This window comes from Hibiscus syriacus, unplaced genomic scaffold (genome assembly GCF_006381635.1).
Source record: "Hibiscus syriacus cultivar Baekdansim isolate YM2019G1 unplaced genomic scaffold, ASM638163v2 tig00112738_pilon, whole genome shotgun sequence".
Lineage (NCBI taxonomy): Eukaryota > Viridiplantae > Streptophyta > Magnoliopsida > Malvales > Malvaceae > Hibiscus > Hibiscus syriacus.
In genome coordinates this window covers 4,718,954-4,863,132 of record NW_024063392.1, presented here as the reverse complement: position 1 = coordinate 4,863,132, position 144,179 = coordinate 4,718,954, and the positions used below count along the sequence as shown (strand labels likewise).

The 144,179-nt window shown below is 36.3% G+C and overlaps 6 protein-coding genes and 1 pseudogene across 12 annotated transcripts; 5 read left to right on the top strand and 2 right to left on the bottom strand.

The window, feature by feature from the left end:
- The first annotated feature begins 33,654 nt into the window (after positions 1-33,654).
- Positions 33,655-71,189, top strand: LOC120183056 (annotated as a pseudogene).
- Positions 71,190-93,126: 21,937 nt separating this feature from the next.
- On the top strand, positions 93,127-95,545 carry LOC120183021 (CLIP-associated protein-like). Its single transcript, XM_039187819.1, has 3 exons — positions 93,127-93,195; positions 93,277-93,619; positions 93,757-95,545. The coding sequence occupies exons 1-3, from the start codon at positions 93,127-93,129 to the stop codon at positions 95,496-95,498; spliced, it is 2,154 nt and encodes a 717-aa protein (XP_039043750.1). The 3' UTR covers positions 95,499-95,545.
- Positions 95,546-95,802: 257 nt separating this feature from the next.
- LOC120183022 (CLIP-associated protein-like) lies at positions 95,803-101,273 on the top strand. Its single transcript, XM_039187820.1, has 7 exons — positions 95,803-95,816; positions 95,999-96,103; positions 99,268-99,342; positions 99,424-99,492; positions 99,611-99,679; positions 100,246-100,347; positions 100,965-101,273. The coding sequence occupies exons 2-7, from the start codon at positions 96,089-96,091 to the stop codon at positions 101,121-101,123; spliced, it is 489 nt and encodes a 162-aa protein (XP_039043751.1). The 5' UTR covers positions 95,803-95,816; positions 95,999-96,088; the 3' UTR covers positions 101,124-101,273.
- A 678-nt stretch (positions 101,274-101,951) lies between these two features.
- On the top strand, positions 101,952-102,535 carry LOC120183055 (two-component response regulator 24-like). Its single transcript, XM_039187849.1, has 3 exons — positions 101,952-101,968; positions 102,077-102,338; positions 102,422-102,535. Exons 1-3 carry the CDS (start codon positions 101,952-101,954, stop codon positions 102,533-102,535), a joined length of 393 nt encoding a protein of 130 aa, XP_039043780.1.
- Positions 102,536-109,970: 7,435 nt separating this feature from the next.
- Positions 109,971-114,689, top strand: LOC120183023. 4 transcript variants are annotated; one of them, XM_039187822.1, is made up of 4 exons: positions 109,971-109,981; positions 113,016-113,050; positions 113,565-113,878; positions 114,549-114,688. In XM_039187822.1, the coding sequence occupies exons 3-4, from the start codon at positions 113,620-113,622 to the stop codon at positions 114,581-114,583; spliced, it is 294 nt and encodes a 97-aa protein (XP_039043753.1). In that variant the 5' UTR covers positions 109,971-109,981; positions 113,016-113,050; positions 113,565-113,619; the 3' UTR covers positions 114,584-114,688. The 4 variants fall into 4 exon arrangements, with proteins under 4 accessions (XP_039043753.1, XP_039043755.1, XP_039043754.1 ...); XM_039187824.1 differs by lacking the exon at positions 109,971-109,981 and having other exon boundaries at positions 112,959-113,053; positions 113,550-113,878; XM_039187823.1 differs by lacking the exon at positions 109,971-109,981 and having other exon boundaries at positions 112,961-113,158; positions 114,549-114,689.
- A 1,285-nt stretch (positions 114,690-115,974) lies between these two features.
- LOC120183043 (zinc finger HIT domain-containing protein 3-like) lies at positions 115,975-123,854 on the bottom strand. 4 transcript variants are annotated; one of them, XM_039187836.1, is made up of 8 exons: positions 123,692-123,854; positions 123,579-123,610; positions 123,320-123,361; positions 122,702-122,821; positions 122,237-122,323; positions 116,568-116,662; positions 116,431-116,481; positions 115,975-116,340 (listed from the first exon to the last, which is right to left on the bottom strand). In XM_039187836.1, exons 1-8 carry the CDS (start codon positions 123,769-123,771, stop codon positions 116,194-116,196), a joined length of 654 nt encoding a protein of 217 aa, XP_039043767.1. In that variant the 5' UTR covers positions 123,772-123,854; the 3' UTR covers positions 115,975-116,193. The 4 variants fall into 4 exon arrangements, with proteins under 4 accessions (XP_039043767.1, XP_039043768.1, XP_039043770.1 ...); XM_039187837.1 differs by having other exon boundaries at positions 115,975-116,337; XM_039187839.1 differs by having other exon boundaries at positions 115,975-116,272.
- A 13,928-nt stretch (positions 123,855-137,782) lies between these two features.
- On the bottom strand, positions 137,783-138,438 carry LOC120183032 (protein LATE FLOWERING-like). The gene has a single exon (XM_039187830.1). The coding sequence runs from the start codon at positions 138,340-138,342 to the stop codon at positions 137,839-137,841; it is 504 nt and encodes a 167-aa protein (XP_039043761.1). The 5' UTR covers positions 138,343-138,438; the 3' UTR covers positions 137,783-137,838.
- Positions 138,439-144,179: the final 5,741 nt, after the last annotated feature.

Genomic DNA, 144,179 nt, shown 5'->3' with positions numbered 1-144,179 from the left:
ACAGGTCTCAAATATAACCTTTTTACGGAGTTATCACACCCCTAAACTTAAGCTATTATTTGTCCTCAAGCAATGGATAGTATTAAGCAAAATAAAAATACCATGGCAAGTTCAGAAGAAGAATAGTTATATGGGATAAAATTTCAGCCCTCAACATTTGGCTTCAATATGCTAGACTAGTTTGAGAAATCAAGTACTGTCCCCTAGGGCAAGATTCTTTATGTGGTTGGGTGCGTGTTTGTATCCAGTCCATGCTTAACAAACCTAAAAATTTTCTAAGTAAGTTTTCTTGTTTTGCCACGAAATTTACAATTTTACTCCCACATTGTTTTCTTTTCTTTCATTAATTCTGGTATGAGAGGAGTCAACCCATCACACCTACCATCCCACACTCTAGGTGAAATGGAGCATACCTCCCACCCCCGAGCTAGTCAGGTAGAGTCATCCCATAACTACTTTCATTCACTCATATGCCATAGCTGCCATTTATTTATATGCAGTTTCCAGGCAATGTCATGGCATAACTAAGTGTTTCTCTACAGATATGCCGAAGCATTTATTCACAACTTCATTTTTAACATATGTGGGGTTTTCATAATTCAAAGTTTTATGCCACAACATACAAGAATTCTCTTATAAAAAAATTCTAAGTTCCTCAAGCATGGAAAACATACAATCGTGTATTCAAATATTTCAAAGAAGTAAGTCCTAGAGTTGGTTCTATCATCCTAAACCAGTCATGTACATTCAATCCTAACCATAAGAAATTATTCATCATCGGGCATCCGTAATTTACTCCAGAAAACTAATTCTACATTTACTAATGTCATGGCATATTCATTATACTAATACTATCATGGAATGATTTGGGAACCCTACCTCCCCCAAACTTGAGAGAAGTATTATCTTCAATGCTAAATAAAAACTAAGGAAAATCTAAACTACATGATATAAAATGCAATGCAATGCAAGGTACCTCAACCTCATGATTGTGGTGGTGCGATGGTCGTGCGACGTGTGTTCTTTCGTAGTTGTGTGAGGCTATAGTGTTTAGGGTCTGATACTGGTGTAGTAGGGGGACTACTTGGTTCTTCTGGGGTTGTGGAAAGTTGGGGCTCCTTACGCTTAGACACATTCTTCAGTTGGCGTTTACTCCTTCTCAAAGAAACTTGATGTGGCATCTCAGCTTGTCCCTCCTCCATTAGCTCAACAGGCTGTGGCATTTCAGGGTGTTCCTCCGCCAGTGGCTCAACAACCTACGGGGGTTCTGGTATATGTTCAAGTTGGAGTTCTTATTCTCGATGTTCAGTTGGCGACACAGTGTGGAATGGATTAGGATCAGCTATTTCTTTCTCATCGGCTGGCTGGTGAACCTCTTCACTGGTGGGATGGTGAGCATCTTCAGATACTTCATCATTTTCAGATGTTTGCAAGAGCGTGGTAGGGAAAACTGGGATGTTGAAATTTGTGTGGGGGATAATCTCCATGAAAGAGTTGGTAAGGAACTCGTCTCGGCTCTTGGCATACGCGAAGTAGGTCATCATTTTTTCTGTCAGCTGCTCGACTTGTGCTTGAGTGCACTTAGTGACCTCTTCTAGGGAATCTGGTTTTGCCCTGACATTTGGAGTTGCAGCAGCACGAGAAGTGTTATCCTCTTTCTCCTTTCCCTTTGCTTCCTTCAATCCAAGTAACATAGGAATCTTGGTTGTTGTAAGACCAGCCATGCCAGGCAATTTCTCGTCAAATTGCTCATCGGGCACCTTCTTTTTACGGACGAGAGCCGTAATGAGATTTGGAAATACTAAGGCACTGACATGTCGCTTAAGACATGTATGCACTTGTTCCACAATGATCTTGCCTATGTCGATGGAACGCCTTACTATAATGGAATGCAACAGAAGCATCATTTGTAAGGAAACAGTGGTGTTGTGGGAAGTAGGGAGAAACTTGTGCTTCATAAAGTGATTCCACAATTTGGATCTCGGTTGTAGCCTCTCTCGGTCCACCGTTCTTCGGCTCACTTGCTGGCCATTCCACTGTGTGTTGGGAAGATAAAGGTCATCCAGAATGCCATGGTAAGTTTCATTATTTGTATCTTTCGTGAAAATGGTGTGGTTGTCGGCAACATCCTGCAATTTAAAATAGTGATTAATAGCGGATGGAGTAAAGTGAATGAAAACACCACGAACCACCACGACATGTTGATTCGGCTCAGTGATGTTGGCATAGAATTCCTTCACCAGTGATGCGTTTACGTTCTTCGGATGCTTGGCAAATTTTTTCTACTTGTACTGGTGTACAATGTCGAGCACATCACTGCCAAGGTCGGCATCTTCCTCATCGGAGAAGACAAAGCCCAACTCGAAGAACACCCGGTGGTTTTTAAGGTTTTGGAACCTTTTTTACGCGGTTTAATCCACAAAATGGGGTAGAAATGTTACAGCCGAACTAGAGGGACGTGATTTCACCATGGTTAATGAACAAGAAAAAGAAAAATTGAAAAAGCTTGAAGCTTTTTGGCTATAGAGGTTTAGCGCTAAGGAGGGGAGAAGAAGAAATAAAGCAAAGTGAAAAATGAAGAAGATAAGAATAAAGTAAAAAAAATGGGGGTATTTAATGAGCTAGTGGGGTATGGAATGGAAAAAGGACAAAAGTAAAAATAAATAAACCCTAAAGAAAAAGTAAAACGGTAAAAAAGTTAAAAAGTTTTCCCTCATCTTTTTATCTTGTTGCCACCCAATTTCCTTAGCTTCCACAGTAAAATATCACGTGTCGACTATGTGGACTTGATCTTGCAACAAAAATAAAAAATAATCGCTTAAAAGAAGATAGAATAAAATAACATCAAAGTAAAATTATTTATACACAGGAGTAAATCTAAAATGTCACGGCATCTTCAAGATGCTTGGCCAGTTTCAACATCGTGCAAGAGGAGTGTAGATTTGTCACGCATGGGCGGAACTTCTTGATAAGCCTTCAGACGTTAGCCATTGACTTTGAAAACAGACCCATCTTCTATGTTCTTGATATCCACAACGCCATGAGGGTAAACATGGTGTACCTCGAATAATCCTGACCATCGTGACTTTAATTTCCCAAGGAAGAGCTTAAGCCTCGAGTTAAACAAGAGCACTTGCTGGCCAATATGAAAATGTTGTGGAAAAAGCATTCGATCATGCCACTTCTTTATAAAGCTTGGAATTTTCATATGCTTGTGCTCGAAACTCTTATATTTCATTCAGATCGAGTAACCTTAGATCCCCAGCTAATTGTACATCGAAGTTCAGCTTCTTGATCACCCAATATGCCTTACATTCTAACTCCACAGGTAGGTGATAGGCTTTTCCATATACCATCTTGAAAGGTGATATTCCAGATATATTTTGAATGCCGCCCGATACGCCCAGAGTGCTTCGTCTAGTTTCAGGGACCAGTCCTTCCTTCTAGGGTTCACCATATTTTTAAGGATTTGCTTGATTTCTTGATTCGACACTTCAGCTTGCCCATTGGTTTGTGGGTGATATGTCATGGTAATCTTATGTCGCACTCCATATTTTTGTAATGCCTTGGCAATTAGCTTGTTATCAAAGTGAGTGCCCTCGTCACTAATTATGGATCTTGGAACTCCAAATCGAGTAAAGATGTTATTGTGAAGGAATTTGAGCACTGTCTTAGAGTCATTCCTCGGTGTGGTAACTGCTTCAACCCACTTAGATACGTAGTCCATCGCAAACAAAATATACAAATCTCCAAAAGAATATGGGAATGGTCCCATGAAATCAATGCCCCAAACGTCAAAGAGCTCTATCTCCAAAATATTTTGCAATGGCATTTCGTGTCGTCCGTAAATGTTTCCAGTGTGCTGGCATCTATCGCATGCTTTGCAAAACTTGTGAGCATCCTTAAACAATGATGGCTAGTAGAAGCCTGATTGGAGGACCTTTGCAGAAGTCCTCGCACCTCCAAAATGCCCTCCACAGGGTGCTGTATGGCAATGGTGTAGAATCTCTAGTTGCTCCTCTTCAGGGACACATTGTCGAATCATTTGATCGACGCATTGTTTAAACAAATATGGCTCTTCTCAAAAATAGAACTTGGCATTATGATAGAACTTCTTCTTACCATGGTTGTTCAATTCATAAGGAAAAATACCACTAACAAGAAAATTAACAATGTCAGCATACCACGGGATTGTCGTGGCATATAAAATTTTCTCATCAGGGAATTTTTCTTTAATATAAAAAATGGCATGTCATTCTGAAATGTTCTCTAGCCTAGATAAATGATCTGCAACCTGGTTCTCAGTACCTTTCATATCTATTACCTCTAAGTCAAATTCCTACAGTAGTAATATCCACCTAATAATTCTAGGCTTGGCATCTTTCTTGTTCACTAAGTATTTTATAGCTGAGTGATCAGTGTAAACTATGACTTTGGTGCCTATAAAGTATGGCCTAAACTTGTCAAATGCAAATACCACGACAAGTAATTCTTTCTCAGTGGTAGTATAATTCTTTCTCAGTGGTAGTATAATTTAATTGTGCCTCATTCAAGGTACGGCTAGCATAATATACAACATGGAAAATTTCACCTCTACGTTGCCCAAGCACAGCTCCCACGGCAAAATCACTTGCATCACACATTAACTCGAATAGTGACGTCTAATCTGGGGGAACCACGATAGGTGGAGAGATAAGTCATCACTTCAGCTCATTGAATGCGTCATAGCAATTCTGATCGAACACGAACGGTTGATTCTGTTGAAGCATGGTACATAAGGGCTTGGATATCATGGAGAATTCCTTGATGAATCGTCTATAAAACCCAACATGTCCAAGGAAACTCTGAATGCCCTTGACAAAAATTGGTGGGAGTAGTTTCTCGATCACCTCGATCTTGGCTTTGTCCACTTCAATGCCTTTTGCAAAAATTTTATAGCCTAGAACAATGTCTTCGGTCACCATGAAGTGACATTTTTCCCAATTCAGTACAAGGTCGTCCTCCTCACATCGCTTGAGTACCTTTTCCAATTTGTCGAGGCATTTTTGAAAGTCATCTCCAGAAACAGAGAAATCATCCATAAAACTTTCTAGAAAGTCCTTAACCATGTCTAAAAATATGGCTTGCATCTAGCGTTGAAAAGTTGTTGGGGCATTACAGAGTCCAAAAGACATTCTTCGAAAAGTATAAGTGTTATAGGGACACGTGAACATTGTATTCTCTTGGTCCTCTAGTGCGATGGCAATTTAATTATACTCTGAGTACCCATCCAAGAAATAATAATATGCATTGCCAGCAAGTCGGTCCAGCATTTGATCGATGAACGACAAAGGGAAGTGATCCTTCTTGGTGGTCTTGTTGAGTTTGCGGTAATCCATGCAGATACGCCACCCGGTGACAGTGTGTATAGGTAATAACTCGTTGTCTTCACTTGTCACCAAGGTCGTGCCTCCCTTCTTTGGCACACATTGGACGAGACTCACTCAAGAACTATCAGAAATGGGGTAAATCACTCTAGCGTCAAGCCACTTGAGAATTTCTTTCATCACAACTTGTTTCATGATTAGGTTTAATCTTCGTTGCGGTTCTATAGATTTGCCATGGCATTCTTCCAGCATGATTTTGTGTAATCAAATAGTTGGACTTATTCCTTTCAGATCTGTCATCGTCCATCCTAATGCTCTCTTATGCTGTGATAAAACACTTAGCAAACTACATTCTTAGTTATGAGTAAGGGCAGAGAAAATAAGCACAGGTAAAGTCTCATTACTACCCAAATAAGCATATTTAAGATGTTGTGGCAAATTCTTTAGCTCTAGGGTAGGAGCATGATGTAATGAGGGCTTAGGAGGAACAAACTCATCGAAATTAAAAGGTTCAAAATGCGTACCTGGGCTAGCTATGATGAAGCTAGTTGTTGTTCCTCGAAAGAAAAATCATTAGGCTCTTCGGCCTTTAAGTCTTCAAATAGCATCTCATCAGTTTCCATCTGATTGCAAATGTCATGGTAAAAATTGATCTACTTCTTTTGCGATTATTGAATCCACTTTGAAAATGCTCTAGCATTCTTCAGAATCATCCATGTATTTGAGAGAACAGAAAATATTCACAGTGACACACTGGTCGGCCACTCTCATGGTCAGCTAACCCTTCTCACAGTCGATAAGAATGTGACAGGTAGCTAGGAAGAGTCTCCCAAAATTATAGGTGTTGTGGCATCGACCTCACAGTCCAGAATCAGAAAGTCAACTGGAAATACGAATTTGTCAACAGGCACAATGACATCTTCGATTCACCCTTCGGGACGAACATGTGAACGATTGGCTAGATGAAAGAGGTGGGTCTCGTATTTCCTATTCCAAGCTTCACGAAAATTAACTTAGGCATCAAGTTCACGCTTGAGCCAAGGTCATATAGTGCCTTCCCAACATATTTGTCTCCTATTGAACATGTAATGATAAAATTGCCCGGATCATGTCTCTTTGGTGGCAGCTTGCTTAAGGAAGAGCAATATTCTTTTACCGTGGCAATTGTCTCATACTACTCAGCATTTCTTTTCTTGGTAACAATCTCCTTGAGGAATTTAGCATATGTAGGCATTTGTTCCATCGCCTCCAGAAAAGGAACTTTGATATGAAGTTGACTCGGAATGTCAACAAACTTCTTGAATTAAATATCTTCGTTATGCTTCTTCAGTCTCTGCGGGAAAGGAGGTGGGGGTCTGACTTCTTATACTATCGTGGTGGGAATAATATTTGCCTTCCCTGAGTCATTTTACTTGAAGAACCTTCATCCTTATCCTCTTCCCCTGGTGTTTCTTCCAGCAATTCTTGCTCAGCTTGTACAGTTACAGGGTTGAATCAATCTTCAATCTTCCCCCCAAACTTGTCTTTAACATTGATTTGTATACCACTCCATAGTGTTAGCACACTTCATTGTTCTTTTCCATGAGGTTTTGTGACTTCAGTGTCACTCGACAGATGTTCTGGTCGACGTTCTTGTAATACCATAGTAATTTGACCAATGTGACCCTCTAATGCCCTCAGCGATGAACTGTGGCTCTGAAGCAGGGCTCATTGGTTTTTAATGGAGGTCGCATGGTCTTGCAACATGGTCTTCGTTGTTTCTATGAACTCTTACATTGTGGCTTCGAAAGAACTGGTGTTAGATGAAGATGGCCCTCCCTTGTGAGAATTATGCCATGTCATATTCGTTTGAAAACCTTGGGAGTCATTGAAATTATGTTGTCGAACTGGTTGATTAGCATTGTTGGTTCCTTGATTTCCCTATGAAAAGTTTGGATGTTGACGCCATCCAGGATTATATGTGTTAGAATAGTGGTTGTTGTTGCCTCGATTGTAGTTGCCCACATAGTTGATGGATTCTTGATTGGTCCGGCACTCACTCTCATGGTTATTGTCGTGACATAATAAACACGCTGAATTGGCTGCCTTTACTTCTCTCACATCACTTGGTCTTTGCAAATTCTTCAACATATTGGTGATAACAACAAGTTGGGCAGACATCAAATCCTTAGAATCTAGCTCGAATGCTCCATGTGATTTTCGCCCAAGTCCAAGCCTTGTAGATGGAAATTTATAATCGTTGTTGGCAATCCTATCCGGAATGTCAAATGCATCTGCAGGTGATTTGTCAAGTAATGTCCTATTTGCCGAGGCATATAGCATCATCCTCGTGGGTGTATTTACTCCATTATAGAACATCACCACTTGCGTCCAATCTTGAAAACAATGATTCGAACATTTACGAAGCAATCCTTTATACCAATCCCATCATTCATACATTGATTCGTCATCAGCTTGACGAAAAGAAGCGATATCGTTCCTGAAGATACTAATTTTTTTACCCATATTATAAATATTATTATTATTATTATAATTATTATTATTACTATAATTATTATTATTATTATTATTATTATTATCATTATTATTATTATTATTAAATATATTAAATACATATATAAATAATATTAAATTACAAGCCCAGTTAACCGGCCCAAAACCCAAACCGAAACCCTAAACATTTAGGGTTTCAGTTAGGGTTTCCTAAGCCTCTGCCTCCAGCCGCCTCTGCCTCCAGCCGCCTCTGCCTCCAGCCGCCTCTGCCTCCACCGCTGCCACGTCCCAACCGAAGGCACCAGAAGGTCGGCCGTAGCCGCACACGTATTTCCCAAATGGTGAGTCACCACTGGAAGTCCGGTGACTCACCGAACTCTATCCTTCGGACCGGTCCGAGATGAGCACCGGTGATGGCTATAAAAGCCACCACCCATCTGCAAGAAAAAAAAAGACAGAGAGAACAACAGATCCCAGAGAAACAAAAACCGAGAGCAAAAGATACAAAATAGAGACCAAATCACAACAACCAGCAACCAAAAATAGAAGAAAAGGGAGGAGAGAAGCTTACCGAGGAAGCCACGACCACCGGAACCCTCCAAACGTCACCAACAACCTTCGAAAACCGAAGGTATTTTCCTAGATTTGCTCCGATTGGGAGCTTTTTAGGAGAAAATAACACCGGATGCGGTGGCCGGCGGTGATGGTCACGGCGGCAGACGGTTGCCGTCCGGTGACCGGCTTCCCTCCGATGAGGGAAGCTAGAGAGAGGCCAGAGAGAATTCTGGCTCTCTCTCAGCTTGAGAGAGAAAAAAAAAATTGAAATGAAGGCTGGCCCTTCGGGCCAGTCGTTTTGGACCTTATATAGTCCTTCCCGAACGACGTCGTTTCGGGAAGGACTATGCGTGTAATTAAATAATAGTTAAACCCCGTCCGAAGCCATTCCAACTTGTAAACTTTACATTCTAGTCACTAAATCGAGTTTATAATACTTTTAATTCAGATCTTTAATTTTAATTTCATTTATTTTAGTCCTTTATATTAAAATAATATATTTAGGATAAATAACAGATTTAATCCCTTAATTTTAATAAATAATATTTTAATCCTTAGTTTATATTTTTAATTTATTTTATTCTAATATCCGAATTTTAGATAATTTTATTTTAGTCACTAAATAAATAAAATAAAGAAATAGCATGTTTAATCCCTATAATTTTGAGTAATTTTGAATTAGGTCTTTAATTTTACTTTTACTATAATTTAGTCATTTATTTTAAATATTTTCATTTATTTTACTGCTTTTAAATATATCGTTCTAGTTGTATTTTTATTGTTTTAATTTTACTTGTTTATATTTTTAAATATTTTTTATGTATTCATAAATATATATATATAATAAATAATAATTAAATTTTTTAAATAAATTATTTTAATATTTATTTTTCAATATCGAAGAAAAGGACAGTCTTAATACAACTGGATGTCCTATTCTGATATTTTAAAATTTAATAATTAATTTTTTTTTATTTAATTTAAATTAACATTTATCAATATCAAAGAAAAGAGCTGTCTTAAGGTACCTAGAAGTCCTTTTCTGATATTTTTAAATATTTTTTTTATAATTTTGAAATAATAGGATTATAAATTAAATATATTTTGAAATTTTTAATATTTTAATAATAGAGACAATTTATAATTAAAAAAGGACGATGGCGACTCCCAAATTATTTTCAAAACCATTTATTCACATCAATTTTCCCGCCAAATAAATATTTCGTGCCCGGACTAAAACCGGTTACGACAGCTTGGCGACTCCGCTGGGGATTTGGTCAAACTTTTAAAAATCAATTATAAATTGTCTCTATTAATTAAAAATTAAAAGTTTATATATTTAATTTTTAATTCTTTCTTTTCAAAATTTTTATATTTACTTATTATTTTCATAATATTTATATGTTTTATTTTATTTGTAAATATTTTATTTCATTATTTATTTTTTCTGTCAGAGGTATGAACATTTCTCCTCACACACAACACTTGCATTGCATTACATAAAGCTATAAAATTGAGTTGTCCCTTTTAAGTGGGAGTGAAAGCGACGTCTTCGTGAGAATTTATTCTCCGTGTCAGACCTAGCAAGTAACTTTCGGGGTTCATATGCTCTATGTCTTCGTGAGAATTTATTCTCCGTGTCAGGCATAGAGAAATGTATCCCCTCGAATTGAACTCGATCCACTTTAGTCTGTGATGGACTAGGGTTGAGGGTTAGCAACCCAAGGGGGCACTAACAAGGACAATTCGGGTACCTTTATTCTTAGATCTGAAACCTTGCATATAAAAAACCCTAGAAACCCTTCCGATCTGAAGTCATGCCGAAATTTTGTCTAAAATAGGTGTACACACAGGAGAAATGAATTCTAACTTTCTAGTTTATTTATTTTCTTTACTGATTAAATTACATGTATATTTAAATTATTTAAATTTAGAAAAGCATGTTTAAATAAAAATTTAGGTAAATGTTATTATTAAATTTCTTTATTATGTAAACTAATTCATTTCTTTTTGTGTGTTCTTTATTTTTTTCTATTTGCATAGCATCATACAAGATAAAAGGAATTGATCCTAGTGTTAATTGTCTCATTGGAAAGCCTTCATCTATGGATAAAAAGTGTTCAAATCAAGTAATTCTAAACTCAGAAGTAAGACAGTGGGCTGAGGACTTACAAAGACAAGAATGAGGCAGTCTGCAGGATGATTATGTATCTGACTTAGCCAGTTATGCTCCAGTTTCGCTAAAAATAAATGATATGCAAGATTTGCGAAGCATTTGGGAAAGCTGGGATTCAAACAAAAAATTGCAGTTTTATCAGACTTACGGAGACATCCCATATTTGCTCTATGTAGAAGTTGATGATGAATTACTCAGAGCCCTAATTCAATTCTGGAATCCAGGGTACAATTGCTTCACTCTCAATAAAGATGACTTGGTCCCTACTATTGAAGAGTACACAACTTTGCTACATATCGAAGGGGCTTTGGAGAATCGAATCTATTCAAAGTCAATTAAAACTCAACCCTTTAGAGTTAAATTAGCAAAGATTGCCGGTGTACGAGAAGAATGGGTGGCATCCCGTACAAAACAAAAAGGTGAAAGCGAAGGCATTACTTGGACCAACATTAGAGAACTTATTCAGAGCCATCCAAATATTAAAATACGATTCGATTTATTTGCTCTGGGTATATATGGTATGGTCATCTTCCCAAAAGTATTGGGATATGTTGAAGCTGCAGTGGTAGATTTGTTTGAACAGCTACCGAAAAAGATTAATCCTGCTTTTACAATTCTAGCAGAGACCTTCAGATCGTTAAATGCTTGTAGAAGGCTAGGAGGTGGACGATTCTCAGGGTGTACCCAGTTGTTATATGTTTGGATCCGTAGTCATTTCTGGAGGACAGAAAAGGTTTCATACCGACGCTTTAATACAGATTACTCACCATTAAAAGAATTTCTGGAGCAGGAATGGCCGAAAGAAATTAAGAAAGATATGTGGATTAATGCCTTTCGAAATCTGCAAAGCAATGATATTGTTTGGCGAGCCCCGTGGCAAATACAAAGGGAATTCTTTTACAAATGTGGAGATTACAACTGGATAATGTTGCTCGGATTATGGGGAGGAATTGGATATGCACCACTTCTGGTCATAAGACAGTATGAAGGTCGTCAATTTGTACCTGTCACTGCTGGATTACAGTCATCTGAATTCGCATTCCATAGCAAAAATTATAAAAGAAGCATCATGGAAGCCGTTACAGCTTGGAAAACAACTTTTTGTATCTGAGCTAAAGCAGCAAAAGAAATGCTAACTCCTGATTATGAAGAATGGAGATCTGTCAGAAAAAATGAAAATATTCCTCTACCAGATCAAAAAGAGGATATCTCTATGGAAGATCGCATTAAGGTGGTTCCATCAGAGATTGAAATCCTGAGAGCTGAGTTTGAAGCAGAAAGAGAAGGATGGTCGAAAGAATTAGAGCAAATGAGACAAGATAAAGCTATGTTGGGTGTGGACATTGACTTTCATTCATCACAATGTGCAATGTTGAGAAAAGATAAAGAAAAAGTTGATGATGAATTCAGAGCATTACAGAAAAATTACCAGGAGTTATATAAATCCCGGAAAGCATCAGGATCAAGCCAAGCAACAATACAAATGACCAGAGAATTGAACATCGAGAAAAGTCGAGTTGAACATCTGAAAGGAAAGAATAGCCATCTACTCAAAAGCCTTGAGAAAGGAAAGCAAAAAATGGAAGATTTTGAGGTCGACAGAAGAGAGCGAATTATAAAACACAAGGCTGAACACCGTGAGATCATGAATGAAATGCGAAGAGAAATGGATCGAGCCAAAAATTTAGAAGAGATGAAGAATGACATCTTTGATAAATTTGAAGGTGAGAAAAATATCATGTTCAAGGGATTTGAATCTGAAATGAACCAGTTGATTGCCGAACTTGAAGTCAGAGGCCAAAAGATGGAAGAATCCAATATCGAAAAAGAAAAATGGGAGCTGGAAAGAAAAAATTTCAACACCAGACTTGAGGTAGAGCAGGAAGTGGCTAGAAATTGGATGCAAAGATGCAGAAACAAGGATGTTCAAATCCAGAAGCTTAATCAAAGAACGCAAGAAGCACGAACAAAACTTGAAGAAGATCTGGATCAGTCTAGAAATAAAAACTCAGAGTTTAATGCTTACATTTTGCAACTTGAAGAATCATTGTTTCAAGAAAATGTTCGTCTAGGACCTAATGACCTCAAAGAAAGTAATGAGGAAAATGCTTTACTGCGAAGACGCATTAGAGATCTTGAAAAAATTCTTGTCAAGTCAGAATCACTGAGTTAGAGCAAACTCTTGAAGGAACGAATGAACAATGGAAAAAGTCAACTAATTTCTATGTGGAAAGAAGTGAAGAAAGAAGTAATATGGTGTTTGAGGCCATGGTACAAATGAGTGAAGTTGCTAGATATGTTGGGGAACTAGCTGTTGAAGCCAAAATAATTGAGCATCACGTTGATCCAGTTTCTAAGTGCGGAAAGAAGGTGTCATGGTTAATGAAAGAAATTATAGAGCTTAATAGGAAAGCTACGCCTTATCTGTAGTTATGAATTATTATAAAGAAACTTTTTTATGCCGATGAAAGTTGTTCTATGACAGTTAACTTTTTGGGATCAATACCTTTTTTGCATACATACATTTTGCATACATTCATCATTCATTTCATAATTTTCTTTATGAATTATTTTATTTATTAAGATAAAATTCATTAATTAAAATTTGGAAAAAATACTATTAAAAGATTTTTCAATCGCAGTTATTCTGGCCAAAAGAGAAATACAACATCACTACGGTACTAGACAAGCTACTAAGAGAATTATGGAGGATAAAATACAACGTATTGAGGAACATCATATTAAAGAACAAGCAGAAATGAGAATGAAGCTGGAGAAAATTGAAGCCAATATCGCAAATTCACAAGACAGCATGTTGCAGAAAATAGAGGACATGTTTAAAAGACAGGCTATCATTGGAAAAATGCCTGAAAATTCTGTATCTTTTGACCAAGAACCTATGTATCCTCTAGGTTTTCCACCAGAACCAATTTATCACTCTGGTACTACACCTATACAAATCAATGCTCGTACATCTGCATTACAAGAAGCCAAACCACATGAAGATCAACAAGTGAATCCTGCATCTTCAAGCAAAAATCCGCTTATATCAGATGTGAAAATAGGGGATCTTAATACTGATCATTTGATCCCAGATTTGAATGAGCTGAATGAGAAACAAAAAGTAAATGAAGAACTGACCAGACAGATCAAGAGCTTAGAAGAACGAATGAAATCCGTGGAAATAACTGAATCATTCTATGGGTTTGATGCTAGTGAGTTGAGTTTGGTTCCAGACCTAATCCTCCCCATCAAGTTCAAGGCTCCCGAATTTGATAAATATGACGGTACTACATGCCCTTCATCCCACATTACTATGTTTTGTCGAAGAATGGCAGGATATGTGAAGGACGAGAAATTGTTAATTCACTGCTTTCAGGATAGTTTGACAGGACCGGCTTTAAAATGGTATACTCAATTGACCAAAGCCAACATTAGATCCTGGAAAGATTTGGCTAAAGCATTTTTAGAGCAGTATCACCACGTAACAGACATGGTTCCTGATAGATGGACTCTCCAAAATTTGGAGAAAAAGAATAATGAAACATTCAGACAGTATGCCCAGAGATGGCGTGACACGGCGGCCCAAGTTCAACCACCTTTGTCAGAAAAAGAGGCCACAGTAATATTTGTTCATACATTGAAGGCTCCTTATTTAAATCATCTAATGGGGAATGCAACCAGAAATTTTGCAGATTTGGTCATTTCTGGAGAACTCATTGAAAATGTCTTGAAAAGTGGCAAAATTGAATCAAATGAGGGGTCTAGTTCAAAAAGACCTACGTACCGGAAAAAGGAGAATGAAGTCAACAATGCAAATTCTTACAACAAAGATTCATCGAAAAGTGTTACAATAACCCAGCCAAGGGTTAAGAAAGAGGAAACAAACACTAATCGAGCAGATTCCAGAGGATCTCGAAAGGAAAATGAAAGGTTGTCTTTTACACCTTTACCAGTACCATATGCTGAGATCTATGATTCACTGTTAAAAGCAGATGTCATACGGCCTTATCCTTTGGTTCCCATGCAACCACCATTCCCTCCTTGGTATGATACAAAAGCACACTGTGTTTACCATGAAGGAATCACGGGTCATTCTATTGAAAACTATTTGGCATTCAAAAGGGTGGTTCAAAATTTGATCAACACTGGGAAGTTGGAATTCAATACACCATCTGCATCAAATAATCCATTGCCAAATCATGGAGATAAAAACGTGAATGCAATTCAAAAAGAGAACAGAAAGAAAGCAAAAACTGACATTTCTGAAATTAAATCTCCGTTTGTTTGGGTATTCCAACAACTTTCTTTAGCCGGTATAATTCCACAACAATTCAGGCCAAAGCAGAATGAAGGCAAGAATTATTGTGAATATCATCAGGAGAAAGGGCATAAAATTCAACTATGTCCTGAATTTATAGATTTGGTGCAAAAATTGATGAACAACAGAGAAATAGAATTCTTTGAAGAAGAACCAGGGAAAAAAGAAGATGATGTTTGCTCATCAGAGGATTCTAAACCTAGTCAAAGAACAAATGATCCTGTGATCATAAATGTGAAATCATCTACGGTGATTCCTGCAATAATAAAGCCGAAAGTAGTTATCACCACTCCTCTACCATTTCCATACAAAGATACCCGCAGGGTACCTTGGAATTATACTACCAATGTTTCAATGGTAGGAGGATCTGTTTCTCTAGAAAAAAAACAGCAGAAAAAATACAGAGTTTGGGTACAACATCGACGTCTGAAGCAATAAGCGAAGTCGGTTTCTTTACAAGAAGTGGGAGATGTTACTCTCCCGAAACATCCAATGCTTCAGAACAAGTGAAAGCAAAAGGAAAAGCCATGGCAATACCTCAGAAGGTATTTGATGATGAATCCCCTCCAGCATTCAATGAGCCTGTGACAGAAAAACAAGCTCAAGAATTTTTGAAATTCTTGAAACACAGTGAGTATAGTGTGGTTGAACAACTACACAAACAACAAGCGAGAATTTCTATTCTTGATCTATTGATGAATTCAGAAGCACATAGAAATGCTTTGATGAAAGTTCTCAATCAAACATTTATCCCTGAAGATATATCCCTCAATAAACTTGACAGAATTGTGGGACATATAGCCGCTGACAATTACATAACGTTCACAGATGATGAAATACCGGAAGGCGGAATGGGGTCAGTAAAAGCTTTGAACATCACGACACATTGTCATGGTCATGTGTTGCCAAGAGTATTGATTGACAATGGGTCCGCTCTCAACTTAATGCCTCTAGTCACACTTCAAAGAATGCCTCTGGATCAATCACACATGAAGAGTTATCAGAATGTAGTACGAGCATTTGATGGTACTCAAAAAGAGGTGCTTGGGAAAATGGAAATACCGTTGTTAATTGGACCAGTCGTGTACAATATTGACTTTGTGGTGATGGACATCCACCCTACATATAATTGTCTATTAGGGAGGCCATGGATTCATTCAGCAGGAGCCGTTCCTTCTTCATTACATCAGAAATTGAAATTTGTTGTTGATGGACAACTAATATGCGTAGGAGCTGAAGAAGAAATCATTGCGTCGGTAACAAGTGATGTTCCATATATCGACACCAATGATGATGCTCTTGAATGCTCTTTCCGAGCTCTTGAATTTGTAAATGCAACCTTTATTGCAGAAGGAAGCAAAATTCCATATCCCAGATAGTCTGATTGCACCAAGATGACGGTACGACAAACTTTAGGCATCGAAGCTAAAGCTGGGAAAGGTCTAGGAAAGAATCTTCAAGGGATTTCAGTTCCTGTCAAAATAAAGATGAAGAAAGATCGTTTTGGGCTTGGATTTAAGCCCAATTTTCAGCAAAAGAACAAAGAGATGAAAAGAAGATGTGAAGACAGAAAGGCAAAATTGAAAGGAGGAGAAATCCTTTGGGAACACATGTTTTTTCCACAGTTGAAGACCACATTCAGATCAGGGGGACAATTAATGTAGAACAGCAGCTTGTTGAAGCCTTTAAAGAAGAAAAGTTGACGAAAGATCAAGACATAGTTGAAGAAGCTATGAATGGATTATTTATCAACATGATCATGAATGACAATAAGACTGGCAAATACTTGGATAGGATTCGCCCATGTTTTCCTGGAGAAACACTCAACAATTGGACCACTGAAGATCTTCCTATAGTTTTTAATATTAATGCAGAGTAATATTCAGAACTAATCTTTATGTTTAGCTCAAAAATATGAAAACTTTTTTTTATCTTGTAAAAGAAATTATGTTAAATATAAGGAATTTTCTTTAAAATTTTCAGATGGCAATCATTCTTTACATTTTATTACATTTTTACATTTCATAAATTTACTATATTCTTTCGGAAATATGTCCGACTTAAATTTGCAGGTGTCACCGTGTTAATAGCATGTTTATTCCTAAATTTAATCCAGTGATAAATTTAGAGCAGCCTATATGTCTGGAAGAAATCAATGGGTGTGAGGATGAACTGGAATGTGATGTTCCTACTGAACTATTAAGATTGGTAGAAAAAGAAGACAAACAAATTCTACCCCACAAAGAAGAGATTGAGACTGTGAATTTGGGAACAGATGAAGAAATAAAAGAGGTGAAAATTGGTACTACTCTGACAATCCAGATAAAACAAGAATTGATAAATCTCCTTCAAGAGTTCAAGGATATCTTTGCCTGGTCTTATCAAGATATGCCTGGTTTAAGCACAGATATAGTGATACACAAGCTTCCAATCAATCCAGAATATAAACCGGTCCAACAAAAGCTCAGACGAATGAGACCAGAAATGTTGTTGCAGATCAAAGAGGAAGTGATGAAATAGATCAATGCAGGTTTCCTACAAGCAGCTAAATACCCAGAATGGGTAGCCAACATTGTTCCCGTACCAAAGAAAAATGGGAAAGTTCGAATGTGTGTGGATTACAGAGATCTCAACAAAGCTAGTCCGAAAGATAGCTTTCCATTACCCCACATAGACACATTGGTGGACAATACTGCAGGGCACGCATGGTTTTCATTTATGGATGGATTTTCAGGATATAATCAGATAAAAATGAATCCTGAACACATGGAAAAAACAACATTTATAACCATGTGGGGCACATTCTGTTATAAAGTGGTGCCATTTGGATTGAAAAATGCAGGGGCAACATATCAAAGAGCCATGGTAACTTTGTTTCATGACATGATGCACAAAGAGATTGAAGTATATGTAGATGACATGATTGCCAAATCCCGAACTGAAGAAGAACATATTCAAAATCTGAGGAAGCTTTTCCAGAGATTGAGGAAGTATCAATTAAAGCTCAACCCCGCTAAATGCACTTTTGGAGTAACTTCCGGGAAACTTTTGGGATTTGTAGTCAGCAAAAAAGGAATCGAGATTGATCCAGATAAAGTCAAAGCAATTCAAGATCTTCCACCACCCAATACAAAAAAAGAAGTTCGAGGCTTTTTGGGAAGATTAAATTATATATCTCGGTTCATTTATCAATTAACTGACAAATGTGATCCAGTGTTCAAATTACTTCGAAAGAACAATCCTGAAGTCTGGAATGAAGAATATCAAGAAACTTTGGATATTATTAAGAAATATTTATCCAATGCCCCAATTTTAGTATCACCAATGCCTGATAGACCATTAATTCTCTACTTGACGGTCTTCGAAAATTCGATGGGATGTGTACTAGGACAGCATGATGAATCCGGAAGAAAAGAAAAAGTTATTTATTATCTGAGCAAGAAATTTACCGATTGTGAAATTCGATACCCACCAATACAAAAATTATGTTGTGCTTTGGTGTGGACTACTCGAAGACTCAGACAATATATGTTATACCATACTACTTGGTTGATATCCAAACTTGATCCTTTGAAATTCTTAATGGAATCACCAGCTTTGACAGGCAGAATGGCTAGATGGCAGATGTTATTATCTGAGTTTGATATTGTATATGTCAACCAAAAAGCAATAAAAGGAAGTGTCATAGCTGATTTTCTGGCCAGTCGTGTATCAAATGATTATCAGCCTTTGAACTTCAATTTTCTCGATGAAGATTTGTTGTGCATATCCATGAATGAAGAAGTCAGAAAAAATGATGAATTATCAACTTGGAAGCTTTACTTTGACGGAGCATCTAATGCTTTGGGACGAGGAATTGGGGCAGTGTTAATTTCTCCAGAAAATGTTTATTATCCCTTTACAAGTAGACTGGAGTTCTTTTGCACCAATAACATGGCGGAATACGAAGCTTGTGTCATGGGATTGAAAGCAGCTATAGAAAGAAAAATCAAATGTCTCAAAATATATGGAGATTCATCGTTAGTGGTGTATCAATTGAGAGGAGAATGGGAAACAAAAGACCCCAAATTGTTGGAATACTGAAATTTTACCCTCGAATTAGTGAAAGAATTTGAGAGAGTTACCTTCAATTATCTCCCTCGAGAAGAAAATCAAATGGCAGATGCTTTGGCTACATTAGCTGCTATGTTTCAAGCAACTAAAAAAGTTGATATGATGCCAATCAAAATGCAAGTATATGAAATTCCTGCACATTGTTATAGTGTGGAGGAAGAGGTAGATGGTAAACCATGGTATCATGATATCCTGCAATATATCAAAAATCAAAGTTATCCACCAAATGCATCGGAAATTGATAAAAGAACCTTGAGAAGAATGGCTGCTGGATATTTTCTTGATGGAGAGATTATGTATAGAAGAAGCAATGATCAAATGCTATTGAGATGTTTAAATACCAGCGAAGCTCGAAATGTCATTGAAGAAGTACACAGTTGAATATGTGGAACACATGCAAATGGTCTTTCCATGGCCAGAAAAATAATGAGATATGGATATTATTGGGCTACCATGTACACAGATTGCATTGATCATGTAAGGAAATGTCATAAATGCCAGATATATGCAGACAAGATTCATGTACCCCCATCTCCTTTACATGTAATGACAGCACCCTGGCCATTTTCTATGTGGGGAATAGATGTCATTGGAGCAATCACACCAAAAGCATCGAATGGACATTGTTTCATTCTTGTGGCAATTGATTATTTTACCAAATGGGTTGAAGCTGCTTCATATGCCAATATTAAGAGGTCCACAGTCTGCAAATTCATAAAGAAAGAGATAGTTTGCCGGTATGGCCTACCAGAAAGGATCATTACAGATAATGCTCTGAACCTGAACAACAAAATGATGACCAAACTTTGTGCACAGTTTAAGATCAAACATGCAAACTCAGTGGCATATCGTCCAAAGATGAATGGGGCAGTTGAAGCAGCAAATAAGAACATCAATAGAATCAATACAAAGACCACTGAAACTTACAAAGATTGGCACGAAAAGTTACCTTTTGCTCTATATGCATACCGAACTACTGTTCGAACATCTACTGGGGCAACGCCTTTTTCTTTAGTCTATGGGATGGAAGCAGTCTTACCAATTGAAGTTGAGATTCCATCGCTTCGAATATTGAGAGAAATAAAATTGGATGAATCCGAATGGATCCAAGCTAGATTTGATCAATTGAACCTTGTTGAGGAGAAAAGATTGAAAGCTATTTGCCATGGACAGATGTATCAAAAACGGATGATGAAGTCTCATGACAAAAAAGTACATCCAAGAGAATTCCAAGAGGGTGATCTAGTACTAAAAAAGATCTTGCCTATACATAAAGATTTCCGTGGGAAATGGATGCCTAATTGGGAAGGGCCATACGTTGTAAAAAAGGCCTTTTCCGGAGGAGCATTGATCTTAGCAGAAATGGATGGAAAAATTCTGAGAAATCCAATAAACTCGGATTCTGTCAAGAAATATTATGCTTGAAAAAAAAGGGGGGGTCAAGGTGAAAACCCGCAAAGGGCATCTTGTAACCAAAGGGAGGATTTGAGTTGAAAACCTGAAAAGGCGGCTCAAATGCAGGTTGATATTAGGCATCTGGCAATTGAACTCTCTTAAGATTTTGACAGTTTGGGAGAAACTTCACATCTACAAGCATTTCGACAACGTTTGAGATCTTCCAGACAAAAGCTTACATCATTTCTCTAAATTGTGTCAACTTGATTAATTTAGAAATACTTATGCTAATAATTTGTTGAGACATTTGAATTTTTATCATTCTTATGCTTGCCATAACTTTGAATACAATTATATCTATTTCAAGTTCAATTTATTTGAGATTCAATTTATTTTCGAAAATTCAATTTATTTTTCTATTGAATTAACATAATTTTGAAATAATTTAAAGATTTCTGAATATCACTTTATGATAATACTTTTAAATACATGGAATACGAAATAAGCAAATCATCATCATCTTAAAGCCATGAACATTAAGATTGTTACACGGGATGCTACCGGCAACAAGGTCAAATCCGCCAAATCTACTCATCAATTGCTCCAACCGATCACCATTCAGTTCTTGCACCTCAGTTTTCAAAGATATACTAAGACATTAGAAGGCGATCTTTGCAGCACTGATTCCAGTAAAAAGAAACAAGACATTGATATCACTGAGAAACATGTCTCTATACAGATCCTTGTGTATGGTTTTTAAGGAAACCTAGAAGCATTTCCACCTCATCAGGTTCAAGTGGAGCAACTTTATTCCTTCCAACCCATACTAGATTCCATTTTCAGCACTAATCAAGAACATACTTCTGGACACTCGAAGGTGGCTCATTGTCATAAGCTTCAAGAGCCTTACAGATCCTTTCTGTCAATTTGGCACTTCCTGTATATGTTTATAAACAGTTCAACTTTGTTCTTGGATCCCATGAAAGCCATCATTTCTTTGTCAATGGAAAAGCATCAGCACATGGAGGAAGCAGAATAAGAGAAAATCTGTTCTTAATTGGCAGAATTATGAATATAGCCCTTTTCAGTGTAGTAGCATGGAAATGCTTCGAATCTACAAATTCTGGCTTTACATCTAATAAGCACTGTGATATCCTAGTCCAAACATTAACTGGAACAAATGTAATGTATTAATAGCATCTTCTGGAAGTGTTCTTTGAGTTATCTGATCTGGTTTGGCAGAACCAATCATTGAATTTGGAAGATGAATTTGCTAATAGCATCTTCTGGAAGTGTTCTTTGAGTTATCTGGTCTGGTTTGGTAGAACCAATCATTGAATTTGGAAGATGAATTTGCTAATAGCATCTTCTGGAAGTGTTCTTTGAATTATCTGATCTGGTTTGGTAGGAACTACAGAACCAATCATTGGAATTAAAAGATGAACTGCATGATCGTCTTCATTAAGAAGCTTCTTTTCAAGCTTCTTTTGCTTATTCCTTTCCCAAAAATCATGGCCCAAGTTTTGCCTTTTCTTGTAATTGGGATCATTGCATAATGGCTTCCCATCTTTTACCGGAAGAAATGCGTCAGCATATTTAGTCATTTGAGCAGCACATATAAAATTTATCAATTTTGCAATTGATGAATCTGAACCACATTTCTCCAGGGCTATTGAAGTTTCAGCCTCTGAGAATCCCATTTTTGTCAAGAATGACAGTTTATTCTCCTCATCAGAATCAGAATTCAAGATTTCTCGATATTAAAAGAACTATCGATATCTGTGAAATCATCTGAAAAGGTCACTTCATAATCAGATGAGTTGTTATCAGAATCAACATGTTGCCTGAATGCAAGCTTTTCAAGAGCCTATACTATTGAGTTTTATTCTCAAGAGGTTTTTGTGACATAATATCTACATCTACATTTGTCAAAAATGATAGATTCTCTGATTTGAAGAAGAAATATCTATTGGGTTTTTACAATTGAAGAAATACTCAATTCACCAATCTGAAATCAAATAACTTAACATTCATGCATCATATTTTATGTGTTTACAAAAATAGGTGCATTTTCATTCATTTTCATCTATGTTGAATTTTTAACAGGAATTTCAAAGATTTTAGCAAAGATTCAAATTTATCATTTGATGGATTATCTTTTCCAGAGAAAGTTCATAATAAGAAGAACTCATCTGAAGAAGGAAGAAGAAGTTCATAATGAGAAGAACTTGTTCAACCCTTTTACCTGAATTCATCAATTGATGGATTATCTTTTCCAGAGAAAGTTCATAATGAGAAGAACTCATCTGAAGAAGGAAGAAGAAGTTCATAATGAGAAGAATTTGTTCAACCCTTTTACCTGAATTCATCAATTGATGGATTATCTTTTCCAGAGAAAGTTCATAATGAGAAGAACTCATCTGAAGAAGGAAGAAGAAGTTCATAATGAGAAGAATTTGTTCAACTTTTTACCTGAATTCATCAATTGATGGATTATCTTTTCCAGAGAAAGTTCATAATGAGAAGAACTCATTTGAAGAAGGAAGAAGAAGTTCATAATGAGAAGAATTTGTTCAACCTTTTACCTGAATCCATCATTTGATGGATCATCTTTTCCAGAGAAAGTTCATAATGAGAAGAACTCATCTGAAGAAGGAAGAAGAAGTTCATAATGAGAAGAATTTGTTCAACCTTTTACCTGAATTCATCATTTGATGGATCAGCTTTTCCAGAGAAAGTTCATAATGAGAAGAACTCATCTGAAGAAGGAAGAAAAAGTTCATAATGAGAAGAGCTTGTTCAACCTTTTGCTCAAATCCATCACTTGATGGAGCAGCTTTTCCAGAGAAGTTCATAATGAGAAGAACTCATCTGAAGAAGGAAGAAGAAGTTCATAATAAGAAGAATTTGTTCAACTTTTTGCATAATTCTATCACAGAAGGAGATAGATTAGCATCAGCCTTTCTAGAGAAAGTTCATAATGAGAAGAACTCATCAAAAGCTTATTCAACCTTTTGAATGACTCTAACACAGAAAGAAAGAAGTCAACATCATCCCCAGCAGAAAGTTCATAATGAGAAGAACTCATCTGAAGAAAGAGAAGAATTTATTCAATATCTCCATTATGATCAAGTGAAGCCAAATGGATAAAAAATTTTATTATCTTTTCATCTTTGCCCTATTCTTGTTAACACAAGAATGAGCAAAGAGGGGCAGCTGAAGATACTAATTTTTTTACCCATATTATAAATATTATTATTATTATTATAATTATTATTATTACTATAATTATTATTATTATTATTATTATTATTATCATTATTATTATTATTATTAAATATATTAAATACATATATAAATAATATTAAATTACAAGCCCAGTTAACCGGCCCAAAACCCAAACTGAAACCCTAAACATTTAGGGTTTCAGTTAGGGTTTCCTAACCTTAATCCCTAGCCGCCTCTGCCTCCACCGCTGCCACGTCCCAACCGAAGGCACCAGAAGGTCGGCCGTAGCCGCACACGTATTTCCCAAATGGTGAGTCACCACTGGAAGTCCGGTGACTCACCGAACTCTATCCTTCGGACCGATCCGAGATGAGCACCGGTGATGGCTATAAAAGCCACCACCCATCTGCAAGAAAAAAAAAAGACAGAGAGAACAACAGATCCCAGAGAAACAAAAACCGAGAGCAAAAGATACAAAATAGAGACCAAATCACAACAACCAGCAACCAAAAATAGAAGAAAAGGGAGGAGAGAAGCTTACCGAGGAAGCCACGACCACCGGAACCCTCCAAACGTCACCAACAACCTTCGAAAACCGAAGGTATTTTCCTAGATTTGCTCCGATTGGGAGCTTTTTAGGAGAAAATAACACCGGAACCGTCCTTAGGACGGTCCGATCTACCTATTAGTGTAAAAATAAAATTTTCCGGCCACCGGATGCGGTGGCTGGCGGTGATGGTCACGGCGGCAGACGGTTGCCGTCCGGTGACTGGCTTCCCTCCGATGAGGGAAGCTAGAGAGAGGCCAGAGAGAATTCTGGCTCTCTCTCAGCTTGAGAGAGAAAAAAAATTGAAATGAAGACTGGCCCTTCGGGCCAGCCGTTTTGGACCTTATATAGTCCTTCCCGAACGACGTCGTTTCGGGAAGGACTATGCGTGTAATTAAATAATAGTTAAACCCCGTCCGAAGCCATTCCAACTTGTAAACTTTACATTCTAGTCACTAAATCGAGTTTATAATACTTTTAATTCAGATCTTTAATTTTAATTTCATTTATTTTAGTCCTTTATATTAAAATAATATATTTAGGATAAATAACAAATTTAATCCCTTAATTTTAATAAATAATATTTTAATCCTTAGTTTATATTTTTAATTTATTTTATTCTAATATCCGAATTTTAGATAATTTTATTTTAGTCACTAAATAAATAAAATAAAGAAATAGCATGTTTAATCCCTATAATTTTGAGTAATTTTGAATTAGGTCTTTAATTTTACTTTTACTATAATTTAGTCATTTATTTTAAATATTTTCATTTATTTTACTGCTTTTAAATATATCGTTCTAGTTGTATTTTTATTGTTTTAATTTTACTTGTTTATATTTTTAAATATTTTTTTGTATTCATAAATATATATATATAATAATTAATAATTAAATTTTTTAAATAAATTATTTTAATATTTATTTTTCAATATCGAAGAAAAGGACAGTCTTAATACAACTTGATGTCCTATTATGATATTTTAAAATTTAATAATTAATTTTTATTTATTTATTTAATTTAAATTAACATTTATCAATATCAAAGAAAAGAGCTGTCTTAAGGTACCTAGAAGTCCTTTTCCGATATTTTTAAATATTTTTTTTATAATTTTGAAATAATAGGATTATAAATTAAATATATTTTGAAATTTTTAATATTTTAATAATAGAGACAATTTATAATTAAAAAGTACCAATTTTGGGCGTTGTAGGGGTGCTAATCCTTCCCTAAACGTAACCGACCACGAATCCCTTTTTATTATTAAAAAGAAAGAATTTTTGGTTATAAATGCAGATCAGTTCATCTTTTAACTGATGTTTTCTTAAAAACTCTTTTAAAAGATAATTTTTAGGTATTCGACCTACCTAACCCAAAAGGCCGATGGCGACTCCCAAATTATTTTCAAAACCATTTATTCACATCAATTTTCCCGCCAAATAAATATTTCGTGCCCGGACTAAAACCGGTTACGACAGTTCCTCAGTTGGGTGTTCATGTTCGAAGGATTATACCATAGCAAAAGTTTTTTGTACAAATCATTCCAAGACTCCATTGAACCCGCTGGAACACCACTCAACCAAGCCCTTTCTCGGTCACGCAGAGAATATGGAAATATCTTTAACTTCAATACATCTTCGTGGACTCCTTGTTGACGAAAATAAACGCACACCTCCAAAAAGTTATGAATATGTTATCTGGCATCTTCATTTAGCATGCCCCCAAATTGCCCTATTGAATTTAGCATATTGAACATGACAGGTTTGAGCTCGAAGTGGGCTGCCTAAATTTCTGGTGCCACAATTCCAGGATTTAAGTCATCCAAGATTGGGTTTAAGTGATCATGAATGGCACGAGGTTTGGCTACATTCCCAGCATTTGAAATTGCCTAGGCATTCGGATCTTCCTCATGACCAATGCTTTGATTTCCGATTTGATACATATTTGCACGTTGAGCACGTCTTCTTCTTCTAAAAAGACTCTCGATCTCAGGTTCAACTGGTTCTAATGACTCGTTCGAATGTCTTCTGGTCATACATCAAGAAAAACCTGAAAAAAATAAGGAAAATAAAAAGTAAAACTATATAAAAAGAAAAAGAAACAAGTAAAATAAAAATGCTATGACAAAACAAATTAACTTCCAATTGTCAATCCCCGGTAACGGTGCCAAAAACTTGCCCGGCTTGTTGTGAGTACTATATATGGATGCGGAATTATGTGCAAGTATACACAATCAAAAAAGTAATACAATGATAAGTGAGTATCGTCTCCACAGGGATTGGAGGAAATTGATAAGTTCGATCAAAGCACTTTACTCTGTCATCTAAGTAAAGTTAGTGATGGTATGTACAAATGATAATGTTGTGGCAAGATGAGATGGATGTTGTGGAAATGGAATGATGATACAATGGTAGCAAATGGATATGTTGTGGGAAATTGGATGTAAATGTCTTAGCAAATTAAATTATGTTGAGTGCAAACAAAGAGAAATGTAAAGGCAAAACAAAATGTAAAAGTTGGATTTAATAACTAGGACTTTAACTTCCTCACAAAACAAGCTATTATAGGAATGAGTGATAGGAGTCACTAAGGAAAATCTAAGTCCACTTCTCATAATGGTCTTACTTCTATGCCTTATCTGCCCGACAGAGTGTACTAGGGTGCCCTATGCAATCTCTAGTAAGGGACTCGACAGATTAAAGATGCATTGGCAAAACCGGTTCGCGTAAGCCCCTACAGTGATCCTATTGGTCCAGATAACATGTTATGTCTTGCAATACCTTTTTGCGACAACATTAACATCTAACATATTATTCATGCATAACTCCTTTTATTCGAATGAAATCCTAGTCTTATCTCTAACGTGGATTAGGCCTAGTTACTATCTAGAACCCCTTGCTTATGTGGTTCCTCCCTAGTTTCTCTCGAACACTAATGATGTGCTACCTAGATATTCTCTCGAACACTAAGTAATCTCATAAGGAATGGCTACTCTCATAGCTCCTACAACCTTAAGGCACTAAGATCCATAAACAAAACAGTTAATAACATAGAAAAACAACCATTCATTAAAGCAAATCTTAAATATCCAAAATGAACTCCCACCAGATAGGATTAGTTCATGGTGGGCTTCGAAATAAGCAAGCACAAAGAAAATTAATCTGTTCCTTACAACCCAAATGATAAAATATGAAAGCAAAGAGCAAAGGGAAGGAGGAAAAGCCTTCGACGTGCACTGTCGGAGCTTCCCTCGACTACCACAGACTGTCCTAGCGAACTAGCTCCTCTCGGACGCCTAGAACGCCACTCTCTAGCTTGTCATCAGAGGAATGCCACGGCAAATAGGATTGGTGGAGAACTTTTTCTTTGACTTTTTGGCTATTGGTGACATGTATAAAGCCTCTTTTCTATTATGTCTTCATCATCTATTTATAGGGGAAGATTTAACCTATGAATTTGTGTTGAAATTCCTAGGATACCCCAAATCATGCTTAATTCACGTGAGGGTTGGGCAGAGCTGATAGTGGTCCCCCTGGGCAGCTGGCAATGGTCCAACCTGGGTGGCTGGCTGAGTACTCGACAGGATCATGCTGTAGCAGGTAGAGGCCCGACAGGATTAGCAGAGCAGGGCATGTCTGGCAGGATTGGTTGCAGCAGCACTGGTCCCCTTCAGGCAGGTGTTTTCTCACGCGTAGAGATAACGTGAAGATAGGGAGAGCATGCACCAAAAATATCTTCTTTCATTTTGATCGCTCTCGAAATGCCAACTGGTTCGCCATCTGCATTCTGCTCAGCAGTCTCCTTATGTCACGACATTTTCCTTTTTCTTTTCCTTGCTCTCAAATCCTGCACATCACCAAACAAACACCTTCCCCGTAAAGAAGCACTGACTACAAAATAAAATATTGCAGCAAACAGAATTCCACCACATGCAACTATATACTCCTAAATGCATCTATATGATCCTAAATAGGCTCTTAGACAATCAATAACTTAAGTGAAAAGGTCTCAAATATGACATTTTTACGGAGTTATCAATAATAATAGTTTTAGATGCCATCGATACTGCTATATAACTACTATTATACTATTATTGGACCTCTCTTTAAATCCATGATTACATCGTTTGTGATTTAATGCTCGAATGATAAAAAATAGAACAATTCAAAAGTTAAGTGATAAAATTAAAAATATTTGAAGTTTAGTGACAAAACATGAGTAAGGTAAAACCATAGTGATGAAGTTTGTAGTTTACCCATGATTATTTTAAGGTAAATTAAAATAAGGGTAAATTACACCATACCTCACTGAACTATACTATCTCTCCTACTTTCCTGACCCAACTTTCAATTTGATCAATTTGCTCGTTGAACTTTACAATTGAATCATTTTGCTCACTCGATCGTTTTCTCTCTGACAACTGGTGATGTGGCATTTATTATGATTATTTAATATAAAATAATTTTTTAAAAAAATAGAAGGTGGCCATGCCATCGCTGGCCACCTTGGGCCGACCACCATCGACTGTCATAGATGGTGGCAATTTTGTCCTAATATGGGATGGGTGGCTTCATCTCGACACTTTGAGTCCAAATCCGACCTCCATTTTGTCGGGACTTGCTCCGAAGCCAACGAATTTGAGATTGAAAGTGAGGAAACAGAAACGTTTCAGTCCAAGTTCACGGGTTTTGGACATTTTTTGGTAAAACAACAACCATATTCGGACTTAGGGGGTCGAGATGAGTCGACCCATGAAATTTGGGACCAAATGATCACCATCTACTGCAGTCGACGATGGAAGGAATGAAAATGACGTGGTGGCCGGTGGAGAGAAAAATGAAGAAAAGAAGGAAAACAAGGTAAATTACACAACGAGACACTAAACTTTACTCTCTCTTATTTTACTCACCAAAACGATGTTGTTTTGGAGAATATTTGAGTTTTTCAAAACGACGTCATTTTGATGCCTGTGCCACATCACAACGTCGTTAAATAGTTAACAGTAGAGTGAGTAAAATGATTCAATCTGTAAAGTTCAGTAAGCAAATTGATCAAATTGAAAGTTGGGTAAGAAAAATAGGAGATAGTAAAGTTCAGTGAGAAACTGTGTAATTTACCCTTAAAATAATTATAAGGTCCCGTTTGGTTCATGGATTAAAACATTCCTGGTAGGAATCTTTTTTCCCGTTTAACTTACCCACGTTTGGATGGTTATTATTCCCAAGAGAGGGTAAACAATAAATACCAACAGTAGCTTTTTTTTCCTGTTTTACTAGGAATGTTAGTCCCCCATCTCCCTCAGGTATTTCAACATTCTCGTTCCGCTTCGCTAAAATACACTTCTCCCTTTAGCTTGCTTCTACGAAGGAAAACATTGCATTTTCTTCGATTTGGCGAGAGCTGTTGCATTCTTCCTGTTTGCGTTCTTTGGAGCTTTACGGAGATAATTGTTGCATTCTTCTTCTTTGATTTTCCTTTTCTATCAGAAAAATAGAGGAAAAAAGTAATTTTTTGAGGTTTGGGCCTTTTTTTCTCATGTTGAATTTCAATAAAGTTTGAAACTTCTTATCTGCTAGTTTAATTCCAGCATGCAATTAGTTCAAAAGCTGTATTTTGTTGTTAATTAAGTTAAATAAACTGTTTTTCTGGCTTTTACTTTTGACATCTCTTATCTGAATTTGTTGGATGTTTGGGTTTTTGTTAATTTTCTTTTTAATTGTTAGTCGTAATTTGTGCTTGGGATTTGAATGAATTCAAAACTTATTAAGTTGCTATTTGAAGTGGTTTACAATCTGCATTAGTTTGTTCATTTCAGAAGCTTGTTTTGGAAGTATTACATTTCCTTAATTTCAAGGTAACAAAGAATCGTGAGCCAAAATGAGGATTATGATAAAAGGAGGCGTATGGAAGAACACGGAGGATGAGATATTGAAGGCGGCGATTATGAAATATGGGAAGAACCAATGGGCTCGAATTTTTTCTTTGCTTGTTCGTAAATCTGCTAATCAATGTAAAGCTCGCTAGTATGAGTGGCTCGATCCCTCCATTAAAAGGTAAATTTATCTTTTCTTTTCCTTGTAAGGAAAATTTTAATGTTTGTTCACTTGGATTTGTTTCGAATTGGAGCTTTACACTTAAAGATATAATCAATTTTGGGTATTTAAGCTTTTCAGTGTTTCCATTTATGAGTTGAAATTTTCCATAGACACTATTATTATTAGGTTTTTCTTCGGTTAGAAAAGTTTAGTTTAGATTGCTCTTTGATTTGATGCCTTTGGTCAGAGTAGCTAAGCTTAGTTGAAAGAAATGTTCTTGTTGCTCCTTGTTTCTTGCTTCTTGCTTTGTGCTTGCTCGAATGTCTGCTATGCAAACAGAAGCTAATGGTAAATAAACAAATATTTGTTTGACTAAAAGTACAAAATACTACAAACGTGGAGTAATGTGCATTGGTTTATAATTGTATCATATAAAAATAAATTCACAAATTTCAATTCGTATTGTTCATTTGCTTGTGTCAAATAAGCTTTTTACTTTTGAGAGCGTAAAATGAGTTGGTGAAAGTAAGAATTGACGGTGGTCTAGTTGTAGGGAATTGCAGCCTTTTGTTACTCAAACGGTAACTCTGCAAGTAGCTTTCTTGCTGAGAATATGTTATTATTTTTCTGTTGAATTATTAAGTTTAATTGAATTATTTTTACTTGATTCATTTTGATGAAGAAAACTAGTAATAATTATCAAGTTTCAAGTGATCATTTGTGTTTTTGTGATGTATGTAGACCGAGTGGACTAGAGAAGAGGATGAGAAGCTGCTTCATCTTGCTAAGCTCATGCCAACGCAATGGAGGACAATTGCCCCAGTTGTTGGCCGAACACCTTCTCAATGTCTTGAACGTTTCGAGAAACTCCTTGATGAACATCGTAAATCAGGTGAATGAGAAGCAGGCTGGCCATCACGACACATAGTACACCTGCAAAGGAATCAGTATGAAAGTGATGGGTATCTTGCCAAAGCTATATATTTCAGAAATTTCTTTTTCTCACTAATGTTCACATTCTGCAGCTGTGAACTCTTTTAATATATGAATCACCCTCACCTTTTCAACCCTGAAACGAAAAAAAACCTCCAGCATTGCCATTACCATTAGCAGTTAATTGATGTTGCTTCTTTGAGCAAGATGTTGATTCTTTCAAAAGATGGAAGGAAGAGAAATGACATTTTCATCATCTTATCAAAAAAATTTCACATCTTAAAATACACCCATAATCTAAAACTGATATTTAGATCACTTTTTGATGCTGATAAGTCTTGGATTCACTCGAAAGAATAATTATATTGTAACCACGACATGACAAAACATGGTAATGAACAAACAAGAAAAGAAGATAAAGTTATAATATGATTTTTAGTGTTATATTTTCTTACTTATTTGAATTATGTTTTTGTAATATAAATTCATGAGATAAATAATAATAATAAAGTATGTAGAATTAAGTATAAATATAAAAGATAAATAAATAAATTATTGTATATAGAAGATATAATAAATATTATATCTTAGATAATAAAAATAATTTACATCTTTTTATTATTATGAATATCTATGATAAATTATTGTATATAGAAGAATGTAAACCTTGTCGATTGAAAAATACAATAAACCTCCCAGTAAATACGTCACGTATAAACCGAAGCTAGTTTTCACAATGTAAATATTTAGTTAAAATGTTGATTTAAATTTTAATATATTTTTACATAAATTATATAAAATTTAATATTAATTAAAATTAAAATAATACATGATATATTTAAATATTCAAGTAATATATTATCAACATATAGAATTTTTATATAAATAATTTTTATTTAAATATTTAAAATTCCACTTCTTAAAAAATATAGACCAAGGGTAATTTGATAAAATATACATTCCAGTAATCTTTTATTCATTCAACCAAACATTGTAATCTTACATTCCTGCTAAACCAACCAAACACAGTAATATAACATTTCTAGTAACCATATTTTCAGGTAATCTTTTATTCTCACTGATAATCTTACATTTCGTGAACCAAACGCAAATAGTAAACTTATTAAATGAATTCAGACTATTGAGACCTCCCTAGGAAGAGGGAAGAAGAAATGAAAAGAATTAGAAAAACGTAGAAAATAAAAACTTTAGCTACAACCAAAACTGCTATCATAAGCGGAGAGCAACGGCGGCTTAATCTCTTCTTCAAGATAAAATTTAATTTAGAAAATCTTTGCTGGAGAGGTTTAAGCTTCTCATTTTTTATTATTTCTTTTGGAATTATTTTATAGTTATAATAATCGATTATTATTGGCATTATTTTGCTGATTATTGCGGATAGACCAGTTCAAGTACTTTCATTTGTTTTTCAAGTATTGGATTGAATGATCGTTGATCAGCGCATTGGGAGTAGATCGATAAGCAACACGAGTTTCTGATCCAATCAAAAGAAATGGTAATTTATCCGTGTTATCTTTTTCTTTTTATCGCATTGCGCTATTGTATTCTTATTATTTCTGGTTTTTCTATCTTTGAACGGTTTGGATTTAATTTTGTGTGATTTAAAGAATTGTCTGTGGTAATTTTGAGTTGTTGACTGATCTGAACTGGTGTTGACGCTAGCTATTATTCTGTTTTGATCTGCTCATTTTGTTGTTTCTCGAGATCTACCTTTTGAGATTTCAACTGTTTTGGTTTGCTATGTTAGTTGAAAATAGTGGACAGTGTATCAGAAATCACAATGTCATTGACTGGAACTTGAAGTAGTACATTTTGGTCTAATATGAAGTAATCCACCTTTGAGCATCTTTAACGAGTATGTGATTTTATTGGTTAGTGGAGGCTTTAATGATGGGGTTGTGATTGTTCTTTCTGGTGACTTATCTGTTGTGCTAACTAGCTTTGGAGCATGAAAACTAGGACGCCTTTTTTGTTAATATGATAATAGAGCCATGAAATTGGAATTTCTCGTACTTAGGCCAACCTTTTACTTTACATACTTTCCAGTTTAGAAATGTAGTGTTCCTTAATGACCCCCCCCCCCCATTTTCTCTAATGAAGCCCGAGCGGCAATGTGCCCCTTGATAAATTTATCCCTAAAAGATTTTTGAATTTGAAGGGTTCTAGAAAAATGAATGTTTGAAGGGTTTTAGATAGGTCATGCTGCTGTTAAAAAACCCTTCATCTCCATTATTGTTTTTTAAACAAGAAATAGAGTAATCTTCACTTTGATCTGAACTGAGTTCTTAATTTTGTTATTAAACCTTGAAGTTGGAACAATGATTGCCCGAGTTTTTCTAGTGCATGTTTGTTTTCTGCACTATCCGAAGACCTATTCAAAGTCATTTAATATTGGAAAGCAAGAACTTAACTGCATGGTCTTGCCTTAATGTTTGAATCTTGAGTGAAAAGTGCCTACAAGGGATGTCAAATGAATCTTGCAGTTGGATCTCTCGTCTGGGTGGAGGATTCTGACACTGCTTGGATAGATGGTGAAGTTGTGCAGGTTAACGGTGAAGATATTAAAGTTTTGTGCACTTCAGGGAAGACGGTGAGTTGCTTTGTAAAATTTAATTGGATTATTTTATGTGCATATGAATCTCATTTTTATTACAGTGAATGCTAATTATATTTTTCTATTTCTCTTGCTACAATTAAATTTATGTGGCTTAAAATTTTCTTCCCTCTCCCTTTTAAATGTCATGCAAGTCCAGTATGGTATTATAGGAATTCATGGGGCAGATAGAATGATTGGATGAGCTAATTTCTTAATTGGACTTGCATATTTCACAACTTTTGCAACAGGTTGTTGTTAAGGCTTCAAATGTATATCCTAAAGATGCCGAGGCCCCAACATGTGGTGTTGATGATATGACAAAGCTTGCTTATTTGCATGAACCCGGAGTCCTTCAAAATTTAAGATCACGATACGATATGAATGAAATATATGTAAGATTTTGAACGAATGTTCACCTTATTCTTTTAATGAATGGGTGTTATTTCTGTCTTTTCTTTATGTATTTTTGCTGAAATAGATGTATGTTTTGCATTTTGTGTGGCAACATATATTGCAAGGATGAATGTTGGTGTGATCTTTATGTTTCATCATGTTTTCAAAGTTTACTGATACAAGTACGGAATTGCTTTAATGGTGCTTCCAGACATATACAGGAACTATTTTGATTGCTGTGAACCCATTCCGAGAGCTACCTCATCTATATGATTGCCATATGATAGCACAATATAAAGGGGCAGCCTTCGGTGAGTTGAGTCCACACCCTTTTGCTGTAGCAGATGCTGCATACAGGTACCTTGTTGTTTTGACCAGACATTCATTTTATATGATTGCTTATATTTGACAATGAAACAAATTTCATTAATTCAGACTCATGATCAACGATGGAATAAATCAATCAATTTTGGTTAGTGGTGAAAGTGGGGCTGGTAAAACAGAAAGCACAAAATTGCTGATGCAGTATCTTGCATACATGGGAGGGAGAGCTGCTTCTGAGGGAAGAACAGTTGAGCAGCAAGTTCTGGAGGTGAACATGGCTATGAATTTAGATTTGTGTGACAATAAGTTAAATGTTGATAGTTTGAATCTGCCATCCAAGTAACTTCGTTTATCAACTTTTATTTTTGTTTTCGGCTAATCTGCAGTCCAATCCTGTTTTAGAAGCATTTGGTAATGCAAAGACTGTTAGGAACAATAACTCAAGGTGAGGGTATATGCCTTTAATGTAAATATCTTACATTAGTAGATTCTATGCTATAATAATTTATTTTGCCTTTACATGCTTGTTTTGAATGATGTAGTCGTTTTGGTAAGTTTGTGGAGATTCAATTTGACCGGAGGGGAAGAATTTCAGGAGCTGCAGTCAGAACTTATTTGCTAGAAAGATCATGTGTTTATCAAGTGTCTGATCCAGAGAGAAATTATCATTGTTTCTACATGCTTTGTGCAACACCACCAGAAGTAAGTAGTTTTTGATTGCTTTAATCAAGTGGCTGATAAAATATTTGATACAATGTGTTTTTGTATAATCATACCATCAATAAGCATTTTCCATGTTTAATTTTAGAGATATCTAGAATATCTTTCTTTTTTTTGGGTACATTAAGTAGAAACCTCCTACTACCAGGAGTTTACATTCTAAGGGTTGCTCCGCCTTTGGCATTCGCCATTAACGGAGGGACAAGTTCTTCTGGTGGGTTCATTAGAATCTTCACCTCGTTATCCTGTTCAATTGCCATATTTTCTAGTCTGACGGCGCACTTATTACCTTCTCACCAAATGTGCTTTTTTCTCTTATCCAACCTTCTTTTTGGAACATTTCACATTCCTTTAGTAGAGAATTTCCTGGGTGATCCTCTAGGTCTTCCTCGTTTAGAGCTTCTACCACCCATTTAGCGTCCATCTCTACGATGAACTTTCTTACCCCTAATGACTTTGCTAGAATAAGCCCTTGTCTTACTCCCCATAGCTCCGCTAGTGCGCTGTTTGTTCTTCCAATTTTTAACATGTACCCTCCAATCCACTCCCCGTTTTCATCTCTAATAAGCCTTCCTGTTGCCCGACCGGTCGAAGCTTTCCATGTTCCGTCAGCATTCAAGATTCAAACTGATGTGATTCCGGCTATGCGCCTTACATCATTTTCTGCAATCTCCTTGAGACCGTTTGATCGAGGCAAGTTGTTTGCATTCGAGAAGCTTCTAGAAGTTTATTCGAGCTTAATATGGGAATTTCAAACCAACTTTAGATTTTCGAAAGCCTTTTTCAATCCAAAAGAACCTCCACCATCATACTCAAGGCTGGATTGTGAAGAAGGAACAACCAAGTTTAAGGGAGGATTTTATCTTTTACTTGTTCATGAATTTCCATGAGTGTTAATAATTTTTCATGACATTAAGTTGCATAAATAAATAAGCATGCTACTTCATTTAAGCATGAGTTCATCAAAGCATGTAGGTTTTTATGAAGCTACTTCATTTAAGTATCCTCTTTCATTCAACAAAGATATTTAATCAATAACAAAACCAGATACTGCTCTATGAATTTCATGTTTAACCCAGGAGATTTCAAATTTCACGAGCCTAGGCGTTTTTGAAAATTATTCTCTCCTCCGTCATCCACTCGTTGTCCGCCGCCGTCGCCAGCCGTCCGCCGCCACACTCCGACCTCCGTTCTGGACGTCGTTTTTTCCTGGAAGATCGCCGGCCCACGCCGCTTTCCGCCGTCCGTGCTTAACATCGCCTCACCAACGGACTCAACATCAGGGATCTAGGCATCGTTTCACCAGGGAGAGACTAAAACTTAGTGGATCTTGGTCTAGGCCCTTCGACTAACAGCTTGTCGGCGACGCTTCTTCTTGTCCGACGACGGCGCGAATCATCACAGCAGTAAAGCCATAATCTTTACTATTTTCCTCTCTATGCGGCTGTCGTCTCTCCACAAAGCAACCAAGTCAGCCACGTTCGCCGTCTATCTTTAGCTGTTGTTTTTGCTCTTTCCATCACCCTTTCTTCCTTTGCTTTTTTTCAACCTAACCCATCTTCCTCCTCCTCCTGAGTTAAAGAAAAGCTAAAGAATGAGTTCCCAGGCGGGTGTTGCTACCCCACACCATTACATTTCCTCTCGGCAAAAACCAAGGCAAGATGCAGAACAGGCTTCGGTTTTGCAGTCTGTGGAGGCGAGGATTTTCAATTTAAGAACTGCTATTTTGGCTTTTGATAGCCTTGTTAATTACCTCGGTACTCTTAAAGATACCGTTGAATTACGCGACAAATTGTATACGACAAGGCTTGATATTGAGCAGCTGGTCAAAGAGTCTTCAGCTAAACTAAGGGAATCAAGAGAAGCTGATAAAGATACAAAACCCTTAAAGAAATCTACCGATGACAAGCTTGCAGTAGATTTTCAAGCAACTCTTGAAGACTCCCATAAGGTTCAAAGGCTTGCAGTTGGGAGGGAGACAGTAGTTTCAACTGCTGTCCCCGAAAAAGTTCTTCCTTCCAGTTACGATGTTTATGAGCTGGAGAAAAATCTATCCAAAAGTCTTGCACATCAACAGCTTCTGGTTACAAAAAAAGTGGCCAAGAATCGCGAGGAAGAAGCTGAGAAACGGGCTAAAGCCGCAGCTCACAGGGCTAAGTCTGGCCGTCAATCCAAATCTGGGGAAAACGAGATCAAAAAAACTTTGAAAAATCCAGTTAAAAAGGCGAATCGTGTGGAGATTTTGGTGCCGAAGGTGACGGAAGCAGAGCTACATAAACAGACAGAGGAGCAACAGGCGCCGACGTTGAAGAAAGTGGAGAAGGAGAAGGAGAAGCATAGTATGACTGCGGCGGAGGAAGAGTATGAGAGGATTCTGTTGGTGACAAAAAAGAATAGGGATGATTCCTTGGTTAAAACAAGGAACGTGGAAGAGACATCTGCGCAGAGTTCTGGGACGGTTAACCAATCACCCAATCGCCACGGTTTTAATTACTGGTGGAAGAAAGATTATCCAAAAATCAGTAATGGATATGGATTTGGCTGCTTTACGTTATACATTGAGAACTTACTAGAGAAGATCCATTGGAAGAGATTTGGATCTTTATTTTGTCCATTCGGTCAGGTTATGGATGCTTTCATTCCAACCAAAATAAATTCGAAGGGGATTCGTTTCGGATTTATTCGCTTTGCAACAATTGGAGAAGCCAGGAAAACGATCTCAATGATGAATGGAGCTCGCATTGATGGTAGAAAAATTGGAGTCTCTTTTGCTAAATTCAACCCAAGACATTCTTTTTGGAGAAAGTCTTCGTCAGTTGTTCATCAAAAGCCTGAGAGGGAAGATGTTACAAGAAACAGTAGACGGTGTTGTTGACGAAACTAAACTTCAAGTTTTGGATAACTGCCTAATGGGGTAGTGTAAGGACTAGACCAAGATCGGCAATCTTGCTAGCCAAATGCAAGATAAATGACTCAATGGTTTCTCGTTAATGAGAGCTACTGGGAATGTAGTTCTCATGATATTCGAGGACTCTGATATGTTGAATAGGGTGAAGAATGAACAATCAAAGACTCTTGCCGAGTGGTTTTCCAGAGTTGAAGCTTGGTCGGAGAGTCTAGTTGTAGAGTGCCGTCGAGTATGGGTAGTTTGCGAAGGGATTCCATTTCACGCGTGGAATTGGGGTACTTTCAAGAACATTGCGGCTAGGTGGGGCAAGTTAATATCAATTGATGAAAGCTCTCAGTTTCCTTCATCTTTTGATCGTGCAAAACTTCATATCCTCACAGAGAATAGAGTGAGAATTGATGAGTTGTTGAGTTTGAGGTTCGGTTCTAATTTTTGTAAAATCATGGTGCATGAAGTTGAGCCTTCTTTCAAACCAATCTCTTGGATCCCTGAGGAAGTCGATGATTCTACAGAATTAAGTGGCAAGGATACTTGATTGAAGGGAAGGGAATCTGGTTTTGTTTAATTGAAGATAACTTATCGAGCTGACTTTTTTGGTGATTTTGAATCTTGTTGGTTTTGTTTCAGGTGTTGTTTTTATGTATGTCATGTCAAAACTGTGGGGCTGTTTTTCCTTTTGATAGAGGCTTATCTTAGGTATAGGGTGATTGCCTCTTGATTTTTGTGGTCGAGAAGGCAAGAGCTTTAGGTGATTATGTTTTTTTAATAGTGTTTATCCCCGTTTGAGGGTATTTCGTGTTTTCATATGTAATGGGTGTTTCATTCAATAAAATATGAGGTACTCTTTTCTTCCTTCCAATGTTCATTAACATACTTCTTGGTATGTGGACGAATACGAAGGGAGTTTTTAATGAGACCTCCAACTTCTATAAAAAAAATTCAACAAAGATAGTTCACTAATTAAATTAGTTCATTCATTTAAACTAGTTTAAATGTTTTCATAATATGTTCTTATTTTATTTTATTCAAGCATAAACATTTCTTACTTTTGTGTCTAGGTGCAAGAGGGAAGTTGAACAGTCTCAACAGATTCAAGAATATCAGTCAGAATGTATTCTAATTCTGGATGTGATGCAGACATTTTTGGATCCAGAAACCAATTGAAAATTATTCCTCTATCTCTTAGCTTTCCAACGCCTTTTGAATCACCTCAATCCGATATCGGGAGTTTGAGATATGATCGAATTACCAAAGAAAGTGCAGGCTGTAATTTTCATTACGGGAATTTCATGCATGGATTATTTGGACGAGTTTGAGCCAAAGAAGAGTCCTTTCATCTTCTATCAAGAGACAAGCAATTGAAGGCTATCTTAATTCTTCTATTCAAAGCTATTCAAGGATTAATTCTTTTCATCTTTTCAAGGCTGTTCATATTCTTGGAGAGACAATGCATTCAATCCTTTTTTAATTCACCTATTTAAGTCTTACTTATCATTCTTTGAAGGCTATTCACATGCTACCAAGGAACAAGCAATGAAGGCTGATTTTATTTCATTTAATCATCAAATTAAGTGATAAAATCAGCAAGGAATTTGAAGAGACAAGCTGATTTGGACATGTAGGATGTCTACATTCATTCTATGACTTAATTTAACCTCTTTTCTTCAATTTGCAAGCAAAGCAATGCAACCCAAGAGTCACCGCCTTCTTGGACGAAAATAAGGCCATATTCAACTTCAAAATATCTAGATTCATCCCCAAAATGATCTAGAATATTCATCCAACTTTGAAGATAAGAAGACAAAACATTCAAGTGCATTTTATTGCTAAATTGATGAGAATGTTATCATCTTTTGAGTCTTTTCATATGCTTACTAGAAATACTATAAATAGACACCTTTGAGATCATTTGTAGACAAACAATTTGATTTATGAAAATACTTTGAAAGATTGCTTTCACTTTAGTTCTTGGATTAGAACTCTATCGGTTTCTTGTCGGTCTTGAATCCTTCATCCATTTCATCTTGTTATAGAGTTGGTTCCTAGCTCTACTATCGCTAGTGGGTCACGTTCCACCCTTTATCACTTCGATTCCATCTTTATTATATTGTTGGTTCCTAACTCATATATAGTTATAGGGTCACAATCTATCCTTTGAATTGCTGTCATTCTCCATGCCAACCACAAACATCCTTCACCATTTTCGTTACATCCATTCAACCACTATCACCACCACACTTCTTTCATTTGCAATCCACTTCAACTTCATTCTATCATTTCCATTACTTTCATACACATATTTATATATACATATTTCCCTTTTTATAACTTTGTTTGTACATTTTGAGTCTTCAATCAAAGCACTGCGAAGTTCTTACTAGAATCACAATCGGGTAACATCGTATATGACTCGGAACACATAACCGGGATCATATCACAAACGCCTTCATGTGGTTTCAACCATCTCACCCAATGGGGCTATTTCATTATTTTGATGTGGTCTTTTCCAGATGCATCTTGAATATCTCTATCCATCTTGTGACCATACTGTTTCACTTGACTTGGGTTCGTGCTTCTGTTCTTAAACATGTGATCATTTCTGTTCTTCCATAGCCCCCAGATAAAGGATGCGAAAAGAGTGCCCCAGTATATCCCATCTCCACTATTCCTTCCCTACTGACAATTCTTTCTTAACCAGTCCTTGAACTCCCTTGTCTCAAACTTATCGTCATATTCTGTCACCCTTAGTTCCTCCCAAACTGTTTTTGCCATGTTGCATTGCCTCAAGATATGTTCTATTGATTCCAGCTTGGTTCGGCATTCCTTGCAGCTTGCATCTTCCGTTAGATTTTTCCCAACTCTTATCTCGTTTGTGTTTAATTTATTCAGCAGACATAGTCAGATAAAGAATCTGATGCACTCAGTGGTGTTCAGCCTCCAGATCTAATAAGTTTTCCTTTCTTCCTGATTCAAATTTTCCTTGTTCTTTGCTTCAGCATAAGCTATTTCTACTGTAAATTTTCCGTCCTTCGAGTAGCCCCAAACTACCTTGTCTTGTACCTATCCAAGCGTCGATATTGGAATAGGGGTGCCTTGGATTTGTCGTTTCGTTTCATCAGAAATCATGTTTTGGACTCCCTGTAAATTCCAAGTCATCTCTTCAGTGATAAACCCAGCTTCTAGAATATCTTTTGTTTGAAAGATTTCTGGATTGTCTTAGTTCCAAAATTTACTGTCAAAAAAGGACTTGTGCTGGGAAATTGACTTTTGAGCAGGTCTTTTCCATATTTATAGCTTCAAATATCAATCTATTTGCAGATTGGGGAGAAAAAGGTCGTTTGATACTGGAGAGTGATTGCAAGAGTGCTCTTGAGTGGATTAAGGACCCTTCGGCGTGTCCTTCGAGTTTTGAGTCCATTGCTAGGGAAATTGAGTCTGTTGTTAAGAGTAATGAGGTCCTAATTCGTTTCATTCAAAGAAGCGTAAATTGGGAGGTGGATGAGTTAGCAAAAAAAGGGATTGGCTAATCCTAGGAAGTAAGGTGATTTGAGTTTAGGTTGTCTTGGAAAATTGTAATGGTATGGTCACTATTTTCTAGTTTGTATTCCTGGGGGCTGTTTATACCCCTTCCTTTATCTTAATAAAACTTGAGGTACTCTTTTCCCCCTTCCGCTTTTTGTCAGTCTACCTCTTTGGTTTTCTAACAATTATGAAGGGTTTTTTAAAGAGACCTCCAAATCTTATAAGAAAAAAAATTATCAATCTATTCGGATATGATTAATGATTGAAGGTTATTTTTTTGATAGAAGTTGGAGGTCTCATTAAAAACTCCCTTCGTATTCATTCACATACTAAGAAGTATGTTAACGAACATTGGAAGGAAGAAAAGAGTACCTCAAAGTTTATTAATAATAATACCCAATACAAAAGATAACACGGAATATCCTCCTATGGTGATATACACCATTACAACAAACACCTTAACCTCATATAACCTCATTCAAAGTCACAATCGAATCACCTTATTTCTAAATACACGATGTTAGGTATCTCTTTCAAGGAAGGGAAGAAGGCTTTTATTGATAAAATTGTGAGTCTTGAAAATGGTTTGGAGGTAGGAAGGGAAGGGTGATATGTGGGTTCGCAGGGAATATTTTTGGTGTTTGGTTTTGGAGTCAATATATGCAGAAATTTAGTATCCTTACTTGGAACATTAGAGGTTTAGGGAGGAGGGAAAAATCTTTAGTAGTGGCAAGGCAAGTTAAGAAGTTAAAACCTATTATGATTTTCATTCAAGAATCTAAACTTGATCAGTGTCATGCGTCGATCATAAGGAGGATTGGAGGAAATTTGTTGAAGGGAGTGGTGGTTTCTCCTGCACAGGGGTCTAAGGGTGGATTGATTAGTATGTGGAATGAAAACGTTTTCAATGTCACTAACCGGCATGTTCATATTAGGTTTATCGCATTAGTGGGGAATTTTTTGAATGGCCAAAAGGAGTTTGTCTTCATTAATATCTATGGACCTGTTATTGAAGCTGAAAAGGAGGAATTCTTTGGGGAGCTGCTAAGTTATGTTAATTTGACGAATTTTCCAGTTTGTATTGGGGGTGATTTCAATGTGTATCTTGTTCCGGAAGAAAAGCAAGGGAGATCACAAAATTGGCATGCTATTGAAACTCTTAGATCATTTATACAACAAGCTAACCTTGTGGATCTGCCTATGTCAGGAGTAACTTTCACCTGGTACAGTAACAGAGAGTTGTCAACATGGGTTAGACTAGATCGATTTCTAATTTGTGGCAGATTTTTGAACAGCTTTCCTAGGATTTCACAATACCTTTTACCAAAATCAATTTCAGATCATAATCCGGTTTTGTTGGAGGATGTTAGTCACAATTGGGGCCCCAAACCCTTTAGGCTTTTTAATTTTCTGTTAGAAGAGAAAGGGTTTGATGATTTGGTTGAATGCTGTGTGGTTGATGAGAAGAAGAAGAGGAATAGAGGGGGGATTTTTAGGTTGTTACAAAATGCGAAGAAGAAGATCAGAAATTGGCCTGGCAGCAGTCATTTAGGGCTGGAAGACTCTATTTCGCTGCTTGAAGTGAAAATAAACGAATTGGATTTAAAGTCACAAGGTGGAATGTTGTCTAAGGGGGAATGGGATCAGTTGATTGAATTCAAAAATGAGCTGTGGAGATTGTTAAGGATCGAGGAAAGCATTTGGTGGCAGAATTCAAGAAATAGATGGATAAAAAACGGAGACAAAAATACGAGATTTTTTCACCTTACTGCTATGAAAAGAAATAGTGTCAATACCATTCATTCTTTGAAAATTGAAGGGGTGGTAATTTCAGATCCAGTTAAGATAAAAAATAGTGTTTATGAGTTTTTCAGGACTACATACAACACAAAAGCAGCTTTTGAGGTTGAGGGTCTAGATTTTGATTTTATGAAAATTTCAGTAGTTCAAAGAGCTAATCTGGAGGAGGAATTTACAGAGCAAGAAGTGTGGAATGCAATTTCTTCTTCAGATAGTGCTAAAGCTCTCGGTCCGGATGGTTTTACCATGGGTTTTTATAAGAAATACTGGAATCATTTGAAGGAGCAGATTATGGAGTTTTTTTCAGATTTCTTTGAAGGAAAGGAGTGGGTACACGGGGTTAACCATGCTTTTATTACCTTGATCCTAAAGAAAGGTAATCCAGAGAGTATAGAAGACTATAGACCCATTAGTCTTGTGGGAAGCCTATATAAAATTTTATCAAAAGTGCTTTCAAAGAGACTTATTTCTTGTGTCAAAGATATTATCAGTCCTAATCAGTTTTCATTTATTCCGGGGAGACAATTGTTGGAATGTGCTTGTGTGGCCAATGAAGGAATTGACAGTTGGAGGAAACAAGGGCTTAAAGGGGTTGTCTTTAAAGTAGACTTCAGCAGAGCGTATGACACAGTGGAATGGCAGATTGTTATAAGATTATTGAAAGAGATGGGTTTTGGTGACAGGTGGTGTTCTTGGATCACACAATGTATTTCCACAGCTTCTATATCGGTCCTAGTCAATGGGTCCCCTACAGAAGAATTTCTTATTGATAAAGGATTAAGGCAAGGATGTAGCCTCTCTCCTATTCTGTTCAATGTTGTTGGGGAATTGCTTCACAAGATGCTTACAAAAGCAGTGGATTTGGGTCTGTTTCAAGGGTTTTCGTTCGGCAATGATCAAAATTCCTTTAATTTATCACATCTACAGTTTGCGGACGATTTAATTATATTTTGTCGAGCCTCTATTACTCAGATCAAGAATGTTAGAAGAGTTTTGAGGATCTTTAGCCTAATGACGGGGCTCCATCTCAATTTAGCCAAAAGTAAACTTTATGGTATTAATATGGAGAATGACTTACTTGAAGAATGGGCGAGGGATATTGGCTGTTCTATTGGCTCTTTCCCGACAGTTTATTTAGGCCTCACTTTGGGTGCAAAAAAGAATTCAGAGAAGTTGTGGGAGCCGGTCATAGAGAATTTTAGTAGAAAATTGGCGGGGTGGAAAGCTTCATCTTTATCCATGGCTGGCAGATTGGTGCTTATAAAGTCGGTACTTTCATCTTTACCCATTTTTTACCTATCTATTTTCAAGATGCCATCTATTGTTTCTCAACAGTTAAATTCTTTGGGGTGGAGGGGGCGAGAAGAAGAAAATGCATTGGGTTGGAAAAAGATTTGTAAGTCGTTGAATGGTGGAGGCTTAGGAGTTGTTGATTTGAATCTTACCAATCGAGCGTTGTTGGGGAAGTGGGTATGGAAGTTTGCAAATGAGAAATACTCGATATGGAAGAAATTCTTTTGTAGTAAACATAATGTGAGTTGTCATTCCTTGAATATCACTAAGGCCCTATCTCATAAAGACTCGTGGATTTGGAGGGGAATTGTCAATAACTTCTTAAAGAATGACTTCATTGGAGGGTGCCTTAGATCTCAGCCAAAAATACAAATAGGGAATGAAAAATCTGTCTCTTTTTGGAAGGATAATTGGCTTAGGGATTGTCCATTAAAAATTCTTTTTCCTAGGATTTTTGCACTTTCTACTAACAAAGGTGGGAATGTGGCTGATTTTGGTAGTTTTGACTTGAATGGATGGGAATGGAATATTAAAACGAGGAGGAATCTATGTGATTGGGAAGTGTTGCAGTTGGTTGAGTTATTAAACAGCCTTAAAGACATTAAATTGATTGAATCTTTGGAGGATTACCTGCTGTGGGATGGCTTGGGGGACGGGCTGTTTTCTGTCAAAAAGTGCAGGAAATCTCTAGAGACTGTGTATGAGGATACATTTCAGTGGAGAAACTGTGTATGGCTGGGATTAGTCCCTCCTAGAGTGGAGACTTTCCTTTGGCAGCTATCTCATCAAAAAGTTGCTGTTAGGATGGAATTGATGAAAAGGGGGGTTACTATTGGGGAGAATACTAACTGCCCTTTGTGAAACCTGTGTGATGAATCAGTCCAGCATCTTTTTTTGTTCTGTCAAGTTTCGTGGGAGCTGTGGAATAAATTAATTTGTTATTGGGGTATAAGTCTAGCTTTTCCAGTTGACCCTCCTTCCTTACTTAGTTCCTGGTCTGATTTGAGGCCTTCTTCGGTTATTTGGAAGTTTATTCCAGGTGTAGTGCATTGTTCAATTTGGAGAACCAGAAATGAAATTATCTTTGATAATGGTAAACTAGACAAGTTTTCACTGTTTTTCACTGTTCGCTTAAGGCTAGCAAGATGGTTTCTAGCAAAATATCATCTTTCCTATATTAAGGTGGATTCTTTAATTGGTGATCCTTCCTTGGCAGATAGTATCTCTGCTTCTAAGGAACTACTCAGACCTGGGTGCTGGTGGATTCCTCCTCCAGTAGATTTTTTTAAATTGAATGTGGATGGGCTTTTAGTAGAGTTGGGAGAGTTGCTGGAATAGGGGGTCTTCTCAGGGATTGGAATCGGGTTATACTTATCTCTTTTTCAGAAAATGTTGGTCCTTCTCATCCCTATTTAGCAGAATTGAAAGCTGTTAAAAGAGGCATTGATATCTTTGTTTCTTCAGAATGGTTGTTCAAGGGCAGACTCATTATTGAATGTGATTGCAAGCTGGTCGTGGATTGGATCAAAGATCAAGCTTTGGTTCCTCTTTCCCTTTTAAATTTTGTTAAGGAAATTGTATCTATTGTTTCTTTTAGAAATTTTATTGTCAGGTGGATTCCAAGGTCTTGTAATTGTGAGGTTGACAAGCTAGCAAAAGAGGGGATCGGGTGATTTTTTTGTCTGTTTCAGTTGGTATCTGTTTCTGAGCCTAGAAGCTAGAGGAGTGTGTGAGGTCTTATGTTGTATGTAAAAGTGTTTTTAAGTCATATGTAACTTGGCTTTCATTAATAAATTGAGGTACTCTTTTCCTCCTTCCGCTAGTTGGGCCTTACCTTACGGATAAGGTCCACTAAGAGGGAGGTTTTTAATGAGACCTATTCCTATAAAAAAAATACACCTGCAGCAATAGGATTAAAACAACGCAACAGAACATAATACAAAAGAGAAGCAACACCTGCAACCATATAAACTAAATCAAACCACAATTGGAGAGACGAGATCTAATGAGATTCGTCTTCTTCAGGAGCCCAAGAGTTTGGCTTGAATGAAGGCTCAATCTCATGCACCATGATCTTGAAGGAGTTGTCACCAACCTTCAATTCCAACGTCGCATCAATTCTCGCACCAGCCTTTGCGAGGACTTGAATTTTTCCCCGATCAAAGGATGATGGTAACTGACAGCTTTCATCGATTGCTAGTAACTGACCCCAACTATCAGCAATATTCTTGAAAGTATCCCAATTTCATGCGTGAAACGGAACACCCTCGCAAACTAACCATACTCGGCGACACTCCATTACCAAATCTCTGACCAAGCTTCGACTATGGAGAACCACTCTGCGAGAGTCTCTGATTTATCGTTCTTCACACTTCTCAATGAAGCAGAGTCTTCAAAAATCATTAATATCGCATTACCAGCAGCTCTCATTAAGGAGAAGCCAGTGAGGCACTTCGCATGCATTTGTCTAGCGAGATGACTGATTTTGATAAAGTCTTTGCACCACCCCACTAGACAATTGCCCAACACCTGAAGTTTTTCTTCATCTATAACGCCTTCAACTTTATATTGATTCTTGCTCGAATCATCTTCCAACCCGGACTTGCGGAGAACATTGTCGAAGACTTTCTCCAATAGGAATGACGAGGTTTGAATTTAGCGAAAGAAACACCAATTTTGTTGCCCTCGATATAAGAGCCATTTGTTTTTGAGGTCGCTCTCCTTGCTTCTTCGATTGAAGCGAAGCAAATGAAACCAAAGCGAACTCCTTTTGAATTTCTTTTATTTGGAATAAAAGCATCAAGTACCCGACCGTGGGAGAAAAATAAAGATCTAAACCTCTTCCAATAGATCTTCTCTGGTAAATTATCAACAAATAACGTGTAACATCCAGACTTGTCCTTACTGCGCTCCTTTGTGGAAGACTCCCTGGTTCCCTCTTGGACACCATCTACTGCAAACTTTTCATCGCAACACCCAGTTTTAACAGGCACATGAATACTAGAAGATGCTACAGAAGTTGGATTTGGCAATGGTAGTACTGGAGGAACAGGAAAATGTCCATACTTGTCAAAAGCATCAGAATTAGTAATTATTCCTCTTTTAACAACAAGATTCTTCCTTTCCATCTCAATGTGCAAAAGGGACTTCAACTTAGCATCAAAAACCATTTTCTAAAGGGCATCCTTGGCAGCAACTGTAAATTTTGCATTTGAGAAGAGAGCGAAACCGTTAGGCTTTTCTCCCTTATAGCTCAATTGTGAATCTTCAAAACCTGGAAGCCATCTTAGAAGATTCTGCAGCTCTCTCTCTTTGACATATTCAGGTAGACACATAATGAAGATAGTATGAACCTCGACATGATGAGAAGGGTGAGATGGCGGAGAAGGCGCAGCTGTAGAGGGTGGAGGAGCTTGGACCGTAGATCTCTGCTGGAGAGAAGGGGGGATTCCAGCACCCGGCATGTGAAGAAAACCGTTGAAGATAAAAACCCAGAGACTTGACGAAACTATCCTGGTTGCGCGGCCGGCAATGGTGAAGGTTGTGACTGCCTGCGAAGAAAGAAGGGTGGACGTGAATAAAAGAATCCAACATATAGATATTGAACCTGAGGACAGATGAAACTTCGTAAATGTCCTAACACCCAAACCCTCAGAGGTGGTTTAGATCGGGAAAACAACTTGACAGAACCATTGTTTGTTATGTTTTTGTCAAACCGGTCAACGATTGAAACACATAGAAAGGCCACGAGTCTGGACGCAGGATAAAAGGGATTTGTTCGCGAGTATACGACGAACCTAGTGGAATGAAGATGTACTGGCGACGGACGCCGGCGTGAATCGGTGAAGAACGGCGTTTAGATCTGCACCGAATGAATGACCTCGAAAAACAAGTCTCGAAAAAGGAATTAGAGTGGGGAGACGATCTTCCTGATGAAAAACGGCGGCAAACGGATGACGGAGTGTGGTGGCGGACGACAGACGGCGATGGAAAAGATGAAATGATGGATGAAAGCAAAATCACCTTGAACCAAGAGAGAAGCGGGAGTTTCTCTCACTAGGTTTGAAATTCATTGTCAGAAATGTCTCTACAATATGATTGAAGGTTATAATTTGGGTCTAACCGTGAACATTTTGTTATCTCACACTTATTCTGTCATTTCTCCATCTCCCTCTTATTTTTTGATTTCTTTGTTGGTGTCACACTCTTAGCCTATAGAAGAAAAACTTACATGTTAGTGAGTTTCACTTTAACATTTTCTTAGCTAAATTTATTATTGTTAAATTGGGGTCTTTTATGTGATCTATATAGATTCTGGTTCAATTTCAGTTGTGGAATTTCATCTATCATTTTTATTATAGAATACAGTGACTGGAGGGGTGGGAGGTAATTTTGAGGCCTTGGGATAACATTATAATGGGATTGTGCGATGGCATCTATTTGATGTGATTGTAGACATCGATGGTGGGTCAAATAATTATTCAATCTTTACCTTTTGAGTACAGTTTGTTGCTCTTGGTCCACCTTTATTTTTGGTTTAGTTCTAAAAGATAATTTGGATTTGAAAGCTGTATTGGTGTATCATATCTATTATTTCCAACTTTAATGTCTACTGATTTTTAATTGGATTTCCTAGCATGTCAGTGGTCTCAAGAGAAATTAACAGCTTCTCAGTTGTGGTATATAACATAAAATGTGAGGCAGTTCCTTGTTTCTTTAAAACCCCTTTAGTCTTTCGTTGAACGTCTCTGTAGTGTAAGAATAGCAAATTTTTCTCGGCTTATATCTTTGTTTAGTTATGAATAGTATTTAGTTTATTGTAGAAATTTCTCGTCTCTGAAAAAATTAGAGCGAATTTGTCATATGATTCTTATGCTTCAGATCATCAATGATTGTTCCCCTGCTTGCTTTTGTTTTCCTTTTTACTTTTCAGGATATTCAACGGTACAAACGGGGAAATCCAAGAACATTTCACTATCTGAACCAATCTAATTGTTACGAATTGGATGGAATTGATGATTCCAAGGAATATACTGCAACGAGAAGGGCAATGGAAATTGTTGGAATAAGTTCTGTGGAGCAGGTATTTTAATGAAAGAGAAACTCATTATACAATACACAATGTTTTTGAAATTGATTTGTCATCTTTTTGGTTTTTGCGTTTGTCCCTTTTAAGGATGCAATATTCCGTGTTGTGGCTGCAATTCTCCATCTTGGGAACATCGAATTTTCTAAAGGGAGGGAAATAGACTCTTCAGTGCCCAAAGACGAAAAATCACGGTTCCATCTAAGAACTGCTGTTGAGCTTCTAATGTAGGTGGACAATATCAGGGTTTCACTAGCATATACTGAAAGACATAATTCTTTGATATTTGTTCACTTCATGTGCTTTGTAAGATAATAAATGGATCATTTAAATGCTGTTATTTTTTTAGGTGTGATGAGAAGTTACTAGAAGATTCTCTTTGCAAGCGTATAATTGTAACTCGTGATGAAACCATTACAAAATGGCTGGATCCAGAATCTGCTGCACTTAGTAGAGATGCCTTGGCTAAAATTGTGTACTCGAGGTTGTTTGACTGGTACGGTTCATTCTTTCTGTTTGAGGATGACATTTCAGAGTTGACTGTGCTTATTATTTGGTGTTTTGTTCAGTTGTGGAGATTTTTATTAGACAATGGGTTTCCTTTTTTTTCCCAACAGGATTGTGGATAAAATAAATAGCTCAATTGGTCAAGATCCTGACTCGAAGTTCTTAATTGGGGTGTTGGATATCTACGGATTTGAGAGTTTCAAGACAAACAGGTGCTTAATTGGGGTGTTGGATATTTTATGATTGACTGAAGATGGTTTTCTGAAACCAATGGATTGAAATGGAAGTTGTGTATAAATGAGGCACATTTAAAACTCTTGTGGTAGTCATGCATTAATTGAGACTAAAAGACGTTTTGATTTTAGGAAGCGTATTCTTTCACCAAATTTTGCCTTTTAAAACATGGCAGTGATTTGAGAGTTCACAGAATGAGTTCCAATTGTGCTTCTCTGCAATAAATAAATTTAGTTGTGATTAAAAATAAGAGACTGTGATCTTGTTAGATGTGTGCTATTTGCTACCGTTTATCTGATGTTGATGTATCTCTTGCTTTTGCAGTTTTGATCAATTCTGCATTAACTTGACCAATGAGAAACTGCAGCAGCATTTCAACCAGGTTTGTGTCTGAAAACATGCTTACACCATGCTTAACATATCTCATTATTTGTTTCGTAGTTTGTGATGCATAAGTTTCTGGCTCCTCAGCATGTCTTCAAAATGGAGCAAGAAGAATATACTAAAGAAGAGATTAATTGGAGCTACATTGAGTTTGTGGATAATCAGGATGTTCTGGACCTCATTGAAAAGGTCTGTTGGATCTACCTCTTCAATTTATTTGGGTGGCCTTTTAAAGACTATTTCAGTATTATTTCATCTGTACCTCCAATGTTCATCCCCATTCAAGTTAATCTTTCTATAGCTGTGGAGTTGGTACTGTGCTGTTGACTGTATATCTGTATTAAAGGAAATTTAAGTTACAGCCTACTATTACTATGCACCCTTGCACCTAATTATTTGATACGGTTCCAGTTTTTGTTGCATCCATCTGGCATTCTAAGTTTTCATTGAACACAAGTAGATGTGGTGAATGAACAATATATGTAATGTAGTGGTCACATCTCCTTACTTTCAAGATCTTTCGATCTTCTCCTTGACAAATGAAATTGCCTTTTGGCAAGACAGAGTGCCGAACTCTCATTACATATTAGGTGTAGGGGTGTTCATTTTTCGGTTAAAATCGAATTAACCGACAAAACTGAAATTTTGGTTAACGGTTAATGGTTTTTTTTTAACTTTGGTTATTAGTTAATTCGGTTCGAAATTGGTTAATTAACCAAATTAACCAAATTTATTAAATATTTATTATTTAGCTTTAAGGGTGTTTAAACTTCGGTTTTAACCGAATTAACTTAAAATATTAAATATATAATATATAATATATTACTATTATTTTTTTTGATAAAAGTAGGAGGTCTCATTAAAAAAAACCCTTCATATTTGTGCCTTTCATAAAGGAAAGAAGCAACTAGCGGAAGGAGGAAAAGAGTATCTCATTTTATTGATATAACATAAGAACAACAATAATCCTTTGTATTACATCAGAAAAGACTATCCTCTAAATACGCAGAAAACATCCTAGATGTATTCAAATAATCACCCAACCCCTTCTTTAGCTAACTTATCAGCCTCCCAATTGCAACCCCTAGGAATAAACTTCACTATTAATGCCCTAGACATTACAAAAGACACTATTTCCTTGACTATATTACTAAAGTACACAGGAGCTGAAGAAGGTGACTGGATCCATTCCACAACTGTTTTACAATCACTCTCCAGTATCAATCTACCCTTAGTTAACCAAACTGAGGAAAAGAAAATTTCAGTTACTTTTCTAATTGCCTTTTTTTGATAAGATAATTGCCTTCAATTCGGCTAATGGAGGAGGGCCTGGTCCGACACTTTCTGAAAACGACGTTAGAGTGAAGCCATTTGAATCTCTAAGAATGCCCCCTATGCCACCTGCCAACCCATCTTTTCTAACAGCTCGATCAACATTGAACTTGAAGAAACCCACATGAGCAGAAAGCCATCTCTGCAAAGACCAACTCTGAACCTTTGAGCACTTGATCCCGTCTGCTAGAGAGGGATCAACAATCAACGAATCAACCGAGATGGAAACTTGATGGAAATTGGCTAAAAATCACTTAGCTAATCTAAATCTGATGATGAAGAAGAGGGAATACCTGTCTAGGTCCCGGTTCTCGAAGACATTAGAGTTTCTATGTTTCCAAATAGACCAAAGAACAACACCAGGAATAAATTTCCTGATCATAGAATTTGCCATCAAATCAGACCAAGAACTAAGGAGGGATGGAGGGTCACGAGGCAAAGCTGTACAAACATCCCAAAACATGAAGAACTTATTCCAAATCTCCCAGGCAACTGAGCTTAAAATAAACAAATGCTGGACAGATTCTTCATTCTATTTACATAGCGAACAAAGATCACTGTCTGCCAAGGGAACCCCCTTTTTCTTCAACTCTGATTTCACTGCCAATTTTTGGTGAGTTACTTGTCATAGAAAAGTTTCTACTCTTGGAGGAACCAACCCCAACCATACCCATTTCTTCCAAAAAGAACTCTCCACATGATCCTTAGCTAGAGTCATTCTACATGATTTCAGCGAAAACAACCCATCTCCCTTCCCAGACCATGATAGAAAATCATCCACTGCCTCAGACAACTTTATGTTGCTCAATTTAATCATTAGATCCAACCATTGTTTCAATTCTAGTCACACAAATTTCTTCTAGTTTGTATATTCCAAGACCAACCATTAGAATCATAACAACCAAAATCAACCACATTACCCGATTTATTTGAAGACAATGCAAAAATTCTCGAAAATTGAATTTTCAAAGGGGTATTGTCTACCCAAACTTCATTCCAAAAGGATATTGACTTACCATTCCCACTTGGAACCTAAAATGAGATCTTAAACTCTCTCCAGTCGAATCGTTCTTTAAGAAGTTGTTGACCATACCTTTCCATATCTAAGAGTCTTGGGGAGAATACACTTACTGACGTAGACAAACTGTCTACATTATATTTGCTACAAATTAAGTTTTTTCCACATGGTGTCTTTCTCATTTGCAAACTTCCAAATCCATTTCCCCAACAAAGCCCGATTAGCTAAATTTAATTCCAAAACCCCCAGTCCTCCATGTTCAATCGGACGACAAACCGTTTGTCAATTCACCCAATGGATACGGTTTTTCTCTGATCCATCACCCCACAAAAATCTAGCCATCAATGAATTAAGCTTTTGACTAACTTTGCTCGGCAATTTGAAGATTGATAGGAAGAAAATCGGAAGAGAAGACAAAGCAGACTTCAGAAGCACCAATCTGCCAGCCATGGATAGTGAAGAAGCTTTCCACCCAACCAATTTTTTGTTGAACCTCTGAATAACCGGATCCCACAGAATATTTGAATTCTTCTTTGCTCCTAATGGTAACCCTAGATACTCCGTAGAGAAAGAACCCAAAGAGCAACCTATGGACAAGGCCCAATCTTTAAGGATGTCGACATCCATATTGGTTCCATAAAGATTACGTTTCGCTAAATTCAGATGAAGCCCAACCATTAAGCTGAAAATTCTCAAGACTCTTTTAACGTTTCTAATTTGTCCAAGGGAAGCACGACAGAAAATGATTAAGTCGTCTGCGAACTGAAGATGTGACAACTGACAAGGATTTTCTAACCTTCCAATAGAGAAACCATAGAAGAGGCCCAGATCAACAGCTTTAGCCAACATCAAATGAAGTAACTCGCCTACTAGATTGAACAATAATGGAGAGAGATTACATCCTTTTCTTAACCCTTTTGACATCGGAATCTCCTTAGTGGGGGTGCCATTCACAAGGACATAAATTGACGCAGAGGATAAACAGTACGAGATCCACGAACACCATCTCTCGCCGAATCCCATTTGCTTCATGATTCTTAGAAGAATTGGCCATTCAACTGTCATATGCTTTACGGAAGTCGACTTTAAAAACAACACCTTTTAGCCCCTTTTTCCTCCAATAATCAATATATCGATTAATTCAGTCAATCGACCAATTAACCAAACCTAGTTCGGTGCGGTTAATATTTGTTGAAAAAAATTTGGTTAATGGATTTTGGGCAATTCGGTTTGGTCGGTTAACCGAATTAACCGATTGAACACCCCTAGTTGGATGGTGGATGAGTTATTATTATTTTCAATTTTTTTTATAGAAGTTGGAAGTCTCATTAAAAACTCCCTTCGTATTCGTTCACATACTAAGAAGTATGTTAACGAACATTGGAAGGAAGAAAAGAGTACCTCATATTTCATTGAATAAAACACCCATTACATACGATACCATGAAATACCCTCAAACGAGGATAGATGCCCTTACATGAAACATAATCACCTAAAACTCTCGCTTTCTCGACCATAAAAATCTAGAGGCATCCATCCTATACCTAAAAAAACCTCCATCAAAAGGAAAACATCCCAACAGTTAATGATATAACATACAAGAAAACAACACCTGAAACCATTAAACCAAAAACATCCGCCTTTGAAGGGAACTCCACAAAATACCAGCATGATTCTAAATCACCAAAAAATCAGCTCAATAAGATGTCTTCAATGAACCAAAACCACACTTACTTCCCTTCAATCAAAGTATCATTGCCACTTAATTCAAAACTCTTTTCTTTTTCTTGCGTTTTTTCACCACACGATTAGTTCTAAATTTCCCAGGGATAGGGGGTACTACTGGGGTGTCTTCCATTAATTGAATTGCATCACTAGATGAACTATGAGAAGTAAAGAGACCCATCATAAGAACATCTTCTGAGGCCCTGAGGCTAACTCCATCAAAATCCACAGCCTCCATTGTGTGTAACCCCAATTTAATACTCGAATTCTCATCACTTTTGACACTCTTTATGAGTGGAACCTCTTCTAATTGGGTACCTTCAATTGCAACATCTTCGACGGGGCAATTTAAACCTGAGGATGACACTGACGATCCTGACAAAGAATTCTCCGATGTATCCCCGAGAGAATAAGTCAGATCTGGAGAATCATCGACTTCCTCAGGGGTCCAAGAAGTTGGTTTGAAAGAAGGCTCAACTTCATGCACCATGATTTCATATAAATTAGAGCCGACCTTCAAACTCAACGACTCATCAATTCTCACTTTAGACTCTGTGAGGATTTGAAGTTTTGCACGATCAAAAGATGAAGCAAACTGAGAGCTTTCATCAATTGATATTAGTTCGCCCCACCTAGCCGCAATGTTCTTGAACGTACCCCAATTCCACCCGTGAAACGGAATCCCTTCGCAAACAACCCATACTCGATGGCATTGAACCACTAGACTCTCCGACCAAGGTTCAACTCTGGAAAACCACTCTGCAAGATTCTCTGATTGTTCATTCTTAACCCTTCTCAGCAAAGCAGAGTCCTCGAATATCATGAGAACTACATTCCCAGCAGCCCTCATTAACGAGAAACCATTGAGACCTTTATCTTGCATTTGGCTAGCAAGATCGCCTATTTTGGTATAGTTCTTACACCACCCCATTAGGCAGTTATCCAAAACTTGAAGTTTAGCTTCGTCGACCACACCGATTACTGTATGGAGATTGTTACTTGTAACATCTTCCCTCTCATGCTTTTGGTGAACCACAGGCAAAGACTTTCTCCAAAAAGAATGTCTTGGGTTGTATATGGCAAAAGAGACTCCAATTTTACTACCATCAATGCGAGCGCCATTCATCTTTGAGATCGCTCTCCTGGCTTCTCCAATCTTTGCAAAGCGAATGAAACCGAACCGAAACCCCTTTGAATTCCTTTTTGTTGGAATGAAGGCGTCAATAACCTGACCGTATGGGCAAAATAACGATCCAAACCGCTTTCAATGGATCTTCTCTGGTAAATTAACAATGTATAACGTAAAGCAGCCAGTTCTATACCCATTGTTGATTCTTGGATAATCTTTCTTCCACCAGTGATTAAGACCATGGGAATCCTGTGGTAGGATTTCCACCTTAGAAATCTGCGCAATGGCCTCTTCCACGCTCCTTGCTTCAACCAACGAATCATCCCTATTCTTGTTTGTCACCAACACCATCCTCTCATATTCATCCGCTGCCACTGTACTACTCAGCTTCTTCCTCTCCTCCTCTGATTTCTGCACAGTCCTTGTCTGCTGCCCATGTCTCTGATTTCGTTGCTTTGCTTCAGTCACCTTCGACAGTATAAAATCCACCCGTTTCGCCTTAAAATCTGATTTTTTTCAAAGGCTTAATGAGCTCATTTTCCTCTATCTCGGACTGACGACAATTTTTATTCTGACGAGCTGAGGTTTCTGCTCGATCCTCTGTTACTGCCACACGATTCTTGGATGTCATTTTTTAATGTAGATTTGAACGAAAAACCAGAGAAGTATAATGATAGGGAAGATATGCCTTCGTATGTGAAAACCTAGAGCCAGCAACGGCGATCTGGAAATATAAGTTTTTCTCAGGAAGATTTCCGTTGAACGGCAGTGGGTATTCACAGTAGAGTACTTGGGTTTTTGTCACGAGCTTCCGGCGAGCACAGTGGAACTGTTGAATCGAAACTCGGAAGACTGCTGGTGGAAAAGAACGGCGGAGAAATGCAAGTAGATTTGCTCCGATTGAAGAGGAATCTAACAAAAAGAACCATGATTAAGGAAATGCTTTGGGTAGACGAAGATCCTTGAGAAAAACGGCGTCAATAGGAGGTCAGAGTACGGCGGTGGATGGTGGTCGGAGGACGGCGGACGACAAGCGATAGACGGTAGAAGGCTAACGATGGATGACGGTCGTGAGGGCTGTATAAACGACACTCATATTTTCTCTCTCCCTCTGCCCCTGGAAATTTGAAATTTGAAAACGCCTGGGTTAGAGAGAAGCTGGAGCTTCTCTCACTACTTTTAATTTTTACTCGATGGAATATCAAATGATTGTCTTGGGTTATTGTTATTTTCATGCAATATAGAACAATTGGTAGTGACATCTTTGATGCTTTATTCAATGGAAAATGTTAAAATATGTGAAAGACCTGATTGATGAGGATTCTGTTGTAAAGTTTTTAGCTTGAAAACAGGATAAGCAATTTGGTGGAAGAAAGATGTGAAAGAGAAATCTAGAGAGATAAGATGGATTAATTCTATTGGATTAAATTCTTTTGTTATATTAACCGAGTTTTAAATCTTATTTTAGTTTCATTCTTGTATTCTTTTAGGATTGTCCTTAAGGATTTATTAATTATTGTTGGATCCCTCTTTGGGACTTTTTGGTGTGAACTTCTTGAGTTATGATATGGCTGTAATTTTCGTTATCTTTGTCCTTGAGAAATCATGTTTTTTCTAATGAGATGATCGCTTTCGTGCATTCCTATGTGCTTGTAATTGTATTTTCCTTTCCTTTGCACGCCATAGAATTTTGGAATAGAATAATTTCTCATATGTTTATTCATCAACATTATAGGTACATATACAAGTACAAAGGTCCTATAATATATAAAGTAATATCCTACATTAACCATGTAATATCCTACATTAAATACAATATATATTAATCCTAAGATTTAGCCTACCAATTTGCAACACTTTCCCTCAAGTTGGAGCAAATATATTAAACATGCCTAAACTTGTTACATAAATAATCAATCTGGACCTCTTTAAGAGCCTTTGTGAAAATATCTCCTAGTTCTCTAGTTCTTTAACCTCTGATACCATGTAGAATTTTTAAAATAGAATGCTTTCTCATATGTTTATTCATCAACATTATGAGTACATATACAAGTACAGAGGTCCTATAATATGCAAAGTAATATCCTACATTAACTATGTAATATCCTACATTGAGTACAATATATTAATCCTAACATTTAGCCTATAAATCAGTAACACGCGCAAAAGACAATATTGTAAAAGTTTTTTATTTGAGTTGTTGATATTCTTACCTAACATAGTCCTGTATAGCAGTGGACTTTGAGTGAACAAATCAACAAATTAAACTTGTTACATGATCCATGCGTTTTTTGCTCGTTATTTGATTTATTATATATATTTTAAAATTTTCATGTTTTTGATTTCAGAAACCAGGTGGCATAATTGCTCTTCTAGATGAGGCTTGGTAAGATGTAGTGAGCTTTTTACTTATTTTTGACATCTACAGATTTGACTAAGATTTCTTTCAGTTACTTTACTATATTAATAATAATATCTGACTGTTGTGGTGCTCTTGCTGAGGTTTTTTCCTCTCTTTTTTGTTCCTCTTTAAAATTTTAACAGCATGTTTCCAAGATCAACACATGAAACATTTGCTCAGAAGCTGTACCAGACGTTTAAAATCCATAAACGCTTTCTATGTTTTAGAGGGAGTAAGAGAGAATGTTTAGAGAGAGAGAGAGAGAGAATGTTTAGAGAGAGAGTGAGAGAGAATTCGGTTGGAAGTGCCTCTTCAGGAAGGGGTAGATTTGTGTCTGGAGGAGTTCTATGGGTAGCCTTTGTGGATAACCTTAGTAGGAGAGTGACTAGAAGTGCGTTATGGGAACGTTTTAGTTTTTATACTAAAGTGATCAAGGTGTTCATTCCGTTAATGAATAGGAGACCCAAGTACAAGGAGTGTACTTTTGCTTTTGTGTGCAAGTAAGGAGGATCTGCTTTATGCAATAGAAAGGATGAACAAGGTCTGGGTCGATGGGAGGTGTATAACTGTGTCGAGTGAAAAATATAAGAGGAATAGTTTTCCATCGATGAAGAATCGGAATAGCGTGCTGGGGGCTAGTGACACAGGAGAAGAGGTGGCGATAGGGAAAAGATTTTTATCCATAGTGGACGATGGAGGGAAAAAGATGTTGATGAGCAGGTTGTATGATGGTAGGTCATACAAGGATACGGTAGTGGGAACGAAAAAAACGGAGGAGCAGAAAGTGAGTAGGTTTGGAGAGAAGAGGGAGAAGAAGAGGCCTATGCAAATATTTGTTCTTGTGGATGATAGGACATGGTTGAGATCATCACAAATAGGTATATGTAAGACAATCTTTGAAGTTGAATTCGTGCAGAGGGCTCTAAGAACTGAAGGAATCAATGTCAAGGTGGTTCGGTGGGGGTATGCAAAAGGCTCCTGCTTAGTAGTTTTCCAAACAGTCGAGGAGAAAGTTGCAATGATGGAAGGAAAGTGGGAGACTTTATCTTTCTGGTTTGAAAGGTTGGAGCTTGTTTTGGACGAGAATGATGTGACACTACCGTACTGTGAAGTTTCTTTGATGGGGGTTCCATTAAACTGCTGGTCAGATTCATTTTTTACAAGTTTGGCTTCGAGATGAGGCAAGCTTTGAAGATTAAGGAGCAAACAGTCCATCGAGTGGACTGCAGGGTGGCGCATATGCTGTTGAGGGTGGAAAGTCCGTTTGATATTCCTCCCCATGTCATTGTTAATACTTTAGGAAGAGCGTTTTGTATTAAGATCAAGGTGCAAGGTAGTGAAGATTTTTCCCCGGCTTTAGATGATGCAACTGATGGGGTCGGAACAGTGGATCCTGGGGAGGACTTCTCGTCGGACGGGAGTCAAGAGGCAGAGGTCGAACATTAGTATGGGCAGACGGGCATACAGGTGGTGTCAGACTCTCAGAACAGTGTAGAAGCGTGGGGCAAGGATGTTTCAAATGTGGGTGGCATGTGTGTCAATGGGAGTGTGAGAGGGAAAGTATTTTTAAATAGTCTTGGGGATGATAATTTATGTTCGGAGAGGACAGTACCAGGTGGAGTTCCAGGTCAGCAGGATGTGTCGGAGGCTTTTTTGGGTGGGAGAGAAAGGAATTTAAGTATGGGGGATGTCGCCTTGGGGCACGGAATTGCTGACCAAGATAATGGGAGCAATCACTTCTATGGATTTGGTAGAAGTAAATGGGATGCCAGTTGTCTGTGAGGAGAATTTAAAACAAAGTGGGGTGCACGTGGGTTTTGGTGTGAAGGATTCTAACTTCTCGGTTGATAATGCAGTTTTGGCCTTTAAGGGAGGTGCACACTTGAATGAAGAGCTAGAAAGTGTATCGGCTGATGATTTCAATCAGTTGTTATATGTTGGACAGAGTTGTGGGGACTCGAACCAGGTTCCAAATAAATTAATTACTGCAACCCAACAGATGGGGGTTAATACTGATGAACAAAATGTTGAATCTAATAAGTTGAAGTTGGTATAGGATGACATTCAATTAGTCCGTAACGTTATCAAATCCTCCAGCGCGAATGTAAGAGATTCAGTTGTGAATCAAGGTGGGACCAGCTCAGTGTTTCATATGAACGATAAACGTCAAACAGGGGGAAATATGGGGCTTTGTTTTAAAAACTCGGTTCAATTTTTATCTCGGCCAAGTTGTCTTGGCAATCATAGGAAATTAAGGATTGCTTGAAGCAGGTTTGGTAGTGATTGCTCGGAGCGTGAAGTCTCTGTTAGTTTTCACAATAGAGTTTTTACAAGGGTGGATAGGGGTTTGGTCAGGGATTCTTTGGATCAAGATAGTGTTAATTCAGAATATTCACAATCCGCAGATATTGCTAGAAATGAAGCCATGGCCACCAGGGAGGTTTGTGATATGTTAGGGATTTCTTTTAAAGGGGGGCATTATGTTCTGGAAGATGAGATTATGAAGTTGGAGTTGGAAGGGTCTTCAAGGGGGTCTTGAGTGCTGTTCTCGGGTGGATAAGGGTTTCTTTGATCATTTTTTATGTCTCTTCTTAATATCATTTCCTGGAATATTAGGGGGCTTGGGAAAAAGGAAAAAATCCGAGCAGTAGCTAGGTTAGTCAGTAGATGCAAACCGATCATTTTGCTTCTTCAGGAAAGTAAATTGAGTAAGTCCCGTAGTGACTTTACAATTTTTACAATTTGCCATTATGTTGGCGATGTAAGTTTATTTTCTATTGTTTTGTAAATTCATGATGTAGAAAGAAATTATAGAGTTAGAAGTGAATGGATTTCTGTTTATGATCTCGAACAGAAAACCACTTATCAAACTGAATTATTCCTGGACAAGAACAAAGATTATGTTGTTGCTGAACATCAGGCCCTTTTGACTGCTTCCAGATGCTCTTTTGTTTCTGGTCTATTTCCACCTTTAGCAGGAATCCTCCAAATCATCAAAATTCTCATCATTAGGTTCTCGATTTAAGGTATGCTGGTATTTTTGTTTCTTAAAAGGCAGATTATTACCTTTTTCCAGTCTAGTGAGTTAGAAAGTGGTTATCTTTTTTTGTATTATACAGCAACAATTACAATCATTACTTGAAGCACTGAGTTCCACAGAACCACATTACATACACTGTGTAAAGCCCAATAATCTTCTTAGGCCTTCAATATTTGAGAACATAAATGTTCTACAACAACTACAGTGTGGGGTAAGAATGATGACATTCTATGTGGTTGAGTTGAAATATATATTGGTATCTATTTAATTAGATCTGCTTGCCTAGATTATTCTCATTGTTTATTTCATATCAGGGTGTTATGGAGGCAATCAGGATTAGTTGTGTTGGATACCCTACTCTAAAACCATTTGTTGAATTTGTAGACCGATTTGGCCTCCTTGCAACTGAAGTTTTGGATGGAAGGTAAGTTAATAGTTTTCTTGGCTCTCAAGACATTCTTCAAAACTTTACTCTATACATGTTAGTTTTGATGAGGTTGCTGCTTGCAAGAAGCTTCTTGAGAAGGTGGGATTTCAAGGGTATCAGGTTAATATCTGGACATTCAAACAATCTTTTTTTAGTCAATTGAGTTTCCTTGGAAATACTAGATTTCCTCTTCATTAGGATGGATGTTATGTAAATTAACCATGTCATCAACATGTCAAAAGATATAGCATACAGACATTCATTAGGAAAATATTCATGTTTGACATTTGGTTTATGCCCACTAACAATAATAATACCTAGGAGATTCCACTCAACTCGTCTGTTTATTGGGTGAAGACTATTAACATGTTATTGGGTGGAAGGAAGTGCTCAAGTTTAGATTAGGTTAGGAAACAATAGAAACTGGGCCCAAAGGCAAGAAATTTCCAGAAGCTGGCAACTGTGAGCAAAGAGAAAAGTACTTTTTTTATTCATGTTGCTTCTGAATGAGGTTTCATTCTTGTACAGAATCTAGGTTGTTGGATTCATGCTCAAGTTTAGTTTTACTGTTGCTTGTGAGCGTGAGCATTTGTAGCATAAGTACACATGGAATTGATAAATGCTGCTTCCGAATGGGAGTTAGTTCCTTGTTCCAAATTGTATATGCTTCCATTGTTTTATTGTTTACTCAAATGTTCTATACATATACGTTCTAGTTGGTTTTTGGGAAAGACCATACTGATGTCAGTTTATTTTCTGCAGATCGGTAAGACAAAAGTTTTTCTCAGGGCTGGTCAGATGGCTGAACTAGATACTAGTAGGAGTGAAGTCTTAGGAAGATCTGCTAGCATTATCCAGAGGAAAATTCGTTCTTACTTGGCTCGCAGAAGCTTTATCATGCTCAGTCGATCTGCATTACTGATTCAATCTGTCCGCAGAGGTATATTTGTGTCTTCTGTGTGTGTCTGTTGTGAAATAATTAAAATTTACTCCCTATTAAGACTTTTGGTATTATATACATTTGTTGATAGTTTTTGTCTGTGCTGATTTTAGGACAACTTGCTCGTAAAGTTTATGATGACATGAGAAGAGAAGCTGCAAGTTTGAGGATCCAGAGACATTTGTGTACGCATCTTGCTAGGAAGACTTTGAAAGGATTGTGTTCCTCTGCTGTTTCCATTCAGACAGTTATGAGGGGGATGACGGCTCGCAATGAGCTATGCTTCAGAAGGCAGTCCAGAGCAGCAACTATAATTCAGGTTAATTTTTTCTTATGACATGCTGTACATGGAATGATTTTTTTTCCAACTTTTCTTTGAGATACTAACCCTCCTTTTGTTTTATATTACTTACTTTAGCTTGGAATGACATTTTTTGTATATATCAGAGCCAATGTAAGTTCTTGGCCCAATTGCATTATAAGAAGTTGAAGAAAGCGGTAATTACAACACAATGTGCATGGAGAGTTAGAATTGCTCGAAAAGAACTGAGGAAGCTTAAGATGGTATTCCTATCTCTATCATATTTTGCATTTATAGCAGAACCTTTTTTTTCATAAAATCAATTAGGAAATCTCTCTTCTCTTCTGCTTCTAGATCTTTAAAAATTCTTTGCAGTTGGAACAGTTGTTCTTTATGGCCACTTTGCTTAAATTTGATAACAGAACAATAAAAAATTTGTATCCCTGCTAAGATATAATTTTCTTCTTCAAATTTGAGTTTGATTGCTGAAGTTTTCTCTAGCCTATGTGTATGAATTATAGAAATGAGCTGTCAAGAGATTCTGTAATTATTTTCTATTTTTCAAATCCCTTATTTCAAGGGATTAGATCTCCTAGGATTAGTATCTTTCCTAACTTAGAGTTTCCTAATTTAGAGGCATAATTTGTATATAAATATGTAATATGTTTCTACTGAAAGTATGCAAGAATAAAATAACAGACTTGTTTGTTTCCTACAGTTTGTTTTCTACTATACAATCTATTTTCTTTCTACAGTCTGTTTTTATCAAAAAGTTGAAACCCAATTTGACACAAAAATAAAAATTATGAGGAGTGACAATGGGAGTGAGTATTTGAATAAAACTCTTGGGTATTTCTTTAAGGAAAAAGGCATTGTTCACCTTACGTCTTGTGTCAACACACCTCAATAAAACAGGGTAGCAGAAAGGAAAAATAGACATCTTCTAGAGGTTACTAGGTCTCTTATGTTTGTTGCTAATGCTCCTAAGTATCTTTGAGGGGAAGCTCTTCTTACAGCCATGTACCTCATCAATAGAATGCCAAGTAAGACTTTAGATTTCAAAATTCCTACTAAGGTTCTGTTTCAGCTTTTTTCCCATTTTAAACATTTAAACTCAAGTCTTTCTCCTCGGGTGTTTGGGTGTACAGCCTTTGTTCATATCCACAACAGAGGGAAATTAGATCCTAAGTCCATAAAGTGTGTGTTCTTGGGCTATTCTTCGAGTCAGAAGGGTTACAAGTGTTACTCACCTTCCACAAAAAATACATATGTCTCCTTTGATGTTACATTTTTTGAAAACCAACATTATTTTTCGGGAACAGAAATTCAGGGGGAGAGTTACAAGGAATTTCAGCCTGTTCAAACCAATATTTCTTTACAGCCTATCCTTTCTTTACTTATTATTGTCTCTCCAAAGCCGGCTAGCACAATTCCAGTTCCTAGTGAGGGTGATGGGAATAACCTAAATAACTCTGATGAATTACCTTTCTCCTTACCTCATAACTCTAGTCCGTGCAAAACCCCTTCCACCACTACCAAAAATGCACCTAACAATGACCTTGAAACCACAACTCCCCATCCGAAACAACTCAGTGTTTACTCAAGAAGAAGGAAAGATGTTGCTGAAGAAATCAGTCAGCCTAGCATTCGCCAAGAACCAGATTCGGATCCTGTTGCCTCTGAAAGTCAAGAACCAGATTCGGATCCTGTTGCATTTGAAACAGAAGGTAATGATGGTTACCAAGAGGCTACTACTGTTGATCTTGATGACTTTCCTATTGCTATTAGGAAGAGGGTAAGAAAATGCACTGCTCATCCTATAAATAAGTATGTTGCATATGAGAAATTACAGTCTAATTTCAGGGCCTTCACTGTCAGCATTAACAGTGTGAAAATCCCAAGAAATGTGACAAGCATTTCAATCTCCCGAGTGGAAAAAGGCTGTGGAAGAGGATATAAAAGCGTTACAAAAGAATAAGACATGGAGTTTGACAGATTTGCCAGAAGGGAAGAGAGCTGTTGGATGTAGGAGGATATTCACAGTGAAATATCATTCGGATGGGAGTGTGGAAAGATACAAGGCAAGGCTGGTTGCTAAAGGTTTTTCTCAGTCCTATGGCATCGACTACCAGGAGACTTTTGCACTGGTTGCAAAATTGAATACCATCAGAATATTGTTATCAGTAGCTGTTAACATGGACTGGAAATTGCATCAGCTGGACATAAAGAATGTTTTTCTGAATGGGAACCTTGAAGAAGAAGTATACATGGAGGTCCCCCCCGGATTAGAAGGAAAGGTCACTAAGAAAACTGTGTGCAAGCTCAATAAATCCTTATATGGCTTAAAACAGTCTCCCAGGGCTTGGTTTGATCGATTTGCTAAGGCTATGACACAAAATGGTTTTAAACAAAGCCAAGCGGATCACACATTATTCAGAAAAATTACACGGAGTGGTAAGATAACCCTCCTAATTGTCTATGTAGATGATATGATTATAACTGGCAGTGATATAGAAGAAATAGAAAAGCTAAAGATGAATCTTGCAAAGGAGTTTGAAACCAAGGATTTAGGGAGTATGAGGTATTTCCTGGGTATGGAAGTTGCAAGGTCCGAAGAAGGGCTGGTCATAAACCAGCGTAAGTATGTTTTGGATCTTCTTGCAGAAACAAGGATGCTCGACTGCAAACCAGTTGAAACTCCAATGGAGCCAGGCTTGAAATTTTGCAAGGACCGGACTGGAAATCCAATAAACAAGGAAACCTACCAAAGGTTAGTTGGGAAGTTGATCTACCTTTCACTGACCAGGCCTGATATTGCATACTCAGTGAGCATTGTCAGCCAACATATGAGTGATCCTCGAGAATAACATTTGGAAGTTGTTAAAAGAATTCTAAGGTTCTTGAAGTTTACCCCAGGAGCTGGACTTATATTTAGAAAAATCAAGACAGAACAGTGAAGGTTTATACGGATGCAAACTGGGGAGGTGAATTAATTGATAGAAGGTCAGTTAGTGGCTATTGTGCCTACGTTTGGGGTAATTTGGTGACTTGGAAAAGTAAGAAACAAGTTGTTGTCTCTCGAAGTAGTGTTGAGTCAGAGTTTAGAGCAATGGCTCTCGGAATATGTGAAGGAATGTGGATTAAAAGACTGCTCACAGAACTGGACTTAGATGACAAGAAGAATTTTGAAATTTTTAGTGACAATCAATCAGCTATGAGTATAGCAAAAAACTCAGTGCAGCATGATAGAACGAAACACATTGAGATAGACAGACATTTTATTTATGAGAAGGTCAACAATGGAGTTGCACAACTGCAGTACATTCCAACGAAGAAATAGCTTGCAGATATTTTCACCAAAGCCCTTCCACGAGTGACTTTTGATGAGCTGTCATTCAAACTGGGTATATACAACATATATACACCAGTTTGAGGGGGAGTGTAGGAATTATAGAAATGAGTTGTCAAGAGATTCTGTAATTATTTTCTGTTTTTCAAATCCCTTATTTCAAGGGATTACATCTCCTAGGATTAGTATCTTTCCTAACTTAGAGTTTCCTAGTTTAGAGGCATAATTTGTATATATATATGTAATATGTTTCTACTGAAAGTATGCAAGAATAAAATAACAGACTTGTTTGTTTCCTATAGTTTGTTTTCTACTATACAGTCTGTTTTCTACACTATGCCCGGGAGAAATCTATCTTATCAACAATCAAGAATATGTTGCCTTACCAGCTTACATAATGGGGTGAAAAAAAGAAACCAGACAGTTTTTCTTCTCTATCTGCTAATTCTGTTTTGGGAAACAACTTAGAATGTCTAGAACCTTAAGTATGCTGATAACTGGTTTCATGTGTGTATCACTCTGATTTTCTGCTGTTATTTGCAGGCTGCTAGGTAAACTGGAGCTATGCAAGCTGCCGAGAACAAACTGGAAAAGCAAGTTGAGGAACTGACATGGAGATTACAACTGGAGAAACGTATGAGGGTATGCATGATAATAAATACCTGAAGCTTTTTTTCTTTCTTTTGATTACAGCTTGCAGGACAGTGAATCCAGTAGAGGTAAGAAGATGTTGAACTGAATGATTTTGTGTGCTTGGCATGTGTCATATCTATTCAATTGCTATGTTAATTGAGAAAAGGTGTTAAATTGTATATGCATCATCTCTTTCTCCAAATTATGTAGGTTATGTGGTTGTCAGTTGTATTTGACTTCCCAGCTTAAGCTGCTTTAAACAAATAACTTGATAATTGTTATTGCATTAGTTACATGTCTATACTCTATATGAGCCTTGCCTACAGATTCTGCTTATTTGGGTTGAGCTTTAATATGTTTAATTCTTAGGTTGGCCTGGTCTGAAGTAATTATTTATTAAATAATGTATTTGCATTTAAATTTATTTAAAAATTGAATATTAATATAAATGAATTTTAATAGTTTCAATAATATAAATGTCCTTACTAGTGGGGCACTGCTATAATTTTCTTTTCTCATAATTTATACATTCTTTCCTTATTCTGTAGGTTGACATGGAAGAGGCTAAAACAAAAGAAAATGCAAAATTACAGTATGCTTTGCAAGACATGCAACTTCAGTTTAAAGAAACCAAAGAATTGCTGGCCAAGGAATATGATGCTGCCAGAAGGGTAGCTGAGGTGGTCCCTGTAATTCAACAGGTTCCAGTGGTGGACCACATAATGCTGGAGAAGCTTACCAGTGAGAATGAAAAACTGAAGGTGAGGAGGTTGAGTCTAGCATCTTTGTTTTGCACGAAGATATGGTCAACATGTGAGAATATTGGATGTCTTAAGAGTTTTTTCCTAAACCTCGTAGAAGACTAGTATCATAGTATTTTTCCCATGTGCTGATTATGCAGGCAATGGTAAGTTTGTTGGAAAAGAAAATTGGTGAAACAGAGGAAAAGTTCGAAGAGACAAACAAGGTCAGTGAAGAAAGGTTGAAGCAAGCTTTGGAGACAGAATCAAAAATAGTTCAGTTGAAGACTGTTATGTACAGGTTAGTTTCTGCCCTCTCTGAGGAAAGATCAGATAGATTCATACTGTTAACTCTCAGAATCTGAGGTAGAACTTTGCATGCTTTTTTTGTGAAGCTGTAGTTATTCATGTATTTCTCTTTCTTCTCTTTTTCTCTTGGTCATCATTGTTTCTTTTTTTTCACTTTGCAGGCTTGAAGAAAAAATGTTGGACATGGAATCTAAAAACCAAGTTCTGAGGCAGCAAACCCTGTTAAATACACCTGTTAAGAAGATCTCAGAATATCTGCATATTCCAGTCACTCTAGTAAAATTAGCACAGATTTTTTAATCTGCCTTCCTCTTTTGTCATTATGATGATATTTCCTATTATCATTTTGCTTTACAAATTTGCAGAATCTGGAAAATGGTCATCATATAGATGAACTGAACAAGTTAAATGTATGTTAAATATATCTAAACATGCGTTCATACTTGTGTAGTTTCTATAATATGTCTAATGACAACCTGTTATTACAGGAACCACAAAGTGTGACACTTGTGGTTTTCAAAGCTGATTTTCAGAGGGCGTATGACTCGATTGAATGGCCAATTATTTTTAGATTATTGAGAGTCATGGGCTTCGGGGAGAGATGGGTTTCCTGGATAAAATGTTGCCTCTCTATGGCGTCGATATCGGTATTAGTGAACGGTTCTCCTACAGAGGAGTTCTCGATGGGCAAAGGGTTGAGACAAGGATGTAGTTTGTCTCCTCTCTTGTTTAATTTAGTGGGGGAACTGTTAAATCGTATGTTGATGAAAGCGGCGGATGTGGGACTTTTTCAGGGATTTGCTTTTGGAAGGTCGGATGCCCTCAGTCTAACTCATCTACAGTTTGCGGATGACCTGATTGTGTTTTGCCGAGACTCATCTACCTACATTCTCAATATTAAAAGAGTCTTGAGAGCTTTTAGCATAATGACTGGCCTCCATTTGAATATGTCGAAGAGTAATCTGTATGGAATCAATGTGGAGGGCGAGGTACTAAATGAATGGGCTAAGGAGATTAGATGTGCTGTTGGGGTTCTTCCAACAGTGTATTTAGGGTTACCATTAGGTGCAAAAAGGAACTCAGAGGCTCTTTGGGAGCCAGTCATGCAAAGCTTCAACAAAAAATTATCCGGATGGAAAGCTTCCACACTTTCTATGGCGGGCAGATTAGTGTTGATTAAATCAGTTTTATCCTCCCTGCCAATTTTTTTCCTCTCTATTTTCAGAATTCCGAGTAAGGTTTATAGGAAGCTAAATTCTATTATGGCAAACTTTCTGTGGGGGGAGGGTTCTTCAAAAAGCAGAATTCACTGGGTGAATTGGAAAAGGGTTTGTCATCCCGTAGAGGAGGGTGGGTTGGGAATCTTGGATTTGAATTTCGCTAACAGAGTACTACTAGGTAAATGGGTATGGAAGTTCGCAAATGAAAAAGACTCACTTTGGAAGAACATGATTTGCAGTAAACATAATGTAAGTACTATGTTTTTAGACCTTAACAAGGTAGTCTCTCCTTCGGATTCTTGGATATGGAAGGGTATTACAAGAAATTACTTGGCAGAGGACGCAATTGGAAATGGTTTAAGATCTCACTCGAAGATACAAGTAGGTAATGGAAAGTTGATTGTATTCTGGCATGGTGTGTGGCTAAATGAGGAATCCTTAAAAAATCAATTTCCAAGGATATATGCTCTATCTAACAATAAGTGGGGAAAAGTTTCAGAGTTTGGAAGTATAATTAGCAATAAGTGGATTTGGAACATTCATACGAGAAGGAATCTCTGTGACTGGGAGATGGAGCACTGGATTCGACTGATGACACTATTGGAGAATGTTGGGCTATCTGATTCGGTGGATGATTTTTTGGCGTGGTCGGGAAAGGGTGATGGATTGTTTACTGCTAAAGCCTGCAGGTTGACCCTTTCTTCCAACTCAGGGGGCAGTCTCATTTGGAAGAAATTCGTTTGGTCAGGTTTGGCCCCACCTAGAGTCGAAACTTTTCTCTGGCAGGTTTCTCATCAAAGACTGGCAGTCAGATCGGAGTTGATAAAAAGGGGTGTTACGTTGGATGAGGTTTCTTGCCCGTTATGTACTAAGCAGGAGGAAATAGTTCAGCATTTGTTTATTTCGTGTCAGGTTGCATGGGATTTATGGAGCAGTTTCTGGAGGTTATGGGGAGTCTCGTCAGTTTTACCTAATGATCCAGCCTCTTTGTTGTGTTCCTGGTCGGATTTAAGGCCAAAGTCATTAATATGGAGCTTTATACCGGAGGTAGTTCTTTGGTCACTATGGAAGGCTAGAAATTCGGTGGTTTTTGATGATTGGAAACTGGACAAACCTAATCTTTTCTTCATATGCAGATTTAGGTTGGTTAAGTGGTTCCTTGCTAAGTACCCGAACGTTATCATTCAGGTTGACTCTCTTGTAGGAGACCCGTCGCTTGTAGACAAGCACCAGACAAGGCACCCTAAAAGGATGAAGGTTCAGGAATGGCTTCCTCCTCCCCTCCATTTTTTTAAAGTTAATGTTGATGGGGCAGTTAGTGGGGACGGGCTGTTGGGGGGAATGGGTGGCATTTTAAGGGATTCGGAAAGCAAAATCCTTGGGTCTTTCTCGCTTGCTGTTGGTCCAGGTCCTCCACTCGCTGAGATGAAAGCCATAGAGAAAGGCATTGAATTTTTTCTATCGTCGGAATGGGTGACTAAAGGAAGGTTAATTATTGAGAGTGATTGTAAGACAGTGGTGGATTGGATCTTACTGTCGACTTCATCTCCTTTTCTTAGTTTACTGGTTCAAAAAATTGCTTCCTTAATCTCGGAGAGGGCGATCATTATTAGACATATACCGAGGAGATGCAATTGTGAGGCTGATACCTTAGCTAAACAGGGGATTGGCTGATCACTCATTATTGCCTTAGAGGTCATTCAGTAGGGTCTTGGTTTATTGTGGTTGTAGGGGATGTGGTAGTTTCGCTATTGTGTAGGGGCGGACTGGTCGTTTTAAATGTTCTGTAATTTTTATGGTGTTTAGTCTGTCTGCTGGTTGTTTTTTATGTACTGTGTTTCTTGAGCAATAAAATCCTAAGGCACTCTTTTCCTCCCTCCGCTGATTAAGGAACATTCTCAAAAGTTCCATTAGTCAAGAAGGGGATTTTTAATGAGGCCTGCAATTCATATCAAAAAAAAATTATTGTTGGATGGACATTCAAGAAATGCACCTGCCTTTTGTGCTGGAACAAAATTCTTGGTCCTAAAGAACTGGTTGTTGTAAACTGTCTAGACATATTCTTTTCTATGTACATAAAGGAATGTCAAGACCCAGGTATATAATTTCCTGGGGCTATCCTTTTCCTTTAACCCATTTCCCTTTGGTTTTTACTTCTCCAAAGTTGTCCTGTTATATATCTATTTGCTATCAAAAATCCAATTTTATATGCCATGCTATGTTACCTGGATTCTTCATTTTTGTTAAAGTACATGTGTCCGATACATATTTGCATATTGATATAGAGTATGGTCCTTTGGATATATGGAAAGACATAAAATATTAAGCACAATTGTATTGGATACATACATATATATGATAAACCTTGTGTCCAGGTAACGTAGATGGATATTCCTCCTTTATAGCTTATGGACTGAGACCTGGGGGGTTTAACTATTAAAACTACTATAAATAAACAAGTGCGGTTGATTATCCTTGTTTTCGCGGACTCTTAAAGCAACTTGTTAGCCCACTAAGTACACAATTATCAGATAGAAGGTCAAGCATTGTGAAGCAGGTTTATATCATTTTTGTTGTCTTCTGTTGCTGTTTTTTTCTTTTGAGCATCCCTTTTGACTTTTTTTAATGTTTTAGGATATTGTTTCTGGTGTTTATAGTTTATTTCTGGGTTTCTGAACTGGTAGTGCTTATTCTGGTGTTTATAGTTTATTTCAATCCCTGGAAATATTGTTCTTTTCTTCCTCAATTTTTCCCGTGTTTTTATTTGTTTAGAACATATCCATATATAAAAAAATTAAGGTTCTTTATAAGGAAAGTATCATGGACCCATCATTGTATATGTCCTTTTCACATTGACAATCTTGAAACTTCCAAGAATGGTATTTCATCTGTTTTACCTGATAGAGGATGATATGAGCTGAAAACTTTTACTTGAGCAGAGATCGCAACTACAGGGTCTTAGTGTTGGTGAGATTCTGTGTTTGTGTATAGTGTTTAAGCTTCTGTCTCTTAACACTTGCGAATGGAATTTAATATGGTGTCTGTATGTAGTATTGAGAGAGTTAGAATATTAGAGGTGGTTGAGTTGAAGACAATTGTTTATTTCCCTTTCCCATAAGTTCTTTTATGGATGTTGTCAGAAAACATATTCCAAAATTAGAAATATTATGTAGGATTATCTGGATATTCTTTTAGTCGTTATAATCCCTAACTTTAAGGGATTGTATCTTTCCCTAGAATTAGTTATTTTCCTAGTTTACTAAGTTAAGATTACAATCTGAGGATCTTTACCAACGCCGTCCGACGTCCGCCGACAGCCGTCCATCTGCCACCACACTCTGTCATCCGTTGGCCGTCATTTTTCCTCTGGAAGATCGTCTCCTCACTCTAATTCCATTTTCCAGATCAGATTTACGAGAAAGTCATTCAATCGACGCAGATCTAAACGCCATTTTTCATCGATTTACGCCGGCGTCCGTCTCCAGTTCACCCTCATTCCATTAGGCTCGTTGCTCTCTTGCGAACTAATCCCTTCTAGCGTTCGGACTTCGCTGTCATCATATGAGATTCTTTCTTTGTCCGGTTAGTCAAAAACAGAACAACCTTGGTTCTGTCAAGGTGTTCTCCCATTCTAAACCATCTCTGATGGTTAGTTGAAGGTCTTTTGCGCAACTTCTTCTTTCCTCAGACTTAAGTTTTTCCTGTTGGAATCTCTTCATCACCTCCACCCTTCTTTTCTTCGCCGACAGTCACAGCATTCCATCGCCGACCTTGCAGGAATTTCTTCTGGTCACTGGATTTTTTACTTCAACAGTTTCATCACATGTCGGGTGCTGGAATCCTCCATTCTCTTCAGCAGAGACCTCCGGTCCAAGTTCCTCCACCCTCTGCAGCCGCTCATTCTCTGCCATCTCACCCTTCTCATCATGATGTAGTTCGCACTATTTTCATTATGGGTCTGCCTGAAGATGTCAAAGAGAGAGAGCTACAGAATTTTCTGAGATGGCTTCCAGGTTTTGAAGATTCGCATTTGAGCTTCAAGGGAGATAAGCCCAAGGGTTTCGCTCTCTTCTCAACTGTTAAATTTGCAGTTGCTGCCAAGGATGCCCTTCAGAAAATGGTTTTTGATGCTAAGTTGAAGTCCCTATTGCACATCGAGATGGCAAGGAAGAATCTTGTTGTTAAAAGAGTTGTAGTCACAGATTCTGATGCTTTGGACAAGTATGGAGGTTCTCATGTTCCTCCAGTACTGCCATTGCCAAATCCAGCTTCTGTAGCATCTCCTAGTATTCATGTGCCTGTTATAGCGGTGTATTGCGATGACAAGTCTGCAGTAAATGCTGTACACGAGGGATCCAGGGAGTCAATCACAAAGGGGTACAGAGTTGACAAGTCTGGATGCTTCACATTATTTGTTGAAAATTTACCAGAGAAGATCCATTGGGAGAGGTTTGGATCTTTATTTTGCTCTCATGGTCGGGTACTTGATTCTTTTATTCCAAATAAAAGGAATTCAAAAGTTCACTTTGGTTTTATTCGCTTCGCATCAATCGAAGAAGCAAGGAGAGCGATCACAAAAATGAATGGCTCTCGTATCGACGGCATCAAAATTGGTGTTTCTTTCGCTAAATTCAAACCTCGACATTCCTATTGGAGAAAGTTCTCGACAGGTGTTCTTCGCAAGTCCGAGATGGAAGATGTTTCGAGGAAGAATCATTTTAAAGTTGAAGGTATTATAGATGAAGAAAAACTTCAGGTGTTGAGCAATTGTCTAGTGGGGTGGTGCAAGGACTTTGTCTAAATTGGTCATCTCGTCAGACAAATGCAAGCGAAGGGCCTCACTGGCTTCACCTTAATGAGAGCTGTTGGTAATGCGATTTTAATGATTTTCGAAGACAATGCTTCTTTGAGAAGTGTGAAGAACGATAGATCAAAGATTCTCGCAGAGTGGTTCTCGAGTATGGTTAGTTTGCGAGGGTATTCCTTTTTACGCATGGAATTGGGATGCTTTCAAGAACATTGCTGATAAGTGGGGTTTATTACTAGCTATCGACGAAAGTTGTCAGTCTCCATCATCCTTTGATCGGGCAAAAATTCAAGTCCTCACAAAGGCTGATGCGAGAATTGATGCGATGGTGGAATTAAAGGTTGGTGACAACTTCTTCAAGGTCATGGTGCATGAGATAGAGCCTTCATTCAAACCAAACTCTTGGGCTCCTGAAGAAGACGAGTCCCATTAGATCTTGTCTCTTCAATTGTGGTTGTTTTAGTCTATATGGTTGTAGGTGTTGCTTTTAATTTGTATTATGTTCTGTTGTGCTGTTTTATTCCTACTGCTGGTGGTGTAATTAGATGTAAAGTGATTAGACTGTGGCTTTGGATGAGGTTAAGGTGTATGTTGTAATGGTGTACATCACCATGAGAGGATATTTTGTGGTGTCTTTTGTATCGGGTATTTTATCAATAAAATTTGAGGTACTCTTTTCTTCATTCTAATGTTCGTTAACATACCTTTAGTATGTGAACGAATACGAAGGGAGTTTTTAATGAGACCTCCAACTTATATAAAAAAAAGATTACAATCTGTGTATAAATATATAACAAATCCTACAGGATAAAGATAAGTTTTTGCAGTGAATTACTTGACTTTTAACATGGTATCAGAGTTGTTTTAAGCTTATTTTTGGGTCCTGTAAATCTCGGTTTAGCAACCTTTTTCTTTCCCTAAACCTTCCCTTAAGTGTGTATTGTTGGCCTAACAAAAAGCATGGTTGAGGTGGTTGATACCAGTAGTTCTGAAATTGTTCAGGGTGGCACAATAAATGAAGGAAGTTATTCTAACCTGATGGGTGATTTGCAAAATATACAAGCTACCTATAGGTTGAATGAAAAAAAACTACCTTAAATGGTCTCAGCTAGTTCGTACATTCCTAAAGAGTAGAGGTAAGTTAAGCCATCTTCTTAGAACTGGACCTAAGGAGGGAGATCCTAGGTTTGATTCTTGGGATGAACATGATTCATTAGTCATGTCCTAGTTATGGAATTCAATGGTGCCAAAGATTAGTGATACTTGCATTTTTTTCAATACTGTCCAAGAAATATGGGAGGCTGTAAAACAAACTTACTCAAAGGTTAAAGATACTATGCAGATTTATGAAATCAAGAGCAAGATTTCATCCACCAAGCAAGGAAGTAGATTAATCACTGAGTACTCTAATCTACTGCAAAATCTTTGACAGGAGATGGATCACTACCAGTGTATCCCAATGAGGTGTAGTGAAAATGCAATAGCTCTACAGAGGATTGTTGAAAAGATAGAATTTACGATTTTCTTGCTACTAGATATTGAATTTGATGCAGTGAGAGTCTAGATTCTTGGAAAGGAATAACTGCCCTCACTAAATGAAGCTATTGCAATCATTCGTGCTTAGGAAGGAAGATGAGGAGTAATGATTGAAAGCAGACAAGTGGAGAGTTCAGCCTTATTCACTAAAGCTGTAACTGAGAGAAAAGTTGGTTTGGAATAGCAGATCACTAAATAAAACAAACTAGAAGCAGCAAAAACAGTGAATAGACTCTTTATGGTGCACCTATTGCAAGAAACCTCGCCAAACAAAAGAGAAGTGTTGGAGACTTCATGGAAAGCCACAAACAACAAGTAGAAATTTTTCAGAAAAAGAAGGATCATCAAGGGGACAAGGAAGAGCAAATACAACCAAACACTTGGTTGAGGACTGTCAAGAACAACATGTTGAGTTCAACAAAGAAGAAATAGAGAAACTGAAGAACTTATTAGGGCCACTAGAAAACACCCACTCTACAGGTACATGTAGTCTGGTTTTCTCAGGTATATCCTCTTCTCAAGTCTCTAAGGCCTCGGATTTACCTACACAAAGCTCCTGGGTAATTGACCCAAGAGTTACAAACCATATGACCAATTATTCACTCAGATTTATCACTTATACACCCTGTCCTAGCAACAACAAAAAAATAACAGTTGCAGATGGTACTATGATAACAGTTGCTGGCCAAGGAGATATTGTTATAAGCAAGACCCTTACACCAAAAAATATCCTTCGCGTACCAAATTAGTATACTAATCTTCTATCTATCCAGAAAATTACCAAGGACACTAACTGAAGTGTTCTTTTTCATTCCTCTCCATGCATTTTTCAGGAACGAAGAAGATGATTGGACGTGCCAAGGAAGTAAATGGCCTATAATACCTTGAAGACCCCGATGGACAAGTCAGTTCCCTTAACTCCCTACCTTTTTCGCTTTTATCAGAATCCAAAAACATTAAGGACAAGATATGGCTTCATCATCTCTGCCTTGGTCACCCATCCTTTAAAGTTATAAAACTTATTTTTCCCTCTTTGTTCAAATCCTTAAATATTGAAGAATTCCATTGTGACATATGTGAACTTGCAAAACATAAAAGAACTTTTCCAGCAAGTAATAAAAAAGCCTCCAATCCTTTACCTTTATTCACAGTGATGTTTATGGACCATCCACTATTCCAAATATAACTGGAGTCCGATGGTTTGTCTCATTCATAGATGATTGTACCCGAGTGTCATGAATATTTCTTCTAAAACAGAAATCGGATGTAACCTCTACCTTTAAAACACTTTATACCATGATTAAGACTCAGTTTGGGGTAGACATAAAAAGGTTTCAATCAGACAATGCTAAAGACTATTCAACCAAGTCTTATCACCTTATTTCCTAGGAAAAAAGGCATCCTACACGAGTCCTCTTGTGTGAATACCCCTCAACAGACTGACGTGACAGAAAGAAAGAATGGCTATATCTTTGCCACAACAAGAGCCCTTTTATTTCAAAAAATGTCCCTAAACAGTATTTGGGGAAAGTTGTGTTAACCGCCACCTATATGATCAATAGACTATCCACTAAAGTCCTTAAATCTCAAAGTCTTTTACAAATCCTAACCAATTTCTTCCCAAATTTCATCCCCTCACTTAACCTTAAACCTAAAATATTTGGTTGTGTTGCATTTGTCCATATACATTCCCAAAATAGGGGCAAGCTTGATCCAATAGCATTAAAATATATATTTGTTGGTTAGACTTCCTCTCAAAAAGGGTATAAGTGATATCATCCACCTACAAGGAAACACTTTGTTGCAGCTGATGTTACTTTTGTAGAAAAAGAAAGCTATTTTACTCGCCCTTATCTTCAGGGGGAGATTTCATTCAGGGAAAAAGATAAGGATAGTGATTATTTCCTACTTCAGCCTCTCATTGACTTTCCTATACCAGCCTAGCAGCCTAATTTTGTCTATCAGCCTATCCAACATGTCCAACAACCTGGTTTTAACCAATAACCTATTTTTGACCAGCCTACCACCTTATAATCTGATCCTAACAGTCCTCATCAAAATCCTCAGGACACTACTCGTCCTCTGCTGGTCTACTCGAGGAAGAAGGCACCAGTGCAGGTCCAATCATCTCCTTCCTCTCCTATACAAAACAAGGTAACTATCGAATCTATCTTTGATCTAAATGCCACAGAAAAATCTGATTCTGTTTCTGATCACAGGGATTTGATTTTCCTATTGCAAATAGAAAAGGAAAAAGAACTTGCACCACAAAAAACCCTCATTACCTATATATGTCCTACAAGAACCCATCTAGCAATCACAATGCCTTCATTACTAGCCTAAATACCATTGTTATTTCTAAAAATATGTCCGAGGCATTAGAAAATGAGAATTGGAAGAATGTCATGCAAGCTGAGAAAGAAACACTTGAGAAGAACAAAACATAGGACTTGGTAAATCTGCCAGAAGGGAAGAAAACAGTGGGGTGTAGATGGGTGTTTACAGTAAAATACAAATCAAACGGTTCTTTAGAGAGGTACAAAGGAAGGTTAGTGGCTAAAGGGTACTCTCAAATTTATGGGATAGACTATCTTGAGACATTTGCTCCTGTCACAAAGATGAACATTGTGAGAATTTTATTGTCATTAGCTGCCAATCAAGATTAGAAATTACAACAGTATGACATTAAAAAAGCATTTTTTGCATAGGGAACTTAAGGAGGAAGTTTACATGGACATCCCACCTGGATTTGGTTCAAGTAATGGGAAAGCAGTGTGTAGATTAAAGAAGGCCCTGTATGGGCTGAAGCAGTCCCCGAGGGCCTGGTTTGGGAGATTTCCCAAAGTAAAGTTGAGACTGGGCTGCAAACAAAGTTAAGGGGATCATAATTTATTTGTGAAACAGTCCTCTTTAGGGGTAGTTACTGCTTTACTAGTTTATGTAGATGATGCCATAGTTAAAGGAGATGATTTGAAAGGGATTGATGACTTAAAGAAGTCTTTGGTGAAGAAATTCAAAGTCAAAGATCTTAGAAGGCTAAAATACTTACTTGGGATTGAAGTGGCACATTCACGGTAAGGAATCTTCATATCCTAATAGAAATACACCCTAGATTTGTTGACAGAAACTGGCAAGCTAGGGTGCAGGCCTGCAGAAATGCCAATAAGTTAATCACAAACTCGGAGATTCGATAGAGGATGCATCATTTGATAGAAGCTCATATGAGGGACTTGTGGGAAGATTGATTTACTTATCACACACCAGACCTGACTTGCTTATGCAGTTGGAGTTGTGTGCCAATTTATGCACAATCCTAAAGAATCACACCTAAGGGCAGTAACTCAAATCCTACAATACTTAAAGAGTACACAGTTAGATGAATTATGTTTAAAAAGGGAGAAAATTTGACTTTTGAAGCCTATACTGATGCTGACTATGCAGGGTCCATAGTTGATCATAGAAGATCAACTTCAGGATATTGCACCTTTCTTGGAGGAAATTTAGTGACATAGAGAAGCAAAAAACAGAATGTGGTGGCTAGATCCAGTGCAAAAGCTGAGTTTAGAGCAATGACACTTGGGATTTGTGATTTGTTGTGGCTTAAGATTATTCTGGAGGATTTAAAGATCAAGGGAAGGATCAATGAAGTTGTACTGTGATAATAAATCAACAATCAATATTGCTCATAATCCAGTTCAACATGACAGGACAAAACATGTACAGTGGACTAATTTGTATTCCCTATATGTCCACTGGAGATCAAGTTGCAGATATACTTATCAAGGGACTACCTGGGAAGTATTTTCAGAAGTTAACAAGCAAGCTGAAGATGGAGGACATCCATTCCCAGCATGAGGGGGAGTGTCAGAAAACATATTCCTAAATTAGAAATATTAAGTAGGATTATGTGAATATTCTTTTAGTAGTTATAATCACTATCTTTAAGGTATTGTATCTTTCCCTAGAATTAGTTACTTTCCTAGTTTAAGAGTTTCCTAAGTTAAGATTACAGTCTATGTAAAAATATGTAACAAATTCTACAGGATAAAGATAAGTTTTTACAGTGAATTACTCGACTTTTAACAGATTTGGACTTATGGCTTTTTCTGAGTATGTTTCATTCTTTAGGCTTGCCATTTATTGTCATTCTTATCAAAGGAGCTCTTGGGAGATTTTGAGACGTGCTGAGATCTTCATCCCTGTAGGTTCAAGATTCTTGTGTACCGTAGCTGCATTTTTATTTTCACAAGAATTTGTTAATCTCATGTAATGATAATTAGGTCCTTTTCAAGTTAGTTGTGATTATTGTGCTTGTAATTGCAGAGTCCGCTGACAACTGCATAAAAACGGTAATATTTTACTCATCTCCCCTTTCGTTTCATTTCCTCCTTCGTTTGCTTTTTCTGTTTATGATGTTATCATTTCTAATTTGCAGATGTTGCGGAACTACATAATTGCTCGTGTGCTTCCCCGCATTGCTGATTATGCAAAAAATGATCGTAGTGCTGTGCTCCGTGCCAGGTGTTCCAATGTCTCTACTATTTTATTTGTTATGTTCTCTTTTTTGTTTGTTATGTTCTACTCACTTTTTATCTCCTTACTGCAGGTGCTGTGAATATGCATTGTTGATACTTGAGCATTCGCCAGATGCACCAGAAATACAGAGATCAGCTGATTTATATGAGGAACTGATTAGGTGTTGTGTTACCGATGCAATGAGTGAGGTATCTATGTTGGGAATCACTTCTCTTTGATGTTTGATATACACAGTTCTGGACTGATGTTGGGTTAATAATCTGTCTCTAAAAAAACCATTTTCCCAGAATTTTTGCTTTGTCGATCAACAAATGGGGGAAGGTATCGGAGTTTGGTGAGTTTGTAGACAATGTTTGGGTCTGGAATATTCAACTTAGAAGGAATCTTTGTGATTGGGAATTGGACCAGTGGATAGAGTTAATGTCATTGATTCACTCTATTAAGCTTTCGGGTTCGGTGGATGATTTTCTGGGTTGGTCGGGAAAGGGGGATGGCATGTTCTCGGTCAAGTCCTGTAGATCGACGTTATATGATAGTTCTGAAGGGAGTTTTGAGTGGAATAAGTGGGTGTAGGCTGGTTTGGCACCTCCTAAAGTTCAAACTTTCTTGTGGCAGCTTTGTCATCGTAAGTTAGCAGTGAGAGTGGAATTAGCTAAAAGAGGGATTCCCATGGCGGATGTGCTTTGTCCCTTCTGCCACTGCCATGATGAAACCATAGAGCATCTGTTCCTTTTGTGTTCTATTGCTAGGGAAATTTGGACAAAATTTCTTAGGTTATGGGAAATCCTTGCTGTTCTGCCGCAGGATCCAACCTCCCTTCTTTGTTCGTGGCCGTTCCTGAGGCAAAATTATGTTATTTGGAAGTTCATACCGACGGTTGTGTTCTGGTCGGTTTGGAAGGCGAGGAATTTGGTTGTGTTTGAAAATGGGAAACTAGACAGCTCGGGTCTGTTTTTTATAATTAGATTCAGGTTGGCTACGTGGTTTTTAGCTAAACATCCTAATGTTCAGATTCAGACCGACTTACTAGTTGGGGATCCTTCTCGGGCTGATGATGTTCATCGTCCTTCTACTCCAAAGAAGATTTTTGGATGGACTCCTCCTTCTACGGGTATGTTTAAATTTAATGTGGATGGGGCAGTTAATGGAGATGGGATGCAAGGTGGAATAGGAGGTATTTTGAGAGATTCTAACAGCGTGTCTCTGGCCTCTTTCTCTACGGCAGTAGGGCCTGGTCTTTCTACTTTGGCAGAACTGAAAGCAATTAAGGAGGGAATTGACTTTTTCTATTCCTCTGAATGGGCTAGAAAGGGAAGGTTAATAGTAGAGAGTGATTGCAAAAATGCAGTGGAATGAGAAAATCGCCTCAGTGACCAAAAAAAAGTTATAATATACGATTTTAACCAACTTTTTTTGGATTTGCCAAAATGACCAACAAAATCGCAACGCGAAATAAAAATCGCAACGCGATCCCCAGAATCGCAAATCAGTTTCCAGAATCGCAAATCAGTTTCCAAAATCGCAACGCGATTCTTGAAAATCGCGATGCGATAGTACAAATTCGCATTGCGATTTTCCAAAATCGCAACGCGAATATGAAAATCGCAACGCGAACACATAAATCGCAACGCGTATCCGTAAATCGCAACGTGTATCCGTAAATCGCAACGCGTATGGGTAAATCGCAATGCGTATCCGTATATCGCAACGCGTATCCGTAAATCGCAACGATAATACATAAAATCGCAACGCGTATCCGTAAATCGCAACGCGATATTTAAAGCGCCATTATAATCGCTACGCGTATTTTATTTTCAAATTACAAAAAGAATATTAAGACAAAATCCCGTAATCGCAACTCATAACCTAAAACCTAAAATCACAACTCAGTCCCATCTCCATCTCTCACTCTCTACGGCGAAGAAATCCGTCCCCATCTCCGAAGATTTCCGTCCCCATCTCCGGCGAAATCCCTCACAACCATTCACGGTCAGAAATCCCTCACAATATTCAGAAATGGAAAATCAACCTCCGAGGGTTAGTTTTTTTAATTATTTTTATTTTGAAATGTTTGCATTATTGTAGGTTTTTCATATTGAAACTGATGATAAGTTTACTGGTCATTTCAATAATAGATTAACCATTTCACTTAGATTTCATTTCGCGTTACGATTCTGTCGTTGCAATTTTCATTTCGCGTTGCTATTCTCTCGTTGCGATTTTCAAGTTAGTATTTGTCTTTGTCTTTGTTCTGTCTTTTGGTTGAAGTAATGCAATCCATTCAAGTTTCAATTTGCAGAAGAGTCGCAACGAGATAAATGAAAATCGCAACGAGAGAATGACTGTCGCAACGAGAGAATCGCAACGCGAAATGGAAATCGCAACGAGAGAATCGCAACGCGATTTTCATTTCGCGTTGCGATTCTCTCGTTGCGATTTTCATTTCGCGTTGCGATTCTCTCGTTGCGATTGTCATCTCGCGTTGCGATTCTCTCGTTGCGATTTTCATTTCAACCAAAAGACAAAACAGTGTTGCAAATTTTAGTTTAAAGAATAAACTACTACTTTTTATGTTTATTGTTTTTGGTATATCTTCACAGTGTAGTTTTTGGTATATCTAACTTGGTATGTTTATTGTTTTTGTAGAAATTTTTTTCGGCTCAATTGACCTTGAGAAATAAAGTCAGCCTGGCCACTACAATTGCAAAGAAGCTTTCACCTGCTCAAAGACAATTGTTTGAGGAAACCTGCTTCGGGCCATGGCTGAGAGTACAGCATCCGGGTGGAGATGCTAATTTGACCCATTTGTGGCTTCAGACCATGACATCAAATCTACCCGACAGTATACAACGTGGTGAGGAAGAGATATGGTTTCATTTTCCACCAGCGTATACTTGCTTTGGGCGGAAGGAGTTCTGCTTAATCACTGGTCTACGATTCGGACACGATGATGTAGGCCGGTACACTCGTCATATCGCCCGCCCATCATGGTTATCCCGGGTTTTTCCGGATGAGTCAATGGAGAAGCCGAACCTACATGTCGACGACCTGAAGAAATTATTTAATAAGAAAGCTGGTTTCACTCGGATGGAAGACGTCGATGTTGTCCGAGTATGCCTTCTACTACTTGTGTATGCCGGCTTTTTAGGCAGAGAGGCCAGACAACCTATTCATCGGGAGCTAATAATATTGGTAGAGGACCTGAATGCATGGAATCTGTTTCCGTGGGGTTCGTATATATGGAAAGCTACCTGGACTAAGTTGTCGTCTGCCTTTGATGACCGCAAAAGTTTGCGGGGCGATGGGTCCAAATACACTTTGTCAGGCTTTGTTTGGGCCTTTAAGGTAAGAATTTCTATATAATGTTTCTAAAATTATAATTAATTATTTAACAATTACTAATTTTGTTATTATATTGTTTGTAGATTTGGATATTCGAGGCTTTCCCCAGCATGCGTACATATGCAATAAAAACGTCAAATGATATTCCCAGGGCTATTTCCTGGAAGAGGAAAACTCTGTTGGATTGGGAAGACTTAATACCATATGCCACAATAAATAATGTAAGTTAACACAAATACTTTCATATAATATATAAACAAGTTATTAATAGTAGACGTTTAACTTTGTTTGAGTTTTTATATTTTAGGAGGCCAACATTCCATTACAAAGACTGACACCCACGGAGGAAGAGCTTGCCACTGATTGGTGGCAAGCTAGTCAGAATTTTTTTGATGGCACGGATGATGAGCAGCATCCACTTCCTCCAATTCGAGAGCCATCACCTCACCTAGAGCCATCACCCGATCGACCCGACTATACATCTCTAGAACGAGAGCCATCACCTATCCCGTCACATCATCGAGCCTCTTCTCCACCATCACCTCATGATAGGCGACCGGCAAAGATGCCACGACTCCTATCTCCCTGTTCTCCACCTCCACCTCAACGGGATGAGTCAAGGGAGTTACGTGATGAGGTCAATGCCTTGCGTGAGGAGATCGGTACTCTACGCGATAACGATGGTGCATGGCGTGTGGAGGTGTCAACTTTACGTGGTGAGGTTGCCGCTCTACGTGAGATGATAGTATCGTTGCAGAATGAGGTTCATACTCTACGCAACGAGGTAAGTTTAAGATTTTCCATATTTAACTTAATGATAAATTTACTCGTAATTTCACTTAGATTAGCCATTTCACTTAGATTGCTTAGTAAATTTGTTCGGTTGCTGCCAATTCTGCTAAACTGTGTATTCTTTAACACTGTGAAATAGTATTTGTCTTTGTTTTGTCTTTTGGTTGAAAGTAAATTTGTTCGGTTGCTGCCAATTCTGCTAAACTGTGTATTCTTTAACACTGTGAAATATATTTGTCGTTGTTTTGTCTTTTGGTTGAAAGTAAATTTGTTCGGTTGCTGCCAATTCTGCTAAACTGTGTATTCTTTAACACTGTGAAATAGTATTTGTCTTTGTTTTGTCTTTTGGTTGAAAGTAAATTTGTTCGGTTGCTGCCAATTCTGCTAAACTGTGTATTCTTTAACACTGTGAAATAGTATTTGTCTTTGTTTTGTCTTTTGGTTGAAAGTAAATTTGTTCGGTTGCTGCCAATTCTGCTAAACTGTGTATTCTTTAACACTGTGAAATAGTATTTGTCTTTGTTTTGTCTTTTGGTTGAAAGTAAATTTATCCATTCAAGTTTCAATTTGCAGAAGAAGAAATAGTTTACTTTCGCAACACGAAACTTAAAATCGCAACGCGAAACCAAAATCGCAACGCGAATTGAAAATCGCAACGACAGAATCGCAACGCGAAACCAAAATCGCAACGACAAGATCGCAACGCGAAATGAAAATCGCAATGCGATTTTCATTTCGCGTTGCGATTCTTTCGTTGCGATTTTCATTTCGCATTGCGATTCTGTCGTTGCGATTTTCATTTCGCGTTGCGATTTTGGTTTCGCGTTGCGATTTTAAGTTTCGTGTTGCGAAAGTAAACTATTTCTTCTTCTGCAAATTGAAACTTGAATGGATTGCATTACTTCAACCAATAGACAAAACAAAGACAAATACTAACTTCAGGGTATTAGTTTGAAACATATTTTTCTTTGTTATCTGATGCATTTTGTGAACTATGATAGAATAATGACTTGGGTGAATACAATGCAAGTTTGAAACATATTTGTCTTTGTTTTCACTGTTTAAAGATCATGTCTGTTTATTTACTGATTTTTGTATTTAATTATTTAGCGGCCCGATAGAGTGGATGCTTTACGTCGGGTTATGCTTGCACGACGGAGTTCACGCATCAGACAGCGTGCACGTGCTATTAAGTCTCCGTACACCCCAATAGTGCGAAGACACCGCAAGAAGAAGCCCGACTCGCCTGTCATCCCTCAAGAGTCCACTCCTATCGTTGAAGAGGCCCCCCATATCATTCCTCGAGAGTCCCCTCCCACCGTTCAAGAGGCAACTGTCATCGTTGAAGAGGTCCCTCCCACCATTCCAGAGTCTGATTCACATGGGGTAATATATCGAAGTATTGAGAAACCCCCACCGGTTCCGGACATGATGGATGAGAGTTGGCTCTCGTATGAGTTACCGGCCAGTACCATACCGGTATCTGAAGAGGAGAGGGAACAACTACCGGACACAATTTTGGATAACACCCTTTGGGCTAAGACCGCAGTTGATTTTTATCTACATGAGCGGAGCAAGGGGTGTTTCACTGACATATGCAAGCTCACCGATGATATCTTTTTGTTGCTTGAACGGCCTTGGTGGGGCGTATTATTAGGGGTCGAAGACAATGGCTATTTCGATGGGGGGGTAAGTCTTATATTTTTCTTATATTTCAATTTGATTAATTTTTTTTTAAATTTATGTAAGTCACTAATATATGTCTTTTTTTGTAAAACAGCATATCGATGCGTGGGTGACACGTCTTCTAATAATAAGAAAACTTAAGAAAAATAAAAATATACGATATACAATAATGCCGACGTCTTTTCACGCCGTTCACTTGAAGAATGCACGAGATGAATCATTTGATTTGGGCAATGGACAAGCTAAACTTTATCCTGCATGGTGGGAGGTCGATAAGGTTAGTATTTATTTTAGATTGAGTTTAAAGGTTTTATGAAATAAGTGCGCAAATGAATGAATTATTACTTATGATTGCAGGTGTTTATCCCTGTTTTGGAACGTAAACATTGGATTCTCGTCGAGCTTCAGCTCCCATCCCTTAAGACAATAGTGTATGACAGCATGATAAATTACATATCATTGGCTGATTTAAGAGATGTTATTAAGGGATGGAGCTCTCATTTGGCTAAATTCTTGGATGCGATCAATTATTGGACTCGTTCTGGAAACAAGAAGCCAAAGAAGCTCAATATTACAGTTATTAGAGACGAGACCGCGCCACAACAAACGAGCGGAGCCAGAGGAGATTGTGGTCCTCTCGTATGCTTGGCGTTGGATCGTTTGACGACGGGAAGCATCAAGTATCTACCTCCCACCGATAGAGATAAAGCTGCAGTAGGCTTGTGGTTTCGGCATTATATGGCTAAATCGATATATACGAGACGCTGCCTACCTGCATCCGCGTTATAAAAATGTCCATAAACAATTGGTAAGTTTATATACTTATAAATGAAAATGTTTGGTTAAGTAACTAGAATTCAATAATTTGCGTAGAAAGTGTTGTTTGAACAAATGTTTGGTTTCTGCAGGTTAATCTCAGAAGTGAACTGCGTGAAAATGATGTCGAGCTGCAAAAGTTGATTCAATAGTTTAATTGATTGTTTTTTGATTGTTTAATTGATTTGTAAAAGTTGATTCAATAGTAGATGATCGGAAATAAGAATTATTGCTTATTTTTGATTGTTTAATTGATTTGTAAAAGATGATTTGTAAAAGTTGATTTGTGTAATTGATGCGAACATAATTCTTATTTGTGCTTGTTTAATTGATTGAAATGTAATGGTTGATTTTGTTGATTTCAATCTGCATTATGTTGAAGGCAAAAATGACTATCGCAATGCGAAATGAAAATCGCAATGCGAAATGAAAATCGCAACGAGAGAATCGCAATGCGAAATGAAAATCGCAATGCGGAAATGAAAATCGCAATGCGTTTATAATTTCGCATTGCGATTATCTCGTTGCGATTTTCATTTCGCATTGCGATTTTCATTTCGCATTGCGATTCTTTCGTTGCGATTTTCATTTCGCATTGCGATTTTCATTTCGCATTGCGATTTTCATTTCGTATTGCGATTTTAATTTCGCATTGCGATTATGTCGGTTCGATTTTCATTTCGCATTGCGATTTTCATTTCGCATTGCGATTCTCTCGTTGCGATTTTCATTTCGCATTGCGATTTTCATTTCGCATTGCGATTCTCTCGTTGCGATTTTCATTTCGCGTTGCGATTTTCATGTTGGGATTTTCATTTCGCGTTGCGATTGTATTTTCCGTGTTGCGATAGTCAAATGCATGCCTAATAGTGATAACAACTGAATAACAAGAGTTGGTTAAGTCAAAATGGTTGGCCTGAGTCATTAATTCAACTGAAAATGTTAAAAGTTCACACATAAAATCCACATAATACAACGTTTGCATATGAGCTTTTGATGGCAACGTTTACATAATACACATAAAATGTTAAATGTTAAAACGTTTACATAATACAACTGAATAACAACGTTTACATAATACAAAGTTCACACCATATGAGCTTTGGATTTTGATGAGGATCCATATTTTGGTAGAGGAAAAGATGATTTTGATGGCACTGGTGATCCACATGTCAACCTTGTATGACCACTTTCCTTGCACCGACTACATGTCGATCTCTTCTTCTCTTCACCCTTAGACGGTATACGATTGTGACTTTTTGGTCGGCCAGGTAGCCTTCTGTCCATGGCTGGTGGCAAAACTGTTTGTAAGTCATCTGGTATGTCCCACTCAGAAGGATGTGGAATAGGGTAGACAATCTCGGCATAAGTCTGTCGATAAACTTCTGTAGTGTAGCAATCCATAGCGTATGCGCTTGAATCATCTTGGTTTAAATGAAGAGCAACTTTTATAACATGGCCACACGGATAACCAGATGTTTGCCATTTCATACAACTACACGTCTTTGCATTTAGATCGACTAGCCCATTTAAGTTATTATCCAGTACTTGAAACAAAGTGTTTGAACATGGTTCAACTCTCCATGACGTTGACTTCACAACACGTTTCGTTATCTTTTTTTCAGTCCATGGTGTAACACGATGTTCCAATGTTCCTGTAAATTTAAATAAACAATACTTAGTAAAATATATAAATATGATAAGTTACGAATTCAAAGAAATAATACCTGCATGGTTTCTTTTCTTGTAGTACCACTGTTGAATAGAGGCTCGAAAAAACTCCATTAACATAGTAATGGGTAATTTCCGGGAATGACGACTTAGAGCGTTGATTGATTCTGCACTATTAGACGTCATGAAACCATATCTTGCTCCAAGTTGATGTACTCTTGACCATCTTTCAAACCCGACATCTTCTAGTGTTTGAGCACACTGAGGCAAAACACGTCTTAAACAATTTATATGCTTATTGAAATCCACTTCCCGATAAGCTTTTACAGCCTTCCAGTATGTCCATTTGTGCTTTTTTATACCAGCAGACCTTGATTTTAGATTTCTATACAAATGAACACCACAAAGTCCATGAAAAGCATCTGGGAAACACCTTCTAACAGCGTTGTCAATTGAGTTTGCCCTATCGGATATGATTGTCAGATTGCTAATAGGACCTATGCAATCCCTAAGATGCCCCATAAACCATGTCCATGAATCAGAGGTTTCAGATTTGCCAACCCCGTAAGCTATTGGCAATATCCCATTGTTAGCATCCATGGCTACTGCTAATAAGTTTACTCCAAGGTATCGACCTTTCAAATGTGCTCCGTCAACTATAATAACTGGGCGCATGCAAGTAATAAACGAACGAATCTACAAAATAATATACACAAGAAATATAATCATTTAAATGTGAAATGCATGTAACTAACAAAAATGAGTCAACAAAATTATATTGATTTACTAACCGTAGCACCAATGGCGATAAACAGCAACTCAAAGCGTCCATCTCTATCTGTTTTGATATGAGTTACCGACCCAGGATTTTTCAGCTTTAAATTGTGACAATAAGCCGGCAGTTGGGCAAACGATGCTTCTGGCGACCCCCTCAACAATTCCAAGGCATAACATTTGGCTCTCCAAGCTTGAGAATATGATATACTAATCTTGAACCGAGCATTCATGTCAGTCATAATTTCATGTCCCCGATATACCCTGCCATTCAAAAACATTAACTCAGCCAGAAAACCACCCAACACCTTTTTGTTTGCCTGTCTATGGTGAGGAAAAACTTGGGTTCTTGAACATGTATGTTTATCAATAAAAGTCCTAACTTGAAACATTTTGCAATCTTTTATTCTCTTTGCAATCATACGCCACGTACAGTTTTTGTCAATCATACACCTTGTTTCGAAACGATCTTTGCTTGATTTGTTAACTTTTAGTTGATAGCCATCTTCCACACATTTCGTATATAAAGCTATCTTCAAGTCTTCCTTTGTATCAAAACAATCATCTTTCTTGATACGAATAACTTTTGTGTAACAATCAACTGCTTTCTTTATCAACTCTTCTTCCGGTATCTGAAGTAATTCTGGCATATTCCAGTTATACGCCCGTGGCATTTTCTTTTCTTCGGGGACTTTTTCTTCTTCTTTTTCTTCTTCAGGATTATATGAATTACAGAATGGATGTTCAACATGTTCATTCACAGTCGTAACTTCCTCCTCATTATCATCAACATTACATTCTTCGGCAACGGCTGTTTCATCATCAAAATTCGGGTATTGACCAATATCAATATCATTACACGCATGGTCTGTTTCTTCTTCTGAAACATCATCAAAATCCGTGTATTGACCAATATCAAAGTCCGGATATTGACCAAGACCAAATTTCGAATACTGACTAGTACTCACAATTTTTTCTGTTGGCTCATCATCGTCTAACTGGTCAATACGAAAACCGGAATTTGGTGCTGAAAGTTGATTGGGATTTGGATTAGAGAAAGGTTGTGGGTTTTGAGAAAAACTTAGTTGATTACTACCCGCTACTGACCCAACAATACTACTTCTAGGTTCAACAACATACAATGTAACATCATCTTGTGAAACACTAATGTAAGCAATGAATCGTTCAACATCTTCATTGTCGGTTAACAAATAAACTTTACCATTTCTCTGATAAGATAGCCTAAATCCACTTAGGGGCTCTAAATTCAATTTATTTGAAACACGTAGCATTAGAGTTTCATAAGTTAACTTTTGTAAAGACAATTTTAGTTGAAGATTTATGGGTAAAGGCATATATTGTAAAACACCATTAACATTATCCCATGACCCTCCAAAACACAAATCTATCCAAACATGATCAACATTAGATGATTTCATGGTTGTAACTAAACAAACGAGATGCGAAACTAAGACCTGTTGCCGGATGGGGAAGGATGTCGTTGGATATAGGAACGGATGTCGCCGGAGAGAGTGATAGATGGAGATGGAATGAGTTGCGATTTAGGGATTTAGTTTATGATTTCAGTGTTATATACCCAAAATTTCAGTGTTGTGATTTACAGATTCTCGTTGCGATTTACGGATTATCGTTGCGATTTACAGATTCTCGTTGCGATTTACGGATTATCGTTGCGATTTACGGATACGCGTTGCGATTTACGGATTATCGTTGCGATTTACGGATACGCGTTGCGATTTACGGATACGCATTGCGATTTACGGATACGCGTTGCGATTTACGGATACACGTTGCGGTTTACGGATACGCGTTGCGATTTACGGATACGCGTTGCGATATACGGATACGCATTGCGATTTACCCATACGCGTTGCGATTTACGGATACACGTTGCGATTTACGGATACGCGTTGCGATTTATGTGTTCGCGTTGCGATTTTCATATTCGCGTTGCGATTATGGAAAATCGCAATGCGAATTTGTACTATCGCATCGCGATTTTCAAGAATCGCGTTGCGATTCTGGAAACTGATTTGCGATTCTGGGGATCGCGTTGCGATTTTTATTTCGCGTTGCGATTTTGTTGGTCATTTTGGCAAATCCAAAAAAAGTTGGTTAAAATCGTATATTATAACTTTTTTTTGGTCACTGAGGCGATTTTCTCATAAATAGCAATCTACACCAGTTTTTTTCAGTGACTTGGTGGAGGAAATTGGAGCTGCAATTTTTGATAAGGGCTGTGTTCTAAAATGGATTCCTAGAAGTTGTAATTTGGAGGCTGACAGGCTAGCTAAGCAGGGGATTGGTTGAGTGCAGATGCCCTTTTGATGTTTGTTTTCTGTTTTCCATTTGGACTGTATATGCTCTTTTTTGTATTATTTTTGCTAGTTTGGTTACCAGGACTCATCATTACTTCTTACGATCTTTCTTAGGAGGTTTTGTAGTTTTAGGGCATTGTTGGGTTTTTTGCTTTAGATAGGGGTGTTGTTCTGGTTGTATTTTATGTACTTTAGATGTGGAATGAAATCCTAAGGCACTCTTTTTCTCCTTCCAATGATTAAGGAGCTTTATTTCAAGCTCCATTAATTATGGAGGTTTTTAATGAGGCCTTCAATTCTTATCAAAAAAAAATATACACAGTTCTGCATTCAGTCCTTCATGTGAGGATCTGAATTAATCATTTTTATAGGATTCCCTCCTCGAAGAATGATTGGTTAATGGCTGGCTGATGCTTCACTTGATATCTTTTAATGAACTTATATAATTTTTTTTTCATAAATATGATAGTCTGATAAGATGACCTCATGTGGCAATACTAATTCAAAATGTCGGGGGCGTTTGGTTCTTGTTATACTTATCTAATAAAACAGGGTGTAATCTTAGATTCCGATGTTTGTTTGCAAACATTATGAGCAGCCAATAATCTCACTTTACGGGCAAGGTGTAATAAATGGCTTGATCTCATAACCTCCTTTTCTTTGGGTCATTAGGGATTACGGGTGTGATCTTAAATTTTGAACCAAAGTACCCTTTGTTTTTGCTATTTTAATCAATTTAGTCTTTTCCTTTCTAAATAAAATTTAAATCTAATTAAATACAAAATTATCTTTTTCTTGATAGTGAAATTGTGTGTCATACTTCAAAATTACAATTATTATACTGTAGTGATTTATTAGTATATTAATTATGATTATAATTATATATATGGTTGATGATGCAATTACTTTTCATGAATTATTATAATTATGATTTATAAATTTATTTCAACATCATATATTTACTTGTTACTATATAAGTTGTAATAAAAATTATAGTAATTTATCACAATGTTTTGGAAATTGAGACTAAAAACTATTGAAGGAACTAAATTTGTTTTGAAAAGATAAATTTTATAACAATGATAATTTAAACCCATTTATCTCTCAGGTACGATCAACTGCTAGAATGATATTTTCCTTTAAACCCATTGTAGCTAAATGAATCAAACAAAGTAATGTAATATCCCTTGTAATGTGAATACATTCCGTAATCCTATTTTTAGAAGTAATCTTACATTCTATGAACCATTAGCACCCTGAATGATATTTTCCTTTAAACCCATTTATCTCTCAGGTACGATCAACTGCTAGAATGTTCACCAAAACTTGGCCAGATCGTTCTCGTCTCTTGTTCTCCTCCTTTGATCCTGCCATTCAAAGGGTATATATTCTCTATTCATAGGATAGTATGGACTAATTCTATTTCCTAGACCGTGGTTTCAAAGTCTGGCTTTTTGCACAGATAATTAATGAAGAAGATGGAGCGATGCATAAGCGGCATGCTTCTCCTTCTCTCCGTGAGAGGAATGTACAGAGTTCATTTAACACTCAAATGTCATCTACTTCAAATATACCTGGATATGGAACATCTGGTATAGTTGCAATGGACAGAACTTCTAGTTTATCTTCAGGGATGTCCTTTTCTTCTGGGATGAATTTATCCCAATCAAAACCCCTTGGTAAAGCAGCTAACCGTACTCTGGAGAGTGTGTTACACGCAAGCAAACAGAAAGTCAGTGCCATTGAAAATATGCTTAGAGGTCTGGACATATCCGAAAAACAGAGGTCAACAAGTTTGGATCTAGGTATTGAATGGATTTTCCGTTTTACTTGATATAAATTAGAATTCTTATTTTGATGAGGTTTTGAAATGACGTAGTGGTATGGAAATCAATTAAAATTGTGGGCGGCTAAATTTCTCTTTTATTGCCCACTAGTGCAGGAATTGACCCTCCATCATCTCGTGATCCACCATTCCCTGCTGTTGTTCCAGTTTCTAATAGTCTCACAAGCTCTTTAGGACTAGAATCAAACACCTCCAGTGTTGGCAAAGGTAGTAACCGCAATGGTGGTCTGATTATGTCTGACATCATTTCCCAAATTCAAGCTTCCAAAGATTTAAGCAAATTATCATATAGAAGTAGTGTGGCAACTGAGTTTCTACCAGCCTTCTCATCGTACTCTGCCAAGAGGATATCTGAAAGACAAGAACGAGGTTCCTTTGAAGAGAATAGTGACTTGAGGGAACCGAGGCATTTCATAAATCCACATATTGAAAGGCAATATTTGGACATGCCTTACAGAGATGCAAGCTCTAGGGAATCACAGCACAGTTACATTCCAAACTTCCAGAGGCCGCTTTTAAGAAAGCATGTAGCTGGCCGGATGTCTGCTGGAAGGAGAAAGAGTTTTGATGATAGTCAGCTGTCACTTGGAGAGATGTCAAATTATTTTGAAGGTCCAGCTTCTCTCGGTGATGCCTTAAGTGAGGGACTCGGTCCTAATTCTGATTGGTCTGCAAGGGTAGGTGCATTTACTTATCTCCGGTCTTTGTTGCAGCAAGGCCCAAAAGGTATTCAGGAAGTGGTTCAAAATTTTGAGAAGGTAATGAAACTGTTCTTCCAGCACTTGGATGACCCCCACCATAAAGTTGCACAGGCTGCCCTTTCAACACTTGCAGATATTATTCCAGCATGTCGTAAGTCCTTTGAGAGCTACATGGAGAGGATCTTACCCCATGTGTTCTCACGCTTAATTGATCCAAAGGAGTTGGTTAGGCAACCTAGCTCAAGTACACTGGAAATTGTTAGCAAGACTTATAGCATAGATTCTCTTTTACCTGCTTTGCTGCGTTCACTTGATGAACAGCGATCACCAAAGGCAAAATTGGCTGTTATTGAGTATGCCATTAGTTCGTTCAACAATCATGATATGAATTCTGAAGGTTCTAGTAATATTGGCATCCTGAAGTTATGGCTTTCTAAATTGACGCCACTGGCCCATGATAAAAAAACTAAGCTTAAGGATGCAGCTATTACTTGCATTATATCTGTGTACACACATTTCGATCCAACTGCTGTTCTGAATTTTATTCTTAGTTTATCAGTTGAAGAACAAAATTCCTTGAGACGGACACTTAAACAGTACACACCTCGTATTGAGGTGGATCTAATAAACTTTTTGCAGAGCAAGAAAGAGAGACAGCGCACTAGGTCATCCTATGACCCGTCTGATATTGTTGGAACATCGTCTGAAGAAGGATATATTGGTGTGTCCAAGAAGAGTGTTTTACTTGGGAGGTATTCTTTTGGTTCCAATAATAGTGAAGGAGGTAGGAAATGGCATTCCACCCAGGAATCAACCCTGGTCACTGGCAGTTTTGGCCAGACAGCATCTGATGAAAACCAGGAAAACATATATCAGAACTTTCAGACCAGTCCAAATGCAGGTGTTCTTCCCTCCAAAACTAAAGAATTGTCTAATACGGCTTATTCTATGGGTCTGGATCGAACTGGCCCGGTAGAGAACTTGGAAAGTAATTTCATCTTGGAAGGTGCATCTACTCCACAACTGGAAACTAATGGTCTGAGTAGATCTGACTCTTGGGGGCTATTAATGGGGTTGTACATAATAATGAGACATTGGCCGTTTTGGATCTTAATCACCTTAAACCAGCACCTGTAAAGATTAGCTCCATCCCTGACTCCAGGCCTAGCATTCCTCAAATTCTTCACATGGTGAGTTCAGTATCATCATGTGTATTCTTCTTGTAGATGATTATGATGATTGTTTTTTCAATTGAGTTTGCTTGTAGAAAATGTGGTTGGGATTCTAAATTCCAGTAGTCTTCATTGTGTTTAAAGAATTCTCACTTGATAAATGCTCTCTCCTATGTTACTAGATCTGCAATGGGAATGATGAAAGCCCTACTGCTAGTAAGTGCAGTGCACTTGAGCAATTTATTGAAATTTCTGTGGCTGAGATCCCTCAATTTGGAACAAGGTATATACATATTTTTCATATACGTTCTATATAGTAATTTTTTTTAGAATTTTGTTTTCCTTCTGTTGGAAGTTGCTTAGCCTTGACATACTGTTATGGAAAGTGTCTTCTAGCCTTGTGTTAAATATGCTTTGCTATATTTTATTCACAACTAATTGTAATATCTAAATGTATTTATACAGTACTTCAATCAGATTTTGACAGCTGTACTTGAAGTTTTAGATGATTCTGATTCCTCAATCAGAGAACTTGCTTTGTCATTGATAGCTGAAATGCTTAAAAACCAGGTTTGCTCATAGCGTTTAATTCCATTTCTACAATGGAAGTGGAGGATTTATTGCTGGATTTTTCTAAACTGTCTGGGTGCCAGTCTACAAAACTAGAGGAGCAGTTTTCTGAACAGGAAGTTTGGCAAGCTATAGCAACCTCGGACAGTTCTAAATCTCCCGGTCCGGATGGTTTCACAATGGGTTTCTTTAAGAAATGCTGGCCAAATTTAAAGGAGCATGTATTGAAATTTTTTAATGATTTTTACTTCGGAAGAAAGTGGGAGCATGGAGTAAATCACGCCTTTATTACTGTAATTCCGAAGATTTTAAATCCGGAAAAGGTTGAAGACTATCGTCCAATTAGCCTTGTAGGAAGTTTGTATAAGATACTATCAAAAGTCCTATCCAAGAGACTAAGCGGCTGTATTGGTGACATTATCAGCCCTTTCCAGTTTGTTTTTATACCGGGGAGGCAGTTGTTGGACTGTGCCTTTATTGCAAATGAAGGGATCGATTATTGGAGAAAACAAGGACTACAAGGGGTTGTTTTTAAAGTTGACTTTCGTAGAGCGTATGACTCTGTTGAATGGCCAATATTAAACAGAGCAATGAAGGAGATGGGTTTTGGTACTAGATGGTGTTCGTGGATCTCACAGTGTCTCTCTTCTGCTTCAATTTCGGTTCTTGTGAATGGGTCTCCCTCGGAAGAGTTTCCAATGGCTAAGGGACTTAGACAAAGTTGTAGTCTCTCTCCGCTTCTTTTTAATATAGTTGGTGAGTTGTTGCATTTGATGCTCGATAAAGCAGTTGAGAAAGGTCTTTTTCAAGATTTTGTTATTGGGAATTTTGAAGATTCCTTTCGGTTATCTCATCTTCAGTTTGCCGATGATCTCATCATTTTTTTCCAAGTTTCACTTACTCAGATTAAAAATGTGAAAAGAGAGTTGAGGATTTTCAGTATTATGGCGGGGTTGCATCTAAACTTGAAGAAGAGTAAACTTTTTGGTGTTAACATTGATGAGGATATCTTATCAGATTGGGCATTGGAAGTGGGTTGTTCTGTTGATCTCTTTCCCATAGATTACTTGGGACTTCCAATCGGTGCTAAGATGAATTCTGAAGCCTTATAGGATCCAGTCTTTAAAAATTTTAACTCCAAACTAGCTGGGTGGAAAGCCTCTTGTCTTTCGTTGGCTGGCAGGACAGTTTTGTTGAAGTCTGTGTTATCTTCCCTACCAATATTTTTCCTATCATTCTTTAAAATGCCTTGCAAAGTTGGGAAGAAATTAAATTCTTTAATGGCCAGTTTTTTGTGGGGTGACAGTGCGGAAAAAAGGAAGATTCACTGGGTTAGTTGGAGTACTGTTTGTAAACCTTTGAACAGCGGTGGCCTTGGGGTTCTTGACTTGAATCTTTCTAATCGAGCATTGTTGGGAAAATGGGTGTGGAAGTTTGCAAACGAAAAGAATTCCCTATGGAAAAGAGTGTTATGTAGCAAGCAAAAGGTTAGTTGCAATGCTATGTCTATTAGTAAGGCTATCTCTCCAAAATCTTCTTGGAATTTGAGAAGTATTGCTAATAATATTTTGAAGAATGATTCGGGGGGAGAGTGTCTCAGATCTTTTTCGAAGTTACAAGTAGGAAATGGAAAGTCCATATCATTTTGGATTGATCCATGGGTGGATGAGGTTCCTCTAAAAAATCTTTTCCCTAGAATTTTTGCACTCTCTACTAACAAATGGGGTAAGGTTGTTGAATTTGGAAGTTTTGAGTTGAATGGTTGGGTATGGAACATTCTTACTAGGAGGAATTTGTCGGATTGGGAATTGGATCAATGGATGGATTTGATGGTGAAATTAAAGGATATAAAACTCGTTGATTCGGTTGAAGACTTTCTCTCTTGGTCTGCAAGTGGTGATGGGTTATTCTCAGTAAAATCTTGCAGGAAAGATCTTGGAGGGGAAGATGGGGGTAATGATTTGTGGTCAAAAGGGGTGTGGTTGGGTTTGTCACCGCCTCGTGTTGAAGCTTTTCTTTGGCAGTTAGCTCATCAGAAAGTTGCAGTTAAAGTGGAGTTAGCGAGAAGAGGAATGTCTTTAGAAGAAGATATCCTCTGTCCGTTTTGCAAGGAACATGAGAAATCAGTGCAACACTTGTTTATTACGTGTTTTGTAGTGTGGGAATTATGGAATTTAGTGGTTAGATTCTGGGATTTATCTATAGCGTTACCACAGGACTCTGCTTCTTTATTTATCTCGTGGGGGAATTTGAGGGTGAATTCATTGATTTGGAAGTTTATCCCGGGAGTTGTTTTTTGGTTTATTTGGAAAGCAAGGAATGCGATTGTGTTTGAAGGATTAATCCTTGATAGGCTGTCTCTCTTTTTCCTCGTGAGATTTAGGCTATCCAAATGGTTCCTAGCTAAGTATCCTAAATTCCATATACAAGAGGATATGCTTATTGGGGATCCGTCACTTGCTGATGGTATTTTTGTTCCTAAACCTAAGGATTATTCTATGATTTGCTGGCTCCCTCCCCCTGTTGATTTCTTGAAGATGAATGTTGATGGAGCTGTGAGGTTAAATGACTCGGCTGGAGGTATTGGAGGCATTTTAAGAGACTGGAATAGTTGTACTCTTCTGACTTTTTTAGAGAATATTGGCCAAGGTCCTCCACCAGTTGCTGAATTAAAGGCTATTAAAAGAGGCATTGAAATTTTTTTGGCATCACGTTGGTCTGCTGTCAGTAGGTTGGTTGTTGAGAGTGATTGCAAGTCAGCTGTGGAGTGGATCCATTCCCCCTCTTTGGCTCCAGTTTTCATATTGCCTTTAGTTAAAGAAATTTTGTTGATCATTTCTGAAAAGGTGGTGTTAATTAGGTTGATTCCAAGGGCTTGTAATGGGGAGGCAGATAGTTTAGCAAAGAAGGGGATAGGTTGATTATATGATTTTAGTTGTATGTTTCATTTTATGGTCAGTAGGATTTTGAAGTAGGTGAAGTTGTTAAGTCTTATGTAATCTCTTCGGATGTAATTGTTAAGGCTTATGTAATTCTGGTTAAGTAATAAAATGAGGCACTCTTTTCCTCCCTCCACTACTTGATCCTTTCTGTTAGGAAAGGGTTATCTATGAGGGAGGTTTTTAATGAGGCCTCCTATTTCTATCAAAAAAAAATGATTCCAGAAAGATGCTATGGAAGATTCTGTTGAAATAGTAATCGAGAAGCTACTTCATGTAACAAAGGATATTGTTCCAAAAGTAATTTACTTCCCTCAAACTTTCCCTTTGAAAATATTCTTGCTCCTCTTCCCCCCTCTCAATTGTCTGCTCCATGTTCAGGTTTCAAATGAAGCTGAGCACTGCTTGAACACTGTGCTGTCTCAGTATGATCCATTCAGATCTTTAAGTGTAAGTGGATTCCCCTTGGAGGTCTGATTTGTTTGCCCTACTAGAGAGAGTTTTGACTTTTCCCCCTCTGGTTTCCACTTAATTAAGTACTGATGTTGTAAAATGATTGGGGTTGCAGGTTATTGTACCTTTATTAGTTACTGAAGATGAGAAGACTCTAGTTATTTGCATAAACCGTTTAACAATGGTATTATTCTGAATGTTAGTGGGAGTTATAATTAATAATTTGATCTTCCCTCTACCACTTTCTGGCTGAGATTCTTAATGCAAGGAGTCAAGGACATATGCATATAGGTTTTTTAATTTTTAGTGATTGCATGAGACTTTGTATATGAATGGTTACCACTTTGTATTCTTGCTTTACACTGTTATTTGTTCTGCACATCGAGGGCATGAATAGTGGAGGCTAAAACTAATATGCTAAACATGGATACGGTTGCGGATGTTGTAATGAGAAGGGAAAGAGGTAGGGTGAGGGAGGGTGGTGAAGGAAGAATCTATTTGATGATCAAGGGGGATTTTCTTGTCAAAAGCCTATTATTTGATTGTGACCATTGTTTTACTGTTTATTAGACTAGGAGGTTTGTACATTTAAACAGAATCCGGCTTGTGTAAAGGAAATCCTGTCTATTTGGATTGGACTTTTATTTACTTCCTTTGTTTGTTTCATTGTTCTTACAGATAATCTTTTCCAGTTAATTTTAAGTGATGACCATATCTATATATTTCTAAGCTCTTTGTTTTTCTTTTCAGCTTGTGGGTGGGCTATCACAGGAGGAACTAATGGCTCAGTTGCCCTCGTTTTTGCCTGCTCTTTTTGAAGCTTTTGGAAGCCAGAGTGCAGATGTCCGGAAGGTAATATTTATTTTCTGGCATGTTTTTCTTTCTTGCTTGATAAATTTATTCTTATTATTTAATACCTCAAATTTTGGTTTTCATATGTTGGAGAAAGTAGAAAGAAAAAGAGGGGTTAGGGGTGGATGGGGTGGGGGTGGAGTCAGTTGAGAGAAAGGAGAAAATCAATCATCTGGTGGAAGATAATACTTTCTTGCCTTTACATTACATGTTATGCTATCTAGCTGTTTGGTCCTTTGTAAGTGATATGATTAGCCTCCAAAAATCTGAAATAAAAATTGAATTTCCTATGTTCTTTGTAGTCGTGCCGGAGTGTCAAATTCTTTATCCAACAGGGGTATGATCATTTAAAAAAAAAAGTTTTTCATGTATATGGTTGATTCTTGGAGGGTTATATCCTCATATCTAAAGCCTATATCAAACTTCAATTTAGAACTCAAATGAAAGAGAATATAGTTGACGAGGCTGCTTTTTTTTTTTTATGGCCTCTGCTAGAACCAAAAGAACTTTGTATTTCCGCATGTTTAGAGTTCTTCCTAGCATATTTCCTTTTCGTTCTCTCTGAATCTGATGGAGTTCGAATGTCTCGTTGCATTGTTATGTTTTTTATGGTACAGACTGTCGTTTTCTGTTTGGTGGATATTTATATATTGCTGGGGAAAGCTTTTTTGCCACACTTGGAGGGGCTTAACAGCACTCAGTTGCGGTTGGTTACAATTTATGCTAATCGTATCTCACAGGCCAGGACTGGCACCCCTATAGATGCTAGCCAATGATTAGCTGGTTCATGTCGACGTTTTGGAAACATTCACTTATTCATTGTTGTGTATTGTGTATATTGTGTGAATGCATTTCAACAGTGATTTCTGCTTTCTTTGTCTCCTTTTAAGTATATACTTTGTTTTGGTTTGCTGGGTTTGGCGAAAGTGAGTAGTCCAATTAGGAAATTGCTCTATTGTGCCCATTTTGTAATCACCATTACATAAAACATGGATGGAATGATTATTACATTCAAAGAATCACGAAATTTGTTGCTGTTGTTGATGAGTTTCATTAACGCCTCCATTACCTGGCTACCACGATTGACAGTGAAGGTGGACATAGTCAATAATCTTTGTTGTTTTCTTCAACGTGGTGGAGTGTCGTGGCTTCTATGTTGGTCTAATGTTTGCTAGAACCTGAATGAAAAGGATTGTCTTGTCATCATTCTTTGTGTTTTCTTTGTTTTATCTTCATCTATCTGGCAGTTTTCGACTTGTTTAATCGACCACTTTAGTAAATAAAAGTATACTCTAGATTTCTAATTCATAATTTCATTACCTGTTGCTTGTTTTACATGCCATGAAACGACATCGACTGAAAAGACATTGGCTTCATTGCTACCAATTTAATTTTACAAAACAAATATATAAACAGATAAAAATAGCAGAAATATTCGTTCTCATTCATAGTTCGATGAATATTTTAATTCAGTATGAAAGAAAGGAAAAAAAGTGTGGATCATCTTCCGCATACTGCACTTAAAAAACAAAAACATGAATCACTCAACTATTTAAATTACATGGAATATATATATATATATATTATTCTTAGATTTATTGAACATGGTCAAAGTTTCCTGGTTTAATCAAGTTCACTAATTGTTTGACCAAATAATTACATTTTGTCTTTATTTTTCCCATGAAAAATATCTATGGATATGAAACTCAAATTTATTTGGTTGCTTCAGTTTTTCACAGGGAAGAACTCAAAGTTCCAGCAGGGAGAGCTTAGAGGGCGGAACAGGTGGGAGAAAATCGAACAAGATGACCGCACTCGTTGTCGACGATAACATGGTCAACCGAACGATTCACCACCGGCTTTTGGACAATCTTGGCATCGAGAATGAAGCCGTCGTCAACGGGACAGAAGCCGTCGATATCCATTGTTCCGGCAAGACGTTTGACCTCATCTTAATGGACATGGACATGCCTGTCATGAATGGCATTGAGGTAACCATATCACTAATTCACCAAATATATGTTTCTGTATGTTTAGAGTGGTAGTGCTGATTTCGATTCGAAATGTGACGCAGGCGACGAGGAGGCTTCGTGAAATGGGAATTCGGAGTATGATCGCGGGCGTGTCGACGCAATCGATGGAACGAGAAGTAGAAGAATTTATGGAAACTGGTTTATATGTGTCGTAACCGTCTTTCGGTTGGGCCCCGGAATTGGGCTTCGACTTAGGAAAATGGATTGGAGTCGCCACCGATTATTTATTTAAAAAAAATAGGTTAATCGGATACCTTATATCTTACCTGATCTGCGTCTTACCAAAGATATGTCGGATTCGGGAGTCGGTTACGATCAAGGAAGGATTAGCACCCTTGAACCGCCCTTTCGGTACTACGTAATTTCTAGTTGTTTTTAATTAAGAAAATCGAAAGTTAAAATTTAAAGGTAACATATGATCCAAAATTACTTACCTCCAATCAATTTGAAAGAGTACCCTTAAAAAGTCGAGAAACGCGTTAAAGGAAAAAGGAAATAAGAGTAAATGAAATAAAGAAAATAGAAGGGAAAAAATAAAAAAAATGATGAAAAACTAAAAGAGGAATAAAAATATATAATTATTAAGTGCAAAATAATAATAATGATAATAAGTAGTAAAATAAAAAAAACGCAATCACACCAAAAGAAAGTAAAAAAAGAAAGTCAAGGTTTGGTGAAGTATAACTGTCGGGAAGGAAAAAGACGATAAGGGGTAGGACCGTAGTTAATAAATGAGTGTGATGTATCCCTATAATATAGTAAGAATGAATAAACAAAAAAACATTATGATATAATATATATATATAATATAATAACGAAAAAAAATAATTTAATAAAGTAAAATAATAATAATGTAATATAATATAAATACATGAAAACAAAAAATAAAGAAGTATAAAATATAAAAATATAATTAAATGTATATATATGCATATGTTTAAAAAAAGTAAAAATAAAAAATAAAATACAATAAAAAATATACATATAATGATAATAATAGTAGCAAAAGAGAAAATATATTTATATACGTTAATAGTAAAATAATAATAGTAGCAAAAGAGAAAATATATTATATACGTTAATAGTAAATAATAAAAATATAATAGTTATAATATATATATATATATATGATAACTTTAAAAAACATTAAAATAATATTAGAATAAAAATAATTAATATATATATATATATATACTTAATAATACGAATTATCAAAAAGAAATAAATAAAAATATGAAAATAATACATAAGGGACCGTTCATCGGCGACAAACCTCGAAAAAAAATTGATTTTTAAAATCCTTTCCTTCCCTCGTTTTAAATATTATGGTATTTTTCCAAAACGGCCTCGGGGTTGTGTAGATCTAAAAGAAAAGTTTCGAACGACAACCCCTTTTCCTCGGCCAAAACTATTTTTTTTTCAAGCACAAAGACGAATAACAACACATGCAAGTGAAGAAAAGAATGCGAAAGGTAAAAGCTTTCACCTTTTATTGCTCCTGAATTGTTTACAATAGCTTCAAAATAATCTATTTGCTCATATTTTTTTCTGGTAATTTCGTATGCCCATCGTGTGTTACAATAGTAAGTTACAATGGCTATTTATAGTGCTTGTGGATCCTATCTTTAGGAGTTTAAATCATAGTAGAACTCTATCCTATTTTTTGAATCCTAGCAAAATTCTATCCTATCTTTAGGAGTTTGAATTCTAGTAGGACGAAAATGTGTGTTGACAGCTGCCCCTCTTTGCCCATAGTCGTGTAACGGGGATAGGGCAAAGATTAAAAGACACACTTTTCGTTCGGTGGAGTTGAAAATTGACTCTGATGTTTCAATAACTCCCTGTCGAATTGAGTTACGGATGACTCCTCCGTCGTGAAGCCGAGTTCATCTTGGAATGATATGAAATTGAAGCCGTAGTTCGAAATTTGAATCAGAACGTGGCTTCTCGTTGCCCTTCGGTCTTCTTCTCGGTTTAAAGACCTTGGATCGGAATCGAACTCAAAAATCTTCATTGACATATAGCTTTTGTTTGAAAATGGTTGCTTGTCACTAAGGTACGGTTAACCCAGGTCCTCTTCTCGACTTGAAAACATCGACTGCAACCGGAAAGTAGTGCGATTGATATGTCATCGAGCTGAATGAAATCGAACTCGACAATTTTGATGGCAGATAACCCTTCTAGCATTGAGTTATGCTGTAAATGATGTGCCTTGGAGCTGAGCGTAGTCGAACTCGAAGGTCTTTGTTGACATATACTCCCTTTTTGAGTTGGATATCCTTCGCCGTGAAGTTGAAATCCAATCTAAAGATGGATGATGCTTGTGTGCACGATTCCCTTCGTCGTGAAGTTGAGCCTGAAATTGGATATCCTTCGTCGTGAAGTTGAAATCCAAGTAAGTAGCATTGTTTAGAGTCCAATATCCTCCGTCGTGAAGTTGAAATTGAATCTGAATGAAATTTTGTTGACAAGCAGCGGTCCCTTCGTCGTGAAGTTGAACTTGCGTTGTCTGGAGTCCAATATCCTTCGTTGTGAAGTTGAAATTGGCTCTGAGATTGGGAAGTTGTTGTTGACAAGCAGCGGTCCCTTCGTTGTGAAGTTGAACTTGCATTGTCTGGAGTCCAATATCATTCGTTGTGAAGTTGAAATTGGCTCTGCGATTGGAAAGTTGTTGTTGACAAGCAGCGGTCCATTCGTCGTGAAGTTGAACTTGCGTTGTCTGAAGTCCAATATCCTTCGTTGTGAAGTTGAAATTGGCTCTGAAATTGAGAAGTTGTTGTTGACAAGCAGCGGTCCCTTCGTCGTGAAGTTGAACTTGCGTTGTCTCGAGTGCCATGATATCCTCCGTCGTGGAGTTGAAATCGCGGATGGCCCCTTCGTTGTGAAGTTGAGCCTTGACTTGAATATCCTTCGTCGTGAAGTTGAAATCCAAGTATTGTATGTTGCGGGTGGACACAATTTCCTTCGCCGTCAAGTTGAAACCGTGGAGACCCCTTTATTGTGAAGTTTGACTTCGAGCTAGATATCCTTCGTCGTGAAGTTGAAATCCACTCTCGAGCAAATTGTGTCGCTTTGAGTTCAATATCCTTCGCCGCGAAGTTGAAATTGACTCTAGCTAAAACCTGAAAAAGTTATGCATATATGTGATGCTATGGATGCAATGCTCTTAGGTGTGCCTAAAATGCATATGCAACATATGTTATCTTGGGGCTCTGGAGAGAAATCTCGATCTCCAGTTGCCTGTCTGGAAACTTGATTCTTGAATCTTTAAATTTTGATCCCTGATCTTGAATTCTTCAAATGTTCAAATCTGATGTGCACATTCTATTTTTGATTTGAGAAATGCTTCTCGACCATCTCAAGTATGTGCCTGAGCTGAGTGTAACGGTTCAGATGATGCTTTAAGAGAAGTTGTCTTGAAAGAGATAGAATTCGTTTCAAGGGAAATGATCTCAAAGATATATGTTGTTTCATGAGAAACGGTCTCAAGGGAAACAAAATTATGTTTTAAGGGAAATAAATTTGAAGATTTTGTGTTTCAAGAGTAACTGTCTCAAGAGAGACGAAATTTGTTTTAGGGGAAATAAATTCAAAGATTTTGTTTCAAGGGAAACTGTCTCAAGATAGACGAAATTTGTTTCAAGAGAAACTGTCTTAAGAGAGACAAAACTTAGTTCCAAGGGAAACTATCTCAAGAGAGACGAAATTTATTTCAAGGGAAATGTTTTCAATGTTTATGTTTCAAGAGAAACTGTCTCAAGAGAGACAAATCTTGTTTTAAGAAAAACAATCATGAGTGAAATAAATCTTCTTTCGAGTAAAACAGTCCCAAGTGAGACAAAGTCTGTTTTAAAAAAGCAATCTCAAATGAGATAATCATCTGCATTAAATGACACTGTCTCAAGCGAGACAGAATTTATATTGGAAATGTCGAATCTGAAAATGAATGTCGATCTTTCTATCTGTCGAGTTGGTTGAAGTGTAGCTTCTTGCTGCTGAGCTAAACAACCGACATCAATCTGTAAAGGTTCTTTTGAATCGAGTATCCTTCGTCTTGAAGTCGAACTTGACTCTAAAGCTATAAAAATTATGTACGTGGAAATAAAATGATAGATATGATGCTCTAAAATGTATGCATAAGATGCATGTAACATGAATTTGTTATATTTTATCTCCTGAAAAAGGTCCGATAATTCGCATTAGGATGTTGAATCCCCAAAGATGCCTCAATATCCAAAAATGCCCCAATATTTGATGTTGAATCTCCAAAGATGCCCCAAATGTTCCTCATTTCTTGCTTCAGCATTGATTCTGAGCATGAGTTTTGTGTCTAAGAGTCACATGTCATTTACCAAGATCCACTCTAGAGAGACTGTCTTGTTTGAAAAAATTGTTTTTCTTTCTCTTTTAATATCAATTAAAAGAGTTTTGAAAAATGTTTGATCTAAAGTTTTGAAAATATTGTCACTTTCACGGTTTTACAATTGAGACAAATCATAAAACTAGAGTTCATCGGATATCAAAGAATTAATTACAATGTTAATCCTTCAATAAATTATAGCTATTTGACATGTGCCAAGATCAAAGCTATTTTTGGGAAATGGTCAAGCAAAGAAAGGATAAAAAGTCTCAGGTTATTGTGTTTGGTCAAAGGTTTGGCATTTTTGTTCATTTGATGCTAAATGGTTTGACATTTGATGCTCAAAGGTTTGATGGGGTAGCTTGCATGCTCATCTACTAGAAGTGTTCTCCGACTCCCAGCTTTTATGGTCACACTCGGATTGTGTGATGCCTTATCGAGGAATTTGTGTGATCGCCTCAGTTGCACAATTTTTATATTCGAGCCACCTTTTCAGGTTTTCAACTCGAACACTCCTTTGGTTTCAAGACGTTATTCAGGATTTACGTCTTGAACCCCCCTTTGTTATTTTTCTCTATCATACATTAATTACATTGTTTTTTGCAAACAAAGATTAATCCTGATGGGCGGGATGAAATCTGAAGATAGTCTCTCCTGTTTAGAAATCCATGTATGATTAGAAGGGACTTTTAAGGCACGTAATGTAGGCCAGGGTTCGTGGTTATGAAAGAAAAGGATAAATAGGCCCAAATAAGTGTTTCAGGGTATTGAACCAAGGATCAATTCATTCTGATGCCTTCAATCTTGCTCAAAATGTTTCTCTTTCTTGATGCTCTATGATCTTCGAGTGAAGTGATTCAGTGATTCGGGAATGATTGTGCTTGATCAATCTCAGTGTTTGAAGCTTGATGTGCCATTTGTCTTTAGAGAATCTTTGCATGTGCTTTTTGTCCCCTTTTCTCTTTTTGATCTTTGTTCTTTCTTTTTTTGTTCTTGTTTTTTCCTTTTTTTACTTCTTTTCTTTTTTTCTTTTTGCCCTTTTTGTTCTGATTGAATCATCGCACTTGGCATTTGGTTCACCTTTCAGTATCTCATCTGAATCAATGTCTTCACTCATGTGAGCAGATTTTTCTCTACCTTGCCCCCAGTGTTGAGGGTGATCCTTGGTTAGGGTTGAATCAGAAGAAAAAAAAATACTATAGGCTCAAAAGGGGATGCAAGGGATATATATTTTCTCCTGTTGTGAATGGATAAAGAAAGAAAGCCGTTCATCATTTCATACATGTAAGTCTTCACAGAAGAGGTATCCCCAGGGGGATAGATTTTCAGGATTAATTCTATTCACATGAAAACAGTGCAATTAATGCATGATAGAATTATTTCGAATGAATTATTTTTTCTGCTCCTTGCTCCCAACATGTCTCAATGTTCAGGCTCCTGGCGAGATGCCCCAAACTGTATCTTGGAAGAATGCTCATGTTCAAATGAACAACTCAATGCCTTGGGTTTTAATGGTAAAAAAAGTTAATTTTGAGTCTAAAAAGACAGTTGTGTGATCTTATTGACTCAAAGAAAGGTGTGGGTGTATCAAAAAGATAAAGGTAATGTTCAAGAATTTCAAATGGAGGTAATGTCAAAATTTGGTTTTTTGATAATGACAATGAGTTATTTTGGGTAAAGAATCAAGGTGTTTTATTCTAGGGTTTGAGACAGGGTAAGAAAGGTCTAATCTTGTCATATGTCAAAAATCTATAATTCTTGAATAATTAAAAGAATCCTCAATTCATTTAATATTCAAAGAACTAAAGATTAAAATTTGTTCAATTGCTCCACCTTAGAAAGTAACATGAATTCAATCGTTTAAAAGATGTGTTCAAACAAAATAATCCTCTAAGTGCAAATGGTATATGCCATGCCCCCTTCTTCGGCAAGCGCCTTACAATTTTCAGAAGAATGTTTGGGAATCCTTATGTGGCAACAACTTCAACATCGTAGCCCTTAGGAGATGGGTACTCTTTTCTCAGATCATCCTGGTAGGCTTAGTCCTACAATCAGCTGATCCAGCTCCCCCTGTACTGATTTCAGTTTTTCTTTAATTGTTAAAATTTGGCTTTCATGTGGTGTAATGTGGTTAAGACCACTTCATCGAATCCTCCGTGACTTAATTTCATGTTTATGAAAATGCTTAAAAATGTAGATGAAGATGCAAAAATGCAAGAATGCATGAAATGTTCGAGGCATTGATTCAAGAAATGTGCCTGTTATTATGAATAATCCTTATTGGGGACAAAAATGTTTTATCTTTTAAGAGACAAAAATATCCTGACAGCTTCTGACATGTTGACTAATCTTATGCTTTCGTCTTTCACCGGTTGAATAACCTGTCGAACTGCTCCGACCTCTCTGGATGAACCGTGAAAATGTTGAGTTGTTTTTCGTACTGGTCCAAGAAGTCTCGAATGATCGCATCTCGAGCATTTACTTTTGTTGAGCCTGTTCCCAACGAATTCGTCATTGGAGCCCTTAATTGATAGGAACTATGTGAAGTTCATTAATCTGTTTCTTGAATTCGCCAGCAATGGTCTCCAATTTCAGCTATCATTTTGTCATTGTCGTGTTCAAAGGGACTTCCAAGATACATAACCTTCATCCTGCCCCTGCAACCTCTGCCAGTCAGTTCTTCAAAGATAAGCTTTCATTGTGCTTGATGTAGACCCGGTTCATTCTGAGTCCTTTATAATGCAGCAGAGTGATATACTCTTCAATTGTGGGCACCACGTCTTCTGGATTGAATGTGACACATAGTCGCCTTGTAGACTATCCTCTGTATTTTCATCTCTTGTATTACAACACCTTTGTCCATGGATTCAGATTATTCGAGTTTTAACAAACACGTTTTAGTGGATCAATGACCTCTTTTGAATGATGTAAGTGATGAAAATAAAATAAAATAAAATAAAGCTGAAAAGAGTTAGTGAGGTGAAAAATAATAAAAAATGATCATAAAAATGAAAGTCCTACCCCACATGATATCTACCTCACATGCTTATTATTCCTACCTGAACATGATCTCTATCCCGCAAGTTGATTTTGAACAAGTCCTAATCGCATAAATTTCTAGTTCACATGCTTTGAACAGAAAGTAAAGTAGGAAATAATTCTGGCATCCTAGGGTTTGGAATGAGGTTTTGGGGTGGGCTCTAACTCCTTGTAGTCTCCCGGTTTAGGTTCTAAAAAAAAGGTACCCGAGTTATCCTTGCCGGTGCCCCCTTGGGCTTGCCAGACCCTTAGTCCTAAACCCATCACAGGCTTGTGTGGACTAAGTTAAACTCGGGAGGATACATTCCCTTATGCCCATACGGAGAATAAATTCACACGAAGGCATAAGGTATATGAATCCCGAAGGTTACTTGCTAGGCCCATACGGAGAATAAATTCACACGAAGGCGTCGCTTTCACCCCCACTTAAATAGGGTTTGGAGCTCGGGTATAGAGCCTTTAGATGAAAAAGTTTAGAAAGCTGAAATTATTAGAAAACAATCAGTACAACTATTTACTCAAAAATGTAATCAAATGTAAGTAATAAGGATCAAAATGTTACCTTAAAATTTAAACTTACCCTTTTCGTTAAAAAGACAACTGGAAATTACCTTAGCCTGACTCACTTATCTGTGTCCCCAGCGGAGTCGCCAAGCTGTCGTAACCGTCTTTCGGTTGGGCCCCGGAATTGGGCTTCGACTTAGGAAAATGGATTGGAGTCGCCACCGATTATTTATTTAAAAAAAATAGGTTAATCGGATACCTTATATCTTACCTGATCTGCGTCTTACCAAAGATATGTCGGATTCGGAAGTCGGTTACGGTCAAGGAAGGATTAGCACCCTTGAACCGCCCTTTCGGTACTACGTAATTTCCAGTTGTTTTTAATTAAGAAAATCGAAAGTTAAAATTTAAAGGTAACATATGATCCAAAATTACTTACCTCCAATCAATTTGAAAGAGTACCCTTAAAAAGTCGAGAAACGCGTTAAAGGAAAAAGGAAATAAGAGTAAATGAAATAAAGAAAATAGAAGGGAAAAAATAAAAAAAATGATGAAAAACTAAAAGATGAATAAAAATATAATTATTAAGTGCAAAATAATAATAATGATAATAAGTAGTAAAATAAAAAAAAACGCAATCACACCAAAAGAAAGTAAAAAAAGAAAGTCAAGGTTTGGTGAAGTATAACTGTCGGGAAGGAAAAAGACGATAAGGGGTAGGAACGTAGTTAATAAATGAGTGTGATGTATCCCTATAATATAGTAAGAATGAATAAACAAAAAAAACATTATGATATATATATATATATATATAATAAATATAATAACGAAAAAAAAATAATTTAATAAAGTAAAATAATAATAATGTAATATAATATAAATACATGAAAACAAAAAATAAAGAAGTATAAAATATAAAAATATAATTAAATGTATATATGCATATGTTTAAAAAAAGTAAAAATAAAAAATAAAATACAATAAAAAATATACATATAATGATAATAATAGTAGCAAAAGAGAAAAATATATTTATATACGTTAATAGTAAAATAATAATAGTAGCAAAAGAGAAAAATATATTTATATACGTTAATAGTAAAATAATAATAAATATAATAGTTATAAATATATATATATATATATGATAACTTTAAAAAACATTAAAATAATATTAGAATAAAAATAATTAATATATATATACTTAATAATACGAATTATCAAAAAGAAATAAATAAAAATATGAAAATAATACATAAGGGACCGTTCATCGGCGACAAACCTCGAAAAAAAATTGATTTTTAAAATCCTTTCCTTCCCTCGTTTTAAATATTCTAGTATTTTTCCAAAACGGCCTCGGAGTTGTGTAGATCTAAAAGAAAAGTTTCGAACGACAACCCCTTTTCCTCGGCCAAAACTATTTTTTTTTCAAGCACAAATACGAATAACAACACATGCAAGTGAAGAAAAGAATGCGAAAGGTAAAAGCTTTCACCTTTTATTGCTCCTGAATTGTTTACAATAGCTTCAAAACAATCTATTTGCTCGTATTTTTTTCTGGTAATTTCGTATGCCCATCGTGTGTTACAATAGTGAGTTACAATGGCTATTTATAGTGCTTGTGGATCATATCTTTAGGAGTTTAAATCATAGTAGAACTCTATCCTATTTTTTGAATCCTAGCAAAATTCTATCCTATCTTTAGGAGTTTGAATTCTAGTAGGACGAAAAAGTGTGTTGACAATATGATTATCAGGAGAAGCCATTGACAATGCCTAAGCTTATTCTATTATCCATAAGATCAACGGATAGCCAAAAATCTTCAAGACCCTGGGCTGGAATAACATATGTAGCTTTTATCAATAGCAGCTAACCCCAACTTCCCTTGCTTCTACTGTAACCAAGTTTTACGTAGGGGAATAACATATGAACATGATTATCATTGTTTTACGTAAGGGATAATAATAAAATCCTAAAATTAATTATAGGACATTGTTACAAGTACACTTTGATATAAATCAGAATCATGTAATTTACTGTCTTATTCTTGAAATCGGTCATTTTGCATTATAAGAAAACGGAAAAATAACATTTGAAGAAGAAAAAAAAACAAATTCAATAATTAGATATTGTTTTTGAAACCATTAGAATAATAATTTTATTATTATATTGGAAATTTCATTTTTAATAATATTATTATTATCTATTATTTATTAAAATGTCTTTTATAATTTATTTAAATATATAACTAATTTCTACCACAGCTTAAATTAAATATTATTGTTAATTATGGTATATTTATCCAACTGTTAATTTATAATTTTCAGGTGAATTCCCTCCAAATTTATTTTATTTTTTTCTTAAAAGAATCTTTTTCAATCCCAACCATCGATTGAGTGTTGTTTATCTAAGATTTTTAAATATTAAATATTTATTAAATTATTTAAAGTTAACCAAGTCAATAAAGTATATTAATTTGAAGATTAAAATTATTATTATTATTATTTCATATAACGTTACTATTTTTCTCAAATTTTAATAATCGGTGATTAAAATAAAAATAATTACATAAATAAAATAAGTGACCAAAATAGAAAATTGATAATAGTTTAGTGACCAATAGGACAGTTTACTCTAGATACTAAGGCAAATAAAAACCCTAACCCCCCTCTCCCATCTTCCTTTGCATTTATTCCCAAGCATCAACCTTTCGAATCTCTGTCGATACTAAGCTAGTAATCTTAGCTCTTATCGATCTGCTGCAAAGGAGGTTTGACTGATTGTTTTTGAATCCTTTAATTCATCTTTTCGTTAATTTTTTTCTAATTTGAAATCTTTGAAGCTCCATATTTGTCGAATCTACCTGCGAATTCAGGTTAGTAATGATCCAAAAAATTTGATAATTTACACCAAATTGCTGTAACATCATTTTTGAAAGTTTTGATTTTGGTGGTAATGTATTAGAGGATGACTTTGCTTAGACCTGTATTTGTTGTTGCATCTGTTTTTCTTCTTCAAAATCTAAGATTCATATATCTTCTTCAAAATCTAAGATTCATATATCTTCGTCATGGTTCCTGGGTTTTGTTTCCATGCTCCCAAATTATTTAGTCAGACACCATATTCATAGGATTTTTAAGTTTCGGTTAATTAAAATTTGAAAATGTTCCAATCGGCAGAAGATTTGGTAATGATTTCTGGTGATTCATGCCTTCTGTAATTCATACTGTTGCGGTAATGACTGTGGGGCCTTCGTCTTTAATCAGGCTATTGTTCATCAGGGGATCATATTGTTTGTGATTCAAAAGAAGTGAGATTTTATCAGAAAATCTGTTAATGGGAACTGAAGAGACAAAGGACCCCCTGAAAGGGGTTGATTGGAAAGCAATTGGTAGTGAGCTGCAGAAGGACCCTAGTGCTGGTGCTAAATCAGCTGTAAAGAAGCGGCTTCCAAAGAAGATTAGGCAAATTCCTGATTGTTATTTCCTTCCTCGGATGTCCGTTCCTTCTGCCATTGCCTTCTATGGAGCGTGTATTGCCGGCGGCATTGGTGCTGGAATGCTACTCGAGGTCTGGATAAACAAGAAAATTAAAGGTACACACACTAAGATTTCTATCTTCTTCCTTTCTTGAACTTGAACAAGTGAGAAAGGCATTAAGCTTCAGCCCTTTGAACTTATATTTATTTTTATCATCATCTTAACATATCCAAAACTTGGTTGCTTGTTTAAATGAGACAGGTCTAGAGAAGAATTGCACGGCTTAAAACAGTCTCCAAGGACTGAGGCTGTCGTGGAACTCTTTTGTTCAATACTATAGGGAAAAATATGTGCTAGAGAATTAGGAAATAGAAAGGATGAAACATTATCTTACATTTTCCTAAAAGACATGAGACAAAGGGAAATGTTGTCTCGTCTGGCTCGCCTCTCGTATCATGGGGCATATGAAGGTTGTTCATGGAAGTCAACAAAATCTTGTTCAATATTATAGGGAAATATATGATGAGAACTAGGAAATAGAAAGGATAAAACATTATCTTACATTTTCCTAAAAGACTTGAGACATCGGGAAACATTGCCCGGTCTGGCTCACTCCTCGTATCATGGGTTTACGAAGGGTGTTAATGGAAGTCAACAATATCTTCTATTGTGGTGGGGAGCTTTGTGTTTATGCTAGTAGGTTCATGAGACATGAATTTTGGTTTGCATAAACATGCATGTCCGGTTTGAGGTAGAGCTTATAGCTAACTTGCGGTTTTTTCGCAGAGGACGGAGGTGTAATATGGGAATTTGACAAATAATGCTTAATATCATTAGAAGAGATACTCATCTTCCCCATGGTGAGTTGGAACACGGCAGTCATTTTTGCCCGAATGTTGATATGCAAACAGGGTTACTTATCTATTTTATTCTCAATTAACAGCGAATATAACTCTTTCAAGTAAAACGATTAATTTTAGATATTATAATATATGATTATTTTAAATTTTCTTTTTTGGAATAAGCAATTAGAGTAATATAATACTTCTTCGTAATGTTTTAAAATTATAAGTAAATTATACTAATGGTCAGCAATTATTATCACTTTAATACTTTGGTTATCTACTTTTTTTATATATAAAATCGTCGCTAATGTTATAGTTATTTTTTATTTTGATTACTAAATGTGTTTTTTGTTAAAATTTAATAAAGATAAGTGACATGACATGATCTAATCTCTAAAACTTATAAAATTTTTAAAATTTATATCATTTTAAGAAAAATATGAAATGGGCTTAAAAGGATATTAAACTTACCTAACAACCAATTGGTATAGTGAGACAAGATGTTATATCTTTAAAAAAGGGTCAGACATTCGAATTTTGACGATTGTAAATGGAGCAAACTAGGTTAAGAGAGTCATACTTGCCTATGCAATATTTGATCTAGATTAATTGATCGTTAGATCGAATACCTAATCTAATCACCCTTGCCTCTGCAATATCGATGATTATAAAAAATTTAAAATTAAGATAATTTTATATTATATATAAAATCAATATATTAAGATTTCCAATCTAATCAATAATTTTTGAAATGTTATATTGTATATAAACATATTTCTATGTATAATTGAGGTATATTTTATTAAATATAATTTTTAAAAATACTAATAAAATCCGAATCAATTTGTATCTATAATTTGACAATAATTAACCAATTATTATCGGTTTGTAAAAGTCTCAATCCTTAATTGTTAACAGTCATTTTTTACAATTCGATTAACTGAATTATTTAGCTTTAACATTTCGATTAACTGAACTATTTAACCTTAACAATTCAATTAATTAACATGTAAAATATAATAATTATACCAATTAACAATTTCAATTAACGATTACAAATTAATCTGGACACACCGGCGTCTAATGCTTTTTTTTTAAAATATAGACTAAGAGTAACGTTGAATTAAAAGGCTATAGCACCAGAAAGCCCTTAATCGACAATCTTTTACCTGCATTGCTGTTAATGTTTATGAAATTCAAACATGCATGGTTATTACTACAGTATGCAGTAGGCTGGGCTATGATAGTTATGTTCTGTTGACATTTCATGTAATGATCATTGTTTTATATATCTTACAGAATGCGCTTGTGGATTATATTTGACAATAGATTTTAACTTTTGGTTGATGATGACCATGAGTTGTGGCATGGTCCCCAATGATGTTCCCTGGTATTCAACAATACATGCATTCGGAAAACAAAGGCCACTACAGCCATTTTCATCAAGATATAAAACACAATAAAAACAATATGTAAACCGGTTTGATCAAACAGTTAAACATACAGAAACATCAACAGCTGACCGGGCTCAAACGGCAGGGCAGTTCCTCATCTGATCTCGCAGCAAAACTTGGACATAACCATGTTCACAACAATGCATTTGGAAAAAGAACTTCAATGGCCTTTATAAAATATATGCGGTCACGGATTGATCGCAGATAAAATCTGATAACAGAGAAAACAATAGCAGGTTCAACTTTGCATGTTAACAAGTCCTGATCAGCCACTATCTGCTATTCATATGGAAAGCCAACAGGAGAACAACATAAGAATATTGTTAAAGTAGACCTGAAGGATTGCACTAGTTGAAGATAGTATAATACCTTATCACTAAAAATGCGAAAGACATCCACTCCCATAGCTTTGTCGAGTTCCTAATAAAAAGCCAAAAACAGAATTATAAGGCACACGAACTTCATCAACAAAAACGAATCTCGGTTTTTAAAGTAGGAATAACAACACTGAAATTCAATGCGTCTGGGGAGCTATCAATATTAGAGATAAGTTTTCGAAGATGTTCATCCTTCAAGGCTTCACGGACTTCATCGGAAGAAGCTGCAAGAGAACATGGTAGATTTAGTGTGAAGGAGTTTAATCAGCTTTGGCATCAAGACAGTTTTATCTAAAGGTTCTCTGGCTCTAACATAATAATATAGATCCAGATAGCATTTGATCATACAAACTAGTTATCTTAAACTGGATATCATTCAAGCTTCTATTTTACATCTCAATCTAGGGCAGAACAACACCCAGATAATCCATTAGCTGATGTGGAAAAACTTTTTGGGGCAAGATCCCAGATGTAAAAACTCTGCGCAGACCAAATCCAGCTAAAAGCAACGCATTCGGCCTACTATGAAGTGCAAAAATTGTTCTACTACAAGCTAACCACAATGCCTTTTAATGCATTATGACCATTAAATCGTCTATAATCACCATCAAAATTTTGAAATCGGTAATAACTTTTCGGTATTTCTCCCATGAATATTTCGAATTCTGGTAGAAAACACAGTTTCTACCGGGAATTTCAATTTATTCAGCCTTTTTCGTGTTCTTTTATTTAAAAGTTAATTATGAGTCTTATTAGCTTTCCATCATACTTTTTGCATTTTTTGGCACTCGAAGATCTCAATTGTGTTGGCAACTATCAACAAGATGTTAGTGGATACTGAGTGGATATTTCTGTTGAAATAGAGAGAAGAGTAAAGAGAAACAATGGCTTGAGTTTTCCATTGATTAAGAGTGAATATATATACACAAAATTGGACACATAGAAATAGGAAACTAGCCTAGAGTTAGGGGATTACAACTAATTACAAGGCATAGAAATAGGAGACTAGCCTAGAGTTAGGGGATTACAACTAATTACAAGAATATTATAATTGATTACAATAATTTAAAATATAGATAAAATCTATTATAATTAATTCTCTAATATGCCCCCTCAAGATGGAGCTCCGGAGGAGACACCAATCTTGACCCTTAAATCTTGGAATCGGCTTCGTGGAAGCGGTTTGGTAAGAGCGTCGGCAAGTTGATCTGCTGAGGAAACATGAGTAACACGAAGAGCACCTGATTGAACTTGACCCCGAATAAAGTGATAGTCAAGTGCCACATGTTTCATGCGCGAATGAAAGACTGGATTAGAACAGAGATAGGTGGCACCAACATTGTCGCAGTAGATAACAGGCGGTGTAGAAAGAGTGATGCCAAGTTCTGTGAGAAGGGAACAAATCCAATTGAGTTCAGAAGTAGTAGCGGCAACTGATCGATACTCAGCCTCCGTGGAGGATCGAGCAACTGTACGTTGTTTCTTGGATGACCAAGAAATAGGATGACGACCAAGATAGACAATATAGGCACTCGTTGAGGTATAATCATCTTTGTTTCCAGCCCAATCAGCATCTGAGAATGCATGAAGGGAAAGTGGATTTGCCTTGTGAAGGAATAATCCATGAGTTAATGTGCCACATAGATATCGAAGCAGTCGTTTTGCAGCATTCCAATGTTCAGACGTCGGGCGATGCATGAATTGAGAAAGCTTGTTGACAGCATATGCTATGTCTGGGCGAGTGAGGCAAAGATACTGTAGACTGCCAACAATTGTTCTATATTCTGTGCAGTCAGTTAGAGCTGTACCTGAATGAAGTGTAAGATTTCCATCTGTAACAAGTGGTGTAGCAACAGGTTTTGCACCAATCATTTTTGTCCGGGCAAGAAGATCAGTGATGTAGCGCCTTTGAGTAAGCAGCAGACCGGATGGAGTAGTTAGAACCTCAATGCCGAGAAAATAAGACAATGTGCCAAGATCCTTGATTGAAAATCTTTGTGCCATGAGGTCAATGTAGCGCTGAATAATATTGGTGTTGGTGCCTGTGATAATAATGTCATCCACATAAACAAGTAGATATATAGTAGTGTCACCTGAGTGAAGAATGAATAGGGAAGTGTCTGCTTGAGAGTTTGTGAACCCAGACTCAATGAGGAATTGGTGAAGTTCAAGGTACCAAGCCCGTGGGGCCTGCTTGAGTCCATATATTGCCTTCTTTAGTTTGCATACATGTGTTGGATTGTCTTTATCAACAAATCCTGGAGGCTGGGCCATGTAGACATCTTCGGAAAGATGGCCCTGAAGAAAGGCATTATTAACATCCAATTGTCGCAATTGCCAACCTCTACTGACTGCCAGGCTTAGAACAAGTCGTATTGTTGTCGGCTTGACAACCGGACTAAAGGTGTCATGATAATCCACTCCAGGTATTTGATGAAAGCCTTTTGCAACTAATCTAGCTTTGTACCTGTCAATAGAACCATTAGGAAGCCGTTTAATACGAAAGACCCACTTACATCCAATAAGATTCTGCAGAGAAGTAGATGGAACAAGCTCCCAAGTTCCATTCCGAACAAGAGCATCAAACTCATCATTCATAGCTTGTCTCCATTTGGGATCTTTTAGGGCTTGAGAAACAGTATGAGGCTCAATGTCTGATGGTTGAGAAATGATAGCAGTGAGGTTTATTTTGGTTAGGGGTTTATGGATGTTGTTTTTCGATCTAGTGGTCATGGGATGGGTATTTTGATGGGTGGGTTGCGCTATGATTGAAGCAGAAGAGGTCTCAGAATTGTGTGGTTCTAGTGGTAAATGGTCGACGATGGTTTCTTGGCGATTAACCGAGCTGTGTTCGGGTAAAGGGAGGTCTATGGATAGGGATCGACGGTCGACTGATGAGGAAGGGCAGTGGTCTGTTTGGGTATTTTGTGACGGATGTTGACATGAGGAATCCCTTTGTGGAGGCGTATTGAGTGAGCCACTTGAAATTGGTAAAATTTGGACCGGGGGAAGCCATTTGGAAATGATCTCTGGGGTGGGACGCGCTAGATGGATTTGGTGAGTGCTAAAGGGAAATGAGTTTTCAAGAAATTTGACATGACGAGAAATGTATATTTTAGAAGTGGATAGAGCGAGACAGATATATGCACTTTGTGTTAAAGAGTAGCCAAGAAAAACACAAGGAGTGGAACGAGAGTCAAGTTTGTGCTGAGAATAAGGACGAAGCCACGGATAACATAAGCAACCAAACACCCGAAGTTTAGTGTAGTTGGGTTGAGACTCAAAGAGTTTCTCAAAAGGAGATGAAAAATGTAGTGTGGGTGTGGGCATACGGTTGATGAGATATACAGCAGTGGCAAAGGCATAAGTCCAATAAGTTAAAGGCATTGATGCATGAGTAAGGAGAGATAGACCAGTTTCAACAATATGTCGATGACGTCGTTCAGAAAAACCATTATGCTCTGGTGTATGGGGTGGTGTAGTAAGATGTGATATACCATTGGTGGAGAGAAAACGATCAAGGGCTTGATATTCACCACCATTATCTGAATAGAGGGTAATAATTCGGTGTTTAAATTGGTTTTCGACTAATGCCTTGAAACGTACAAAGACGTCATGCACATGAGATTTTCGTTTAAGGGGATAATACCAAATATATCGTGTATAATGATCAACAAAAATAACATAGTATTGAAAACCATCAACAGAATAAACAGGAGAGGTCCAGACATCAGAAAAGATAAGTTCAAGCGGGTGAGATGAAGTTAAGGTAGAAGAAGAAAATGGAATTTTATGACTTTTATTGCATGAACATGCATTGCAATGTGTGAAGGAGGATAACGGACTAGACAATGGTAAAGGAAATTTGGAAACAATATTTTTCATAATAGTAAATGACGGATGACCTAGTCTAGAGTGCCACTCGGACGAAGTGGTCTTGACACTGGAAAATGCAAGCAATGGTGAAGAGGAAAGTGAAGGGGATGTAGTCGGCCACTCATATACGCCATCCTTAGGTTCACCCATCAAAAGGATTGTCCCCGTGTTTAGATCCTTCACCTGAAAAGCAGAGGGTGAGAATTCAACAGAAACATGGTTATGAGTGCAAAATTGATAAATCGAAATTAAGTTCTTTTTCATGGAAGGGACACAAAGGACATTTTGTAAAGTAAAGGTGCGAGAGGAAGTTGGTATGGTGGTAGAACCAGTATGGGTTATGTGAAGGGCCGATCCATCGCCAATCATGACATCATCAGATCCTTGGTACGAGCTATGAAGAGAGAGATTGCTCAAGTCAGACGTAACATGGTGAGATGCTCCACTATCCAGCAGCCAAGTAGGTGTAGTGTTGTTGCCCAGAATAGTATGATTGGCTCGTGGTTGCCAGGGTGTGGAAGGGCGATATCCCTGAGAGCCTTGAGGACGAGATGCTGGTGATTGTTGATTATTGACAAGCCGAAACATCGGGCATCGTTTGGCAGTGTGTCCTTGAGTGCCGCATGCTTGACAACGACCCAAATAAGGTTTGGGTTGGCGTTGATCATGAGGAGAAAGTATAGTGGTAGGGCCTGATTGTTGTGAATTGGTGGCTGGTGGACGCCAATTTGGACGATTCCGAAAAGCCGTGGGATTTGCCGTGGCTGGTAGTGATAGGGAAGGTGGTTGAGCGGTCTGAAGAGATGTTTCTTTGTTGAGAAGTTTCTCATGAAGTTCAGCAAAAGAAATTGACGTGTCACGGGCATTAATGGCATCAATGACAGATTTATACTCATCACTTAGTCCTTCTAGAACCCGATCAATAAGATCCTCATCATCAATTGGCTTCCCTAGAAGAGCAAGTTCATCGGCACGAGTCTTTATCGCTTGCATGTATTCACTAATTGATTTTGAGCCCTTGTTACACCGCTTTAATTGTTCCTTCAATTGTTTAATATGACCACGAGATGGTTTGGCGTAGGTATTAGCTAAGGTTTGCCATGCATCAAGGGAAGTGGTGGTGCGGGCAATAAGCGGTTGCAATGAAACGGAGATGGCACCAAGGAGAGCGCTAAAAAGGAGACGATCCTGACGCTTCCAGGTTGTGTACGCCAGATTTGGAGATGTAACACCATTGACGGTGATGGTGGGTTGTGGTGGAGTTTGAGTGCCATCAATAAAGTGATGAAGATCATAACCTTCAAGAAGAGATTGGATTTGAAGGCTCCATGTGAGATAATTGGTGGATGACAATTTGGTGATATTGGAGAGATTTATTGTAAGGAGAGGATGTTGAGGATCTTGAGAATTTTGGATAGTAATAGGATCGTTGGTGGAAGAGGAAGTCGTATGGGAAGCCATTGAAGGGACTAGTGGCGTAGTTTTAGATATATGTATATGAAGGATCGTGGTGTTTTTGAACCAAAAAAAAAGGAGAAGAAAATATGCTCAGGAAGATTAGGCTCGTGATACCATGTTGAAATAGAGAGAAGAGTAAAGAGAAACAATGGCTTGAGTTTTCCATTGATTAAGAGTGAATATATATACACAAAATTGGACACATAGAAATAGGAAACTAGCCTAGAGTTAGGGGATTACAACTAATTACAAGGCATAGAAATAGGAGACTAGCCTAGAGTTAGGGGATTACAACTAATTACAAGAATATTATAATTGATTACAATAATTTAAAATATAGATAAAATCTATTATAATTAATTCTCTAATAATTTCCCCTTTTTCCGAACATACTGCCCACCACTGTAACGCAGTTTTCAAATAAAATATCTGAGCTAGGATTAGATTTTGAAGGAAAAAAATACCAATAGCCTGCATCTGCATTATTTGTAGCACTTCACTTGGGTCATCAACTTCTAGTTTCCTTTCCACTTGAAATCCTGGATTAGCACCTAATAGATACGAAACAAACACCACTTGAGCTTTTGAAGGTTCCAGCAAAAGAAGAGGTAAATAACAAAAAGCATTTTGTTTTAAAAGCAAATGTAACTTTCATTGATGAAATGTCTTGATGTTTTTAAAGAGATGTTACGACATATAGAAATTCATAATATAGTGCATATGAAAAGGAAATTTGAATACAGTTCAAACGTTGTAGCAGACACCTCAATAGGAGAATGATTCATCAAAAAGTTTTTTTTTATAAATAAAATGTCTGAAAAACTGAAAATAAGAACATATCTAATGATAAACAAAAAACACATTATTTGAATTTTCAAACTAAGGATTTCGATCATTAAAAACATGCAACTGCATAACAGAGTTCTTACTGGCTCTTCCTTCAGATAAATCTGGCTTGACACTGGGGGTCACAGCATTGATGGTGGACTCTGGCTTGACACTACTTGTTACAGCATTATTAACAGACTCTGAGTTCACATTAGAGGTTCCTGCAGAATTCAGACACTCACAAGAGTTCTATATTAGGCCACTGTGTGACCACAGAGCAAAGGCCAACTCCAGCTAGGAACCATAATCTTTTCTTTTAATGCTGGCTTCCGGAAATAGACCCCTTAGCTATATAATTTTCTGGTTGAACCGAACTTGAGTTGAAATACATATCACTTATATTTGCAGTTGGTTTCCAAATACATAAAGCTTGGTATGGATTACCGAACAGACCAGAAAAGGCCATTTTCTATTATTTGATATTACCAAAGCAAAAGAAGAATTCTGAATTTATCACTTCATAGGAGTTCATAGCAAAAGAAGAAAATCAAGTCCAAGGCCACAACCTTATATGAACTAAGTTCGTACCTCTCAAAATGTGCCAATACATAAAAGGGATATATTTAGAACATCAAATAGATTAAAAACACAAGCATCCTTGATTAAAAAGAGAAGCACGGTATTGAGTGAGAAACATCCAGTTGAGGCGAAGTTCTCACCAGACTTGTCCTGTGTGGATTCCGGTTTCACACAGGGAGTTTCTGCATCATTCATAAAAGCACATCAGTTCCAGTAAACCCAAATTTTCCTTCTAATCTTTATCTACAAAACACGAGGTCTAGCATCACTGTTTCATGTGTTTTAGGCAATACATATTGATGGAGCAAAATTCATGTATTTACCAACAAACATATAGAAATAAAGATGGGATAAAATAATTAACAGGAGCGACAAAAGAGAACTTTTTTGGTGGCATACCTTTATGTGTCTTGAAACATGGCATAGAACAACTGAAAAATGGAAAGAGAAAATTAAACAAACAAACCCTAATGATGAACAGTTATAAAGAAAGAGGAAAATGAAGAACTTACTAAGGAACAAGACAAGAGGGGCACTTGTACTTGGACTTAGCTTGATTGCAAACTTCACACTGCCGTGAAGGACCCCCCATTTTCCCCTTCTTCCTCTTCTGTTAAGGTCTCTCTCTCGTCTACTCTCCCGAATTTAAAGGTTTTTCTCTTTTATTTGTTAGAATCGCAGAAGTGTCGACCGACGCAAGTGGGGCTGTGCCTAGGTTTGAACTGTTGGAAAAGAATTGGTAAATTACATTACAGGTCGTTCATTTATTAATAATTTTGCAAATGGGTCTCTTAATTTCAAATGTTTAAAATAAAATCACTCATTTAATTAATTGTTATATTCGGTCATTGTGTTATTAAATTGCAAATGAAAGTCTAACTTGAAATATTTTAATCATTAAAATTTGGATTATTTTAAAAAATTATAATTAAATCATTCAAGACTAAAAATTAGGTTATGTGCCATATAAATTTTATTTGGTGGGTAAATCAAAAATTTTATTCTAAAATTCATCTTATCTCTTTATTTGATTCATCATATTAGGTTTATAATAATTTCTTTCAAACTTTGAATCACCCCAACAATATTCAAATTTCTTAAATCTCATTTTATATCATTCACTGTCGGAGGACCATTGCCTTCAAATATGATCTTCTTTTCACTAATGATGGCCCATTCATTATTCATATCATCAAATGAAAGCCCCCAATATTTGAAAAGCCCAAAACTCAAATAACGTATTTAGAACATAATTAATTGAGTGACTTGATTATGATATTTTAAAATGCAATGACCATTTATAAATTTACTAATAATAGAGTGACTTGTTGTGTGATTTACCTAAAAGTATAATTAAAAACATGTTCTAACATATTATGACATGATTGTCCTAATCTATTAAGTGAATCAATTGTAATTTTTAAAATAGGATGACTAATTTATAAACTTACTAATAACAAAGTCGTATATGATATAATTTAGGGTTAACTATACGGATGATCACTTATGTTTGTCACTAATTTCACAAAACATAAGATAAGATCACTTTCGTTTTTATTTAATTAAGTGATCATCACGGATTAACTGTAGTCAACAATTAACAAAATATGTGACATGATAGTTGGTATAATCACACATTTGATCTCTGTTATTTATATATTCTGTCAATTTAGTCATACTTTTAAATAAATTTTAATAGAAAATATATATTTTAAATGAAAATAAAAATAAAATAATTTTAAATTAAGTTAATAAAAATAAAATATATTTAATAAGTTAATATAAAAAATACTTTTAAATTAATATATATAAAATGTCATGAATTTAAGTATTTATACACTAAGATACAAAATATATACATCATGTTGTCACTTAAAACCAAACAACAATCTTAGCATAATGGTTAGATACATGTTTAATTTCCTAGGTTTGAATCTTTTTCCCAATTTGCTTTTCTTTATTTTATTTCAACCAGAAGAGTGACACATGTCACTCTTTAGCTGGAAATTTATTTTAATTTATTAAATGTAGGACTAAATTAAGAGAATATGTAAATAATAGAGACCAAATATGTGATTATATAAAAAAGTATTTAACTGTTGTTAACAGTAGTTAACAACTACTCAAGGTGATCACATCTTAATTAAATAAAAACTCGGGACGACCACATTTTAATTAAATAAAAATAAAAGTGGCAATATCTTATATTTTTTAAAATTAATGATTAAAAGTGGACAAAACATAAACATAAATGATCATCTATGTAGTTAACCCTATAATTTACCACAAATATCACTTTTGAGGCTTTACAAAAGTTTTGATTAAAATATTCGAGGGGTTACTAGTACAAAATTGTCATCACATAAAAGGAAGTCAAATTCTTATCGAGCCGTACCCGCACCATTCTAGTTATAAATATTAGGTAATATTTCCGATTTATAGGCTTCAAAAACCTTAAAAACCCTATAATCTTTTCATTAATGTTAAATACACTAATTAAGAAAAATAATTTTAACATAATGAAAAGATCCTACATTGCCTTAAATAGATAATGGAAAGTATAAAGCTGAATTTATTCATAAATAATCAATAAAATAATTGAAAATCCGGAATAAATTAAAATTCCCGTATTAAGCTCGTATCTAATTTTCTACACGCACTTTCTTCACTAAAATAAGCATATCTTGAGTTTCCGATATTCGATTGAGGCATTTCAAAATGCGTTAGAAAGATAAATGAAACACAGTCATATCTTAAGAAGACATCATGCCCTAGAAACATTTGTATCTTGCTTGAAAATTTGTTGCAATTCGGTTTATGTTTTGGGCTTCAAAATCAACTTCAATAAAATGTTTAGGCTTTAGGAAAGAAGATTAGGCTGGAAAAAAAATTGGGTATTACACCTTGGTAATTAAGATCAAATGGAAACAATTCACTCACCAAATAGTTAACAAAATCCATATACCAAGGCAAAACTTCAACAGCAAGTAACCTCTTATCGGGAAAGGTGTCTGAAATTGCTAGTATTGTTCCATCTTCATTACCAGCTTCCAATCGTGACAAATTAGCATCCACTTGGTTCTCGGACTCTTTCTTGTCTCTAACCTCAATGTCAAATTCTTGAAGTAACAACACCCATCTCATTAACATCATCTTAGTATTATTTTTGGCGAACAAATGCTTTAAAGTCGAATGATCAATGTAGACAATGACTTTAATTCTAATTAAGTAATATTGGAACTTATCAAAGGAAAACACCACAGTGTAATTCATTCTCAGTTGTTGTATAGTGGTGAGTATTTTCTTATCGCTTAGTGTATAGCAAAGCTTTCCATTTACCCCTGGAGCTAAAGAATAAGGCAATGTGGGCTTTGAAGCAACTAAAATTTGATTTGGATGCTATTGACGAAAAATGAATAATGGACATCAATAAATTAGAAGATTTTAGGAACATTTCTTATGAGAGTGCACGGATTTACAAAGACAAGAGTAAAAAATGGCATGACAAACATATTTTGCCAAGGTAGTTTAATGTTGGACACCATGTCTTATTATTAAACTGTAGTCTAAAGCTATTTCTTAGAAAGCTAAAATCTCGATGGTCTGGTCCATTTGAAGTCATTGAAGTTTTTTCTCACGGTGTTATGCTAATAAAGAACATGGTGGATAGAAGTACATTTAAAGTTAATAGGCAATATTTGAAGCCTTATTGCCAACAACATAGCCAGCATTTCTTCCATCACACTATGTAATCCTTTAAATTTCTAATTGATATAGAATTTAATAATTCATTTCTTTGACATTATATAGTTTTATTTTCTTGCATTTATTTCTAATTTTAGTTGTTTTTTTGTACAGGTCGTGGCTACAGCTTTAACTATAACTTCCTTATTTTTCTTTTGAGAATGTTTCCCAGCAATTGGTTCGACTTTGTGTATCAAATGTTGCATACATTGTCAAAAACATCAGACAGCTGGAAGAGGGTAACTTTTAAGAGGTAAAAAAAGTAAATAAGTTGTCCCCCACTTTATTCCCATTACATCATCACCGTCCATATCCCCTAATCACACCAACTCATTCAAAATTTTCATCCTTATCAATTTTACCCATTTGAAATTTCAAATATTTTTTTATCTCTTCCACACGCAACCTTTAACATCCTTAAATGTTCATTTACTTTCATCCTTTTCACCTTCAACCACTTCTTTAAAAATCCCAAAGCTTGCATTTTTATTTTCTTCATCTTCCCATTATTCTTCTTTTTTCCTCAAACAAATACCTTTAATCATGGAACCAAAGAAAAATATTGTTGCTAAAAGTTCTCATTGACCACAAATACCTCCGTCGAAAGAGCTTTCAATTCGACTGTTGGACATTTCAAGTGATGGCCCAATGAGATACATTTAGGTCGAGAAGCATCAACGATATACCGACGAATTCTTTAACCGTGACTTTTTCTATAAGAAAGGATTTGATTTATCCTTAGTGGATGACTTGCAACATTTTTATTATATTACTGACATCATTGCTACACTTTAATGGGAAACATTTTGATTATAAGAAATTGCTCAAGAATTTTCTTGGGAATTGTTTAACAATTTCATGGACGAGAAGAAACCCTTAGTCTTTGTTTGTGAGAAAATGGTTCATTGGTGGGCAAAGCCGATTAACATGATGTTTAGCATAAAAGATACCGAATGTGAACACACAACATTCGTCAACAATCTCACCCTTGTTGAGTTAGAGCAAGTCGACACTGATGTATGCTTACTTGGTAAAACATGGGAAAAATGACCAATTGGAGTCTTAACAAGCCAACAAGGGTATGGTTTACTTTTATTCACACTAGTTTAATGTCTACGATGCATTACTCATCAATTAATATGGATAGAATTTTATTATTGCACTCTATTTTGGTTGATCGACATATTGATGTCAGAAAAATCATATATGTTGAATTATATGATTTTGTTCAGAAAACTTCAGGGTATTTATTTTTCCATTCTTTAATTATTTCATTGTACAAGCAAGCATAAGTGCCTACCTTGTCTTCTAATTAGGTATTTGCAAACATAACTACTATCATGCCATTTTCTACCAAATGTAGATTGTTAAATGAAGGGCTAGAACCTATCCAGCGTGAAGAGAGGAAATTTAAAGAAACTGCTACTAATGCTGCCTAAACTGCATTGCTGTAAGCAAGTCATGCTATGTTGGAGTTGTAGAGTGCCATGACATCGATGTCAGCCAAGCAAGACAATATAATGTCAATTTTTAGTCACGTGTTGTAAAACTAATCATATATGCACAATGCCTAAATGCAATATTGGCAATATGTTAATGACCGTGAGACGACAATTCAGTAAATCATAATCAAGCAGTTCAAGAAAATAGAAGTTTCATTCCCTACTTTCCAAATGATGGTGTTGAATGACTTAGCTCCACGACAATGCCAGACGCTGCAACAAGTTATGCAAGCTCTGAAGAGGGGAGGCACAAGAGAGCAATACTGAAGACAAGAATATAACAACAGACGGGAAAGAAGAAGACATTGCTTGTGAGAAGAAAGAAGAAGAAGAATAAGAAGAAAGCATCATGTCTGATTCGGTGACATCTACTGAAATTCTTACTGTCGACTCTGAGGATGTCAATATTGACACAATTGATGAGGAAAAAAATCAACCACCATGAAAAAACAAGCAAGGATAAATAAGCTGCACAAAAATTACTAGATTTGAATGCAAACACAGTGATGAATGATGCTACAACAATGGAACAACATGATCTTGATTGTAACCACCTCAGACCGATGCGGGTGATCCGATCCAATCCGAGTGACCCAATCCAATCCCGGGTGTCACATTAGGGTCACCGGAGAGACCTACTGTAAAAATCACAGAAAAAATTAAAATTTCTATTAAAACACGTAAAGTCATAAAACAATTTATAAATACAAAAGTAAAATTTACTAATATTCAGAAATAAAACAAATTTCCAAACTCAGTTATAAAAACAACGCCGGTGAAACTCCCTTACCGATGTCGATAATTACATTGGTTCAATCCTTTTAACCTGAAATAGTGAGTAACAGAGTGAGTTTTGGAAAGCTCGGTAATACAGTACTACCAATTGATGCTACAGAACATGCATATAACAAATAAGCATATGTTCCTTATTAATTCAGACATATACATATTTTTATGCTGTGCTGAGGTCCCAGTGATATCTCAGGTAGTAACAGATAGTAAGCTTTCAGTTCAGAGGGAAATATTTCGGATGTTTGGTTTCAAGAGATCAGAATAGGGTTTAGTGTGTTCCCACAAAAACAATGAAAATATATAAATCTTTTTAAAACAATAACCATTTAAAACATGTTTTCAAAACCATAGTAGTCCCTCTAACCGAACACCATATGCAGCTTCCCAGAACTGCATAACCTAAGGGAGCACCTTGGGGCCTGAGAACCTACCCAAGAAAGATTCTCGGGGCCTCAGAGCCTACCCAAGGGTCACCTTAGGTCCATAAGGAATTACCAGTCGGTGTTAAACCTATAAAAGGAATTACCAACAGCGATTGAACCTGCCAGAGATAGGAATTACCAGTCGGTGCAGAACTTATACAAGTAATTACCCACAACGACTGAACCTTCCAGAGTCTTCATACAAGATCCCAGAGTACCCCAAATAAAACATTTTCAGTCAATAAACAGAGATATCAGAAATAAGAGCAGAAATCAGAACATAAATCAGAAAAAATATCCATGTGATCAGGGAACACACTAGAGGTTATAGATATTATTCAGAGATACTGGATAATCTTATCGGGCAAAGGAACACATATCTTCAGTATACCAATAGAATGTCAAAAATTAAAATTACTATTGAAAAATTTCATTAGCTAATGGGATCATCAATTATTCAGAATGTGATTTATCAGGCTCATATAGTTTTGGGACATTTTTCAGAGGCACTAAATAATCAGAAAGGTATTCAGAATCCTTTGCATCTGAGTTACTTGTGTTTTCAGGTATGACTAGAGTGATTCCATTATTCAGGAAAATCAGAAGTATTTTGGGCATTAGATTCTTTGAGGATTCAAGTAATTTGAGCTGATAGGGGTGAAACGAAGATTTAGAACGGAATTTACGATTTGTGTCGATATATCGGCGAGTAACCCAAGCTGAATAACTCCCAGAACTAATGTATGTCGATCAGTCAATTCGTTGCCCTTCCAGGGTATTCACTATTTAATACCAACAATTCTTGTCCATAGATCATCTTCAGAATCATCTTGGGATAGATCTTAAGGAAACAAACATATATTCCAATGGTCTTTATTTCTTTTTCATGTTGCAACAATATCAAAAAATGTTGATGTACTTGATTCGTGGTTCATAACCTATAAAGATAGTACATCATGAAAGTTCATCCGCTTTTCCAGACTTATCCAAATCATTTACTTAATCCTCAGTTATTGAGGTTGCTTAATTCATTTAGTAGTCAAGTATATCCCGGTCACTTTGGAGTTTTTCAGAGTAATTCAGACGTTTCTAAAATTTGGATACATATGGTACTTCCGTTCGATTCAATTTGGTAATAATAATAAAGTGATATTGGTATTTGAGGTTGATTTGTTCATTTCAGATATGAGGGTATTAGTTTTTCCAGGGCTTGGACGTGCTTCAAATCATATTACAATTTATGGGTATTATCGTCATTTCATCCAATTATGTCAGTGGAATTACTTCAGATAACTTAAGCTTGAAAGTATTATAGTTCCTTTAGAGTTTAGAGTACTTTGTTCGTTTGATCACTGGAGGTTATTTTCACCATTAGGGAATATATGGGTCATTTTTTTCAGTATAAGGGTATTTTTATAATTTTACCCCATATCACTATTATTGGTGATTTCTTATCCAAATATTTCTATAATTTAATCTTTATCGAGATTAATCAGAATTTACACGTTCTGAGATTGATTGATTGATTGATTTATTCATTAAACTGAGATTTGTTTCCGATTAGCCTACCAATTTATTTTTAGAGCCGTTAGAGTCTTATACAATGTTCTGTCCTTAATCCAATTTTCGTCTGAGTCTAAAGATAATTAAATACACCTAATGGACCAATCGTTTCCATTCATATATTTACCATTTATCAATGAGTTCCGAAAAGCATACAAAAGGTAGTAGAGTATTACCTCGGTTTTTAAGACAAATCGATCGACCATTCAAACTCCATTTGATCATCCTCGAACTTTAATTCAATGTCTAATAATTCCTCGGATATATAGCAAACAAATTTACGTCAGAAACTGAACTTAATTAAGAAACCAACTTGAATTCGAAAATAAAACATCGAAAAATGGTTTACCGGGTGCGAATTTGGAAAAACATACTTCGGATTCGGACTCACGATATCCAAAAACATAAAATAGGACCTTTTCGAAAAAGTTAACTTTTTGGTCAAATTCAATGGTCAACGAGTTGACTCGGTCAAAATCAACAGTATGACCGGTGAACTGTCCGGTTCAAGTCAAACCAGTTCGGGTCGGGCAAACGGGTCGGGTTGGGTCGATTTAGACCGGTTCAGTTGTTCTAGAACATTTATAAAGCAGACAGTGTAAGCCCACACAAACTGTCGCGAGTGGCGGCGATAGGGGTCGGGGCGGCCACGCCCGACTGCGATGGGGGTCGGGGTGGTTGATCGATTATTCCTTGTCCAATCACTTGCCAAAATAATCCAATACAACATTATCAATCAGCCCAATCAAATCAGAAATAAAGAAAATGGCCGAAACACTTACCCATATCGACGACGGAGGAAAAACGACAGCGTTGACGAGACCTTTCGCCCGGTCGGGGAACATGATGAGAAGGACGGTGAGATTCACTAGTGGCTGGAACGACCAGAATCTGGGAGAGAAGCGTTGGCGACGGGGATGCTCGACGAGCGTTACGGCTTTGATTAAAGTCGTTTGACGTCGATTTACGTTGTGGGGGTGCTTGGGCTAAAATCATCGGTCGTCGACGATTCGAACGGGTAGAGGAGAGGCCGAATGGTTACTGGACGACTAGGGCTTGGGGCTTGGCGAAGCTTCTATCCGTTGGGGAAAATATTTTAGGGATTTTGACAAATTTGGAAATTTGATTCTTACCTTACGGGGAAAATCAGGTTTATTTTTCATCCATAACAAATAATGGTCAAATTCAAGACGAGGTCCATCAATTTCGTGCATCTTCTTAAATCTACTATTAAGTTTCAAAAACTTATAATTTGACCCCTATTTGTGACATTGATGCTGAGCAGATAATAGACAATGTCATCAAGAAAAATGAGACAAATGTTGCACTCAATCATCTGAAAGAATCTACTGCTATGTTAGTTGATGGTGTTACGGAATCTATGGAGGAGCCTAAAATGAAAACCCCTACACCAACAATAAAGGATGCTGCTAAAGCATCGGCTACTCATATTCCTAATGTTTTTGTGGTCAAGGCATGTTAACATCAACAATCCAGAAGCAACAGAGTTCATCAAAGATTGAGGTCACTGCAAAAAGCATCCGTCAAAGCACAATCAACCCTTGTATGATTAAACCAACCTGGGGGTGTTTCGTTCTCCCTATCTTATGACTTTTCTTTTCATATTTTATACATGCATTGAGGATAATGCATCCCTTAGGTTTGGGTGTGTGTTGTCTAGTTTTTGTTTTGTTTTTTTATGATTAGGAATGCATTTTATTTAGAATTAATTGCATGAATTTAGCATTTTGTTACATCATATAGGAAATACATTCGTGATCTTCCAGGATCAATAAATAAAGTTAATTTTTTTAGGAAATTTTGATGATGCTTAATGATGAAAAATCTTATACTGTGAAATGCTAGGGAAATGTTGTAGAAACTTGGTAGAATTAGAGTTCATAGAAACTTTTCAACACTTAAGATGTATGTTATCAATACTTAGAGATGTTAGAAAATTTTAAACCTCAAAACTCTTATCTTTATTAGATGTTGCATTGAATTTTGTCAAAAAAATTTAGGAATAAGATGGAACAATTGATAATAGCTCCAACATAGTCTTATAGAATAAGTTGGAATGCTTCAACATAAATTTAGATAGATTATTGCAGCATTGATAATCATTATTTGAGTAGGATTTAATTTTTTTAACTTAGCTAAGTATTGATTGGATACACCTAGCCTGCACACTATTGCACTCTATGCTCCAACATAGCGTCAACGACGCTAAAAACTTGAAGTTAAGATAATGCTACATCAATATGCAAGCATACACTATCGTTCAAGTAACAAAGTGATAGCTCGAAAAGCTACGAGTGTTGAACCCATAGAGAGCAATTGTTGCACAAGAGTTGTGTGGCAAGTGTTTCAGAAAAAAAATATAATTGAAGTGGTAAAATAATAAACAACTAGCAAAATAGAGATCATAATAATGGAAGCAGGGGAATGCTATAGCAAACAATAAAGCAATTAGACCGATGGACCTAAGGATACTGTATTTATTTGGTAGTTTAAAGAATGATAATGTTGTAGCAATACAATTACAAGTCACACAGTGATTAACACGTTAATTATCTCTCAAGAATTAAACACTTAATCTAATAGAGTTAACTCTCATCAATTCCATAGATTAAACAGTTAATAAAGAGTAACACTCGACAACATACATCTCTATATGATTTAGTTTATTCTCATAAACACCGATATTGGAACTCAAGTAGTATACAATTTTAATAGTTCTTATCTCTAAAAAGAATCAAGTGTAACACACATGAAGAAGCATTTATCTCTAAAGACATCCAAGAAAAATCTCAGCTTATAAATATATAGCTAAAATAAAAACCATAAGTCAAGCATTTCACCAAACACTTTATGTTCAGAACCAAATAAAAACATAATAGTATTCATTCAAGTTTAGCAAAGTGTTTCCCTTTCTCAAGCTCATAACACTAAGAGAATATTGAACCCCGATCAGTCACCGCTCTACATTATTGCTCATGTACTCTTCGACGAGAGACTTAGACTCTCAACATGGATCAAATATTGTGGAGAAAATGATTGGAGTTAGAAAGTTGCACTAAATGGTACAAGGTGTTATCCTATTTATAGGTTAAGGGTATCGACTCTCAACCAATGTTACTTCTCCACGTTTCAGGTGGTTTTAGATGAATTGACTGACGCCTTCCTTCCAACTGTCCATTCTAGAAAGTTCTTATAACCGCCAGATGAGTCATCAATCAATGCAGCTTCTGTACAACATTACCTGCAGCTTTAAGCAATGCTACAACATCATCATATCATTTTTCTATAATAAGTTAAAAAATAGCCCAGAGCACTTCATTGATTCTCATGATGAAAAATAATATCAAAGTATGTACAAATGATCATAATATGCTCCTAATGGTGCTAAAGTTCAAACTTAACCTAAGTAAAAGGATCTTAAAAGATAACTCTTATAGAGAGTATTAGTAACCAGGGGCTAGATGCCGTTTTTCTTCTCCTTGGGGCAGTTTGTAATGAGACATCCCATTACAATGGTTGATCCTTTTTTTCTTGTAATGTGCGCAAAGGGTAAAAACCTTCTTTGTGACCCAATTTTCTATACCTAAACTAGAATAGTTGTAGTTTTTCATATTAGAAACTAGCATAGGCAAAAGAGACATTTGATAATGCTAATTGTTTTCTTCCTCTTTAGTGGTTTGCAAATATCAAGGCTTACTCGAATTCGAATAGTCCCTTTGTAACCTAGAGACATGAATGTTGTATCGTAGTTAACAAAAAAAAACCCCACAAAATTCTCTAATTGCTTTGCAACATGGTTTGAGATGAATCCTAAAGGCAATTTATTTGTAAGAACCTAAAAATTCACCGTGTTAAGTTCAATAATCATCGGATCTTATCCCTTATTCAAATGATGCAACACCAATATATGTGAGTTAAAGTACTAATCTCTTTAAATCTCAATAACTATAGCTTCATCCTCCTCTTCCCCTAGATTCAATTCCTCTAAATATCGTTCGATATCCCCCATGATTATTTTCCTATAATCGAAACGATAACCACAACACTCAAAGGCTAGCAATAGACTAGAACAACTGAGAAAACTTAGAGACTACCACAAGAGGCAAAAAAAAGCGTGCCAAAGACGGCAGAGGAAACCCATAACGAAATTTTGTCAATAATCTTATTTAACTTAAGAAATATATAAATTTAAGTAATTATATTTGTGTATATTATTAATGATTAAGAAAAATTTTGAACAAATCACCTTATAATTACTTTAAACTAAAAAAGTGAAATTCATTTTGTCGTTGGTTTTTCTTTTCCAACAAATAAAGATTTGATTGATTTACCCGATCAAACCCAATATATTTTATTTTACTTACCTTCTACCTACATATAGGGTGTTCTATTTAAAAAAAATATTTGAGAAGGAATTTAATTATATTTATTATGTATACTAAAAAAAAGAAGTAGCGTACAATGTAATTGTATGTGCAATATTATTTTTTTCGAATTTTAATGCATGTAGGAAAAGAAGCAACGTGAGAGGAAAAATGCTAATCAACTCTAAGGTGGTGTTTGTTTTTGCAGAGGTAAAAGGTCTGCAGTCTGCGAACCACATCTGCATGCATCTGCAGCAGAAGAGGTGGACCAAAAGTCTGCAGTCTGCAAGAAGAAGACAATTTATTTTTTAACGTCTGCAGACTGCTAAAATAAACTGAAATATATATAAACTGATTTTTTAAAATTAAAAGAGTTTTGCAATACTGAAATTTAAATAATTTTAGTTTTATAATACTGAAATTTAAATAATCCATACAACTACAATAATAAATTTTTAAAAATAAATCAATCCATATTTTAAAATAAATCAATCCATATTTTAAAATAAAATTTTCCATATTTTAATATAAATCAATCCATATTTTAAAATAAAATTTTTCATATTTTAAAATAAATCAATCCATATTTTAAAATAAATCAATCCATATTTTAAAATAAATCAATCCATATTTTAAAATAAAATTTTCCATATTTTAAAATAAATCAATCCATATTTTAAAATAAATCAATCCATATTTTAAAATAAAATTTTCCATATTTTAAAATAAATCAATCCATAATTTAAAATAAATCAATTCATATTTTAAAATAAAATTTTCCATATTTTAAAATAAATCAATCAATATTTTAAAATAATTTTTTCCATATTTTAAAATAAATCAATCCATTTTTTAAAATAAAATTTTCCATATTTTAAAATAAATCAATCCATATTTTAAAATAAATCAATCCATATTTTAAAATAATTTTTTTCATATTTTAAAATAAATCAATTAATATTTTAAAATAAATCAATCCATATTTTAAAATAAATCAATTCATATTTTAAAATAAAATTTTAAAATAGATTTAAATAATTTTAATTTCTTTGAAGACGTTTGAAGACATAAAACCATGTCTGCACCAAGAAGACCTCGCGTAGACGTTAGAAGAGCTTATGTCTTCTAAAAAACAAACAGTCTGCGAAGCTCAATGTCTGCACGTGGTCTGCGCGGCGCAGACATAAAAACTTTGCAGACCTTACACAGTAAAAACAAACACCACCTATCTCTTGAAGGTTGCGGAAATGATCTCTTCTACTCTGAATAGTGCATTGATACATATGGAGATAAAGCAAAGGAGTTTGTGTTTAGCCTTCTATCACTGCCTGTCATTGTACTTATTTTTGTTATGTGATTAAAGGTGAGTAAAATTCAATTTGATTTGAAAAAAAAAATTATACTCGATTTAATGTTAAAAACCTTTATTTAATTTGACTTAATTCAAAAAAATTAATAGATTTTTAGTTATAAAATAAGACTCAAATAACTCGATATTTTTAATAATTAGTTAATTAATTTTCAAGTTCAAGTTGAGTCATTCGAATCTGTATGATATATGTATATCACATGTGAAAAAAATATTTTGTATGTGATTATAAAAAAAACTATTTATATTGAAATCAATTAATATCATAAAATAATAAATATTTATAATTATATTTAAATTTAAACTCTAACGACTCAATTTGAATTTCATAACTCATCTGGACTTGAAAAATTTTAACTAAAATTTGACCTATAAAATAGAACTTCTCAACTTGATTAAGTTTAAATCTTTTAATTGATTGGATTAACTAAATAATCAACCCTAAATGTGATACACCAAATCTTATTATTATTATATTTATTAAAATTTTAAACATGGTATATGTTACTCTATTTTTTTTGCTAGTATAATATATAAGAGTGATATATTAAAGACTTATAATATCAATCTAATTATGTTTTATTTGAACTTTAAATTTTAGAATTTAAATTCAACTCATATTTTAAGCATACTTAATATTCTTATTAAAATTTATTTTTTCAACCTAAGAAATTTATCAGAAAATCATTCTGGACGAGAATTGTTTAGACAAATAATCTCAAATTACAATGTCTTTTTGTAAGAAGAATACAAAATCACAACGATGAATGATGATTCAAAATTTATAGCTGCTTCATCTTCTACCCAATCATGCAAAAGAATCTGTCATGATATCTTTTTATTGTCATAACATGCAGACAAATTAAAAGCGAGGGAATTAGCTCATAAATGAAGAGATAGATCAAGCTTTTGATCTTTGCCCTTGTATTCATCTATGCCAATGGATTGATCGTCACCCTGATGAGCCAACCCTCCATTGCACCGTATGCTCCTCTGCCAATCCAAGTACTCCCGCTCGTCTTCCTCTAATCGAACACGATGATCTACACTGCCATCGAACCTGGTAGCAGCACCATTCGATCCGAACCCATCCGAGAAATACCGGAAGTTAGCAGCGTGAGCTGCTATATACATCGGAGAGTGAAAAATGCCTAACTGGTGGTGGCTCGTCGGGGTTGCATAAAAGAACGCCGGAGAAGAAGACGAGAAACTGCTGGTCGGTCCATTTTCGGATGCCTTTTTAGCCTTCCTTACGGCGATCCTTTCCTTCTTGTGAGCGTTTTGATGGCCTCCAAGTGCCTGAGAGCTGTAGAACTTTCTTGAACAGAACAGGCAAGAGAAAACCCTGGTTGTTCCATGTTGGCTTTCTTTATGATCTTCTTGCATAGCGGTGGAGAGTGAAGGAACTGGGATAAACAAGTGTGGGAGAAGTGAAATAAGAGTGATGTAATAAGGAAGGGCAAGGAAGATGGTTCAGAGAAGTGGGAGTTGTGAAAAGAGTTGGAAAACGTGAAGAGTGAGATGAAACATAATATAATTGTTGAATGGAGGGATGCTTGAGATTGACTGTACATGGGGACTGTATGGGCTTGGGAACTGAAGAGATAAGCATGGGTTGGGAGAAGTATTTTCCAAGACGTTTCTGCATGCTCAGACCAAGTATGGTATTGGTGGGAATAAATGTTTTTGACTTGGAAATATCATAATCTTTCTCCTCTTCAACACCATTTTTTCCTCATACTCTCTATTACTGGAATTGGAGGTAAAATTTATTGGATGATGTGGTTGGAAAAAGATTTGATGGCTTAGGGCGTTGAGAAAATTATTTTCTTAATTAAGGCTGAATGAACAGTGTAGGGGATGTAGATCAGAGTTTTTGGCCATTTTATGAAATTAGTCGGATTGTAGGATGTATTTTGTATGATGTCCGGATCGGTCTATACAAAGCAGCGAGAGACATGTAATATTAAGCTAGAGAATTCGTTGTCTTTCGTGTATCTTCCTAAAAATGTCATTTCTTTTATATTTCTTTCTAAAAACGTCAAATAATCTGACCGATTTCTCTCTTACTTTGTTCATTCCACCCTAGTTGATAAAATATTTTTTCTCATCACCCATCTGAGTCATACTTTTCTCCAAACCATTATCCCACTAATTTTATCATTAGAATTTGGGGTGGGGGGTTGTTTAGGTTTAAAGAAGGGGTTTGGTTTCATATTCTTAAAACATAAGAAAAGGCAGGCACATGGTGGAGAGGTAAGAGTGTCAGAAGAGAGATTGGGAGATGAGTTAGGTGATACGTTGAATTGGGTGGCTTAAAAGCTAAATGTCAGTAGTTTACCCACTTGAGTGGGGTGGCCTTAATAATTCAACCCTTCTCTCTGCCATATTGGCTCAACTCTCCTGGCCTGCTGCTGTCAGTGAATGAGGGCACTAGTGGTGCGGTTCTCCACCGCCAACCCCATGCAAATTGCCGCATTTCATCCATACCTGCCTTTGCATTTTTCTGTACCAAATGTGGTGTGGGCAACCCTATGCTCTTCAACTCCAGACTATTATTTGGTCCCCCCTGTGTTTTGGCTCTACACTTGAATGCAACCAAGAGAACCAATTCACTGCAGCAGTGAGTTATATCATTAAGGTTTTACACTCCAATCAAATGTGGTCTCTATCACTTTTTTATAAAGTTTCAACACCTACAACTTTTTATCTTAAATTATCTCAAATCATTTGATTTAAAGCTCAAGTTTTGATATATGCAGATATGAAGCTATGTTTCGTCTCGGAGACCACAGCCTCTTATTTTTTTTATTAGTAAAAGAATATATATATGGTTAAATCTTAAATTAGAGCTCTTGATTTCTTCTTCTTCTTATTTTCTATAATTGATTATATTTTCTCTCTTTTAACTTGGAATCATGTTCACGTCTTTGAATATATTTAACCTTTAGTTCATCTCAATCTTTTCTGTTTAGTAGGATTATATGTTGTAGATCCATATACAGTATTTTTCAGGCTCAAGAAATAAATTTGTCTTAAAATAGTTCAACTCAGATTATTTTTTTTTGTAGGGGGCAGACAACAAATTTTCCATTTGTTTAAGAGTTAAAAAGGACTAAATCAAATTTTGTGTACTTAAAAATGACCAAAACCGTAATCGAATCATTTAACCAAGGTGGGCCTGTCTGCCCTGAGACTAGGCAAAATTGGTCCAATACAACAAAATGAGAAAATATTTAGCCTAATAGGGAATGTATAAGTTTATTTTGGGATCCACTATATTTATTACAGTGTTCCTATGTCTCGTCAAATAAAGGTAGGAGTTTCAACGTAAAATATATTTTATTCTATTCATCTGGTTTAATATTTAATTATTTTTTTAGAACTCGTCATATCGAAGTGACAAGTTTCATAAAAATAATATTTTTATTAATAACTAGAGTGTTATTTTTTAAAAAAATAAAAAAATAAATGAAACTCGTCATGCTGAGGTGATGACTAATGAGTTCCAACGGTCATATTGATAGATTTTATTAAATAAAAAGAATTAAATGGTGTGATTGAGCAATGGAATGAAGCGATATATCACTGAAAGGTTAAGAAGATTGTAATAGATTTTATTTATAAAAACATTACATTAAACTCTAAACCACAAAACATTACATTTAAGAGATAAAAACAACAAACTATGAACATTCATTAAAAAAACAACAAACCTAACACATTACGTTAATGACATAAATACAACAAATCTTACACACACCTTAAACAATAAATAAAATCATAAACATAACACTATTTTTTTATGATGTTTTAATCCTCATAATCAATAGACTCGTCAGAAGTAATATTCAGTTCTTCAATTCTCCATTTTTTTTCTTGTTTTCGTTCACGTACAAATTGGAACCATGCTTCCGGGTCTCCACCATCTAACTCTGTTTCTTCATCATTTTTCTTAGTTGGTGGATATTTGAGCTGGAAGCAACATCCTCAACTATAATAACAAGGTCGACATCAATGAACTCTACAAAACAAATCGACATTAGATATATAATGATAGTAGCATGTCTCAATTATGCCAGTAATATCAACATCATCGCTTAGATGAAAACCTCGTGCATGATAGTTACAATTTATAATATAATGAATATATTCTTCTATTGCTTCTGAGTTGAACCATTCTTTCTATTTTCAACTTCAACTCGTCAAGTTGAATAGTAGTTTTGAAAGACATGCTTAAAGATTTACAATCATAAAAAAAACAATTGCAAGAATAGTAGCCATGTTAGCAAAAAAAACTCAAGCTTTAGAAGTGCAAGACTCAATTTTTTTTATAGATTTTTTTAGATTTTTTTTTGCTTCAAGTGAGTAAAATAGCTTTTACTTCACACATATAAAAATAGGTTTGTATCAGTCCTTGTCTAGTATAACACTAAAATGAAATGATATATCACTGAAAAGTTTTTGAAGTGAAGTGATTGGACATTGAAAAGTTTTTGTAATTGTGTATTAAATGGTGTATAAGAAAAAAGATGTTTTTTCTGAAATAAAATGATATATCAGTACAAAGTTTCTAAAATGAAGTTATATATCACTAAAAAGTTTCTGAAGTGAAATGATTGAACACTAAAAAGTTTTTGTTATTGTGTATTAAATGGTGAATGAGAAAATGACGTTTTTCTGAATGAAGTGATATATCACTGAAAAGTTTCTGAAATGAAGTTATATATCACTGAAAAGTTTCTAAAGTGAAGTAATAGGGCATTGAAAAGTTTTTGTCATTACGCATTAAATGGTGTATGAGGAAATGACGTTTTAATCCTCATAATCAGTAGACTCGTAATAAGTAATATTTGGTTCTTCAGTTCTCCATACTTTTTCTTGTTGTCGTTCACATACAAATTGGAACCATGCTTCCGAGTCTCCGCCATCTATCTCTGTTTCGTCATCATTTTTCTTAGTTGGTGGATATTTGAGCTGAAGCAACATCTTCTACTATACAAACAAGGTTAACATTAGCAAACTCTACAAAGAAACCAACATTATATATATAATGATAGTAGTATGTCTCAATTATACTAGCAAGGTTGACATCATCACTTAGATGAAACCTTATGCATGATAGTGACAATTTATAATATAATGAAGATATCATTCTATTGCTTCCAAGTTGAACCCTTCTTTCTATTTTCAACTTCAACTCGTCTAGTTGAATGTTATTTTTGAAAGACATGCGTAAAGATTATAATCATAAAAAACTGTTGCAAGAATAATAGCCATGTTAGCAAAAACTCAAGCTTTGGAAATGAAAGACTTAAATTTTTTAGATTTTTTTTGCTTCAAGTGAGTAAAATAGCTTTCACCTCACACATATAAAAATAGATTTGTATCAGTCCTTATCTGATATAACACTAGAATGGAGTGATATATTACTAAAAAGTTTCTAAAGTAAAGTGATTGAACAATGAAAAGTTTTTGTCATTGTGTATTAAATGGTGTATAAGAAAAAGACCTTTTTCTGAAATGAAGTGATATATCACTAAAAAGTTTCTAAAATGAAGTTATATATAACTGAAAAGTTTCTGAACTGAAATGGTTGGACACTAAGAAGTTTTTGTCGTTGTGTATTAAAGTATGAATGAGAAAAGGACATTTTTCTAAAATGAAGTGATATATCACTGAAAAGTTTATGAAATAAAGTGATATATCACTGAAAAGTTTCTAAAATAAAGGTATATATCACTGAAACGTTTTTTAAGTGAAGTAATAGGGCATTGAATTTTTTTTCATTATGCATTAAATGGTGCATGAGGAAATGACGTTTTAATCTCATAATCAATAGACTCATCACAAGTAACATTCAATTATTCAATTCTCCATGTTTTTCTTGTTGTCGTTCACGTACAAATTGGAACTATGCTTCCGGGTCTACATTATATATCTCTGTTTCTTTATCATTTTTCTTAGTTGGTGGATATTTGAGCTGGAAACAACATCCTCAACTATACGAACAAGGTCGATATCAACGAACTCTATATATCACTGAAAGGTTTCTAAAATGAAATGATTGGACAAAGTTTTTGTCATTGTGTATTAAATGGTGAATGAGAAAAGGATGTTTTTCTGAAATGAAATGATATATCTCTAAAAAGTTTCTGAAGTAATAGGGCATTGAAAAGTTTTTGTCATTGTGCATTAAATGGTGTACGAGAAAACGACATTTTTCTGAAATAAAGTATATATCAATGCAAAGTTTCTGAAATAAAGTTATATATCACTGAAAAGTTACTGAAGTGATGTAATTGGCACTATTTTTTTTGCTATTGTGCATTAAATGGTGTATGAGAAACAAACGTTTTTCTCACTACATCAAAACAATTCTTTGGCGACGATTTTTAGGCCCATAACAACATTTTTTAAGCGTCGTTAAAAACACTAATAAGAAGCACCGCTAAAACCGTCATCGTAACAGATCGCGACGTTTGTGAGCATAAAACACCGCAAAAGGTCAAGATCTATAGCGGTATTTTTTACACAAACGTTGCTAATAGTCATGATATATAGTAGCGTTTTCCACACAAACACCGCTAATAGTCATGATATATAGTGGCATTTTTACCCAAACATCACTAATAGTCATAATATATAGATGTGTTTTCCACCCAAACACCTTTATTAGGTATGTATATAGTGTCATATTTTGTCACAAACGCCACAATTGTGTACTTTATTAGTGGCGTTTTATTCGCAAAATGCCACAAAACAATAATTTAATTACACACTAATTAAGTTGAAATACTTAACAATAAAAATATATTAAAAATTTATCCAATAATTTAATTACACACTAAAAATATATCTTGCAAAAGAAAATGCGTATGTCATGTATGCAATGGTGTACAATCATTTATGAAAAGAAAATGTAAGAGAACCATATAGCCGGTTGCTGGAGCTTTTGGAGGAGCTATTCTTAGTCCCTGGCTATTTTAATGTCTTGAAGCGCTTCTAACATTTGAGTTTCTTATATTGTTTTCATCAAGGGAGTCATCGTTGTCCGCATCAAAACCTACTAATCTTGAGGCTATTTTAATGTCTTGAAGCGCTTCTAACATTTTACCTACATTTCAAGCAGAAAAGGACTGTAGATTACTCCTTACATAGATTATATCTAGCTACAAATAGACATTCGCCAACAACATAATGATACAACATAAGGAGAAAAT

What these genes read in the sequence shown, in the direction of transcription:
- LOC120183021 (XM_039187819.1), top strand. Translation starts at nt 93,127, where the DNA reads ATGTTCACCAAAACTTGGCCAGATCGTTCTCGTCTCTTGTTCTCCTCC. An exon ending in TTGATCCTGCCATTCAAAGG is followed by an intron (nt 93,196 to 93,276) that starts GTATATATTCTC and finishes CTTTTTGCACAG; the next exon opens with ATAATTAATGAAGAAGATGG. An exon ending in GTCAACAAGTTTGGATCTAG is followed by an intron (nt 93,620 to 93,756) that starts GTATTGAATGGA and finishes CCACTAGTGCAG; the next exon opens with GAATTGACCCTCCATCATCT.
- LOC120183043 (XM_039187836.1), bottom strand. Translation starts at nt 123,771, where the DNA reads ATGGGGGGTCCTTCACGGCAGTGTGAAGTTTGCAATCAAGCTAAGTCC. An exon ending in AATGCAGATGCAGGCTATTG is followed by an intron (nt 116,663 to 122,236) that starts GTATTTTTTTCC and finishes GTTCTCTTGCAG; the next exon opens with CTTCTTCCGATGAAGTCCGT. An exon ending in CAGACGCATTGAATTTCAGT is followed by an intron (nt 116,482 to 116,567) that starts GTTGTTATTCCT and finishes GCTTTTTATTAG; the next exon opens with GAACTCGACAAAGCTATGGG.
- LOC120183022 (XM_039187820.1), top strand. An exon ending in CAAAGGATATTGTTCCAAAA is followed by an intron (nt 99,343 to 99,423) that starts GTAATTTACTTC and finishes CTCCATGTTCAG; the next exon opens with GTTTCAAATGAAGCTGAGCA. An exon ending in AGAGTGCAGATGTCCGGAAG is followed by an intron (nt 100,348 to 100,964) that starts GTAATATTTATT and finishes TTTATGGTACAG; the next exon opens with ACTGTCGTTTTCTGTTTGGT.
- LOC120183023 (XM_039187823.1), top strand. Translation starts at nt 113,620, where the DNA reads ATGGGAACTGAAGAGACAAAGGACCCCCTGAAAGGGGTTGATTGGAAA. An exon ending in GATAAACAAGAAAATTAAAG is followed by an intron (nt 113,879 to 114,548) that starts GTACACACACTA and finishes GTTTTTTCGCAG; the next exon opens with AGGACGGAGGTGTAATATGG.
- LOC120183032 (XM_039187830.1), bottom strand. Translation starts at nt 138,342, where the DNA reads ATGCAAGAAGATCATAAAGAAAGCCAACATGGAACAACCAGGGTTTTC.
- LOC120183055 (XM_039187849.1), top strand. An exon ending in CTGTCATGAATGGCATTGAG is followed by an intron (nt 102,339 to 102,421) that starts GTAACCATATCA and finishes AATGTGACGCAG; the next exon opens with GCGACGAGGAGGCTTCGTGA.